Source organism: Patagioenas fasciata, chromosome 2 (genome assembly GCF_037038585.1).
Source record: "Patagioenas fasciata isolate bPatFas1 chromosome 2, bPatFas1.hap1, whole genome shotgun sequence".
Lineage (NCBI taxonomy): Eukaryota > Metazoa > Chordata > Aves > Columbiformes > Columbidae > Patagioenas > Patagioenas fasciata.
Genome location: NC_092521.1, coordinates 48,750,312 through 48,894,490, shown reverse-complemented (window position 1 = coordinate 48,894,490; position 144,179 = coordinate 48,750,312). Strand labels below are relative to the sequence as shown.

General features: G+C 39.6%; 2 protein-coding genes and 1 long non-coding RNA gene across 8 annotated transcripts; 1 reads left to right on the top strand and 2 right to left on the bottom strand.

Moving 5' to 3' along the window:
• Positions 1–5,759: 5,759 nt before the first annotated feature.
• AQP4 (aquaporin 4) lies at positions 5,760–19,443 on the bottom strand. 2 transcript variants are annotated; one of them, XM_065831421.2, is made up of 5 exons: positions 19,339–19,443; positions 14,666–15,080; positions 13,576–13,740; positions 13,137–13,217; positions 5,760–10,149 (listed from the first exon to the last, which is right to left on the bottom strand). In XM_065831421.2, the coding sequence occupies exons 1-5, from the start codon at positions 19,410–19,412 to the stop codon at positions 9,871–9,873; spliced, it is 1,014 nt and encodes a 337-aa protein (XP_065687493.1). In that variant the 5' UTR covers positions 19,413–19,443; the 3' UTR covers positions 5,760–9,870. The 2 variants fall into 2 exon arrangements, with proteins under 2 accessions (XP_065687493.1, XP_065687494.1); XM_065831422.2 differs by lacking the exon at positions 19,339–19,443 and adding an exon at positions 19,178–19,329.
• Positions 19,444–36,410: 16,967 nt separating this feature from the next.
• Positions 36,411–131,592, bottom strand: CHST9 (carbohydrate sulfotransferase 9). 5 transcript variants are annotated; one of them, XM_065831419.2, is made up of 6 exons: positions 131,474–131,592; positions 130,561–130,701; positions 125,896–125,955; positions 123,596–123,801; positions 57,566–57,591; positions 36,411–37,699 (listed from the first exon to the last, which is right to left on the bottom strand). In XM_065831419.2, exons 4-6 carry the CDS (start codon positions 123,693–123,695, stop codon positions 36,602–36,604), a joined length of 1,224 nt encoding a protein of 407 aa, XP_065687491.1. In that variant the 5' UTR covers positions 123,696–123,801; positions 125,896–125,955; positions 130,561–130,701; positions 131,474–131,592; the 3' UTR covers positions 36,411–36,601. The 5 variants fall into 5 exon arrangements, with proteins under 5 accessions (XP_065687491.1, XP_065687492.1, XP_071660268.1 ...); XM_065831420.1 differs by lacking the exon at positions 131,474–131,592 and adding an exon at positions 131,273–131,399; XM_071804167.1 differs by lacking the exon at positions 131,474–131,592 and having other exon boundaries at positions 130,561–131,252.
• Positions 131,593–132,764: 1,172 nt separating this feature from the next.
• On the top strand, positions 132,765–137,560 carry LOC139827371 (uncharacterized). The gene is made up of 3 exons (XR_011737900.1): positions 132,765–132,845; positions 135,289–135,409; positions 135,526–137,560. It is a non-coding gene; the product is annotated as an uncharacterized lncRNA (long non-coding RNA).
• The last annotated feature ends 6,619 nt before the right edge of the window (positions 137,561–144,179 follow it).

The following is a 144,179-nucleotide window of genomic DNA, read 5'->3' as shown; positions in this document are numbered from 1 at the left end:
CTGTAAAAAAAGAAATTCAAAATACCCCTATTGTTATTTTTGTCAATGGATTATCACTACTAGAGGCACTCCAAGCAGACAGAAGGATGTACACGCAAAAAGAAAAGAAAAAAAAGTGTCTGTATTAGATAGTGCAGTTGTTCTGGAAATGAACTGGTGGATCTTCAGGACTTCCTGACCTGGTGTGCCTTCAAGAGGTTACCAAGCAGGCAAGAGAAAACCATCATGTTTCAAGCAAAAGTGAGTTGAGTTATGTTTACTCTGTGTGGGTGTAACAATTCGATACTTACAGAGCGCTTTTGTAGCTTCATGCGAAATTAAACCACAAGAAAAATGCTGCCTGTGTAACAGCCATGAGAGCAGACAAGGCTTCTCCTTTGCAGACTTATCTGCAGAATAAACAGTTTATGTTAGCTGGAGAAATGTTAATATTCATAAGAGAGAAAATACCAATGTTTAGAAAAGAATGAAAGTCAGGCTGCCTGTATTATCTTCCCAGTTAGAGTTTACTATTAAATCTGTGAGATTACTTAACCTTTTCTAATATATTCATACCCTGTTTCCCTGAAAATAAGACAGGGTCTTATAAAATTTTTGCTCCCAAAGATGCTTACTTTTTGCATGTATAGCTGCCTGGACACTATTTAAATTGACTTTTTTTAATGAACTGTAACTAGGGCTTATTTTTGGAGTAGAACTTATTATTTTGAGCATCCTTAAAAATCCTGAAAAATCATGCTAGCAGGATAGGTCTTGTTTTCAGGGAAACAGCGTATGTATCATTTACATATACACACATACATGTGTATATAACTATAAACATATAAAAATATGTAATATTGATATGGTATATACATATATGTAAGTGTAAATATATATATATATATGTGTGCATATATATATAACATATAGAAATGTAATTGTAAAAACAGTTTAAACCATTTCCTGGAAATTCAGGACTCAGTATTTGAAAGTTGTTTTTGTTATAAGATAGATGATTGCCCTCTGAGAAGTGGAAAATTTGTTGTTATTTACAACCTTCTATCACATCCTTTCTTGGAGGTGGAGGTAAGAACTCTTTGCGTGGCTTTTACAGAGACTGTCTGGGGAGCAGCCGAAAGGAATGCAGCTCATTTCTGGTTTTGTCAAGTGCTTGTCCCCTTGTCTTTGCTTGCCCTCAGCTTGCCTCCTCGTCAACTCTGGCCACACATGACCCTGTATGTGTTTTTCCACTGTTGTATTGAACCCACAAATGAGTTCAGACACAAGGAGTCCTGCTTGCTCCAAATCTTCTGCCGATGGAGAGATTCTGAAGGGAGAGTACCTCTGGTCTGGGTAATGGCAAAGGGACCTTCAAATATTAGGATAGAGGTATCCTCTGAGCTGATTTAGCCCCAAATTGTACAAGGCAATTTTTTGCACATAACAAATCACTTAGGAGCCATATTCAGGACTGAGGGATACAATGTGGATTTCCCATCCTCTGATTGCAAAGCTGGAGTTTAGTATTCAGATTTTCACCTCATGTTTTTAGGATTATACATTTCCCAGTTAACTCTGAAACCTATGAGATGTTTCCCTGTTGACTAAAGTTTTTGTTTCCAGGAATATGAAATGACAGCATTTCAGGCTCATTCCAGCACATGAGGCTCCGTCTATGCCACATATAACTAACTGCTAGAATGTGAGTTTTCTTCCTTTGTACAAAGTTTACATGCTGTTCACACAAAAACCACTGACCCCTCAGACACTGCAAATGAGAAACAAAGGGAATACAAGAAACACAAACATTACTTTGGCAATTGTCTCAAATATGGAGGCTTTAATGATAAAGTCTAAATAATTACCAAAATGTTGAGAACATTGATAAAAAAAGGTCTGAACTTGGAAGAAAAATTTAGGTTTTTCATGAAATAAAATTAATGGAAGCTGCGTGTCTTTTATTGTAAAAAAAAAAAAACCATCTGAAGTGAAAAAGAAGAATCTGAATCAGAAAATGAGATAAGTGAAGCTTTGTCGTAAAAACCTCAGCAGTCCCCATAGGGCCCCAAACCCACTGAAGGGACAGCTGTCTATGTGGGAAATATAGAAAATGGAGAACATGTGATGAAGGGTACCATCAGATCCTGCAGAGTAAAGACATCAAACATCTAGAAAAGTTAAAGCATCCTCAAGTGACATTCTTTGACAAAGGTAAAAAAAAAAAAACAATAGTGGAAGACTTTACTAGATGAGAAAACTAATTGTTCTACTTAATTCTGTGAAACATTTGAGGATTTAACCTGTAGAAAAGACAAAATACAGTGCAGGCATCCTGAAAGAAACAGAGGTCTGTAAGAGTAAAAAAGACAAAATCACCTCCTGCCCCCAAAAACAAAACACAAAGCAATTTTTATAACTGTGGAAAGAATAAAATAATTTTGCTTTGACCTTCTCCTCACCACTCAGACACAATAGCAATAGCAGCTATATATAAACCTTAGATGCTCTTCAGCTATGCCCAACCAAATATTATTTATTTTTCCTCAGAAAGGCTAGTGGTAAAAGAAGTTGGGGCATATTTTATTTACACAGTGATAAATCAACCTATGGATTGCTTCTCTAAGGGTAGCTCTAGGAATGACCAGGGTGCAGAGGGATTCAGATGGACTTTTTGACCTCCTTTTTTAAAGCTCCCTCCATGGTATTTGCTTGGCTTTTTCAAAGCTAAAATGTTGGAGAACACAAAGCTTTATTCTCACATTTTAGTCCTGAGGCTAGAGAAGCTTCTGCAGTTATGCCTTAGGAATATTTGCTTCCAGTAAACCTGAAGTGTGCTAGGCAGCTGTGCAAGGAGGGAGAAAAATAAAAAAGCTTTGTGTCTGAAACATTTATGTTTGTGTGCATCCTACCCTGTACAGCTGGTCTGACTCAGCTCTGAGAAGATACTGTGCAGCTGTTTCTCTGGAGCAATACCTGTGGGCAAAGAGCAGAAGAGTCCAACATCTATGTACATCTTCCTGATCTCCAGAGTTCATTTTGTCCCTGCTCTGTCATCTTTAATCATGAAGCATTAGGCTTTTTCTTACTGGATGTTCATGTGCATATGTTCAGAACTTACAGGGCCAATCGACCATTGTTCCAGTTTTCCTATTGATGTTTTTCTTGCAGATTAGAGCCCAGGGATTTGCCACAAGCCCAAATCCCATCTTTTCAAAATTGATTACTTCTTTGCTGGGAGACTGTTTACTCTGCTGAAATTGTCTAAGACTGGGTTCAACTGGTGCAAACTGACTTCATCTCTTCTGTGAAACCAAGGCAGGATTTAGCCTGTCTACTGTACCGCCCTGGCAAGTCAAGGCAGATGAGATGCTCCCCTCTGGGGCAACTCTACTGCTGTCTAGAGAAAGTGGCAGTAGCAGCCCCAAGTCCGAAGTGGCAGTAGCATCCTGAAAAAGCTCTGAGAAGGAGGGTCTAGAGACTAAACCATCTCATTCCAGCTCTGATGAGCTCATTCAGAGGGAAAGACAGGGAATAAAGCAAAACAAACCAAAATAAGCATGCATTCCTCTCTGAAGATGGGACCACTAGGCAGCTAGGCACTGAGATATACTATGCAAACGGAAATAATTAAGCACTGGAACAGAATAGTGGAGATATCACTGGAATTATCGAAGGATCTTTTTAAGGAAAAAAGAATGAATCACCAATGCCCTGACATTTGCTGTTCCGAAGTAAAGCAACAATCCCACAGAATAAATGGAGCTGACCCTATGGTACAGTGGGAAAATGGTAGAATATTTCTCATGTTAGAAGATTCTAAAGCATGTAAGGTAATAAATTTTTAAATGGTTCGCATGTGGAAGAAAAGGCCTTATGGCAAATGAACCTTGAGAGGAAGAGCAGCAGAACCCAATTGGCTCCATGGCAGTAGAAGACAGCCATGACCCCTCTTCAAGCTGAAGTCATATGGCTCAGAAATAACTAGGATACCAGTGAGGCATGTAGCAACCTCACATAGGAGCCCATCTTCCATGGTTTTACCCACTGATGTTGTCCGCTGACAGGAAGGAGTAAATCCAGTGGCTGTGCAAAGTTCTGCATCTTTCGCGTCCACATGTGTGCACACATGGAGTCTATTAATACGAACTTTTTGACATATTGTGAATTCCAGAGCTTTTTGTGAAGGTTCATATCAAAAGGGAAATAGAGATGGAACATTGTAGGAAGGTCATTGCTGTGCATGAGTGGAGAAAAGCAGCTGGGAACTCTGTTTGCCAGGCACAGCTGCAGAAAGCCTCTGCCTATCACACATGGCAAGGTGAGAGACAAATATTAATAAGATAAGGTCCTTTTTGCCTTTCAAAAGAACATTGGTATAGTTTTTTTTAGATAGATTACTTTACAGTCTTTGTACTTGCAAGTGTGGCTTTTCTAATGAGGTAAGAAAGGTCAAAAGAAATTAATAGCCAAGATAACAGTTATCAGTCTGATATAAACAAAGCAGCTTATAATGCTTGCAAATGCCACAATCTGCAACAGATAAGAGTCCAAAGCCAAAAGAGGGTTCAAAAGGAAGCTGATATCGGGAATATCTACACTATAAGTTCTGTTTTTTTTGAAACAGATAACTGAACCACAATTGCTCTTTGCAGTTGCTGCTCAAACTGGTGTCACCACTGGAGCTTAGAGTAAGGATATCACTCACCCAGCACAGCCCAGCCTCTCCCATTTGGTGCTTCAGATATGATCCACAAGCCTGTGTGCGTGTCCTCATACAACAGGGACTGTGTTTTTATCCCATAAGTAATACCACCATGCCAGCAAACATAAGGTAAGAGGAACACTACAAAGCTCTTCCTTGCACATTTGTTGCTTTCCTGTTCCTCACAGGACCCTACTGCATCTTAACCCTGGAGATGGCTACATCGCTACTTGTTTGCCTTTCTAACTCTCCAGACATCTAGATCCCTGTTTGTGAGTCTCCCAAAGTGTCAAATTGCTCCTGTGTTTGTGACCCCAAAATAATTTAACTAATACTGCCTAAATTCCTGTGGGAAGCTCTTTCTGTAAAGTACAGATCATGTGTGTAGTAAGGTATATACCATGCACACAGACACACAAACCCCTAAGCCTTTTGGAAGGTGCCCTTGGAGTTTGGATATGACGAAAATGAAGGCAAGAGCTGAACCTCTGAGAGAGGTGAGTTTTGGGTACAAGTCTGCCCTCAGCCCTCCCTGCCGATTAGATGCTATCTCAGGTGATGGGTTTTCATATTATATTAATTATTTGCAGAATCCAAATTTTCTCCGTGAATGCCATACATGTCTTAGGAGCTAAAATTGGCATTCCAAGCAAGGAGCCAGACAACCAGAAATATATAATAATTTCTACAGGACCTGATTTCCATTGCTGAAGTTCCACATGGGAGCTTGGTCTCACAAGCCATGCTTTAGCGAAAGGACTCTGAAGCACCAGTGTAATTTTTATGATTTTTGCAAAATGTTAGCTCTCCACTAGTCCTATGAGTTTTAAAAACATCTAGCAAAATTGGTGATGTACACGTACCAGCATAACTTCTGCTCTAATTGATTTAGCTTGTTTCCCAAAAGATATTAAATCTCTTTCACACTCAACTCTCTTCACCGATGAATATTCTTCCATAGTAAATCATTCATTCTCAGCAGCACACACTTCCATGCTCCCCTGGAAGGGATTTTTTCCTTGTATTTCCATCCTGATCTTTAGGATCATTAAATATTTCCATTGACCGCATTGCCTTTTTTTTTTTTAAAACAGACAATTTATTTGCAACAGTAGTGTGAGATACAGTAGAACACAAGTGGAAACCAGATATTATTTCATAGTGTACATTTCAGTAGATTATTCCAAATGTTACAACTGGAAATTTTAAGTCCTATAACATTAGTTCTGATATCATGGTGACTAAGCATTTCAACAATAAGCAGTCTTGTGGAAAAATCCATGTACATAGTTTGCTTTACCTCATTTGCTCTAAATTAGAGACCGCATCAGTATCAGTGGGTAACAAATAGTTCCGTTTATATCGCATCTTGTCTATTTAGTAAGTCCTTGAGAAACTCAGATACATACAGGTTGTTTTGAGATACAAAAAAAACCATGCATGGTGATTTCATCTCTCACCTTGGAAAGAAAGGTTCACAATGTAAATTCTCACATATTTAGATTAAAAATACTGGATGGTGTATAATATCCTGAATGTGTTACACAGACTGCAGATAAAATGTTGCAGAGCACAGCAGCATCTGCTCTGCCACCAAGCACTAGAAAGGTGGAAATGCGAAGGCCATCTAATTTTCTAAGCAAGTACTGTGGCAATTATTAATAATCAGAAATAAAACACATTTTGAAAAGATCACATGCAAATACAAATGACAAGACTGAACACTGCATGAGATGAGTCTTGCTTCTGCTTCCACTGAATGAATGAAAGATAAAGTTCCCAAATGCTTCAACAGGAGAAGGGTTATGATGACAACTCAAATGCAGCAGGGTTTCTTCCGCCCCCCCCCCCCCGCCCCCTTTTTTTTTTTTTTGAGAACAGTTAGAATTTGGCTGATTAAGTCCTCAGAGTTCATACAGACCTAAAGGTTTTTGTGTGCCTCAGTGTAACCACCCTTAGTTTCCAACCTTTTTTTCCCAAAATCCAGTGATTAAGTATTTTGATTGTGTTGATTAAAGTGCAAATATAGCATTAGAAACAATCATGCCATCATGGAGGAACAAGAAACTCATCCATTTTTTTTTAGTACCCCAGTACGATGATGTGCCTGGCACACTTCCTGTGATATCCAACCACCATCATAAACAAAAGACATTTACCATGTTCCATCCCAACACATAAATACTTTCAGATGACACAAAGTTATATTAGAGGTGCAATTTAGACCTGAAGGTCTTTAGAACATAAATCTCACTCAAATAATATTAAAGTACAGATTTTTTAAATCATATTAAGGCAAAAGTATTTTCAATCCATAAAAAGGTCACACTAGTCTATTATTTAACCAAATGTGACTATTGTTACAGTGATGATAACCACTGCAAAATGACTTGGAGAAGCACAAATCCCTGCAGGTCAAAACTAAATTGAGTCCTAAGGGAGGCTGAAGAGTGACATCCCTTACATGAATGGTGACCTCTTGTGGTGGGGCAGAACCACCTATGATATGTGTCAAGGAAATAAATCCTCCTAACTGAGGTGGTTGGTGCTCTGCTTGTGTTATGCTCACATCAGCAGCAGAATCAAGACTGGCTGAGGAAAGTATGCACCAAGCCATTTGCGTAAAGGACCCTTAAGCATAAAACAAATCATAGGTTCTTATTTAAATAATACAGTACCATGCAGAATTCACGATTTAAGAGATTCTAAGGAGTGTTTTTAAATTAAAAAAAAAATGCAAACCTTCGCTTAAAAATCTACCAGTTTTATGTATATTACTCCTTACTTTACCTGTTTAAGATACGGAAAAGGTTTAATCAAAGTGTCCCTTTAACAAATCCAGCATTTAAAGAAAAAAAGAAAGACTAAAAAAAAAGCCAGAACTAATGCCTAGTCAAACAAACAAATAAGCCAACCAACAAACCCCACAAGTTTGGCTCTTTCTCACTGAATGTATTTAGCATAGTATTTACCCATCTGAGCAGAGGTATGCAGGGGTCTAAACACCACACCTGTGTTGCCCTTCCCTGGGAGACTTAGTCCTTGCTGTGGGAAACAGCTCTTCCCTGTCATTTGACATTGTCCCTTGCAGGTCCCTAACCATGCTCACGCCCTTGAGCCGTGATGCTGTCACTGTGTCAGAGCCCAGCTAGGGACAAATATCAGCTGTTTAACCAGGCTGTTCAGGTAGGCTCTGCTGTGATGCTGCAGGAGGTATGTGATGGGGAGCGTGTCTGCCAGGAGGACCCACGTGTTGGGAATGGCGCTGTCGCTGGGTCACCCAAGAAAGTCTTGTCCTGCACCTGAGTGTGCCATGTGCTGTGCCTGAGGCTGCAGGGGAGAGATTGTGGTCCAACTGCAAATGCATGGAGGAGTTGTGAATCTCATGCTCAATGCAGGGAGCTTATGCCACACTCCAACAGGCTTTAAGACAAGGAAAGCCTGAAACTAGGGGAATGGGTATGGCAGGACATGCTGGGACTATACAGTGCTGCGAGTTCGGATAGTGGAATTGGTGTTGGATCATAGTGCACAGATTTGAGTGTACCAGTGGTTTATTATCTCATTAGAAATGTCTAATTCCCTGTAATAAAGATTGCATGTAGAGTATGTCAAAGAGTGGACAAGGCTATTACAACCCACAGTCAGTACTAATACTTTTTTCCCTGTTATTGCTAAATAGGCAGGAGTAGCTTTTCAATTTCAAAATAAAAACTATACAATTACCATAATAATACCATGCTCCTGACTGCTCTGCAGCTGCATATTGCAAAACCCAAAGCCACTGATCAGAAACAAAAGCAGTAAATCAGTAAGAGTTTTACAGAAATGTTCTGCTGTGGTGTTTATGTCTGTTTAAATACTTCTGTAAGGGAAAGACTGATTACTGAACAAATTTCATGTCCATTTCTCCCCAAAAAACCCTGCAAGTGCTTGCATCTTTTCCTAACAACAGATAAAGAAACCTTTGCCAGAGGTGTAATTAAGACTATATGAACACTGGAACAAGCATTGATCCTGTTCAAATAGTTAGGCATCAGTTGCAACAAAAAGCCAGAAGCAGTCAAATTTTTATCATCTGTTATAAAAAAATACTTCCCAATCCGTGTTTCAATACAGTTAAAAGGTAAAACCCCTCTACATTACTAATAAATTAAAAAACCCATATCTCCAGCCATCTTGTAAGAAAGTAGGTAAGTAAATTAAACCTTTAGTTTACATAAATTAGCACAGAAATGTGTATTTGAACAAGTGCACTGAAAACAGATATGCCTTCTTTTCTTCTGATATCTCTTATTTGAGTTATTAAGTAACAGGAAAGCCTTTATAGTCTTTGCATGACCTTGAGAGTCTGCTAACACTAAATGGTCAATAGTCAAACCCCAGGAGAATGTTTCACCAGATAGAGAATGACAAGAGGGAGCATGAAGTACAGTCAAACGGTTTGCAGCCTTATTGCAGTAGGCTTCCACATTCAATTTCAGCATATTTACTCCCAGGAAGGAATGAAGTTAATATATTTATACCGGAAATCACATGAGTGAAATCTGATGGGTTGATGGAATTCTTATTTTTTAAACCTATTAAAGTATCATTTTTTCAGAGGTAGTTTGCAAGGCAACAGTGATGTACATGAGTGGAAACAATACTACTTTGCTTGAATGTGGATAAAACTCTAAAATACTGTTGGTGCTATTCTTGAACGTTGCAGAGAATGCTTAGTGGATAAGATGTTCTAATTGGAGCTGACAACAGCCAATTAAGTGTCAGAAGAACAATCTGATAAGTAGGTCTTCATGTCTATAGGCATTTCCTGATATGTCTTAACTGTCAATCTGGATGTTAAACATCTCTTTCTTCATTTCATTATTGACTGATTTATTAAAGTAGAGTGCTTTCATCTCTTTTTTTAACTTTGGGATTGTTCCAGAAAGAAGGAGAGCAAAACAGTAGGAACAACTCTTAATTTGGAATAATAGATGGGGAATCCTAATTATAGCAAAGTCCTAATATGCCAACTGAGCAGGTGTATGGTTTGGTGATACCACCACCAAGCAGCTGCTCATACCATACCTGTTAAGAAATGGTAGAAGTTCAGTTTAGAGGAGATCTGTTTCTTTAATAGGTGGAAGGATATCTGTGGACAGGTTAGCAGGCTGCTCTCTGCTTTCAGTGCTTCTTGCTAGTCATACAGAAGACAACACCTCACTGGATGCATCTCTTCCCTTCTTGTCCTCACCCCTGTCGATATCAATCACGTGAACTATGCCAGGCTTCAGGATCAGGTCATCAGTCTCTACATGGCTCCTGTTATCATCCACCTCGATGTACTTCCCTTTGGATGGCTGGGTGGCCTTACTGAAGACATCTTTAAACCGGCGTTTGAGTTCAACGTCTGGGCAATAGACGTACTCATAAAGAGCACCAGCAAGGACTGCTCCTATGATTGGTCCCACCCAATACACCTGTAAGAAGAGGTGGAAAAAATACAGGCACTAAGCTCTAAAGCAAATAAAGAAGTCAGAGTCTCAGCATGTTGCTACAAACTTCACCCAGAAAACTATCTGAAAATACCCTGGCCCAATTGTTCAAGCCCATTCTGCTTTCCAGAAATGTATGGTCACATTGTTTCCATGAACTGGGATGAAATCTGCTATCATACCAGGTTATGATGCAGAGACGTAACTACACTAGGTTTCACACACAGTGACCTGGAACTCAGCAATTAAGTGACTTCTCTAAAATCACATATGAAGTTGGTCAGAAGGCAGTATCTTAGGCATTTAATGGCTGTGGGGGATTACGGTGCGTCCGTGGATTCCCTGACAGAGGGCATGGGAACAGAAATTAGCCTTGAAGATATGAAGGCCTACCCATGAGAAAGATGGTTGTAAAGGAGTATCCAGAGATGTTAACGATGTACCCGTGAGAGAGAAGGGAGTAGAAGAGTAACATTGATGACAGCAAAATTAGCCAATGAGATTCTACTGCTGTAACTTGTAACCAATAACGAAGAGAGACATTAATTGGTAAAACTGTATAAAAATGCACTTGTGGCAATAAATGGCATCTACTACTTTCATCCTGGAAGAACTTGGTCTATGTCCTTTGTCCGTCTCAACCACGACATATGGCAATAGTCCTTTGCCACTTTTTTATTTATTTTGTTTTATTCCTGCCTGCTCCCAGTCTCTCTCTCACACACGTATTTAAGCCCCTTCAGAAGTTCTCCCTAGTCACCTTGAATCTTGTCATCTAAACCACCTCACATTCGTGGGTGCAGCTGCCCCCTAAAAACTCCTCTCATAACAGTGTTTGGTGAATTGCCAGGCAGTGGATCCCACTGAGCAGAGGGACCTATGCTGACATGTCAAAGTGATATGGTTACTACCTCCCTGATGCCTGAAAATTATTTCGGCCTATTTGTCTTTTTAACAACCTGCTCAAGAAGACCAGCTGAATGGCAGAAAAAGCTAGGAACACCTCCCATGGATAGACACACAGACATCCTCTCTGGCTGCCCTACCCCTATCTTCTGTTAAGAGAAAGAAGCTGGTGTGGTGGTTTTTATTTAGTCTCCCTCTTCTTTATGGGAGACTTAACTATATTTTTTACACTTAATCCCATAACAAAAAAGCACAGGTTCTTCATCATCCTTAGTTAGATCATAACCATAACATTTCTCGAAAAAAAAAAAAAGGCTACAAATCTAGGTGGAGTCATGTAAGATTTGTCAAATAGATTTCTGTAGTATCATACAACATATAGCTGCCCTGGCATAGCTTTGTTTTTAAACTAGCAGGAGTAAGATAACTGAGAAGCAGGCCATATCTCTGAAATGAAACAGTTTCATCAAGTTTTAGTGATCCATCTCTTTACAAGAGGCCTCCTCTAATTTTTCATAACTTATTGTCAGCTGTAGACAACATATATGGACTATTTGCAAGATGACACACAAAATAAACACCAACACAGAAGACTGATTTTCTTTCTGCATTCTCACCCAAGGCGACAATGAACTTTTTAGGAAACAAAACCTTACCTAGTGTACACACAAACAGTTCTATTCAGTATCTCAGACTCACGTTTTGAAAATAAACCAAATTTGGCTTTTGATCCAGCAGAATCCAAGAAGCAGTCAGCTACCTGAGTATTTAATTTTAATAAGCAAATACAACCAACAGATACAACTTTGGAGAGTACGTATCTATTTCAGCATGACAAGCAGCAATTCTGTAACATTAGTAGGTGCAGAAGCCCATGGGCTTTTGTCAACGGCATGCCAATGTGACTGCATTGAAGGAGAAGAAATGACCGTATTTCCAAGTAACCAGGACAGTAGCTAAACCTTCCCTTCAAGTTGCTCCATGGCACATTTGTTTATTATTTACAGCTTTAGTTATAAATTACAGGCTCCATCAAAGTATGGATAATTAATCTCGTGAAAAACTACTGCAGTTTTTCATAGGAACAAGCCATTCACTAATAACTGGGTAAATCTGCCTCAATAGGATAACTCTTGGGAACCAAGTTACACATGGTATTGTGCTTGCAGAATTGGAGCCTTAGGGCCTGAAGACAATGCTATTTCTGTTATTAGCTGCAGTGGGAGCAATGTGGGCTCCATACTTTAAAAAACAAGAAAATCCTTACATGCACTATAACATGCAGTTCTTACAGTTAGCATTGGAAATTGTCCCTACAAGTGCTTTCCCTGTCTTTATTTAGGTAAGGCTGAGCTGCAATCCATCTCTCCCTTACAAAATGTGAATTGGGTTTTAATAAGTTTAATAGTGGGATGCTATGGAAAATGACTGCATCATTCACAATCTGTTTATCAAATTGTTTCCTGCGCAAATACTCCTAGTTAAGCTGATACTTTCAAACTGAAGCAGGTAACATTTGGTGTGGTCTGCAAAGACCAGACTGTGACCCCTTCATCTCTCACTGTGAGCTTTTGCCAGGCATGTTCTCCTCCAGGAACCACTTTACAGAGGGTCCCCACTCTCATTTTGTACATCTGCCCCGGTTTGCAGCAGAACCTGGTGAAACGTGAAGCCAACAGAATTACTCCCATAACTTCTCACCAGTGTGACCAGGAGGTTTGCAATCTGCCTTGGAGGATTTTTCTTACTAGCAGTTCAATTCTTTCAGTCTCGCTGGATGGCTCTTTTTGTTTTAAACTTTTTGTACGATTTCCTTTCTACCCCAGCTACTACCACCACAAACCAGATCCTAAATAGAGAGAAGCTATTCCAAAGTTCTGCATACTGCACCCCAGTCCTAGGCGAGGAGCAGAACTATACCAAAGCTTGTGGCAGGTCAGCGCCTATCTTCCTCAGTGATGGTGTCTATGGGATGTACTGGAAAAAATAATTAAAAGCAAATGATATATGAAAAGTCCTCATAGCTGTTTGCCACTATGGTGAATGAAGCATGAAAGCAGAGTTACCCATTGGTTTTCCCATCTCCCCATGATGACAGCAGGTCCAAATGATCGAGCTGGGTTCATACTGGCACCAGTGTAATTGATCTAAAGCAAAGACAAAATGTTATCTGTTGTTAAAATTTTGACGATGGTTATTAAATTTCTGCTAGTCCTTGTACTATGGGCATGCCCTGGTTTTGCACAGCTTCTAAGCTTGATAGGAAGTATTATCACTCTCCTGAGTCTAATCACAAAATTAACTAAGTCATCACATAAACAGGCAGAAAACCTTTGATGCAACACCCTACCAAGCGGGTCCCTCCTGCTACTCCAAAGGTTTTTTGCATGGATCCATAAAGAATATAGCGGCTACAAAGCTATAGCAGCAGCTTCTATTTACCTCTGAAGTAGGCATAAAGGGACAAGGGGACTATTCTTTTTTAAAGAGAAGCCATTAACTTACAGCAAATAAATGTCCAATTGCAACAGAAAATCCAATTGCTAAAGCTACTGAACCAGTGACATCACTTCGTTTCGAATCACAGCTGGCAAAAATAGTAAAAACCAGCTGGAATGTAATTATCAGCTCCACCAGGAGTCCATGGCCAGCGGAAAGATCCCCATGTACCTGGAAGAAGGGAAAGAAACACCGGAGATGAAGTGAAGGTGATTTTTTAAATCAGAAAGCCACCATATACATTAATTGTATTTCAATGAAAGAAATTTCTAAATGGTACAAAATGAAAGAAAGCAATGAAGTTTTAGGATACACATTCTGCCCCCTACAAACATTTTTCTCCGCTTCTTGTTTTATTAATTTTTATTTTTATTTTATTTTGAGGGCCATGGAAAATTACTGTTGGACTGAGAACAGAAGGCTTAATAGTAACACCCAACAAGAACTTCAAAGTTAGACCCCAGAAGTATAGTTTATTTTTACACAGGGATTTGCAAATGCTGCACTTCCCTTTCACCATTTTTTTTCTTGGGAGCACTGTAATTTACTATTCAATTATAAATTCATTAATTAGCCCTGACTTAATTAATTTAAATTTCAATTAAAAATGAAGCAGTGTACGGCTCAAGTGCATTTTTAATAAGTCCTGCAACAGGGCTAACTGATGGCATTCCTTATTAGTCTAGAACAAAGCTGAAATCTAAGGCACAATCTATTTCAAAAGTATGTCATTTTAAATTGATGTTTTTTCAATCCTCATCATAATGGCATAGAATTAATTTCCCCTTTCCCAGCCCACATGAAAATGGCATTTCTCGCATATATTATTTAAATTCTGTATGCAAATGAACATTACCTGCTGTCATCAGATTTGGGAAAGTTCTAGGAAAGAGAACTGCTATAAAAAGAACTGCTATAGATACTTTGCTTCATAAACCTATCCTAAGGTGAGTTTTAAGTCCTGTCTAGATTTTATAAATAAATCAGCAAACTCCTAAAAATCTCTACTTGAGCTCTCTGTATTCTCTGTGACACTGATTATATTTTCTTAGGCTCTAAGCTAGTCTCATTCAAGAGCTGGAGAAGGAGAGATTACCGCAGTGACTCCCAGGCCTCCCACCACGCTTGGCGGTGTGACAAGGTAGAGGATGCCTGCGCCCGCGATGGCTCCCAGGCACTGAGCAAGAATGTAGAAGACAGACTTGGCAAGGCTGATCTTCCTGGTGCAGACCATTGCCACGGTCACAGCAGGGTTAATGTGGCCTCCGCTGATGTGTCCAAAGCACTGCACCATGGTTGCAATGCTGAGTCCGAAGCAGAGGGAGATAAGGACCATGTCTACAGGCAGAGGCTTCTCTGCTCCACCCCAGTTGATTGTGGAGCCAAGGCTGAGGAGAACAAAAATGAGCATGGCCAAGAATTCTGCCGAAACAGCTTTCCAGAAGGGCTGAGTCCAGACTCCTTTGAACGCCACCATGATGCTCTCGCACTTACACAGACGTCCACACTTACTGAAAAGGAAAACAAAGCTCCATCAGAAGTCACCAAATAAGCCTTATGCTCTCCTGTTAGGGTGTTGCTACCAGCAGGCTTTGTAGAGAAAGGGGCAATGCTGAGTATCCTTAGACTGGGACAACCACGGACGCGTGAACTGTCAGAGCAGGCTGCCCTTAAAACATGATCAGCGCTTGAGTGCCTGCAGGAAACAAGGTGATTAATCACCCCCTGCGCTAAGTCTGTCTGTATGGCCTCGGTTCAGAAAAAGCAACCTCTTTATCTTTTGACACAAATGACTATGGAAATGAGTGTATTTCTCTGCACTAGCTGACTTCTGCCTGACTTAGAGTCTGTTCAGTCCTACTACTTCCAGCAGCCTGTTGACAATCATGCTCACTAAAACAGTGGGTATCCTCTTTTTCTAAGCAAATCTGTACTTTTGACAAAGCGGGTACCATAATTCAATAAAAAGCAGTAGCTTAGTCAAACCCTAATGGTTTTGATAAGTGTAGTGTTGAGAGGTTGCCCTGGGTGCTATAACAGAAAGTCTGCTTGAACACTCACACAGACCAGTATTTCAATTTATATTTATGCACAGAGCAGTTTCTTCACTGTGGATGTAGGGTAAAAATTTAATTCAGCCAGGAGAATAGATGCAATCCTAAATTCTGACCTTTAAATCAATCATGCAATCAATAAAGTGCTTTCTTTTGGGCTAAGGGTGCCAAGTAAGCTGTGGAATAGAGCAGTATTTTCTGTATGTGTGGTGTGCAGAACTCTGTGCAACAAAGAAAGAAGTGTCTTGATTTTCCTCTCTGTCTGGAGATGCTATTTATTAGTCTACACTGCCTTCCTGATGAGTTACAATTTTGCTAGATATTCAGATACCTACGAAAGTGGGTCACCAAAGAAAAGTTATTTGTGGTATTAATAAATTAGGAGAACAAGCCAAAAGGGAAGCATTTTAATGAGTTTCTAAGGAATGCTAACAAGATTCTTCTCTAAAAACAAAAGCAAAAAAACCTCCAACCCCTCCAAAAAGTAGAAAACAAAAGAAAGAATATGCAGCTGCTACATTTGGGAACAGAATTTCAAGTGGAAGATGGATGAATTTATGCTCAGTTATCTAAGGTAACCGAGCTACAATGCATATTTAATACCACTTACATCAGAAAGAAGCATAAAAGGCATGTCTGCCCTTTTCAAGTTATTGCAAGTGGAATGGCCCATGAATTTCTTAACAGTTGCAGTGAATTAGGGAAAGGCAATTTAATCCTGTGACTGGAGCAAATAATTTGTTGCTCTGTCTCATTTCTTATGCTAATTTACTGTGTATTTTGGATAGGTCACTTGAACTCTCAGTTCTCTAGACTCTCAGATGAGAATAAGAATTACTTTATGTCCCACAAACGGCTGTTGTAAAGTTCTCATGAAGCGATCTGAGAGACTTGAGCTGGACTTCTTCTAGAGAACTGTGGCCAGAACCTCAAGAGAATTAAGTCATCCCCAAAATCTTCTGATTTTGGGTCAAACTCCAGACAAACATAAAGATGTTTTTGTAAGATCTCATATTAACTGCCAGTTAATGACCAACTATCTAGACTTGACTTTTTGTTCAAACTGACTCCAAAATCATTGCTTCTGCCAATGCTGAAGCTCGCAGGTATTTGGTTGTCCTTACACTTGAACCCTATGTCCAGATTCTCACTGAAACCTAAAGGCTTACCTCTAACACCCTCAATACTTCCTCACTAATAATTATTTTAGTGCCGTGAGTAGGACACAGGTGCTTTAGCCGTATTAAGAAAAGTTCATTTTCTCAGGGCGTGTCCCAGATGAACATTTAATATAGGGATGAAGCATATCCTGAAGGCCATGAAAAAGAAACCTAGATGCATAGACACAGGCAGATAAGCAAAATGCAAGCCCTGGTGTTATATTCCAGATTTCTGCAAAATTTGCAACCATCAAGGGCATCATGAGGGGAATCTAGGTTTTCGAAACATGGGAAAGAGGGGTATAATGACTCCTGACTTATTTTTCTGAGTGTGTTTGACTATCTCTTTCTGTATCCAAAGAATAATGAGATCTACAAATTAACTACTTTCCTTCATTCCACAGAAGTGGACAGAAAAAGGGTGTTTGCGTTGGATATCAAAACTGTGCAGTTAGCCTCCTTCTAGTTGTGGAATATCTTGGAAGAACATATTAAGAGTGATTCTGTGTGTGTGCACATATGCAAGAGAGACACAGGGAGGATATGAAAGATCACACCTTCTACTGAACTGCTGATGGGCCTGTCTCGAAAGGGGTTACCACTTCTGAAGGGCAGATCTCATACTGCTTCTCCAGTTGAGACCATGTGCCATCAATTCTGTCGATTTTATTTACAGCCCTGAAAACCCTGAATTGCTGCATGCAAGCCTGAAGCATCATAAATCAAACACAGAAGCTTGCTCATCAACATAAAGAAAGTTTCTGTTCTTCTAAAACAGCATGCTACATGGAAAAAAAAAAAATCAAAATGGTAGAACTACACTGTCAGCCACACTTTGATAGTTAGTGATCTAGACATCTATTTTTAATGCACACATGTTTTTCTGAAGCAGTCTGTTTCTATAATTTCAACACCCAGCAAAATGCCCAACTATCATGGCCAAATTTTTCTTTCAAAAGGCATACCTTTCTTCCCCACAGCAAAAAAAAAAAAAACCAAACAAACCCCTCTACAAATGTTAATAAAAGCCTAACACTGTGTTCAAGCCCTGAGTCCAGGTTTTTACTTTTTACTTTACAAACACTATCAGAAACTTAGAAATCAACACCATCGCCAATGTTCACTATTTTTTCAGCATGCAGTTAATTTAAAGTCTTGAGATGAGAGCGACGGCTGTGCCAAGTCTGAAACCAAAATGTGACTTTCCAGCAGCTAAGGTTTGTCATCAAGGTTTCAAAACAAATTTTTAGAGTAGTTGCAGTTCATCGTTGCCTTAGGTAAATACAAAATACAACCTACAACAGAAAGACAGAAAGACACTCTCATGTTATGGTCACACATTAATTTCATATGGCCACACTTCAAATTTTCTGGTCTGGACTACAAGATTATGCAGTAGACTGAGCCTGATAAGATGTAAGGTGGCTTTTAACAGGTCACATTGCCATCAGGGCTGCAGGCATGATTATAACTTCAAAGCTGTAATGATATAAATAATAACAAAAGCTTCAGTGCAAAAGTCAAACAGTATTTTTTAAATTCTTCTTTTTTCTAACTAATCTCGTTTGAAGGATAAACCAGCCTGGACATGGGCTTGCAGCCCGTCACTCCACACAACACCGCTGTCACACAGAAGCTTTGTGCATGCGGCAGCTATTTACAGTGGCATCTTTGCAGCAAACTCACTCCCCAACCTGTGCTTGCACAGGGGGCTGGAGCTCAAATGGACCCACTTGACAGCTTGGGGGCAAGAAGGGTACAGGCTACTGTTACAAAACAAATGCACGATCACGGGGCTTTGCTTATAACCACTTTGCCTCATCTTCCAATATGATGTTGAATGAGCTACTGACATTGATCTCTAGAGGAGGTGGGAAGGGGAGGCTTGGGAGCCCAGTACTGCAGCTTTTTGGCTGTGCGGGAGCTGGGATTTCTGCACAGATGCCTCTCACAAGTGACGAATAAAACGAAGTTTTAGGGTGTTGAAAAGGAGAGGGGTCTGAGACCTCTTGGCCTCTTTGGCACCTCCAATGTTAAAACCCAAGGACGACTGAAAGGCTTCATTAGCGCCTACGGGCAGAGGGACCGGTGAGGCTGCCAGATGCCCTGGAAGCCACCCCCGGGTGCAAAACTCCGGGTAGACCAACTCTAGCACCCCCGAGCCTCCCGCCGGCGCAGCAAGGGCGTCCTGGCTGCGCACTCCTCCCTGGGCGGAATAACCTGAGGGGATCCCCCCGAGCGCGGAGCAGGGTCGCCCCTCCCGCAGCCGCGCACCCCCCTCCCCTCCACCCGAAGTTTTCCCAAAAAAGTTATCTTCGGTTTGGGTGGGCCGCTCCCTTCCTCTTCCCTTCCCTCCCTCCGTCCGCGCCCCGCGGAGCGCCGCCGCGCACTCACCCGCGGCGCGGAGCGGCCGCTCCGTCGCTCATGCCTCCCCGGCGGGCGCGGAGCCGCGGCAGCGCGGGTGAGCGGCGCTCGGCGGGGTGGGCTCGGGGCTGGGGGCCGGGAGGTGGCACCGCTCCCAAACCATGCGGCTGGCCAGCGCCGCGCTCCCCTACCTGCTGCTGCCTGCGGGCCAAGGGTGCTGCAGAAAGCGCCGCCGGAGCACCGGCTGCCGGGCATTTGCGATCATGTGAATATGCAGATGAATTCAGGGGGGTTAGCGACTACTTGTTAATAAAAGAAGCCAGGGCCGAAGCGAACCCACTGTGCTTCTGCCGCGGGTGGTGCACAACGTTGGGGAGAACTCAAAGGTTTTCTGCTCTGCGACACGCCGTACTGAAGGAAAAAAAAAAAGTCTAAGCAACTTCGCAGTCCATCTAAAATGCCTATTAGTACCTTACTAGGATTTTCCTTGTTACAAGAGAAGCTGAGTTTTTTTATTTGTTGGAAGTTGCTAAATTCAAAGTTTAGCCTAGTATGGAATGCCAATGAAGGCCACTGAAAATAGCTACTGAATTTAGACTAAGATGCTGTTGAGGAAATTCAGGTAGTTGCCACCTTCAGAAGAGCCCAATGACTCCACAGCATGAAAAAGCTTCAATGAAAAAACAGCCCCTCACATAATAATAATAAAAAAAAGTTGCCTAAGTTTCCAGGCACAATTCTTTTGCTAGAGAATGCATAAACTGTTGCTTGAAGAAGACAGGGGTGAAACTGGAACAAAGTATCTAGATTATCCTTTTTTTTTTTTTTTTTTTCCAGTGGCTTACACCTTTGCATGCAGTAAAAAAAAAATCTGTGCATAAGCAATATAGGAAATATTTTAAGGGATGTGTTCAAGTGCAAAACGAGGTTAAAATATCATGCACAAAGAAACTACATCTACTGTAATACATCCATGCAGCAACAGGGTAAGAATTATTTGGCATGATGATCAGCCAGCCTGTACAGGACACACTGTAACAGATAATCTTTCTAAATATTAGAAAACAGTGCAAGATCTGATGAACTACTTTGGGCATGGAAACCACAGACAGAAACTTTTCTCTTAACTTCTGCTAAGAGATTGTAAATAATAGTTTACACCAGTGAAAAGCAAGTATAATGTCTAACGCTATCAATTCAGGCTGCCCTGGGCAAATTGGTGCACACAGCAATAAAGTCATGCCTGTGTGTTAAGTACTTACTGATCACAGTTTATGGTAAATGCAGGTGACCATAAAAGATGCAGGTGTTTCTCTCATGCTTGCCCACTCTTCTCCTAAAGTCATGCCATAAAGGATACCAAGAGACATAAACAATTTATGGCAAAAGAAAAATGACTGGTTGGATGTTTTCCTTTCTTGTTTTCAAACTTTGCTTCACTTTCTTATGTGTTGAGCTTAGTTAAGTGGGGATACAGTCATTATTATACAACTCTGCTCTTTCAATTGGTGCATTTGGTTTTTCAGTCTATGCCCTTCACAACCCATGGCAGCAATTTCAGAAACTTCAAGTCCCAACACTGTCTTATTTGACACATAAGCCCACCATGTACTTCATATACTCACAGACCAACTTTTTCTGTCAACGCTGTAGAAGGAATTCCTCACAGTGAAAGAATTTAAGTAAGGATATTCTTCTGCATAAGTTTTTTTTACCCCTTTCCCCCATGCTAGGAATTGCTGTATGAAAAACTCCTTTTTAGTGCTCTGTTTCAAGCACCTGTGGCTTCCCTTGATGTGGCTTGAACGTGCCACACCCTTTTCCCACCTACATTTGGTGAAGTCATTATCTGATTATTTCAGCCCTTTACTTCACAGCTACTTCTATCATACAAATCCTTTCTGCTGTTGTTCTAGGAGCTACAAAAGTCACCTGTAGAAACCTCAAATTTCTTTCCAGTTTTAGAGCTGGCTGTTTCAAATCAGGGCTGAGTTTGCTTTCATAGCTTTGCCCTGACAACATATTTGTTCTTCGGCACCTTGAAGACTCTGCTCCTGCAACCCATTTGTTTGTTCACAAACAAATACCCTTAGCAAAACTAATAATTGCTTTTCCTTTTTTTTTTTTTTTTTTTTTTTCCCCCAGATAGCATATATCTGCTCTTTTTGATCTACAGAGCAGATCACTGCCAAATGGAGAAGCCAGAACATTAATAGCTTCTGTCACTGCTACCATTCTTATTGTGATAGATCTTCTGGAGGATTAGACAAAGGCTGTAGCCACATAAACAGAGAAAGGCAATGCTTCAGGCACAAACCTTGAGCAAACTGCTCTGTGCCACCTCTAATCAAACAAACAATGTTCTGTCGAAAGCACAGAAGGCAAGGAAGACACCCCTTGAGATAGCACTGAAAAACAGGTGAAAGCTGCCCTAGTTTGTCCAGGCATAAATCTGACAATGTTAGGAGGGACTTGAGCCCACATAGATTCTGTACTCAGCAGTGCTGAGAAAATAACTTACAAAAGAATACATATGAAAAATTTTAAAATTATGTTAAAGCCCAATCCATGTCTGAGAGGGGGAAAATGTGCAGTGGAATCTCGCTGTGCCTCTGCTTCTCCTTCACTGAACACTAAATCTGAGTTTCTACAGTCATTTTTAGGGCATCATGAATTAAAGATCTCTGTAGGAATGTAAGCCATGATGAGAGGATGCTGCAACACGTAGGACATCCCTGTTCTGGACAAGGACTTCCCAGACAGTTGAAGCATGCTAGATCTGCGATTTCAGTTTGGTCTGTTATAGAGGAGAGGGCACACTGCCAAAATAAGAAAGGAATGTGCGAACAACTAATTCAAGCTAAAATAATATGAGGGAGAGAGGCAGAAAAACTCCCAGCACTACATTCTGTCACCTCACTGAGTAGCAGTGTGGATAGAGTCCCTTGGCTGCATCATGGATATCCATCCTGGGCAGCTCTGGCATACCGTGGGGCTTGTCAGACAAGACTGTAGCGGGAAGACCAAAATCCAGAATAATCACATAATTTAGAAGCACTGTGTGTTTTCTCAGTGCCTTAGTCCTTTTCCACTCATACACAGCAGATCTGGACGGTTCTCACTTATCCTGGTGTTGTTAAGCTCCTCATCTTGCTCAGCTCCTCTCTCAGCACCACTTCAGGCTTTCAGATTTAAAAAAAAAAACAAAACAAAACAATGAGACCTATGAGCATGTACTCTCTCCCTTCCCCTGTCTGTCTCTGGCTGTTCCTGCCCTTTCAAACAAATCTTGAATCCAACAGCCTGTTTCAACTACAGCTGATGGTGAATCAGAAAGCTCAAAGCTCTTCAGGCTCCTGCCAGCCCCATGAGTGTGAGTGGCTGCAGGTAACCACAGTGAAAGTGATGCTTGCTGCTGCTGGCAGGAGAAGCTCCAGGAGGATTTTCAGAAGAGCCTGAGTGATGGAGTGACTTAGTTGCTGTTTTCAAAGCTGTGCAGACTCCTAGGAGACTAAATTCCTTTCACCTTCTTTGAGTCCCGTCAACGAGAGCATTTGAGATCAGGCTGTAAGACTTTCAGAAACCATTGACGCTTGCAGAAACTCTCAGACTTTCTTTTCTGACTGACTGAAAGTTTCATTCTGTTGCCACTCATAAATCCCCCTCCCCTCACCAATTTATGGTTTATAAGTTTGGTTTAAGCTTTGTCTACTAAAAGGATCTTACATAAAATACCGCTTACTGAAATGTGATCTTTGCACATTTCTGAAGTTTTAATTTTCCTGCGGTGTAATCTTGTTACACAGGTCATTCATTTTGTCACGGCTTGGTATCAGTCTGGTCCAGGTTTGGCTGCAGGGCTATGTTCTCCTGACATTTAGGGCAAGAATTCCCTGGGAAATCAGTCAAGAGATTTGACATTGCTGCTGGCCAAACTCCAGCGGGTTTAGTTTTACTCTCCTTCTCTATTGTGGAATCTGTCTGTCCACAAGCTGCACATTGAGTTCCATGCTAGAGAGGGAGAACTGAAAGGAACAAAATGGCCATTCATTTGGGGGGTTCATTTAGGCTTTTCAGAAAGATTTTACAAGAAGCTGTGCACTTAAATGACTGCTGAGCTTCCTTAGCCCTGCTCTATTACCTCTCTCATGAGACAATTTGGATTGACTGCTTTTTCTTTGCTCTCTCTCCCCTCCTCAAAAGGCAGCAATTATGGTTGGAAAAGCAGAATCAAGATCTGGGTAGTACAGGAACCACCTGGATGCTTTTCATCTTTTAGCAATAGTGTAATTTCAACATGCCATGGACAAGCTCTTTTCCTCCCCTCCTGCCACAAACGGCTGCGGCTCCTGTTGCAAAAAGCTGCATCAGTGGCAGAGATGGCCAGGATTTGATGAACTGGAGGGGAGGAGCAGGAAATCAGTGCTAGGCACTCATGGTGGGTACAGGAGAGTCAGGCGAAGAATCCCAGGTCAACTGCAAATAGGGGAGAGAAGCATCTCTCTTGTGGAGGGGGGCAATGACATGCAGCAGCACAGGGCAGGGTGCAGGAGGCATGTGCCATGTAGTCTTAGCCAGTGGGGTCAAAGACATTTGTTTAACTTTGTTAGGTGAGACACTGAAATTTGGTTGAGCACTCACAGGCTTTATCATCCACAGAAAATGCAGTACTCCACTTCATATATACCACTGTTGCACACTCTTTAACACCCAGCCATGCTTTCCTGACCGAACTGACTCGCTGTCCCTTATGGTCCTGCTGCTGTTTTTAAGCTCCTCAGCTCCAAATGCTCAGCCCCTTCCCTTGTCACCACTTCCTACAGAAACAAAGCTCAGTCAAAAAATCACGGAGTTTTAGACTAGATGGCAACACATCATTTTCTAGTTAACTTTATATATTGTAGACCATTACACTTTACCTCATGACATGTTTCATGAGTTCAATAACTTATATTTTGTTAAATATATTTTACAAAAAGCATTCTTGCTTGATTTGAAAACTCATGGGATAGAAAATCTACCCATCCCCTTGGCAGCTAATTCCCAAGGCTAATAATTTTTTATCACCAAAAATGCTCTTTGTTTCTAAACTAAGTTTGTATGAATTCATCTGCCATATAGTAGTTATTATGCTGTTCTCTCCAAGACTAAAAAGCCTCTTGAATTTTTACTGTCTACCCATGAGGATACTTATATAATGTGAGCAAGTCATCTCTTCATCATCCTTTTGATAAGCTAGGCAGACTGAGCTCTCCAAGACTCTCTCTCTGAAGAAATGTCTCTATTTTTTTTCAGCTCTTGTTTGTGCCTTCACCACTTTTTCAAAATGCTTTTTAAAATGCATCTTTAATATAAGACTTCCAGCAAGCATATTCTGAAGTAAAAGCGTTTCTTGCTGTACACCTAGGAATCGAGTTAGGCCTCATCACTGCAGCTTTGCACTGAGGAAGCATTCCTCCGTGCCTCTCCACAAGAATCCCTCAGTCCTTCTCAGAATACAGACCTCACTCTATAGGTAAGTGTCATGAGGATGGAGCCAGGCTCTTCTCTGTGACAATCAATGATAAGACAAGGGGCAATGGGTATAAGCTGGAGTCTCCTTCTCTGAAGACATTCAAAACCCTCCTGGACGCCTTCCTGTGTAACCTCATCTAGGTGTTTCTGCTCCGCTGGGGGGATTGGACTAGATGATCTTTTGAGGTCCCTTCCAATCCCTAACATTCTGTGATTCTGTGAAGTCTTGTTTCACTCTGAGACATGAAATTTTGCAGTCATTCTGCCTGACAGGGGTCACGCTGGAGAACAATCCAGTCTTCTGTATTTGACCATTCTTTCTCAGCCTCCTGATTTAAGTCATGTTCAAACCATACTGGCAATGACGCTATATTTACTTCCAGATTTGCGTACTGAGGAAAGCCCTAAAACACATGAGGCCTCACAGCGATCCCTTCAGATCCCTGCCAGCTGCTGCCATTACTACTCCCTTAACCACTTTCAGAGATCTGTCAGCCAGGTCTGAATCCCTTTACGGTTCCATGGCTAATGTACGGTGGTAATGTTTCAAACAAATGTCACTTGGTATTGTGGTAGAGCCTCTAGAAACACTTAAATGCATTGCTCTGTGCCCCTACCTCTGTCAGCCAACATGTCATTTTAAAAATTAAATCTGTCCTGTGTTGTCATTGCTGTTTTTTTTCCTTTTTTTTTTTTTTTTTTTTTTTTTTTGGCAAGGCTGAGGCTCAGTGGCGTAGTATATTTGACGTGTGGCCCAGTTCTAAGAATTTGTGCTTTGTCCAAGCCATCTGCTATATGTAATGTAATGATTATATATATATAAAATAGTTAGATAGCTTCATAACCATAGGATTTATACACCTAGTGGAAATGTATGCCATGAATGTGCTTATGCAGCATGTTCTGAGACAGATAGTTTTGCTTCAGATCATTCAGGCTATCATCTTTGCAGATTACAATAGTAACTGTCTTCTTAATGCTATGTATTTTGTAGGGTTTTTCTTCCCTCTCAACATTAATACCTTATAAAAGCTAAAACCCCAGGCCATAGAAGTGAAGTTGTTGATCTTTTTTTCTATGCAAAGGTTCATCTTTCATTGAACTGAAAAGCAAGGTCTGACTATGAATATTTACAAGTTCAAGCTCTTTCGTCCATAAGCTTCTAAAGAAAATCTGACAGCATGTTTTTCTTGACATCCTTTGTAGAACATTACTTTCATTTCTGACAATTTTCCATGTTAACAGCTTGAAAAAAAATAGATGAAGCCTAATAACTTGTGATACAGGTGCCACATTTTTACTGGACTAGGGGAAAGGCAATTGGAGTTATTCAGTCTCTTTTATGGTAGAAGCTCTACTGCTTTGAGATTCTTGTGCTGGTTCAATAGTCAACAAAGATAGTGGAGGTGAATACAAAGAAACAAGCACCACTTGCTGTCATCTTCAGCTTTACTGATACCAGCTTATAACTACTGCATGAATGGAGGGGTGGTTGATTGGTGAACATAAGAGAACTGATCAGTTCATAATGTTTTGTCTTCAGCTACTGAACAACAGTGACCATGTTCTGGGAGCATATGCAGCTGCAGAAAACACTCTTTCGAGGCCCATAGCTCTTGTCCAATATTCGCATGTACTGGCACCCCACAGGGATGAAGAGAGAGTGGCAGATACAATCTGCAAAGACTAGATGAAATCAAGAGCAGGGCCAGAGAGGTCCCCTGCTTCAGGCTACTTTCCCATCTCGTGTTTCTTTCTTAACAATGTTTTCTAATCTAACCTCCACAACTACCTTCCATGGGCACTTACAGATTGGCAAGCTGCTCTTTTGCAAAGCCAACTGAGGGGAAAAAAGCTGCAAGATGTATGAATAATTAAAAACAATACCAAAAGACATTTATTACAGAAGACTTTGGAGATAATAAATATTTTTTTTACTTGTTTGCAGATTATTTATGCACAGCAACTAGTCTGAAACCATTCTTCATGGCTTATATCTTTAGACTCATCAGTCTTCTCTTTTCCTGCGTCCATGCTTTGGACAGTTTGTAGATAGCCCTACTGTAAGTTGCTGTTTACAGTGGATTTTGTGAGTTTCATGGAGGGAACTATTTTTGTGAAGACAGGTATTGTATTAAGTTAGTGTTTAAAAAGGAGGCAGATGTGCCTAATCATGCCTCTTCAGGGATACGAGCCAAAAACGTCTGATACCTGTTAAAAATAAACCTACCTTTATAAGAACGCACATAGAGAAAGGGAGATTTCTGAGAGATCTATGGATTCATATGTCCCCTTTTGTATAAGTAAAAATCTACAATACCCACCTGCTTTTCAGTTTCACCCTGCACACTTGACTGACATGAGCACATTTTTCTTACCAGCAACGCAGCAGAACCAACATGCCAGTGAAAGGGATTCTTTTCAGCTACACGCCTCACCGGCACTGTTATCCGTGAGGCTCCTGCTGCAACGGGGCCAGCCCTTGGGGAGTGGGAGGGGGTGGAAAACGACCCAACCTGGCCCTCAGTGTTGCAGGGTGGTATTTGCAGAATGGGTTCTTTGAAAACGATTTCTGACTTGTAAACTGAACCTGTTTGGTGTGAAAGGCACAGAAGGGTACTTCCATGCAGCCTCACAATGCAATTTTTGCTGTCCAGTTTCAGAAACTTTGTGATTCACCCTGATGCCAACTGCTTTGTCTCAAAGAGCTGACAGTGTACCTGAGAAATCGTAGATATTTCCAAGTTTCCAAGACTGTGAAGAGTCATAAAATGCATATGAAGTGTAGCAGTCTGTAGCCAGAAAAACACTTTTAAATGTTTATTATTCTGTTCTGTTCTATTCATTCTATTCTATTCTATTCTATTCTATTCTATTCTATTCTATTCTATTCTATTCTATTCTATTCTATTCTATTCTATTCTATTCTATTCATTTTATTATTTTTTCTTTTCTCTTTTACTCAAGTGAGGATGCTCTAGTGAGTCTTGGAGGGTAAAACAATCACCCAGGTTACAGGCAAGTGTAATTTATTGGAAAAATTGAGAATTTAAACCATATATATAAAACAAAGCGAATGTAAAGCGATAGGGATCATAGTGTAGCCCAAATATCAAACAATTGGAAAATGTGCCAGAGATTTCTAACATGATCCAAAGCAAGGAATTTTTAGACAGGAGGCTGTCCAGATTAAATAATGAATAAATAAAATGCACATATTTCCCCACTGTTTCTTTGTGTGTTGGAGATACTGAAAGTCCTAGACCATTTCAGAAGTTTGGGCACACCATTGATTCTCCTGGGTTTTGTGATGAGGCCAAAAAAGAAAAAGAAAATTAAAAAAAAAGGAGCCTGGGAAACCCTCTAACTGTCCAGTCTCAGTGTTTTGTTAGTGCGCCAAAATAAGAGGTCAGGGCATAATAGCACTAGAAAAGCTCACTTGCTGTGGATTTTACATAACAAGTTCTCAACTTCTCTCATTCAGTCTGTGCCTGGTTCTGCAACCAAGACAGCACAGAGAGCAGATTTTAGCTGTAGAGATGTCAGTGGGAAAGCTTGTTTTCCTTTGGTAAATTGCAATAAAGTAAAGAAATGCCTCAGTGCTTGCGGGAATGGGGGATGGAAAGCAGAAGTGAAAACGCTAAAAAGAATATCTCAAAATGTCCTGACATATTCCCTCTTTTCCATGGCTTGCTCAGAAAGCTGTGAGTTTAGCAAAGTAGCCTCTGCTGTTTCCCATTAAAGTATGTTTAGGGATATCTCTTTACACTAAAATGCTGTTAGGCACAACTTCATAAGAACTGATTTCTTCAGCCACACTTAGGAGTCTCCCTTAGGGCCACTTACTTTTCAGAGGTGGCTCTTCTGCAGCTACTGGTGATGTTTCTGGCAGCAGTGGTTGCTCAGCCCATTTGAAAAGTTTTGCCTGAAAGTTTTGCATGCTTCCTCTCACTGCTGGCTTGAGTAGTCTAACATTTGGGAATTTCAGTCTTAGCATGACTTTTAAGTAAAGCAAGGCAGAAAACTAATTGTGAACCTGATTCTGCCTGGTAACAGCACTTCCATTAGGGGAGTTTCTGCGTGAAGAGGCGGCACAGTGTCCTGGACCCGCTGTAGCCACTTGTCTGGAGAGAGCTGAAAAGACTCAGGGAGAAATGGGAGAAAGGAATTTGTTGGCAGCACAGCTGAGGCACAGAAGAATTTCGTCCAACTTCGGTTCTGTGTTGGTGTTTTCCCTGCTATTCACAAGGACCTGCAGGGATCACGAGGATTTCAAGAAACATCATCCTCCCTCAGAGCTGAGCTTTTGGTGTGTTGCAGTCTTAGGGTCCTTCAATCAGAGATACAAAGCAGCAATTTCTTATTGCGCACTGTCACCTCCAGCCACAAATAACATTTCCTGCTCTCATCAGAGGTTTTCCCTCTGTCCTCTTTTTTGTTTGGTTTTGTTTATTTTTGTTTGTTTGTTTTGGTTTTGTTTTAAGAGAATAGCAGAAGCCACAGCAGCGGTGACAGCTGGTGTCTATGGCTTGGAGTGCATTATAGGTGGTAACACCATAACTTCCTTGAAAGCAGAGAGATGTTGCAAATTCTTGCCAACTTCCCCCCATCTCAAGTTCCCCACCAAGGAACTTTCCTCCAAAACCCTTTGGCTGCACCCATGATCAGAAGCAGGTGCAGCTGCCTGAACTGCAGACCCATAGACCTGGCAGCATCCTGTGCCAGGCAAGCTAAAGAAGCAAAAAGAAAATCTGTGCGAGAGGTAAACTGACAGTCCCTGTGAGCAGCTTAGGTTCATTTGGTGTAATGTCATGGCTCTGCAACACACTAATAAAACATGTGTTTATACAGCATACGATACCTTTGCGTATACAATGCTACCATATTAATTCTCTGCCATGGCCATAGATGACAACACAGTTAATCTAAGTTCTGTTTATGCATCCCAAGCCAACAAATGGGAACCCTCTTTCTTTAGAGAGTGTATATCGTATATCTGAATACACATTGAAAATCTTTAAAGTCAAATGCAGGACTTCAGCTAAGTAGCTTCCATTACCATTGTTGAGAAACATTTGGCTGAATGTTATGAGACTCACATATACACATTATGTGTGTGCACGTGCATTTATAAAACATGCATGGATTTATACATACATTTGTGGAAGTTCGTAGGGAGAAAACTTCTATGTAGTTGAACTCAGCTCTCGAACACACATTTTTTTCTCAGAGGAATTACAACTCATAATCATTCAGAAAACGTAAAAATCTCTGTGTGTCTGCTTTTATAAAAAATGAGATAATTCAATAGGCAGATGCTAGTCTGCCTACATCTAGTTTTTATACCCAAGTAACTAGCTTGGGAAAATGAAACCTGTAGCATTTAATATCCTACTGACATGTATTTACAATCCACTGAGTGTTGATTTACATCTCTGTGTGCTGAAACACCCAGATAAACCTGCTCTTCACCTTATGTCTCAGAACGCTGTTTCTTGAATGCAAATTGTATGGGACACTTCAAATTTACATATCTTGGGAAATGAGAAGTATTGGGAGGTTCTCCGGAAACTGTGCTTTCTGAAAGGAATTTAAAGGAAAAAAGTCTGACATAGGAGGAATTTCTACATGAAAAGGACACAACAGATATGTGTGCACAGATGGTGACTGACAGTACCATACTCTCAGGCGGGCTTATTAGTGCAGCCTCAGTGCCATGATAACATAGATGTGCTGGACTGGAGCTGGGTTATGTTTGACAGCTGAGAGTGAATCGACAATTGGTCGCACACATTTATGCTGACATACTTAGAGAGGGTGGGAAATTATATGTGAGGGAAGAGAGGAAAGGATGTAACAATTATATATATTAAAAAGAAAAAAAAATATTATCATGACCTTGAGGTTTTTCCTTTTCTTCTTATAGTGACTGTTTCCCCCCTTAAATGGGCTGATAATCACACTGCTTTCTGAACACAAATAGAAGAAAGTAACACAGTCTGTATCAATACACTCTCCATGTTATTAGAGCCATAGAAAAAGTGGCTATGGCAGTAGGAAGGTCTCCAACACACAGGTAAACTGGAGACTGCCACAAGGGCTGGCAGGACCCCACGAAGGGAGGGCTGGGGGAACATGGCCCTGGGTACTGGGTTATGCAGCCCCGGTATTTGGGAGAGGGCAGGAGTTTGCATATGTAGATGGGATCCATTGCTTCTGCAGAACCCTCCAGTTGAGCATTACTTTATTTAGGGCTACTGCACCAAAATAAAACAGTTTCTCTTTATTTGGGCTCAGAACAAAATGAGACAAGAAGATTCTCACCCTGTGTGTGTGTCTGCTCTCCTCTGTACAAAAGGAACCGGAGGGGCACTTTCGTCTGGTCAGACAACCTGGCACTGGTTTTCTGCTGAGGCAGTGCCTGGGCGGGCTTGACAGATGCACAGTGTTTTGAAACAGAGCTTGTATTCTTAAGGCTGCCAACTGCCCAGAACGGAGCTGAATGATGCACTTCTCAGCTGGGACAAAGCTGGGAAGTCCCTGGCTTGGAAATAAAACGTGAAGAAAGGGCATGATTATCCTATGAGTTAAATTCCATACTAACACCTGATTTCTAAATGTGGCTATTTATCCACAGAGATCAATGATTTTAACAGAAGCCATGTGATATAATTACCTTCCATTTACAGGACCACTTTACCAGTGGGGAAACTGAGGCAGAGAGCAATTCAAGTTTGTCCAACAAGTCTGTGAAGTTAGAGAACTTGGACAAGGATCTAGGTCTCTGAAGTCCAAACCTGTTACTTCAGACACAAGCAGAACTACCTCTAGTATATAAGAAATCTGTGAGACTCACTGTGATTTGCTACAGCACCAAGAGCTCAGCAGTTCTCTCCCAAAACAGATATTTTTATGAATGTCAAATGTCATCTAAGGCATTCTCATTAAACTAAATAGTATGGCTGTTTCTCCCAGCTGCCCCCATACACACATTTTAGAAGGCAAATCAGTCCCTGGTATCTGGGGCTGTGGACAGATTCCCTTCACTGAGCCAGTCACTTGCAGTCCCTGGTACTCTGGATTCCTGCCCTCTGAACTGTAAATGATATAGGACAAGTGCATCTCTATTTTTTATGAAGTGTAATAATTTATGGTCTGACTTCAGACATTAGGCTCCAAGGCCAGATTCATTTAGTTTTGAAAGCATCACAGCAGGTTACAGAGCTGATAAACTGGTATTAATATTACAGTTAAAAAGACTTATCTGATGTATTGTTCGCCTGAAGGCACATACAACAAAGAGTTTTATACATAACCTACATATGAAATACAAAGCTCTAGTAAAGTATTTTCCTCTCAGACTTTTGCAAAGTGTTATATTGTAATTTTCATTTAAATGTAAACTACATTTAAAATTAAAGTGGTGTTCTCCAATGACACATCACCAAGATAGAACAGCCTGAGGCAGGAGCAGCTCCAATAAATTTGGCCTTTTGGGGGAGTTGCACAAGAGGACATTTCAAGAGGATGTGCCATATTTGACTGCACTGTGGCTGCACACCTCTGACTTCCAGCAAGCAACAGTTTACCAGCAATTTTAGAAGAGATGAGCATAATGGCTGTGTCTGAGCTTTGCAAGCCAAATCCTACCTGCAAAAATGAAGTTGCCTTACATTGACAAGTATGTCAGAATTTGAGAATGCACATGTATGTAGTTGAATTTATTTATTATTTTAATTTATTAATTAAAATTATTTTATTATTAAATAAAATAATTGTATTTTATTTAATACTGATTCATTTTGGAAGAAAGGCAAATATAGGGCATTAGTTTCCAAAAATAAAGATTTTGTTTCAGAAGGGCAGCATGACTGTCTGGTGTCTGGAAGAAAGAAATGAGCCAAGGAGTCACTCTTCTCTAGCTCCCATGGACTTGTTGTAATGCCTTTACAGCACATTTGACGTGCCCTGATAACCGACCTGCATTAGGGAAGTGCTTAGAGATCTTCAAATGAAGAAATGTTCATAACTAAAATGCATTTACTGTAATGAAACCCCTTAAAAGAGACTCTGCATGCCGCAGCTAATATCTAGTATGAGTGTAATTGCACAGAATGTTGTGGAATGTATTTTCATTCCTCTTCTACATATGTTCAATATCATTTTCTGAGTAAAACTAACATCTGTGCTCAGTTGCAGAGGTGGGATTTTCTACTAGTTATAGTGGATGACCTTCAGTTTTTGTTTTAGCCTTGCAGTCTTACAAAATATAAACCGAGTTGCAGCCCAACCTCACACTTTGACCTTTTAAAATTTATTTTTAAAAATAGAGGTTATCTTTTATGCTGCAAATTATGCCTTTATCTCCTATAATCCCATAAGTCAGATATCATAGTCCCACTTCAATTATGCTAAACTCTTATGTTAATTTTAAATCATGTAACTTAATTCCTGGCAAAGCAGGCTGGTGATTTTCAAAATGTGGTTAATGAGGCAAAGTACAATCTAGATTCTGCTCCTGAGATCATCTGAATCCCTTAGGTCACTGAAGATGACTATGGAGAGGCTCTTCTTTATAAAAGTCTGGGTTAGATTTTCAAGAAATGAATTTTTAAGTGCAGTTAGGGGCTATGAAATTTGAAGTTGAGCATGCAAAGAAGTTAAATTACTTTCACTAGAACCATAGAACAACAACACGACTGAAACAATTATGCTTTTGTGCACATACTTGCTTTAAAGGCCTTAACTAGCATCCTCCCCTTTCCAATTGCAAATGCAAACCAGACCAGATTTTCAAGATGACAATCCAGGGACCTGATATCTGTGTCCACGGATGCAAATCAATGTCATTTTCCCCCTCATTTGCAGAAGCCAAACATTTGCTAATAACTTCTTTCACCCCCACCTTGATTCAAACAATAGCCTTATGTAAGACCACTTAGCAGATGAAATCTTATGAGACCCTAGTGCTTTTTCAATACAATTACATATTGCCCACCCCTGAATCTCTGTCATTCCCTGATCAGATGGGCTTCTCAAGCAAGCTCAAGGTGAAGCTTAAGTTCTTCAGAGGTTTTGTCATTTATTCGTATTTATTTTTCTGAAATAAAGAATTCATACAAAATCCGTATATAAATTGGTCTCCATTCTTTATTAGTGTGTTAATTTTTTTCCTCCTGTGTTTTTTGGAAAATATTGGTACATGAGTAATGTTTTTGCCTGTAAATTAACAATTAATTAACACACATTCACAACAGAAAAGATGAAGTAAATATATAGACATCCAAAGACTGGTGTATGTTTATTTTTTATTTAACATCTTCAGTGGCTTCCCTACAAGGCAAGAGAGGTTAATTCAGGATTTGAGGTAACAGTCAATATGTACAAGATCAGAGGATCTAGAGAACTCCACTGCATACGTGGAAAAGATGCTTTTTACACCAATGTCAAATCCAAGTGAAATCCAAGGCAGTTTTCACATGATTTAAGGTGCTGGATGACAGAAAATCAAAACTCTGACACAGGCTGATCTTTAATATCCTAATGCATAGTCCTACTTCAGAGCAACAGTCCTGAAAATACATGGCAAATTCAGAGAAGAAAAATAATGTTGAGTAAAGACATACGGAAACTCAAAACCAGCTGTTAACTGACATGGTGCACAACTCTGGAGTGGCAGAGTACTGGTGTCCAGAATGACAGCAGCTGCAAGGAACCACATCTCCAACACGGTGTCCCTGGGGCTGAACTCTCATCTGTGGAGCCCCTGTACTCCCCATGGTGCCCTGGGCAGAGCAATGCAGCTCTGGTGCTCCCTGCTCTGGGATGGAGCCCACAGGAAAATCAGCAGGGATTTCTGCCAGGGGAGGTGGGCGTCGGACACCCTCTCGAGCCTAAAGGGGGAGATTTAAGGACACATTGTTCACCTGAGGAAAGGCACGCATCAGGGCAGTTCAAGGGGTAGATATCCTGTCCCAGACACTTCTGATGTTAACACCTATGGGCCTGTCTAGGCACAACAGCTCATGAAAGTAACAGTGTGGGCATTTACCTGTCCAAGACATCGCTGCATCTCCTCATCGATGCTGAACACCTGCACCTCTTCACACCTCATGGTGATGATGGCTTGTAGGCTTTTTCCTCCTCCTCTTCTTTGCTCCATGGCCCCAGGGAACAGGCTGACTTCAGCTATGGGTACTTCTAGTCACATACAGCACAACCTCTGACTTGGGCCTGCCCAATACGTTCTTACCTTTCCCCCTTGGAGCAGCTCACCCTGCCCCAGGGAGAGACATGCAGAACCTGCTTGGTTACACACTGGCACTGTGGTGGCTAGAGGTGACATTTTTCGTCTTCTGAGGAGAAAACTGGGGGAGAAACAAGCAGCAAGGATACATAGAAAACAGTCTCTTATTTCAGCAGGAACTCACGATTACTCCTGTGGAGGGACTGAAGCTGTACATTTGCCTGAGATGAGGGAAAGGATAGCAACAGCACTGGGCATGAGCAGTGGTTCAGAACAGAGAAGGACATTTTATTTGCATCAGTTTCCCACCAGCCTGTTTCTTTATTCTGCGACTTACTATTTCAAGATGCTGGAGCAAGGTGTCCCAAACCATTCCAGGAAGCAAAGAATAGGTGTAATCTTTATTTTGGAAGGGCACAGGCATTTCTCCCTATCCGTTTTGCAGAGGTTTCTCTGACTCCTGGGACGCTCTGGCCACCCATCCTACATCATGTGCAACTGTGGTTGCAAGAATGACCACATGCATTGGTCAGACAGCACCAGAGGGAGGAGAAAGGAGAAGAGAAGGTACCTTTTCTTTTAATCACCAGGTCTGTGGGTCTGTGGACACAACTGCCTCTAGGTTGAATCACCAATACGCACCCCACCCCTGGGGTTTTCTGGCTGCTGACAAGGCAGGAAGGACAGCAAAACACAGGTGACTTCAGGAAGCACTGGGGACAAAACCAGTCTATGGGTTTGGGATGCGATGGGCATACACACCACCTGTGCAACAAACTGCCAGGAGCTGGACTGATGATTGGACACTGGCAGACCAAGAGTGGTCACAGCGATTGCTTCTCAGTACAGAGAAGCCATTGCTACCACCATAAGACTTTGGCCCACCATGAAAGGTGAAGACTATCTTGAATATTGGGACCACAGTGTGCATTATGTGGTTGACTCCCTGTAAATTCAAATGCTGATTTTAATGTATAAGGCAGTTCTCTGAAAGGAGGATCATGTTTGTCATTTCTAGTGCAACGATAAAAAACAGGGTTGTGGATTGTGACTTCAGATCACAGACCCAAATTTACTCTGCTCAACAGAATACTATTCATAGTTGTATATTATTCATAGTTTTATGCATCTGTATTCAAAAGCATCCTTCAATAAAAACCAATTAGGTCTAAAACTAGCTACAGTCTAATGGTAATCATCAAACAACCAAACCTTGTAACTGAGAATGATGCAAATGTTTTAGAAAATTAGCCAATGCTTCTTTATTAATAAAAAGTGACAGAAAGTAAAAAATACATTCAAAAATAGTTTTGAAAACAATTTCTAAAGCAGACACACAGAAAAAGAATCATGCTACTCTGAATGCTTTTTTCTTAAACCATTGAAAGAACATTAGGTAAGCTAATGCAACAGCTGGCTGTGCTACCACTTCCACAGTATAATCCATAACGGTAAAAGCAGCTTTTTCAGCCATTTTAGTGCAATTTATGCTGTTTACAGGTCTTTTTTTTTTTGTGGTGCGTTCTCCTATAATTTAATGTCAATTGATGTCACTCTAGCTTATAAAATAACCCTCTAAGTCAGGAAAACTCCACTTAACAGTAACTTTGTTTCCTTTCAGGGCTAATATCAAAGCAGTTGTTTTGAATTCCAAAATCATAAATATCTAATAGAAGCTTGAAGCTATTCTGGTGCTATACAGCTGGTGAGGTATAATTGAACATTAAGTAATCCAAGTAATAGAAGTCATAGGTCAACTGCCTCTCCTCCACAGACAATTCCTTTAAGTATTGCCTCACTACTTCTGCACTTGTCCTCTCATCAGAGGAATGTCTGTCTTTGAATTTAGGAAACTTCAGCTCATCTGGAGCACCTACTAGCCGCAAGAAGTAATTAGCATCTTCTTCCAGGGTTTCAAACTTTCCTATAAAATCATAGTTGATGAGGCAGGGATAGCAGAGCTTACTGACTTGCTCCCAGTGAATGTCCATTCCTACTGGGCGATGGGAATCTAACAAATATTGGATAAACTCCTTGAACTTAACCCCTGATCCTGTTTTCAGTGCCTCTTCATTTGCATTGGGTCTATACTTCTTAATTATTGCCTTCCCAAACACTGGATGGTAATAGCTGTTTGGATGTTCAAACTTATCCCTGAAGGCAGATACCAGTCTTTCCATGGGATCACGTACAAATATAATCTTGGTGTACGTGTCCAAGCGTGTGTATATCCCTTTTAGGTCATAACTGTCCAGTTTCCTTAGATGTTTTCCATAGTGCACATCGTCATGGGAAATGTTGTGCGCTGAAGCAGCGAGTCCATTGAGAACCATGAGGACTCTTTTCCAATTGGAACAGCCTGCTTTGGGTACTTCGCAGTACAGGACCTTGTGCCTGTCCTCCACGTAAATTCTTGACACGAGGTGCACGAGGTGGGTTTGCAGCTTCTTTCTGCTGTTGTATTTCTTACAGAAGTCATGCAGGAACGACCTGCGCTTTTCCTGGGTGTTCTCCACGTCCTTCCACTCGCCACCCTTGACTAACGACTTGTTTAAAGGGCGCAGCTCAGGAGGTAAATACACTCCTCTGAACTGGCCGAGAGGTGACTCATTCATCTTCTGCTGGTCGGACAGTTGGCTCACCAGGGAGGCAGCCACCACACTGAAAGGGTCAGCATTGCCCTGCCAGTGTTTGACACCTGAGACGGCCATCTCGTGCTTACTGAGGCCAGGAGGAGCAATCCTGCTCCATGCTGCTCTCCTTGGTGTCCCCGGAGGTGGGAATGTGAAATCCTGCAAACATGAAAAGGAGCAGAGCTTACAACACAGCAGCAACTCAGCCCAGCCTGCTCCCATCAGCAGGAGGGATTGTGGTGTGTATTTGTGACCAAGCCCCAGTTAATACCACAAAATCTCTTCTGAAGCACTTGATTGATACATCTAATTTAGGAAGAAGCTAGGCTAATTACTTAAATACGTGTTTCTGAAACTTACCTGCTAGTGCACAGTAGATCTTCCTACAAAAGTAAACAGCTTAAACCACACTTTATAAGAGACAAGAGAAGGTCATACAGGTAGGCTGATAGTCCTGGTAGGGGTGGCCAGGTGCTTTCCTCCACCAAACACATTTTCCCCTGAGACAGCACCGGTTGAGTTGCATGGCTGCTAACAGCTCTCTAGAGTGACACTGGCAGGGTCGCACTAACAGCTGCTACATCTGCTGCCGTCACTGTGACTTGGAGTAGGCCTTGTCCCCCAGGGGGTGCAAGGTCAGCACTGGTGGCAGGGGACCAACCTAGGGGTCCCAAATAGCTGACGTCAGCGGGCCTGAGTGGGGTGTAGCGACAGATTAAATCCCCCCTCCAAAAAGGTCCAGTTCCTGTCCCCCTACAGATAGATCATGGAAGTGGGATGCATGGGACTACAGGTAAATATGGGTGGTTGCATCTGAGTGAGCTGCTTTCACAGCTCATAAGGCAAAACGGGTGCCTTTAGAGCCTATTCCATCTGAGTTATTTAAACACCAACATTAACGACATCAACTAACTAAACATCAACTAGTGACCCTGCAAAGAATGTGAAAAGATGAGACTTTCCTCCCAAACATCTCTTTTGATGTCCCCAGCCATGATGCAATCTACAAGCTGTAGCAATGGCAAAGCTCGGATTGGTGTTTGCCAGCAAATTCTTCAGGGCCTTGTATCATGCAAGTTGACTGGGGAGTTTATTGCGCTTTGACTATTTCTGCTCTCCCATTCCTGAGTGGATTCTGTGTCTACTAAGGCTTGTAGATTTTCTTCTCCTGTCTGTAGGCAAGCCTGCTGCATTGGGACATCTATACAACTGCCCATTTTTATCATACTGCTGGAGAGAGGGGGATGCTGGTCAACGGGTTTTTAAACATCTTGTTACAAATACCAGATAGCTGAACAGTTACACAGACACACACACACAGATTGCCTGACTGCTTTCATAAGTCTAACTTTTTTTGAAACCTACATGAAAAGACTGTTCTGCCATAAACAGATTAAACATTTACTGGAAAGTTGATTTGTGGACTGGCAGACCATAAGTGTGGATTTGGGGGATGGGAAAGTTCATAGGCCGACTCAAGTAAGGCTGTTAACAATTCAGAGGAATAATGTAAGAAACAGTAATGCATGGAACACATTTTGAATTCCAGTGTGAAATAAAGCCTACAGAAAAACAAACAGTTCCAAGAAAAGTTAGTCTATCTTGCAGTGTAATAATTTCCAATGACAGAAACAAAACTGAGCGATCAGGATATTCTGTATTGCTGCAAACCACTGATGATTAGGTCTTTGTTTTCAGTGAACTGAGTAAACTGATTTTTGTACTGGTGAAAGCAAATGAAAGAACAGAGCCATGCAGGACTTGTGTATCTGAGAAAGAGGTCCTGTTGGTGTTTTCAGAGATGAAAAAGATACTTGAATTCTTTCAGTTTGACATGGTCAGTTTATATATCTCTAAATTCTGTTGTCTGATACTTCATTCTTTAAAACAAATGAAACACATGTGCCTAGAGATTTATTCGTTCTGTCCTAGGGCCAAAGGGATTCAGGAGCATAGTTAGTGTGTAATAACAGAAGGTAGGAATAGCAGTAAAATGGGATGACTATGAGCCTATTGGGAATTTCAGCATCACAGTGAATGATGGCTTACAAGTGTTACTGCAGAACCACAGACTTACAAATAAATTAAATATTTTGACCTTAAAAAGAAAACCCAGAACTTACAAAGGTGAAAACGAAAAATAGGGGATACAAATAAAACCACCACTCAATACCAGGCTCAAGAGAAGCAGGAATAAAGTTATACTACAATACTAAAGTAACCAAAGACTGCAAAGGTATTGGTGCAGCTTTGGAGAATTTTATAATTTAGAAGACAGTCTCCAGTGATATGTGACTGTACTGGTGTTCACCATTGAAGAGGCAATTCAAGAGAGTGCAGCAGTACCTCATTACTTCCTGTGGTATGTAATCTGAATTTAGCAGTCTATTTCAGGAGATATTTCAATGCAAAGATGCTTAAACTGTGTGAATTTCAAACCAAAGCTGCTAAAATGAGCCCCACATTTCAGAGGAAAGTTCAGCCTTCTGAACTCAGCCTGCCATCCTGAACTAGTAGAAGATGCTTTAGTCCTACAAGGCCAGGAGGGAAAAGGACAGACAGAAACATATGTGGTCTTGGTTTTGTTTCATTTCAAACAGTCCGCCTGGGATCCAGGGCTAACCTCAGGGTATAACCCAAGGAGACACCAGAAGAGGATTGCATTTTAGTCTCAGAAACTCTGAGTGCAGCTGTAGGAACCACTACTGAAGGATTTTTCATGGGATTAAAGACTACAGAAAATGATGGGCAGAACCACTCAGACAAAACTCATGTAACACCCTGAAGGAGCAATATATGCATACTGGGAGTCGTGTGAAAGGGGGTCTCTCCAAGTTAGATGAGACAAAAGAAGAAAGAATCTATCAGGGGAAAAAAACACCCCAAAAAAAAGGAAAAGGAAAAAGAAAAAAGGAAAAAGCAATGACATGGGAAGTTCTGAGGACAAAAGATTTATCTAAGTACATAAAATACTGTTTGTTGCTTCCCCTCTCCACTTCCTATTGCCATTAAAACACATATCCTGTAGTGAACATGACAGTATTGGTTAATAAATTTTATTAGAAGCTCCATGAGGGATAGTATGCTTGCACTAAATGCTGGCTGTAACTTCCTATATCTAAGAATTGGAATGGATAGTGACGATTTTCAAAGGCATAAATGGCTGCTCCATTGCCATGGAAGTTTTCTAACTCAAAAAAGAAAAAAAAACCAAAAAGACTAAACCCTCCTATACACCCGCCCGGCTAATTAGGTTAGTGTCTTGAAAAGGTGAGATGAATGAAAGGATTAATCAAGCTTTCCATTTGATGAGAAACTTCTAACGTGAAAGCTTTCTGAGAAACTAACAGAAATTGCTGAATAGATAATGCCATATTTCTTAAGCAAAGCTACTTAACAGTCTGGTGTATTTAGCTGCTACCACTCTTGTGTGCATGAGAGAGCTGAAAGCCATCCATTCTGAAAGGGCCTTAATGTTTGATGATAGTAGGATTACACAAAGTGAGGCATCTTCTTTGGCTTCCTTTTGGTGTCAGTGACTTCGATGGCGTTTTTATGACACTTAAAAGACCTGAATGTGTTATGCTGTTTTTGTTTTTTTTTTTTTTTTTTGTTTTTTTTTTTTTTTTACAACAGGAAATGGAAAAGACGAAACTTGCAAAAGCAATAAACTTTTCTTTTTTCTTTTTTAAATTGTCTATTATATCTACGCTCCCAACAGTTCACCCCACAAGCTGCTGAGCACCATTATTTTGGAAAACACTTGAATACACACCAAACAACAGGCAGCATACGAGTAATCCCATATCAGTCACTAACTCTGGATTCAGGTCTTTCCATGCAAACCGTCCTACCAAACTCCTTGAGACCAGTGACCAAATGCAGTGATGGCCATTCATGGCTTTCCAAAGAGCTGCTAAGTCTGGGAACCAGCTGCATAGTTCTCCCATGGCATGGGAGATAACTCCACAGTCACCTTGGACAGACACAAGGCTGTCCTTGAGACATGCTGACAACCTATGCAGCAGCTTGTGTACATTTCATATGAAAATAAAAATCCAGTGAAGGTTACTGGCACCCTTGTCAGTGATCATGCAGAGTGTCTTGTTCTCTGTTTACATTAACGTATTTGAAAGGAAGTTAAGAAATGGTGCTGAGTCCAGTTTAGGAGAGTATGTGCATTGCTCCTGTCTCCCTTTAGCTAGGCAAGAACTGAAGAGACATTTAAAAATTAGTTTAAATACAAGCAAAAATAGAATTTAACTGAGTATTAGTGTGGTGTTTGGCTACTGGCAGGCAACTCAGTAAAGCTGCTGAAATTAAAAGCATTTTTGAGTCATTAATGTGTTCATGGATTTTTTTTTTTTGACCTTTTTTTTTTTTTCCTGGAGATTTCCTGCTCCTCCCCCATCCACAAAAGGATTTTTCCTCACTATGAAAATAAGTAGCCAATACCTTATTTTGCTCACATGGAAGCTGTCCTTTAATACCTTTAGAAGCCACTGGGGTAGAAGAGATTGACTACTGCCAAGAATGGCTAAGACTCATCCAATTAGGCTTTGTGGTGGTTTTATGCACAGGTGGGATCTCATCTAGACAGTTTGCAATTAGAGCAACCCACCATGCAAAAAGATAATGATATATTGGAAAGGATGATATTCCAGGGCTGATTTACAAAAATTTAATGGCCTGCAGTGCAGACAGTGCTGTGTTTCCTAAATGCTTTAGTGTTGGATCTTCATTTTTCTTAACAAGACTAATAAAACTAAGTGAGCCCAACTGAAAATGTTGGAGAAAGAATAGTGGAGAAAAGAAATATTCTGTTTTATCATGCTTTTCTGTGAAAGATATGGTGGGAGTATATTGTATCTTCACTTACATCCCAGTCCTTTAGTACTAAATGTGTTTGGCAGTGCCAAAGTTAAGCATGAACTGAGCGCACTAGCTACTTTATTTTACTGTGTAAACGTATTTCTTTACATTGCTTCTTACATGGGGAATGTGTCATAACGACCGTATACATTCAGGACCTTGCTTTTTTTCCCTAGGATCTTTCTAAAGAAAACAGACAGAGAAAGGCTTTTCTAAGACAAAGCTCATTTTCTGATTCACTCTTTGATTCCATATTGATAAAGGGAGCACATGGAGATCAGCCACTTAATTTAGGTATTTAGATGAAGGCAGCTTGAATACTGGAGGGCTATGAAAGAAACACCCTCTTACTTGTAGGTATGCGTGAGTCTTTGAAAAGATAATACATAGTTTCAGCCTAAACCTAATTTGCTTAAAATATCAAGTTTTTCAAATAATTGGACACAGTTAGAAGGATTTCCTCAGTGCATGTCCATGATTGTGGCAGATGGCTCAGAACTGATACGTAGTAGAAATACGAGGAAAAGTTTGCATGACTCCTATCTTCAGCAAGACAGTGAAGCCTGAAGCTATTGCGACCTCACTTGAGCTGTAAAAACATGTAGAACTATACTTACACATGTATGTACAAGTTTTCTTAAGTCTGTCAAATGGAGGGATTATCCTTAACTTTTTTTTTTTTGTGCTAGAAGACTATTTGCAAAGCATAAATCAGAATGGCCAGACTTTTCTACTGCAATGCTACAGACCTAACACGTAAAGATCCTCACAACTTTCTTATATCATAGAAGCTGCGTAGCTTAATGTTGGTGAGCTGAACAAATCCCTACAGGAGCTCCCAATGGAGAGACTATCCAGGCTGGCCACAAGTGACAGGTAATATTTGCTGATGAGGTGCTTCACCTTCTGTGCAGTGCAGATAAACCTCTCGATTTACCACTTGTGCTTAAAACAGCTACTCCAGAGAAAGGCACCACTAACCCCTCGCCTCCCAGTGGAGTGATGAATTTTTGGCTTATTTAATTTATTCAGGGCAAAACACCATGGCTACATTCCTCACAAGCCAGAGTTAACATATGTATTCCTTGTGAACACCACAGATTTAGTGGAGGTACATCTGTCAGAGGTACCTTGTGGTTCACACACAATTCCAAATGGAAGAGAAAGAATGAAACAACTGTGCTTTGACTTTCATAGTTCTTTCTGCCCTTGAAGTTCTCAAAAGAACACAAAATAGCAGCAAGCTTATCCTTTGTCTGGATTAAGGTCTAAGAGTATTTTGTATGTGGATCCATCAGTCCTGACAGGCAAAACCTTACTATAACAGATATCACATTTTCCTATTAGTTATGTATCCCTAAAATACATATATTTGTACCAAGCAAATTTAGTAAACGAGTTGGGTGAAAAAAGAGAAGAAATAAATGAGTATATGAGGTGATCAGAACTTCCTTCAGAGACTGAGGCAAACTTTATAGTTTGTAGCTGAAATACAACTGAGTTTAAGGGAGGTATTTGTGAAAATCGAGCCAGACACAAATGAGAACTGATTTTAATTAACAGATACCAGTCATATGAAATGCTGCTTTTCAAAACAAGCTTTGTGAATCAGTGACTATTGCCCCTTGAATCTGTTAGGAGAAAGCTTGGCATCTCACTGCAGGGTGACCTGGAGTCTGTGCAAGTGCACAGACAAAGTGAGTGAAGAGGGAAAGGATAGAGAAATAAATTATTATGATTATGATTATGATTATATATATATATATATATATATTTTTTTTTTATGCAGCATGGCCAAATGCCACGAAATAATCTGGTGTGGAAAAAATTTGAAATAAGATCACCAAACCTGAGCTGGTTTTGGAGAATGACCCAGGCTCACAGGTGATAGGAAGAGTGGAAAGGCCCAATGAGGTAAGACAAACAGTAACATTATCAGGATTATAGTTGTAGCCCTGCATCTATTTAATGAGGGGACATGAGGCATTAATTTGTCTTTGCCTGAGACCCTCACAGATACACGACTGTTGGCTTTGCACAAGACTCCCCTCCTCTCCCTGCCCTCTGCCTTCATCTACAGAAAGCACAAAGTCACCCATGCTAATGAGGCAAGACAGTCTGCACAAGCCACTTCCACAAGCTGATTCATATGGTCAGCAACTTGGATGAAGGAAATTAATCTCTAATTTTACTTGCCAATTCTTGTTCAAGTCTGGAATTAACTCCCTTTTGTTTCCATCCCCACAGCTAAAACATTTGGTTTCTCCAAAACATGCTCAAAATGGGAAGGACAAAAAAGATCAAGGAACAGTTAATATTATAGAAAAAAGTAGCAATAAAGATGCTGTTGTTATCAGAAACTACATAGCATGCAAGTTTGCATGACAGAGTAAAGATTCACGAAGACAACTGCAACCAAGTATTGAAAATAAAAACAAGTACTCCATTCCCGTATTACTAATAAAGAAATCATTGTCAAGGTCAATTGATGGTAATGATAAATTGGCTTCTGGAGAGTGCAATGCTGATATTACTTCTCTAACTTTCTGACAACAGTTTAATGGGACTGGTTCTTTGCAATGTAACTTCCAGACTTGTAAATAAGCTATTGCAGCCCAGAAAATTTGTGTTTGGACAGAGTCTGAACCCAGTTTGCACAAAGCGCTTGTCTCTAGATGTGTAGCTAAAATGCACTGTTAATAAAAGGCAAATTTCAGACCATGGGCAGCTTAACACTTGGCCATATTTAGCTTAACCTTCTTCCTATTCAGTTGCACTCATTTTGGGTACATGTAAACCAGTATGTTCAAACAGTGTTTAATTTTGAGCTCAATCCTCTTCCACTGCGTATACTCTGCTAATAAAACTTAGGTCAGTGGACAGAAATCTTCATCAGCACTCACTCTTACTTTTGTACAGAAGTGTCATAGACAAGAGCTTAAACAACCTGAAATTCAAAATAGACTCAAACTAAGCATCCAATCCTCATTTTATGAATAATAATATTAGAAAAAGACTCTTGGGTTCCACTGACTGGTAGGTTTACTATATTTATACAGGGAGTTTAAATCTGAAGATGACACTTTCAGGTAATCACCATATATTACACAGTGGTCTCTGAGTTCATTAAATAACGTTAATGTGCCTATTTTTTCATAACTTAAAACACAGAAGCAAGTCAAATAACCTAAACAGCTTGCTCTGCTGACAAAGGCAATTCTCAAAATCGTTACTTCCAAGCACATGGTGATTCATGCACATTGTAATTTTATGAAGAAGAAAATAAATAATGCCTCTTGCATGTTCACAACTCAAGCCAGGCAGCTATTTTTGGGCACATTTCATACTTTAAACAACATTTGTTTTTCTCCCTAAAGATAAGGGCCAATGCCTGAGGCTAGACACCAACATCTTTTTATCCAGAGGTATTAGGGACCATGTCCTGACACTTGCTGATCAACACCCACACTGCACAGGGGACACTGGGTCCCCCTTGCCCCATATGAGCAGATGTATTTCCTGGTAGGGTGATCTAACTGCTCGTCATTAACCCTGGAGGTTAACTCATGCTGAAAGCTGAGGCTGAAACCCTGGTTCTCCTTTTCCAGAGAGCGCTATAACCACCAGACATCAGACAAGCCTCTCTCTCTAGTTCACTTTTATATACAGGATGAATATAACATGGGTCTTACAGTCTGCAGAAAATGTATGCCTGAATCACCTTAGGTGCAGGAAGAAAATGAACTTGTACTTTCCTATCTCCGGCAGTCAACGACTTAGTTTTCACAGATATCCAAACATCATGTTAAGAAGACCACTGACATACCTGTACCTCATGCAATCTAGCCTGGTAGGTATGAGATTTCTCAGTGAGATGGCCGTTTTTTAGTTTCCATTACACTGAGATAAGAAGTGTCTGGGCTGGATCAGTGCTGCCAACACTGGGGCACATCTGTACCCACAGAGGAACAAGTTTATGAGGCTCAGCTGTCTCCTCTGGGAGGTGACAAATAAGCAATGATGAATGAGCATGGATCTGGACTTGAGTTCAATTTAGGCACTTTAGTTTCCTTCCAGACCTGCCCCCCCAAACTACAATAGCTACTGGAGCAGTTTCTTAGATGTTTGTTCTGAGTAGCCAAATGTGGAGTTTGTACGCCTATTAAGATATTGGCAATAAAAACGAGGAAACAATGTGATTCTAAGCCCAAAACGCTTCAAGTTGGGTTCCTAATCCTTTCCCCAAGTACTTTAAAGGAATAATTTCAATTGCAAACATCAAGCTACAAACAAGTTGCTCAATGAAAAGTTCTTACAAGTGGTGACACAAGTGGTAGCTTAATTTCAGAGGGATTTCAATCATGTTTCCCCATCCCATTTCTCCCTGACCAGCACTTCCAGTTCTTGCCTGTACCCATATGACAGTAGTGGGCAAAGTGGTGGCTCACCACCTGCATTTGTGCTCACTGGGCAGCCCTCTGCTCTCTCCTGAAATTGATACAGAGCTAAAATACCATCAATTGCCTTTTGCCCAGCGAGGACAAAGTTTTCGCCCTACTAGCTACCACCCTTCACATTCCTGAGCGCTTCTAACTGTGTCAAATTTCACTAAAATTGGCCTTGGCTTCAAATGTAACTGCAGGAGGACTGAGAAGGAGATGGGCTGGCAGCATGACAGGTCTCCCTAGGGCACCCAGGGCATTTATAAACAGTGAAATGTAAAAATGAAGATAATAACTGTACTCCTTCTCCACAAAACTCGCCATCCCCTTTGAGGAGAAAGGCCTTAATGTAATGCTGTGCTTCTGCATATGAAGCCGTATTTCCCACACTAGTGGCTGTCGTAAGATCCACAGGGATTTTTTTGCTGGTAAACAAAATCCGTTTCTATCTTGTCTGTAGATAAACACACATCTTCCAGCATAAACGAGACATCTTGCTCTTTTAGAAATTGTAAGAAAAATTTCAAATGAAACTAGGTACAGATGAAGAATATTAATGCATTTTCAGGCATGAAGAATTCAATTTCACCCAAATTGCTTTGAAAGAGACAGTCAGGTCTCTAAAGGTCTCAAAGCATTTTTCCCTCAATCACAATTAGCATTTAATTCAAATTAGATGACTTTATTGGTAAATAAAAAATAAACAGAAATTCATAATGCACTCTAGGTTAACAAATATCTCAAATCTGTGTTTGTCTACATTCATACACTTTTAAACAAATTCATGAGTTCCATTTTGAAAAGAAAATATTAATACTTGAGAATGCATTACATTCATGAATTACTATGGGACAAAATAGGCTGCGAATTTACAAAGGGGATTATCTACTGTACACTCCCTCCTCTCACTGATTGAAAGGTACTACACTGTTTTCACTGAAGGGGTCTAACTCATGTTTATTATAGGTAAGAGAAAATACCTAATTTTATTCTGTAGCTCTGTAGCTTTTTTTTTTTTTGGTTGTGGAGGTTTGTTTGTTTGTTTTAAAATAACTGTCTATTTGGTATGCATTAATCTGTAAGCAGTGCCACAGATGGTCAGTGTACCATACAAACACAAGTTCAAGCACCATCCCTCCTTGAAGCAGAGGAATCATGAGAAAGAATGGCACTGTGGTTAATGGCAGGCACACCAGCCAGAACCACAGTGTTTGGTTTTTTAACTTTGAGCAAGTCCCTTGACCTTCACACTTCATTTTTACATGTCTGCAAAACAAGGAAAGATAATAATTGCCTACCCCATGCGAATATTGTGATTCCTAATTTCTGATTAACACTGGTAAAAAACCCTTACCATTTCACGGAGAAGGGACACTCAGAAAGCTGAGAGTCAGGATTGAAACCCAACTTCCCAGCCTGCACTGTCTTTCATTGCTCAAACCTCACGCCATTTCTTTCAATATTTCTTTTGAACATCCAGTTGTGTTGTGTATTCTAACCCTTGTTTTTTCACAAGAAGAATCATTCTTCATGAAATAGAAGATATTTTTATCTACACACACTGCAAATATACTCATGTCTACACAGCCTGAGAAATGTCTTCCTACAAAAGGATATTGAAAATGTTCTCAAATAAAAGTGTCTGCTGCTCTGATTTGAATAACACTTCCTCCTGTATTTTTCTGAGATTCACCATCTTGGTACTATATATTATTTCATCAGTGAAGGACTGTTGTGTTATCTGAACATCACGGGGGAAAGGGATGGTATCAGGAGCAGCCCTGATCACCTGGAAGAAAGAAAATGTTTTCTGTAGAACAAACCTGAACAATTTTTCCTGTCATATTTTCCTATGTGGTCAGGTATCACATAGTGAATTAAAAATTTAAAAATATAGAACTTCTGCTTACTAGTAAACAGAACATACAGGGGGAATAGGAGAGATCTCACAGTCAACCCGACAGGGCTCAGAGGTGCCCACCTTGTGCATATGCATGTAAAGAAGTGAGTACCTGCAGAACAGCATGATAAGAGGAGCTCTCATACTTTCTCTGGGAAACCAGTGTGGCTGGGTGCCTCTCTGCAGTGCCTGTACTATTGCACCCTGGACAGAGAGCAAACATGAGAAATTAAAGATCTGTGTGCAGTCTCACTGGGATCAGAGACACACAATGGGGCAGCTCACAGGGCTGGAGAGCTGCCATGGATGGATGCAGGCCCCTCAGGAAGAACAGGCTGGGACAGCAAGGCAGGGAGTCACCCTTTCAGTGAGGGAGCAGGGGGGACACATGGAGCTCTGCCCTTGGACAGATAACAGTCAGTGGAGAGCTTGTGCATCATGACTTAGGGGCAGACCACAGTGACTAATACCATGGTGACTGGCTGTGACAGATCCCCTGATCAGGAAGAAGTAGTAGATGAGGTCTTTTGTGGACAACTGGAAGAAGCCTCACATTTTCAGACTCTGGTCTTCACAGGGGAATATCTCCTGAAGGAACAGCACAGCAGGGTACAAGCAATCCAGGTTTGGGGAGTGCATTGATGATAAATGCCTAACAAAAAGAGGCAACAATGAGAGGTTGGCTGCTGGACCTCACACTTACAAACATGAAAGAACTGGGTGGAGATGTGAAGGTCAGGGTGACGGCGGTTGCCATGAGATGGTGGAGTTAAGGATCCTGAAAAGAAGGAAAAAGGCAAGAAGCAGAATCACAACCCTGAGGTTCAGGAGAGCAGGATGTTCAGGGACCTGCTTAGAGGAAAGCCATAAGGTATGACCCTGGAGAGGAGAGTGGTTCAGGACATCTGGGTCCTCCAAACTCAGGAATGGTTCATCCCCGTGAGGACAAAATCACGCAAAGGTAAAAGAAATCTGTGCGTGTAGAAAAAGAGCTTCTGAAAAAAACAATAAACATAAAAATAAAATAAACATACCAGAGGTGGAAGGTGGGACAGGTGGCTCGGAGAAACATAGAGACATGGTCTGAGTGTGAAGGTTAGGAAAGCCAAAACCCAGCTGGTAGGGATGTGAAAGGCAACAAAAAAGGCTTCTACAGGTCCATTCACATCAAAAGGAAGACTAGGGCAAATATGGGCCCACAGTCAAATGGGGTAGGGACCTGGTGATAGATGATAGGGAAAAGGCTGAGATACTTTAAGCCTTCATTCCCTTGGTCTTACTAGTAAGACTGGACTTCAGCAATCCCATGCCTCTGAGAGTTATGGGAAAGTGTTGAGCAAGGAAGATTTTCCCATGTTGGAGGATCAGGTTAGAGACTATTTACACAAACTGGACGTAAACAAGTCTATAGGACCTGATGGGTTGCACCCATGAATACTGAGTGAGCTGGAGAATGTCACTGTGGGCATGTTCTTGATTATCTCTGAAGTGTTGTGGTGATGGCAGAAGGCTCCTGAGGACTGGAAGAAAGCAAATGTTTCTCCTAGCTTCAAAGAGGGCTAGTAGGAGAATCAGAGAAACTACAGGCTGGCCAGCTTCACCTCAGTTCCTGGGAGCATGACGGAGCAGGGGATTATTCCTCCCCGGGTGCACTGCACTTTGCTGAACTTCATGAGGTTCTTGGCTGTCAATTTCTCCACCTTGTTGAGGTCCCTCTGAATGGTGGTACACCTATCTGGTGTCTCAACCACTGCTCCCAGTTTTGTATCCTCTGACAACTTGCTGAGGGTACAATATGTCCCATCATCCTGGTACATAATGAAGTTAAACAGTATTTTATTCAACAGTCGCTCCTGGGGTACTCCACTGGTGACTGGTCTCCATCTGGTCTTCGTGCTGCATAGATTTATGAAGGGGAAATCATGCCTGACCAGTCTGATAGTCCTGTATGATGAGATGGCTGGCTCAGTGGGTGAAAGGAGAGTACTGGATGTTTATCTCAAATTCAGTAAGGCTTTTGGCACTGTCTCCCGTAACGTTCCCAGGAAGCACAGGCTGAACATACAGCAGGTTGTACTGAAAAGTGGCTAAACTTCTTAGGCTCAAATGGTTGGGCACAAAATGCAGCTGGAGGCCAATTGCTACTGTCCCAAGGTCAACGATGGGTCCAAAACTGTTTCACATCTTCATTACTGACCTGGATGATGGGACAGTGTACCCTCACCAAGTTTGCAGACAATACAAAACTTGGAGGAGTGGCATCATCAGAGGGTTGTGCTGCCATTTAGGGGGACCTCAACAGACTTGAGAAATGGATAAATTGGAACTTCATGAAATCTGACAAAGAGGAATGCAAAATCCTGCACCGAGGCAAGAACAGCCCCAGACATCAGTACAGGCTGGGGGCTGGACAGCTGGAAAGCACCTTGGTAGGAAAGAACCTGAGGGTCCTGGAGAACAAGCTGACTGTGACCCAATAACACACCCTCATGGCAAAGAAGTTCAACAGCATCCTTGACTGCATTAGGCAGAGCAGGTTAGGAGAGGCAAACCTTTGCTCAGCCCTGATGAGACTCTGGTGAGTGCTGTGTCCAGTTCTGGCCTTCCATGTATGGGCACACTGAAGTAAGTCCAGTTAAGGGCCATAAAGATATTTGAGGGATAGGAGTATTTGACATGTAAGGAGTGGCTAAGAGAGCTGGTAATGCTCAGCCTAGAGAAGCAAAGGCTCAGGGGGATCTTATATATAAATACCTGATGGAAGTGTGGAGGAGTAAAGAAAACAGAATCAGACTCCTCTCAGCAGTGTCCAGTGATAGGACAAGAGGCAGTTGGTACTAACTGAAACACAAAGAATTCCATCTAAATATAAGAAAATACTTTTCTACTGTACAAGTACTGAGCACTGGCACAGGTTGCCCAGAGGTTATGGAGTCCCCATTCTTGGAGGTACTCAGAATCCAGCTGGACATGATCCTGCACAACCTGCTCTAGCTGACCCCACTTTGAGTAAGGGCAGGTTAGACAAAGTGATCGCCAGAGATGCCTTCCAACCTCAGTCATTGTATGATTCCATGAACCACATTAAAGTGAAATAATAGTTCAGATTTTCAAACTCCTAATTTTTGGGGAACAAAGCAAGCAACGCTGAGGAATATGACCTAAACTGGGAAAACAGGAGCAAGTGACACACCTATTAGATAACCTGAAAGTAGCAGTACTGGGAAGCCAGGATACATGGACCAAATTTTCCTAGCTAGGTCTTGTGAGAGCGTGAAGGGGACAGAGGAGGGTACTGAAGTAAACTACAGTAGCACACAAAGGAGATTGGACTAAACTGTGAAGTTTAGTCTCATATTGATCTAGGTTTTTTACACCATGTGAATACCTGAAGCATCCTTCAAGTGTGTACAACAAACTTACGTTGACATTTAATAGATATTTGACTTTTATTTCACCTCTTTACTTTGGTAGATGATGTATGCATACTGACAGTTATTCTGGTTTCATCTGGGACAGAGTTAGTTTTCTTCCTAGTAGATGGTGTAGTACTGTGTTTTGGTTTTAGTGTGAGAAGGAAGTTGATAATACACTTATGTTCTGGTTGTTGCCAAGCAATGTTTATATCAAGTCAAAGACTTTTCAGTGAGAAGGCTGCAGGTGTACAAGAAGATGGGAGGGGGCACAGCCAGGACAGCTGACCCAGACTGACCAAAAGGATATTCCATACCATATGGCATCATGCTCACTATATATTTTAGGCAAAGAAGAAGGAAGGGGGGACTTTCTGAGTTATGGTATTTGTCTTCCCAAGTAACCATTCCCCATGATGGAGCCCTGCTGTCCTGTAGGTGGCTGAACACCTGCCTGCCCATGGGAAGTGATGAATGAATCACTTCTTTTGCTTTGCTTGCTTGTGTGGCTTTTGCTTTACATGTTACACTGCCTTTATTTCAACCCGCAAGTTTTCTCACTTTTTTCTTCTGATTCTCTTCCTCATCCCACCAGGGGAAAGTGAGTGAGTGGCTGTGTTGTGCTTAGTTGTCAGCTGAGGTTAAAGCATAACATTCATTTTTGATGCCTAACACGGGGCCCAAAAGGTTCAAGATAATGACAGATTTGATTGCAATATGCTAGATCAAATTTGTAGCTGTTAATCAGCAGATTTCTGTACTTGCCATGGGGCTTGCTTGCATGACTGTAAATTAGAAGTCTTGTGCTCGTTAGTGGCTGCTTTTTGCTTTTGCTGCTTGCTATACTGCTTATCATCTCACTCTGCTGTGCCTGGGAACATTTTGATAAGAGCAACAGCCATGCACCTGGGCTGGCAGATGGCCAGGCCATCGTTGCTGTTTCTGTGCTGCTGTACTGGACAGATTGGAACTCCAATGTGAACTCGAGTCAAAACAACTCTGCAGACATCAAGGTCGGTGAAGAAGGAGGAGGAGGAGGTGCTTCAGGCACCAGAGCAGAGATTCCCCTGCAGCTTGTGGTGAAGGCCATGGTGAGGCCACCTGTCACCCTGCAGCCCATGGAGATCCATGGTGGAGCAGAGATCCACCTGCAGTCCATGGAGGACCCAACGCCAGAGCAGGCGAGTGTTTGAAGGAGGCTGTGACCTCATGGCAAGACTGCATTGGAGCAGGTGGATGTCCGAAAGACTGCATCCCGTGAAAGAGACACACACTGGAGCAGTTTGGGAAAAAATGCAGCCTGTGGGAAGGACTCATGTTGGAGAAGTTCATGGAGGACTGTTTCCTGTGGGATGGACCCCACAGGAGCTGCTGGAGCAGGGGAGGAGTGCGAGTAGTCCTCCCCCTGAGAAGGAAAGACCAGTAGAGACAATGTATGATGAACTGACCATAACCTCCACTTTTCATCCCTCTGCATTGCTCAGGGTGGCAGGGAGGAGGTAGATAAAACAGGAGTAAAGTTAAACCCGCAATTTGAGTTGCATGTTGTGGGAATTACTATAGCAGGAAGCCCTTGCTGCTAGCCAGCTTAGGAGCAAGAGGAGGAGTTCATTGCAATGTTAAACCCTATAACCTGGCCCACGGGGACCAGGAATGGAGGCTGTAATGGAAATAGCTTTAAATTACTGCAACCCATGATTTGAGTTGCCTGTTAAAAGAGTTTCTATAGCAGGAATCACCTGAACTAATGGAGGACAAGCCTTACAGGAACTAGTGCAAGCGCAGCAGTGACCTGGCCTTAGCTGGCTTTGGTGTCGAATAACACCACACAACACACCACCTCTCCTGTTCTGAGTGGCCACCATAACGGATGGAGCTAAAAATCATGGACTAAATTAAATAAATAGACATTTCTTGGACATTTGTAGACATTAATATACATTTTACAGATATTTCACAAGGTTGGTCCTAGACTCTGCTTGTGTGCACAGCTTTTGCTTTAGCTATTAGACTGTCTTTATCTCAACTCATGAGTTTTCTCACTTTTCCTCTTCTGATTCTCTTTCCCAGCCCACTGCGGAGGAGTGAGCAAGTGGCTGTGTGGTGCTTAGTCACAGGATGGGGTTGAACCATGACACAGTACACTGGAGCTGCAGTTACTCCTGGTCCAAGCCTAGCTTTAGCAAGTACATTGCTTCATTACAGTTCTTTCTGTGCTACTGTTTCCCCAACCCCAGGTGCAGAAAGGGAAATACTCCCTACTAGAGATGTTAGCAGAGTAAGAGATGGATATGCCACTGCAAGAGAGTCTGCCTTGAGCAAAGGACTTCTCAGGAACAAAACAGTGGGAAAGATATTGTGGAGCACTCTCACCAGCCTCCTGACACAACCTACAGTTTCATTGCAGAAGGGATACAGTCAAGTCTGACTGTGAAAAAAACAACTTCAGCTTCAAAACTGAGTCCTTCAGAGCTTCTGAGAGGCATTGGGCAAAACCTCATGTAGGAATATACATTGATACCACAACACAGACAGATCTGAGTGGTAAGGAAGAAACATAAAGGATTGCCTTCAGACACGTTTTGATTGCTGGTCTGCAATGTGTTTTTTAGCCAAGACTGTTACACAGTTAGAAGCACAAATTTTGTTCTTGTTTCCTTGTGTTTCCCTTAGCAGTAATCAGCTAATCAGGCTGTACATTGGTGCCCAGATTTACCCTGAGTTTGCAAAGCTAGTTAAAAACAGGCATTGAAAAGCAGAGTGCAAACCATTTCTGGATCTCTCTGCTCAGACTGAGAGATGACTGTTACTCTTAAAGGAACAGGCATATCTATATACATAAATGACAAAAAAAGGTGCTGAAGGAAAACCAGCAAATGCTTTATGATCAAAGGGAACAAGAGTCATTGGAAATGGTAGTTGTAGTCAGAGGTTTTTGGAAGCAGATACTACCCTGGCGTCTTATCTATGTCATATTTCACCAAACTTTCCTTGGGCTTTAGAAAGAGCCAAGAACCACACAGAAACAACTGTGGTCTTCAAGATGTGAGAGGTCCCAAATCTCCACAGAGAGTGAGGAGTTTCCCTAGCAGGAGATCACCAGGACAGCAACTTTATCATTTATCCATACCCTATCTGTTTCACTCACCTCTCAACAAGACATTTCCTGCCTCTGTCAAGTTGTAACATCATTCATCTTCTCTAGAGTCACTTCTCCCTCACTTAAATTTCTGGCAGCCATTTTAACTGGGTGGTGTTGAACTGACTTAAAGGGGACTAGAGAATCTTAAGCCAGATAAGTATCTTATCCTGCATATAAAATTTCAAGTTCAGTATCAAAAATAAACAGAATCCTTCTAAGGGAGATATTCCATTAGGATCAACCCCAGTTTAAATATTTTTATTGAAGTAATATTACTACGAATCAAATATGCAGTGCCTCTGCAATTCTGCCCCAAAATATAGACTTGAAAATGAAATTGATTTCTAATTTGAAACTTTCTTGATTTTCTTTTAAGTCCAAAGGAAGTTAGGATGAGAATGGAACATCACGAGCTCCATGAGTATCCATTTAAAAGTGAATGTATGCAACTTGTCCCCAAATCAATTTTTTAGAGCTTTATTTAGATACACCCTCCACATATCAAGACAATGGAATTTTCCTGCAAAACTAGACGTTCTTGACTTCACTGCACAGAGACAGAGCAGGTGAGCAGTCCAAGGAGGGCAAAAAAGCGGCATGTGGGAGAAGACCAAGACTGGATACACACCATCTAATCCATCTTTTGCAACTGTGAAAAATGTCCTTTTTATCACAATATGCTATTCCTCAGAAAAGGGCAATATCATCCACAGAGCTGATTTTGTCACATAGAAAATGTGCAGAATTAGGTCTCAAATAAACCATTCATAGCCCTGTCAACATAATCTCAAGTGGTGCTTCAAAAATACAACTGCCCCCCCTTCTGGCCAATAAGGATTCCCAAAAGTGGTTTTACAAGACATTCGAGGCTAATTTTCAAATACAGTTTAGTTTTTAAAAATTAACTAGGCTTGTTTTAGGATATAAACTCTCAGTCAAAGCACAGAACTTCCATTAAGTTTCAAAACATTTCTACACTGTTTTAGAAAAAGTAAAGATTTTCCTTTGCTTATGTAATGCCATATTTTGGGCTATATATGTTCACCCAATAATTACTGAAGATGATGGGACAGTTGTAACAACTCTGATGGAAAAAAATTGTGTTTCTTATTCAGTGTCTCAAGAACAGGCTTCCCATAAGCTTTCAGACTCACAAGAGCTTACTTGGTCAGGAGTGGTGCTAGCTCAGGCCACTGGAAAGTGACACTGTGACATCCGCGCTGTGCTCTGCCATGGCAGGGGAAACGCTGTCAGACCCAAACCAGATTGTGCACAGCTGCCTTAGGTGGTCAGTCACTTGGTGGGTTAGTCCTCCATTTAGATGACTAGTTCACAGATAACAGTGATGTAAGGACACCAGTGCCTCAATTTATAGCTTCGAAGGAGGACTACTTAAGGGACGGTAATTGACGGAATACAAACACATTCATACCTGCTTTTTAAGTGACTTTTCAAAATAAATCTCACAAATCATCCAACTACTCATTTATGTACCATCAGGTTAAAAGAATTCGGTAAGAGGACAATAATACAAGCATGGAGAGCAGCACAACAGTTCTGTACAAGTCAAGTCCTTTCAATTTAGAAAAGCAGATAATTTATGAAAACAAACTCTGAGTTTCCTCCTCTCTTTCTGTTTAGGGGAAATTTCTATTTCAGTATAGCACCTATATCCTTTTCCTGATGTTGAAATGCTAAATAGCAATATATAAAGGTTATTTTCTAAATAGTTGCTTCTAATTACAATAACAAACACAAGATAGAAAACGCCTCTATAAGCAATGTAAACTCATGGCACAAATGAAAACCTAAATAACACTGAAAGACGCTGTTTATATACACTGTGCACTTATTTCCAATGTATATACCAGTAGTTTTCCGTTTTATAAAAGGAATACTAGCAAACAGGAGAAATATTACTATCTTTTTAGAAAAACTCATAATTCTGTGCTATGAAATTTGATACCAGTGAACAAATTACCTTTAGGCTTGGTCCTCACCATCAACACATTGAGAAATAGATACATGAAATTGCTTAAATGGCAAATCTTAGATTTAAATCAAAATGATGGCTACTCTTGTGAATTCAACACATCTGCAGAACCAGGCAGTTGTCTGATAAGTGGTCCTTAATGTGTCTATATAGTTAATATTAGCTTGTCCTGTGAAGTTCTCTTCTTTGTAATTATTAAAATTCTTCCATAGGAAAAATTAAGTAATGAAATTATGAAAGTGTCAAAATATGTGATGAATTACCTGTTGTTGCAATTTTTCTTCAGTCTCTGAAAGAGAAAGAAAATAATTGGTTTGTACATATTTTAATGAATATCATTATCATCATGTACATACAGAACATAAACCAGTTAATTTGGCAAAAACCCACAAATCTTATAATTAAGAAATAGAGTTTAACATATAAAAACGACATGAAACATTGAAATGAAAATCCACCTAAAGTGAGAGAAAATGCAGGATCCTCTTAATCAAGGTGTCATAAAAAGCAGACCGAGACAGGTAACCAATCTTGCTAACCTGGAACCCCACAAGGAACTATAACATTCGAGTGAAGACAACAAATTTCAAGTAAGTACTATGAAACACTTTAATGTTATGGGATGTACTGCTGCACTTAGATGCCTGAGAGACTGGTAGCATCCAGCTCAGCATTTGACCACTGGAGTAGAAAAGCAGCTTCTGCTGCTAACCTAAAATAAAATTACATGCCTATGTCATGACTGAGGTTAGGAACCAGTTGGCTCGAGGGAGAAATTCTATCCTGATAATATCCACAAAATGGCAAGTTGAATTATGGTCTTGCTTCTCTATTCTGGCTGCCTTCTGCAGTGTCCTTCAGTGTGCTGAAGAATCAAAGCCTAGACAGAACACTGTGGGACCCTAGCAGCAATGACACCTCAAACCTATTATTCCCTTTTAGATCAAAAGGGACAGTAATTTTGCCTTTTTTACTGTTCCCATGCACTAGTTGTCAAAAGGGCAGCTGGTATCAATTAACCTCCCTTTGCTACTGGAGACCAGTCACTATATCGGGGAAAGTCAGGAATTTCACACTTGCCTATGCAGCCAGGCTACATGCACCCAGAGGTTTTTTTTAAGTGACACTGTTTACAACCTGTCAGTATCACTACTAACTTTCAGGGGAATCTTCTGAGCATGGCTGGCTGCCACCTCCAACACTGGAAATGATACTCCATTTCAACAGAATTTTTTCATACTGATACGTGTGGCGCAAGATAGAATTTTTCAAACGAAGTGAAAATATTTTAAGTGTTAAAATACAATATAAAGACTCTGTCAACTAAATGAAAATTATTTTCCCTATTTGTCTCTGAGAATACTCATCTTCTCAAGGAAAGCACTATAGATAATTCAAACAAAGATAATCACTGTAGGCTAGAGTATAAGATTGTATCTTATGATAATTATTTCCTGCATGCTTGTGTTGTGTTTTTGTTTGCTAAATATAAAAATAATGCTTTTTTGGTTAAAAAACCCCCAACTATCATTTAGGGGAGACTTCTCAAAATGTATTACCTTGTTCACTGAGTTCATCTTTGGGACAAATAGAATTTATTCTTGTAACAAATATTTTAACCAAATAGATTGTTGGTAATAGAAGATTAAAGGAGTATGTGCTTTTAGCATTCTCTAATGATATACAACTTGCTAGGAAAGCAGAGTGTTTGAAATCTCTGGTTAGATCAACACTGTTTTGCTCAAAGGTTTGTGGACTTTGAATACTGATGGTTTCCTGTTTCCCAGTACATTTGTTTTTAGGCTATTTTGATTCACTTTAAAGGAATTTTAATAACTTTCTGTTGACAGCATGGACAGCTGGTCTTGAGAATTAGTGAAAATTCACTTGCTGACTGAGGAAGGAAGTGACATCAATGAGTTTCTAAAGTCAGCCCAGGGGGAAAGTGTGCTCCACCAGAGTAGCCTTTCATGCCATTGTATTTCCAGTGATGTCTCAAGATGCAAATTGCATTATCAATCAAAGTTGTGGTTTCTACCTCAGACAAATATAAAAATGAACAGAAAGACCTTTGAGGCCATTCCTGACACTGCTAAGGAAAAGGTGAAGAAAAATTTATGGTAGTTCTTTCCTCATTCACTCCTAGTTCATGCTTTCAGTGATTTAAATACTGTAGTACCAAAAAAACCAGCCAGTTGCAGAAGTGCCTGTATGATATACCAGTAATGATGACATGGGTTAAACAGGACAGAGATTGACTAGGCTGTTAAGGATAGATGAGAGATCAAATTCAAGGTCACCAGCAAATTGAATACTGCGTTCTCCATTTATTCGCTAGATGATCCTTGTCCTCATCACAGAATAACTACATGAATTTGGCACAGTCAGCAGTTGTGCTCAGAAAAGGCCAAGGTCTGTAATAACAGAGATGTTGCAAATTAGGGTGAAAATGTATTGCTACCATTATATGGGGAAGCCTGCAAAATCCTAATATGTACTGTACTTTTGTTTCAAGCAGAAAAGCTACAAAAAGTAGTGAAAAACAGGAACACATGAACCACCACCTTCTTTCTTAGCCTGAATAGAATAGTCACTTGAATTTCCCTCTTCCCCTCTACTAGTAGATCATCATTAAGTTAAAAAGGGAAGTTATTTCAAAAACAACAATTATGAAATACAAGTGTATCTCCAGAATTGAGCTGAAAGAAAGAAATTGTTTTAAAAGGCACTAGAATGTTACACCATGACAACACCTACAGCACTGAAAGGATGTTCCATTTCCATCTGATGGTTAACAGCATAGCAGTAGAAGGCATCGTCATTTAAAGTAACCAGATTTCTTTTTGTCCTGCCCTTATTTTTTTTTTTTTTCCTTTTAAATCCCTCAAGTTCTCTTACAGTGATTAGTTCCTAAACTGTATTTTATTTATGACTTTCTTAATTTCAAGAAGGATGTTTCTGTTTAGGTGCCTTGTGATCACCTGTGACCAGCAGTGCTCACTAGAGGGATTCAAGTTGCACGATTAGAGAGACCACTCCAAATTTAAAGAACATAAGGCAACAGGACACTGATAAAAACAAGACTGTGAGAACATGTCAGCCAGTCCCACAGGCAACACCCATATTAGTCTCATGAAATACAGGTAATTCTTGAGACTTACGAGAAGTTTAATTGCTGGTAGACCTACACATGCTAAATTCAAAATTTATGACAGTTTTTCCATAGCCACTGCAATGAGGTAGCAGCTTATGCAGAATGAATGGACACATGAAGCGTGAACACCAAACTAACTAGGAAATTTAATCTGCCATTCAGAAATGTATATGGAAGCTGCCCAGCAGGTAGCTGTTATAGTCCAAGAGACATATCTTCTGTGACTCAGACTGCAGTTGAATGGCTTGCTCTTCTCCTATATTTTTCCTGAAACTTCCTTTTTCTATCTGTTGCCTGACAAACTGTTCCTAAATGGGCTCAATGGTGCCATCTTACCAGCCTTGAAAACACAAGCAAATTAGAAGACTTTAATCATATAAAACTGCACTTCTGATACTTCGAGTCAAGAGATGTATTTACCAGTACAAACTACAATTCTTCTTTTCTGAGGCTCTGCTCTGCTGCTGCTTTGAGGCTAAACTGGTGCAACTGGATTCCAATGATGGTTTTGCATCAGGACTGGAGAAACAGGCCTCCCCCAATTAATTTTTAATGATATTCTTTTGTCTCTCTAGATGCAAAAAGAGTAAATCAATACCTTTATATGGTCTTGGATGGTTGAGATAAATGGCCTTCTTGGGATGACCTCAAGCTATATGGCTTTATAAAAAAAAAAAAATTCAGCAAACTTTCTTGAACAGAATTCTCTGTATTTTCCTATGCTAATAAGTATACTAATCCCTGTTTCCAAGGCAAGTTGGGTTTTAAAAATTTTTTGCTTACTTGTTCTTATTATAAGAAGAATTACCTTACTGAGAGGAATAAATATGTTTTCACAGAATCACACAGTGTATAATATAACTGACCACTGCAGGACATAAGAGTGTGCCATTATTGATGCTGTCATGAGGAACTGCAACACCAACCCCTCAGCTTTACGTGCACAACCTACACAGAGAACAACATGTAATTATGCACACTATGCCCTGCTTACCCCCATGCGTAGGAATGTGATATTTGTGCAGGTTTACAGATTAAACTGCTGTAATTCTTTTTAATGTTAAACTACTTTCAGCTCAAATATAATTAAGATCACCAGGTACAAAAGACTGAGATTGGAAATATGGGTACACTGCAGCAGAACAAATAACAGCTTGATGCTGTTTCTTATGTTCAAATAGTTGGATACACTAAGGATTTTGACAGCATGTTTGTTCCCTAAGTATGTAGCAAAAACAAAAAAAAAGGTTTCATTTCAAAAGGCAAAAGACTACTACTGCATTTAATTAGGGTATGAAATCCCTTAAATACACAGATCTGCCAATTTATGTGACGTGACAGCTACAAGTCCTAGCAATAAAGGATTTTTTTTTTCCTCCTAAAAATCAAATCCTAATTTATACTTCAAGCAATCACCATCAACATCAATAAAATGGAGGCTTTGGAATAAAAAGTTTGTTTCCTTAAGTCTTCAGATATTTGTGGCATGGCAGCAAGACAGGGGACAAACAGAGATTCTGGATCTGTCTCCCTGTTCCCAAGTGTCTGAGGGTTTCCAAGCAGACTGAACAAAGTGGGGAGAACTCCTGGGGTCAAACGGGACCCTCAGCCTTGCTCTGAAACAACCATACTCGTGTAACTACAAATGGGAATGGCACTACTGGGAAATCAGTTTTGAAAAGGGAATTTGATATTCTAATATCAGTTTAATTTTGTTTTTCCATTTCATGACAGAAAAACTAACAGCTTTGGATTTTACTTTATTTTTATAGGCCTAAATAAACACATATGAGACCGGATCATTACCGGTTTCCTAAAATATCGGAGCAGATTCTTAGAAGTGTAAGGAAACCAAAGCACTTGTGCAGCAATTTCTCATGGCACCAGAGTGTGAGGAAAAAATACACAGAATTGTTTTTCAGACTTATAAATGAGAAGGTGTTACACTAACAGATAAACTTCTGTGAAAGTCTGTAACTTGGCACACAAAGACTAAAATATTTAGAACAGAACCATACATTTCATATAAATTATCCACAGAATCTCTGAGATCTATAGGCTACCCAGCTCCTGCAGATGTGCATACCATTTTCCTCTTCTTTCTTACAAGGAATTCAGAAAACTGAAACTGCTTATTTATAGCACTGCCTTTGAAACCTAGTTTAGCTTACTTTTGCACCTTTGTGACAATTATGCAACTGAATATGATTACAGTGGCCTAAAACATATTAATCACATCTTTACAGTATTGTATAATCCTTCTCACTTGTCACAATGCCAACTCGTAAGTTGCCCTGGCAGCAGAAAACACAAAAAGAAACCTGAGTTGATATTGATTGAAGCAAATGAAGGAAAGTTGGCCATCTCAAAACACCAGAACTCTCAGAGCATTCCAAGGTTTCCCTAGCTAATTTTTTGTGATTACTTTTGATACAAAAACAGACCTTTAATTGTCAGTCTCTAATAAGGGTGCAGAACTGTTCCCTGCGAGGTTCAAAGGACCCTGGGAAACCAAACATTTACGAAAGCTCAAGTAGCCAAATGCCTGGTGTTGATTAACATACACCGTTCAGTTTCCATCTAACAAAGTCATAATGAGGAGAAACCCCAAAGGAAAAAAAAAAATGAACTGACAAAGAAACATTAGTCTTAATAGGACTGAGGGCCTTCATTCATTAATTCTCTTCTGTGTAAAAAGGGGGAGGTGCAATTCAGATTCATTCTTGGATGAAATTCTGCATTGACTAACATTGTGTACTTAGGCAAGGAGATATTAGAATATAAGTTAATTAAAAATTTAAAGTTTTACCTGCCCTCTGCTTCATCAGCATTGATAAATATTTTCAAATGAAACAGAATTGCCAGAATGCCCACTAACACAGTTAGTGGGCAGGCTTGTTTGCCAGTTTTCTTCTAGAAGGTTGTACTTTATTTATATGGTGTGCTGGTTTGACTCAAAATGAGTTTATTTTCTTCATGCAGTTAGAAACCTTTCTTTTTCATAGCTAGCATGGTCATTATTTTGACTTAGTTTGAGAAGAAGAAGATAACACTCCAGGATGAGTATTTATTTGCTCTGGTCTGAGAACCAAGGACATTCTAAGTGCTCTGCCCACAGGTGTGAGGCAGCCAGGAAGAGGGGCATGGATGGAGCTTGACTGACAAAAAGACTGATCAATAAGAGCATTCTATCCCATTAGTGTCATGCTTCATATTAAAGGGGAGTTGGGATCTTCTGGTCTCTCTCTTGTCTTCGCTCTTTTTGTCAGAGCCTGGGGAGTTCCGTTCGGGACTTTCATTAGTTTGGCCTTTTGCCATTTTGCAGAGGCCTTTGGGCTTTTCTGCCTTTTTCCTCTTTTTTTCTCTCTCCCGGTTCAGTTGTTGGAACCAGGTGCTGTTTCCTGGGACTAATTACTCAGTGAGGACAGAGTGTGTGAGAAATTGCATTGAATAACTTTTATTTACAATTCTATTTCTATATTTATATATATTTACTAGTAGTGTATTAGTATTTTGTTATTTTATTAAACTGTGTTTATTTCAATTCAAGTTTCTCCCTTCCCTTTTGATTCTCTCTCCTATTTGGGGAGTAGGGAAGGGGGTGAGTGAGTGGCTATCATGGTTGTATTGCTAGCTCAGGTTAAACCACTACATTTAGGAAAAAGGAAAGTGAAAGTTTGTCACCTTTTTTCTTTAAGGATGAAATATTTGGGATAATGGAAATGTGCCAGACATCACGTTTCATTTTGACATCAACACAATATTGATATCATGATTTGGATGGTTTCCAGTTGAACATCGTGTATATTTTCAATGCCTAGTTGGCATTCATCCTATATCTAACAACAAGAATAGTTTGTTTCAATTTTGTTCTACAGCCCACTATGCAACTGCTTTGGAATGCTTTTTCCTTATATCCAACTACTTCATGACCTTTTCAGATTCCTGCTTTCTTAAGGAACTGAATACAGCAAATGGTGGATTCCTACTCATCTACAATTAGGCAGGCAAACATCAGTTAATTATGGCTTAGCAGATGCATTTCCTCAAACTCCATCACAATGTGATCCAAATCCTAAGGTAGAAACTGCCTCAGTTCTCATGCTGCAGGGGTCATTGCTTTCTCATTTGAAATCACATGGAATACCAGTCTCCACTTTCACGTTGCTTTATATTATGATCAACTAGAGGAAAGGTCAACTACAGTGTTGAGCTCAATTACTTAGGTGGTTGTCTTCCACAAAATAGGTTTCTGAGCTTCGACACAAAAGAAGCTGTTCCCACCCGTCAGCTTGTCCATTGCAGTTTCCTATATCAAAGTTCTTAGTGTGTGCTAAATGAGGGGTGGTTGACCCTGAAGGAAACCTATCTGGTGTTTACTTTAAGAACAGCATGGTAAGAGCTGTCATGATGGAAAAAAAAAACACAACATGGAGAGAAATGAGAGCTTGAATTTACATACTCCAACCCCACACAGAAATAAAGCCATGGACATATAGCTACCTCTTCAATATACCCTGAAATGGTTTAGGCAGCTGAAGCTTTTGACTACACTCACAGTAGGGCTCAAACATTGCAGTAGTTTGGCTTTGGTTTCTGTCCATATTAAGAACACATGGTTGCCCTCATACAGACGAGGAATGTGACTGCAGTTGAAATCTGAGGTCAGATTAACCATGGTAAAGCCACATGGAGTCATGACCATCCAATCTGACATATTCTAAAGAAGGTCAGATATTGGTCTTCCACTTGTAGTGAAGATGAGTTTATGTTCTATCCAGCTCTGAAGCACACATTCCCCATATATTCTTTATTAGAATACCCTGGAAATGGCATATGAAGATGAAGGCACCAGTAGAAATGGGAAGCAGCACACAAGCTGCTAAAGGGTTATGCCCACAGAACCTGATTTTGACTCACCTACTAGGACAACTACATCACAAACAGCTGAGTTATAAAGCTCCTCTGGTGTGAATCAGAAGCAGTGGTGTCAAGATGTCTATGCAGCAAGTCCAAACAGCAGTGGAAAAATTCAGGTTCTTGGCACTAATTCCAGAGTAGAGTCAAACAGTAAAGTCTCCATGGGAAGCCTTAGTCTACAGTTTCTGTATTTCAGAAATAAAAAGGAGATGAATTATCTACACAGCATAAGGCCAGGAAGTGACCAGAGGTGATGAGAGCAAATATTCTTTCAATTTATTGCTCATTCTGAGTTATGCCTACGTAAATAAACTTTACTTGCTTGAATCTGCCATGTTTCTTTGTTTAAGGTCTAAATGTACCACTCTAAGACTTGCTATGAGCACACTGGCCTCAAATAACTTCCCTGAAATTATTCCATTTGGAAGTAAAACATTCCCCAATGAGAATGTGACACCACTCACATTTACAAGGAAGATTACATGCACCAGAATCTGCAATTAATTCACCAGTAAACTGAGGAGTAAAAAGGAGAAAAAGAAAAGGTGAAACAGGCGCCCTTTGAAACAGAAACTTAGCAGCTGGAAAACCGAAAGAATTCTCAAAATAGGATAATTTTATAGTGAAAGAATCATAAGAGAAAGGCAAAAAGAAACAAAGCTAGAACATAACCTTTCCTAATGCAGGGTTCTGAACTAAGATTGGTCAGATACAAAACAAAAACCTACAGCAAACAGTTGCTGCAGGGAATACAAAACTATCTATGTTTTGTATAACTAGAGTATGACCTTTCATGATCAACTCGTGCTTGAATTCAGCTGTAGTTATTGTAAGCCATTTGTAAAAGGTCATTCATGAATGAGAATGCACAAGGGTTCAGATTTGTGCTACACAAAAAAGAAACTGGGGAGACACAAGAGGGGTTGAAAACTCAACCACTGCTACAGATTTGGTTCTGAAATGGATTTGGTTAGTTTGACAAGAGTATTTAATCTAAGTAGTCAGTTCTCAATATGTGAATTATTAGAGAATACACAGTTTTAACGTTTGCCACTGATGGATATGTTACTGAAATGTTACCAAAAGAGGTTATATTATAGCACCAAATAGGGTTACTTACTTGCTTATTGTAATTTGAGTCAAATTTTGATGTCTAGAGCACCATAAAACCTCTTCTTCCCACTGTTCCTCCATTCTAAGAAAATGTTATGGACATTGAGGTTTTACTGTTATAAACAGCTAAGGTTCCCAGGTAAAGATGGCAGTTTATAGCCATATTAAACATCTGTACCTATCTTTATGTATGACAAGGAAAAAAAATAAGATACAACGATTTATGGGTAGAAGTAAAAGAAAATTCATTTAAGAGAGTAGTTATTCAATAAAGATTTTATAAGACCATCTCCCAAAAATAAAATTCAGCTCTGTAGGCCAGCCTCCAAATGATTCACCACTACTATATGAGACCACATTTAAGCTTTTTCAAAAAGAATTCTTGCATACATAACGTCTTTAAAGCCAAACCTGCAGCTCAAGCTTGTAATCTGCCCTACCACTAACTTTGGCTAGACGACTAGCAACTGAGTGTATATTGTACATACTGTGGCTAATTGTAACCACCTCCTTTCCTACAGGAGGAACACCCTGATGCTTCAAGCCTCACAAACACCACCACACTCTGCTTTGGAAATGCCCGTTGTGCCTCCTTCCGTGTGCCATCCTTGCCATGACAACTTGGATGCTGGCAGTGCTTGAAAGTGGAAAGCAGCAGGGGTGACAAAGCAAGTTCAGCTGCAGAAATCATTATACGAACTGAACTCACATATGTCACTGAATACATGGTTAAATGTTTCTTTTTAATTAAACAGAGACTGAAAATAACATCAGTGAGGTGGTATCCAGTACCCAGAAACAGCAAAGAACCCCAATGCCAAAAGCATAAATAATGCACCGTATCAATCTGATCACTTGGGTAGAGACTAAGGAGACGCTCTCAGGTACAGTGCATCTTTGTCATGCACATGTCAAATGGGCTTCAAAGCCACACCTGCAGGTTTTGTACACACAAGCATTTTCGACCCACAAAATATAGTGCTGCTGCTTCCAAAGGACCATGTGTATGTACCAAAAGCCGGTAGGTAGGTACAATTTGCATCCATAAAATGTGCAGGTGCAGTTTTATGGAGACCTATGAGAAGAATGTGACCATAGAGCACACAAACACTATTTACATAGCAGCCTTCAGACAACAAGCTAAGTAACCGTCCTGTAGGATGCATCATGCTAGGCACAGCAAGGGGAGACAGAATTTACAGCTGAAATTGTAGCCATGTTCATGACTAGCAGACATGTAGCCATGTTCAAGCCTACCCAGTCCCAGTTTACAAACCATGGGTGTGTTCTAATACTGGCAGCAACGACGATACCCCAAACTGAGATTAAGATTAACATGTCTCCTGCAAAGGTGAAAATGGAATTCTGAGAGAGTCCTTAGCACCAAGTAATGCAAAATATTTTTTAATGACTGAAAAAACCTGCCTTGTTTATTCTTCCCCAGTGAATTGTATCCTTTTTTAGACATTAAAAAACAATCCCGTGTGCCTGACACGAATCAGCATGTGAATTACTGACCAAGTTAGCTTCAGCAAGTACCAAGTGACATAGCCATAATATGATACCTTTATTCACATGTAAATTCTACTAGACTGAGCACTCAAGATGAAACATTTTTCTTCTGACAGGAGAATATAGTTAGTATTGTATCTGATTATCAACAAAACTTTTTACTGGATTCTTGCTAACTGCAGGATCAAGATATTCACCTATTTCCACAGATTAAGAAGAAAAGGCGTATTTCTAGTTCACTTATTAGTAGTATTTATTCATAATAAACACAGTTCTTTATATAAAATCTAATTAAAGAATGTGAAAAGAAACACAAAGGAAAATTCTTTTCTGATTAGAAAGTATTTTGGAATAAAGCCACACCAATTGCTATTACTTAAATAATTAGTGAAGAGTAAAAACCCGATTTGACAGGACTGAATTTCCTGCCTTCTAGGGGACCTAAAAAAGAGAATGTGATAATTGAGCATCCACTCCCCTGCAACTTTTAGGCATCACTAACATATTGACCTATTGCTTTAGTTAAAGTGATTTGTGTACTTTGGATTGCTTACAATATAAAGGCTAGGTCTAATTATTGCAAGCATATAAGAAGCAAATATTCAGAAAAATTAATTTTACATCTTGATGTTTCTGGCAAGGAGTGAAAGTAGTGGCCAGCCTTTTAAAATGTGTGGTTAATTAGATGTACAACCAGAGACTCTGGAATAGCAGAGCTGCAAAAAGCTCAAAATTTCAGATTTCTTCCATTCACACAAACGTAGTAGTAATACCCTCACTTTCAGCAATACCCTTTGTCCCCATTGATTAAGAGTAACTAGCTCCCAGGATCCCAGAAAAAAAAAAAAAATGGAAACACAGCTGGTTGCTACTGTGTAACACCAAAGTTAAACATAGTAACAAAGCCAGTGGAATAATGGAAGCTAGGTTTACAGATCACAGTAGAAAGCCATGCAGACAGAAAGAAAATAAGTCATAAAGAAATCCCTCATTTTTAGATTCTCACTTCTGAGAAGAGGTTAGACCAATCCTATTAATAAAACGTGGACTCGTATTTCTGTGCTGGAAAACAAATGGCGTCACACAACCACCTACTCATACTCAACACTCAAATAATCTCAGCTAAAAATACCACTTCAGACAAGCTACAGATACACAACTCTTTTTAGGATTTGGTTTCATGATTGGCATAAGGTGCTCAGTGCCTGGCAAAAAATGGATGGACCAGCTCTTCTGGCAGCTGTAGCGACCTGCTCTTCCTTCTCCCTTCCATCAGCACCAGCACAGCTGCATCACAGGGTCAAGACACATCAGAGTCCTGATTCAGCTAAAAATTCTCATCTTGCTTACTAGTCTGATTTTCAACCATATCAGCTCAGCTCAGACAAATCAACTGTGCAGGTGGAGACAGGTGGCTGGGGGCAAGAAGTCTCCTTCTGGGGAAGTTCACATGCAGATCAGCATAAACCTGCTGTAAATCCACATCCTCAGAGCCCTCACCTGCTCAGCTGCTTCTGAACCGTCAGCACCAGAATACCAAGATTTGTCACAAATGACTGAATAATTCAGATGAGCCACAATAACAAGTCTCCTGACTGCCTGCTATTTTCTTGCTGGGCTTGCATTGTATAGGATTTTTTTTTTTTTTTTTTTAAATACTCAGATACATTCTCTATTTGGCTTTCTAAAAGGTATTTGATATCTCCTTCACAAAATTTCTTAAGGAAACTTAACAGGCACAGAATTAGAGGGAAAAACTTTGCATGGATTTATCAAAGAAAATGTTTAAAATATAGGAAGCAGAGCATTGTAATGTGAGAAAGAACAGTCAGTTCTCACCATGGAAGAAAGTTACCAGTGGAGTCCTGCTCCCTCATGTTCAGGACCATGCTCTTCTAAAGGGATCAAGCACAGAAATGACAACGTTTGCTGATGATATTAGTTTATTTGCGGTAGAAATGATGGAGGTTAAAGAGCTTTTTATAAGAGTAAATTGGTAATAGAATGACATGTGAAGTGCAATTTATGCAAAGTGGTACCAAGAAACTTTTAGGGGAAGACTTTAAATTTAAACTCAAAAGTGGTAGACTCAGCTCTGAGCTCATTGCTACTCAGGAAAGAGATCTTGGGGTGGTAAAACTCAAGCGTGAATATGGTCTCTGTGCTCATAAGTTAGAAAAAGCAAGTTGAGGACTAGAGGGGAAACAAAAATAAACAATTGTGTTTTTGCATATACACATACTTGCATCTTAAATATTACATGTAGTTCTGATCCTGCCACTCGTGGAGAACTGGAGGAGAACAAAGGTGGGCAAGGTGGTGGACTGAAAGTAGAGACTGGCTTACAAGGAGCAACAGCTACGAAACCTGGCAAAGCAATGATCCAGAGGAGATGTGATAGAGATCTGTAAAATCATAAGTGACATGGAAGGGGTGAATCAGAACTGACTGTTCGCTGCCTCTTCTAACACGAGGCCAGGGGCATCAGATGAAGCAGGCAGATGGCAGGTTCAAAACAAACATGAGGAAGCAGCTCTTCACACAACTGGGAAAGGAAATTCGGGAACTCTTCGCCAGGGGATGTTACGGCTGCTAAAACTTCACATGGATTCAGGGGACAACTGAACAAGCTGAGAGACGGGAAATCCTTCGGGGGTTGATAAGCAAACAGAAACTACCTCTGGAGCAGGAAGTCCCTGAAACACAAACTGCTGGAGTTTAGGAAAGTCATGTGAGGAGGCTTCATTTTGCTGCTACGATACTGAGCAAGAGGGAGCTCTGGCCTGACCCAGTATTGCTGCTGCTATATGCAACACAAGACACCAAAAAACCAGATCCCAGTTTAAAATACTTCAGAGTCTGGACACTCTCAATAGGTAGGTCCAGCACAGCTTAATGACACAGCCCACTGGTGGCAGGCAGGCAGGCAAGGGAAGAGTAAAACTGTGTTCTTTATCTTGCACTGCTCTGAACAGAAGGGATACATCAGACAAACAGTGAAATAATTCTCAGTTCTTGATGCCTGGACATACAAAGTGTTTACTATAGTGTTCTCCACCACTCAGATCCTCTGCACATGTGAAAGCTGTCTCCAGATCATGCTAATGACCCCAAATCCCAGCTCTGCTGAGCAGTGAATTAGCCTTTTTATATACCTGGGCACCTCCAGGTGTCACAGATAAAGTGTTTCCCCTTTTCTTGTTGTGTTTTCAGGGGTCATGTTAGAGTGAGATCTCAGAGTAATGCTCTTTTCTGATCCTATAGTTCTGTTGTCGGAGCATATGTGGGATACTTTAAACATGGTAAGGCATGTTTCCTTCCTTTGCTGAAAGGGCATAGTGGTGTCCTGCTCTGTGGGGATGCCCTACATACCAGGGTGTCCTCACTTAGGATGCTGTTGACTTCTCCCATTGAGCTGAAACACACACCTCCAACCACAGGAGACTGACCAGTGTTTAGACAAATTCTGAAGGAAAAAGAAGAGACTTGCTGAATATTAAAAGTATTAGGTTCTGTGCGCAACGCATTGGAATAAATAAACACAATGATCTCAGCGGCTTCCAAAGTTACCTAGAAGGTGTACTGAGAACAAGGGATTGACCTACAGTACCCGAAGCCACATGCAAACACCAGACCATGCATCCATGCCACAGGCCGGAAATGCCAAGTGTTTAGGAGGTATTACAGGAATTTTTTACCACTTGTCAATTTGCTGTTTTTCTGTTTTTGTTCCCTTGGAACTGTGCAAAAATTATTAGCAAAAAGCAAATGAGCCTTTTAGAGAACTAAGCTGTGTTGGATTTTGTTCATAAAGCAGATATTAATTTAAAGAATACAAATAGCCCAACAGCCATTAAAGTGAACTCTTAAGCACAATTTCTAATTATACTGCATGGATTAAACACAGTTATATTTTAATTAAGCTTTGTTCATACAGTAGACCTCTTATGGCTTTTCTCCTTCTGGAGGAGGAAATGAATCTCCTCTTCTAGGGATTCATTTTCATGGCATATAATACTTATCACTTTATTTATTTAAAAAATGAAAAACAAAATCTGCACAGAACACTGAACATCTCAGTTGTGTTAGGCAAAATCAGCTGTCAGCTTTAAAGTTCACTTGCATGGAACACCCCTAAGTCAATGCCTGTACTATTTTAATTGCTGATTCTTAAGTCCTACCAGAAGGCCCACTTTTAGCAGCTTTAAGTGTTAGAACTCCAACTGACGAGTTGTCTTAATGGATTGTGTGAGCACCTTGACTCTATATTGATGTAAAAGCACGTTACCTATAATCACAGCTGAAGACCAGCCAAGTGATTTGCCCAGTACCAGTACAATGAAGAAGTTATCCTGAATGTTAGCACCTACTGCCCTCTACCTGCTTCACGTAAAATGCAGAAGAAGCAAGAACAGAGAAAGCTTCACTCATCAATTTTTTAAATTCTCAGTCTTAATACATAGCTGACTATAATTGATTTCTAATATATATATATATATATATATATATTTCAATTACAAGAGAAAGAAGTGTTATTCCTCTCTACAAACTACGTGAGGGAATGCCATTATGAAATATGCAGATATCTATTTCTTGCATAATTTTATCCTGTTTTTATAAATCCTACTTTTAGATTTCCCTTAACAACATTCAGTGGGACTGTGAATTCTGATGTCCACCTGATCTTTCCAGGAAATGTGGTGGGAGCTGCACTGCAGTAAAGTTCCATCATGACAGATAGAGAAAAAAGAACTTCAGCTTGTAAATCTTTGTCCTGCAATACGATCTGTGCACTGAAACACTTATACAGGCCATCTGAGCACCTGGCACATACTGCAGAAGGACAGAGTTTGATGTCTGCACAGATAAGACTTCACCATAAAGGACAAAGTTCCTATAAGCCATAGCAGATAGCCAGTACCATGAGTGGTGACCGAGAAAAAGTTTGTCTCTGTAGTCTTGACCTGCCATCCAGCCTAAGTGATGCTACTATAATTTGCAGTCATCATGTCTGACTTGCATTTTAAATTCTCAGTTATGCCCAAGAGAATTGTTTGAAATTCCTTACCTATAGAGAATTGACAGAAAATCTATTATCTTGGATTTGTTTTTTGTTAGAGGGTACACATATGCTTTGACATCTGGACTTCAATGCTGTTTCCCTCTGACCTACAGAATACAAAGTATTGCCATGTCCATTTATGGATGTGCAAAAGCCACACAGAGGGTACTCAGAGAGCCAGACCTGGCCTCAAGTCCATGAATGCAAAGGCAATGCTGTAGCTGTGGGTATACATATCCATTAATCATGAACAACAGTTCTAAACCAGACATGATAAAGGAAATCATGGCAAGCTGTTACAATTTCATTATCCCACCTGCAGGTCTCCCAAAATGCACCACAGTAGCACTCCCTCCATGCGAGGCAGGAAATACGGGGAAATATAAATGCACACTTAAATACATAGTTTCAAAAACACAGGTTCTAGTAGCTATTTAAATTTCTGAGCTTCAATATGCTTTCAGTAAAGATTTAATCTGAGGTAATTCAGTTTGAAAACAAACAACAAAACCAGCAAACATCAACATATGTCTCCAGCATGTTAGGTCCTTGCTACTGCTGCTTCTCCTTCCCCAGCTCTGTCACCTCTGGTCTGGCAGTTACCATCCCTTCCCATTCCTAGACCCACTCAGGTTCACACCTGGAGTATTCACCTCTGGGTCCACCCTCTCACTACAGCTGATTGATTTGATAACTAACTTGTCAGAATGCCCATAGCAGCTAAAATAACCCCAAGTAACACTGGACTGAGGCTTTCTATGACAAGCTTTGATCAGAACCATAGAATCAAAGAAATATAGAATCATTTTGGTTGGAAGAGACCCTCAAGATCATTGAGTCCAACCATAACCTAAGTCTGACACTAAATTATGTCCCTAAGAACCTCACCCATACCTCTTTGAAACACCTCCAGGGATGGTGAGTCCACTACTTCCCTGGGCAGCCTGTTCCAATGCTTGACAACCCTTTCTATGAAGAAATTTTTCCTAATATCCAATCTGAACCTTCCATGGCACAACTTGAGGCCATTTCCTCTCATCCCATCACTTGCTACTTGGAAAAAGAGACCAACACCCTCCATGCTACAATCTCCTTTCAGGTAGCTGTAGGGAGTGAGAAGGTCTCCCCTCAGTCTCCTTTTCTACAGGCTAAACAACCCTAGGTCCCCCAACTGCTCCTCAGCTTGTGTTCCAGGCCCCTTATCAGCTGTGTTGCCCTGCTCTGAACTCTCTCCAGCACTTCAATATCTTTCTTGCAGTGAGGGCCCCAAAACTGAACACAGGATTCAAGGTGGGGCCTCAAGAAAACAGAGTACAGAGGGACAATCATTTCCCTAAACCTGCTGGCCACACTATTCCTGATATAAGCCAGAGTGCTGTTGGCATTTTTGGCCACCTGGGCACACCACTGGCTCATGTTCAGCTGGCTGTCAATCAACAGCCCCAGATCCTTTTCTGCCAGGCAGCCTTACAGCCACTCTTCCCTGAGCCTATAGTGCTGTCTGGGGTTGTAGTTACGCAAATGCAGGACCCGGCACTTGGCCTTGTTGAGCCTCATACAACCGGCCTCAGATCATCAATCCAACTGGTCCAGATCCCTCTGTATATCCTTCTTACGCTCCAGCAGCTTAATGCTCCCAGCCCAACTTAGTGTAATCTGTAAACTTACTAAGGGTACACTCAATCCTCTTATCTCTTTATTGATAAAGAGATTGAACAGAACTGGCCCAAATGCTGATCTCTGGGGAACATCACTCATGACTGGCTAGCAACTGGATTTCACTCCCTTTCACCACAACTCTTTGGGCCTGGCCATCCAGCCAGTTCTTTACCCAGTGAAGAGTATGCTTGTCCAAGCCATGAGCTGCCAGTTTCACCAGGAGAATGCTGTGGAAAACAGTGTCAAAGGCTTTACTGAAGTCTCAGTACATGACATTCGCAGCCTTTCCCTCGTCCACTATGCAGGTCACCTGGTCATAGAAGGAGATCAAGCAGGACCTGCTTTTCACAAACCCATGCTGACTGGGCTTGATCACTTGGTTGTCTTGTATGTGCCGCATGATGGCACTCGGGATGATCTGTTCCATGACCTTCCCTAGAGGCTGAGGACAACATTGACAAACAGACACACTACAACTGCATGCCATGCTTGCTCAAAGTATGTGTAAACTAATACTTGCATTCTGCTCGCCTCAGCATTAAGTTGTCCTGGCAGACACCATCCCTGAATGCTGCCTTTACTCTCTGTGATTGGCAGTAACAGCCAGAAAAAAGATACAGCAAACCTCACATGCTTGGGACACCCCTTGGTTCATTCTCCAGCCTGCTGTGATTGTTTATCCATCAGAGGGGTATGGAGAAAAGGGGTCCCATGGCAAATTCTCACATGCATGCAGCCAGCAGGTCAAATGTACAATTTCCTGACAAAAAAACAGCTTTACAGGTGTACTGGGAGCTGCCAATATGCCCGTGTGTGGCCAGGGCTGCCAGGAAACCTTAGCATCCCATCAGAAGATCACTGGGGTACAGTGGGGTCCAGTAAAACATGCCACTGGAGCATAAGGGATCTAGATGGTATGCAGCGTAAAGTGCCAAGGATCTTAAAACTTTTTAGGAAAATACACTCCAGCCAGTATCTTAGGTGCTTCATGACTGTTTGGTGTATATGAGGGCTCTTTCTTTGTTTGCTTTTAACCACAGGAGTTTTTGCATTTATAAAATTACAGCAGAGAGATTTTGGTACTCATGAAATGTATCTGTGTTTGTGATTATTCCCACCCTGCTGCTAAATTTGGGTTTTATTAATTAAATTAGTACTAACTGAGCAGCCTTTTGGTATATTTTTAGCCTGAGTGGGTTTTTTTTCTGCTAAATCCTGTACATTGTAGCCTCTCCTTAGCCTTCCCCCTTTATCCCCTGTCCCAGAGGAAATGTTTCACTGCAGATCATTACCCTGAAACTCTTCTGTGTTTGCAGATATTTATGGCCATACATGCATACTCTTGAATAAACTAAAAATAAAAAAATCAACAATATTTTTAGAAGATATTTTGAAGGAAGAAGCTTTTGCAAAAGAAAAACCTCAACCCAAATACAGCTAATTTTGTGTGATTAAGTGCCCCCTAGTGACAAAGTCCATTGCAAATAACTTTCATAGCCACTTCCAAGACTTACAGAGTTTTGGTTCTCAGCATCATCACCACCTTTTCATTCCGCCCCCTCCTCATGCGTGTGTGTTTAAAGAAAATAAAGCAAAATAGCCAACCAGACTCTACCTAAATAAAATAAAACAAAATAAAAAATAATAAAAATTTTAAAATCACTGTGTTAACCTAAAATCAGCCGAATTTATTGAAACATGATGACTTCAAATGCTTTGGTCTTTTCAAGCATAAGTAGCATCAAAGTCAATGTGAATACTCCCATAACTCAACAGAGATGCATAGTCAGTGAATTGTTTAAATTATAAAACACCAATGGGCTGATACACCTGTGTTGCTTGTAAGAGCTGTCTGCCACTGAGTGGTGATGCTGCAGAAGTAGAAGAGGATTAACCCTGGGCTGGCCCTGCAGCCCTTCCCTCTTGCTACAAATCCCTCACCCCACACTGAAGCTCACCTCAAATCAGCTCACCCACGTGCTGGAGCACACATGTCTAAAAGGCATGAAGCTCCATCTGCTCAGTTGTCTCCTCCAAAGACAAGTGTAAAACGTGTCCTTAGAGAAGCTTGGTTTACCAGTTGAGCTCTTAGAAACAAAGAACACCTACAAATGCAAAAATCCTTTTTTTTTTTTTTTTTTCATTTGTTTGCTTTGGCTCCCAAAATTTTTGAAATTGGGAAATTAGAGAAATCCCAGAAAAGACACCAAAGTCTTTATATTGTACTGCAATTCCTTAAGGTGAAAGCTGAAGACTCACAAACTATTCTTAATACAGAAGAAAACTCTGTGTGTATAGATACATATACACACACCATACACACGCTAGCTGTCTTTGGCTTTGGAGAATCTCACACTGACAATTACGCTTCGGTTTGTAAAGCAGCTCTGTGCCATTTTTTAGAAGATCAACAGTAACTAATTTAAGTAATACTGTTGTCTGCTATGATTTTCTTAAATAGGCTGTCACTTCCATGAAAATAAATTTTTTTTTGTCTCCACACTTAACGAGCATAAATTATATTTTCCAGTTTCTCTAATGAAGTAATAACCTTATCACATTCATTTTGTTTGCTGTACTCACTGTCTTTGCACTATTATGATCAATTATGTTAGCTAGAAAAGCAGTTCTGTGTGCTCACAAGTTACTGTAAACCTGGGCTTTTAGTAAAAAATACTCTTATATTCCCCTGGAACATTAAATTTAAGGCTTAAAATACAGCTTTTCAATAAGCCATTTCTTACAGAATATAAAGAACAGCTCACAGAACAAAAAGACATGGTAAAAGAGACAAACTGTTCAAATGCAGACAACATAAAAATGCACCGAAGCAAGTTCAAATCTCCTAAGAAAAATTTCCTTCCTTAAAAACAAGAGACACCAGTAAGATGCTTTGAATTGCAATTTGATCCTTCAAATTGTTGTCAAATAAAAGGTACAGTTTTATTGTCAGTACCTGCTCGCAAGTTTTAACAGAGTACTCACATTGCTGTCTCTTAGTTCATCTTCAATACTGGCTAATATTGGTTAAGATCAACATATAATACCAAGGACTGTAAATGCAGACTAACTATCTACTCAGAGGAAGGAATAAACTGCCCTTTAGTATTTTCTCAATCATGACAGAAAAATCCAGTGTCTTCTTAAGGCTAATAAAAGTAGACAGGAAACATGCTACCCTTACACTTTCATGAGACATAAAACTCTGCAGTTCAGTGTCTGTGGAAATTTCTTCTGAACATATTAAAATGATCTTAGGGCTCTACAGAAACCCTGCTCATAAAACAAAAAAAAAAGCTGGGATAGTTAAAATGAATACATCATAAATAAAACATGCATTTCAGTATATATTAAGTGACAGGTCTCAGAAACTCCACCACCACGCACACGTTCAGAAAGCAGCAAGAACACACGCTATTCATTAAACCCACTCAAGTGTGCTAGTTCTTCCTGGCATTATTCATAATTGAAACATTTCAATTTTAGTTAACAGGAAAAAAAAAAAACTAATTTAAAAGTAAAACATGGAAATTAGTTCTGTGTTTCTGGATTACAATCCCATAGTGCCTTCAACAAGCCACATTTAGCCTCAGGGGGTTTAATTAAAAAAAAAGTTGTGTTTTTTTTTCTTCTTTAAAGAGGCAATGTAGTCTACTCAAACAGAAACCTTTGCAGACACAGATCATACCCAGGGCATGGCTGCTTTGTAGGTAGATCTGCCCGCACCTTTCCTAAAGCCCTGCTACATTTAGTGCCATCTCCAGAAACAAAACCACCTTTCCTCCATGCTTTTCCCTTCAAAGAACAACCATAAAAGTGATTTTTTTTTTTTTTGTGTGTGTGTGGTGTTGTTTTTTTTTTTTTTTTCTAAATTATTCTGAAATCTCATTAGAGTATTACTTAAGTGAAACTGCGAGAGCTGTATGGGAAGAGATCACAACTATTTGTTTTATTTCTGCATTCTTCCCTTGCAATCTGTTTTTGGCTACCTGCTGGAGACCAGATAACTACTCAGCAGATTTTCTGTCTGGCCTCACTTGACCAGTTATCATTGGGCAAACAAGCAACCAAATTATGTCCTGCTTATATAAAATCATGTGAAAGCTATTCCAGAACAACACCAGATGCAGGAGGAGAGCATAATTCTGGGCTACAGCTGGCATATTCCTGAAATGTAGCTCAAATTTTTTTCTGTAATGTTTTGTCAAAGTACTAACAAGCAAGAAAAAAAAAAAAAAAAAAGAGAAAAAAAACCCCAGCAAGTTCCTTATGAAGATCCAATTTTCCTTAAATGCCTGATCTGGCTTCTATATCACCTCTTCTCTTTAAATAAGCATTTTCATGACTTGTACAGTGAGGCAAAAGTGCTATATGCACTTTTCTATTTTAATGATAAAGAATTAATTTTTTCTGAAAGTGATTTTGTAGTAACACTTGATCTGCACTCACACGGGGGCCAGAAGAAAGAACAGTTACAATGTTGAAAAACTCCAGTTTTTAAGTTTTGGAAAATTAATTAGTATAATCCCTTAATACAGTAATATAAGTAAATCTTTGCCAAAATGTATACAAGCCATTTTGATTCTTCATTCAGGAGAATAAATCATTTTGAAAAACAGAACAGCTAAAATAGTTATCATGCCATTGTTTAAATAGCACCAGCCACCAATAAAAATATGCTGACAAGTCTACACATGTCCAAGGCCCACGATTGCGTAAATCAAGAAAACAAGTGAAAGTCATTCTAGTCATTTAATATTCACATTGTGAAGAATGTAGACAAAAATCTATACTCTTAAATTTTGTTCTGTTTCTCCATAAAATCATCCTCATAATTCAAACAGCAAGCAGTTTACCACTGGAAAGCTGGATAAATATCTAAGTGCCATGACTATGATGCACCAGCAAGGGGAGCAGTAACACTTCGAGACCTGTCTTCAGCAACAGTAAACTATCCATAAATGTAATAATGTATAGAATATTGATGCTGGGGTGGTTGTACAGTGGAAAGAACATTTATCCTACTGAAATTAAAAAAAAAATCTGCATCTCACAAACCTATTTTTGAAATGAAGCTGGAATCACACATGAACAGTCTTAGATCAGCCTAACATGCCACTCAACATGAACCCCTCTCAAATCTGAGACTTATTTCTAATATGTTTTTTCCTTTTAAACAGCGGTGACTACGTATTTATATGGGAAGGAGAGACACTTTCCAGCTTCCTAAGAAAATAAACATGTGGCACCACTGGAGCTGGTAGGTAGGAGGGCTGAGACATTCTCAAGCCTGAATTGTGACCTCTACTAAGGAGAGTAGGTAGCGAAATTTCTTAAAGCAGGCTTTAACTTCTGAATTTCTTAGTTAGTGACAGATAACTGAGCTGGCACTTTGACAGAAAAGTATATTTTATAACAACCACCAGCAGACTCGCCTTTTAGATGCTCACTGCCTCTTTGCTGTACTATGCCCACTCTTCCCTTTGAATCCTATATTACTGTATAGATACCTCTGAGCAGTGGCATTGCTCAACACAACTACAGTCTAGCCTCTGCAGACCTCAAGTCGCAAGCAGGGAAATGATGGAGCAAAGCTGAGAAAAAAAGTTGCTGCCTGTACCTGCAGCCAAGGTTCCCACATTCATACCGTCTTTACATCACTGTGAGATTTTTAGAAAGACACAAGAACACCCTCCCTCCAAAATGCTGCAAAAACTGCTACCCAAGCAGGGAACAAAGATATCGCATCAACTTGTAAATACCCAAGTGTGAAGACATCCTAAGTACTAATCATGAAATTACTATGCATGACAAAACTCAGAATAGTGTTTTCCTGTAATTGTGCATAATTTAACTCAAAAATGCAAGAGGAGTTATATTTGGATACAGAAGAAAGAGGTCAATTTGATGAGGGGGAAAAAATGCTGTAATTTTTACTAACCTGGTAGAGAAATTCTTCACCCCGTGTTGTTTCTCCAGTGTGATGCCAGCAGGACAAGCCATCAACAAGAAGGCACCTAATCCAAGGACTGGTGTCCCAGAACCAAACTTTTAACAAAAGAAATCCACCTCTGTTACCTTAAAAGTACATTTATAGACTGCTGTGTCAGTCATTAGGGGCAGACAGAGATCTGCATGTTATAAACCCAGGGTACAGTTGTTACAATTAAGCAATTTGAAGTCTATCCTTCCTTCTGACAAAAAGTAATGCAAATATTAAATAAACCCCCCCAGATGGTCTCTGCAATTGCCAAATGATTTCCTAATGTTTCTGAACAATGGTCTCAGCAAATTTCACAGTATCACAGTATGTTTGGGATTGGAAGGGACCTCAAAAGATCATCTAGTCCAATCCCCCTGCTGGAGCAGGAACGCCTAGGTGAGGTCGCACAGGAATGTGTCCAGGTGGGCTTTGAATGTCTCCAGGGAAGGAGACTCCACAACCTCCCAGGGTAGCCTGTTCCAGTGCTCTGTTACCCTCACTGAGAAGAAGTTCTTTCTCAAATTTAAGTGGAACCTCTTGTGTTCCAGCTTGATCCCATTGCCCCTTGTCTTATCATTGTTTGCCACTGAGAAGAGCCTGACTCCATCCTTGTGGCACTCACCCTTTATATATCTATAAATATTAATAAGGTCACCCCTCGGTCTCCTCCAAACTAAAGAGCCCCAGCTCCCTCAGCCTTTCTTCATAAGGGAGATGCTCCACTCCCTTAATCATCTTTGTTGCCCTACGCTGGACCCTCTCCAGCAGTTCCCTGTCCTTCTTGAACTGAGGGGCCCAGAACTGGACACAATATTCCAGATGGGGTCTCACCAGGGCGGAGTAGAGGGGAAGGAGGACCTCTCTCGATCTACTGACCACCCCCCTTGTAATACACCCAAGGATGCCATTAGCCTTCCTGGCCACAAGGGCACAGTGCTGGCTCATGGTCATCCTGTTGTCCACCAGGACCCCCAGGGCCCTTTCCCCTACACTGCTCTCTAATAGGTCATTCCCCAACCTATACTGGAACCTGGGGTTGTTCCTGCCCAGATGCAGGACTCTACACTTTCCCTTGTTAAATTTCATCAGGTTATCCCCTGCCCAACTCTCCAGCCTGTCCAGGTCCCGCTGGATGGCAGCACAGCCTTCTGGCGTGTCAGCCACTCCTCCCAGCTTAGTGTCATCAGCAAACTTGCTGATAGTACACTCAATTCCCTCGTCTAAATCGTTAATGAATATATTGAATAATATTGGCCTAACTTTGAGTTTGTAAGTGGATATTGATAGGGTCAACTAGAGGCCTGGCTTGGACAGTTTCTTGTTTTTCTCTAAGGGAAAAGATGTGGGACACAGGGTGGCATCCATCCTTGAAAAACTGCAGCTGAGTCAGGAGAGGCTACATGGTTTACCCAGAGCTTCCCAGCACAGGTTTTCAGCTACCCAGACAGACAGACTTTTCCGGCCGAGTGGCTGTTTAGCTGAGACTGTGTATGAATTGCCAAGACCAGATGAAGGGATGTGTGGACAGAGGAGTCTGAAGGTCTGCCCACCCCGTCAAGTCAGTCTGTGTCCTCCTAAGCCCTGGTAACGGGACGTGAGCCATGAAGAAGAGTCATAGGCCTCCTCCTGCAGTGCTCCAATGCAGATGTTGCCCTCCTTTTTTTACCCTTCCCTTCATTAGAACCAACTTCAAACACAGTTACACCTAATTCCTTTACCTAGCAGAAAACCAGCAAAGAAAAATGAGCTGGCATCCAACCTCAGGACTTGCATGACAGAGACGGGAGGGAAACCTCAGCATGAAGTGCCAGTGTCTAAGCAGACACTGAGATATCACTCCTTGGGGCATAATTTTGGGGCCGAAAGTAGAAAGAATATGAGAAAATTGATGTCCTAGTATCAGTAAGTGCCTTCTCCAAGTAACCAAGCTCAAAAAGAGTGCAGAGAATACAGAAGATATTCTAAGAAACTGTCTTGCTGCTAACGCAAATGTTCATCTTTTCTTCTAAATAGACTCTAGCTCTTGAGGTTTAACACACACTTTTCAAAGAAAACATTCTTATTAAATCACAATGAAAATTCCTTTAGATTTATTTTGCATAAGGTTCCGTTAGCATAAATGCATCTTCATCTCAAGAAGCAGACTCCTTCATAGGTAGTTTTCAAGGCACATAGATCACAAATATATGAGGATGGCTTTAAAGGCCATTTTCCAAACTTGCCTGGATTGCAGCTGGGCTGATAACTCAGAAAAGCAGTAAAATGGGTGTATTTTTCCACTGAAGGTGCACACCTTTTCAGCTTTTGGAGACTAAAAGTGTAATTCACTGATTTTTGAATGCCTCTGGAAAAACAATCCATTTTGGTTTATTTGGAAAATGTAGTTTACAGGATATCCTTTCAATAAATGAGTATGTGCAAATGTAAAGTTCTCTATGCAGGCATGTTGCATACAAACCACAGCCCTGCCTAAAATCTCACCTGCAGTCTATACAGACTATTAAGTTCATAATCTGAAACAGGTCCCATAACATCTATGTTGGCACAAGAGGTTTACTTTTCCCCTGAAAGGATAGCAGCTTTAGACATCATGCTAAGCAATTCTACCTGCACATCAACAAACCCATTCACAGAGAATCCACTTCCTTTTGCAAAATACCAATTTGCACCCCACTGGCCATTGGTCTTCCTGTGTCAACCCAGTGCAGAAAAGCCCAGGCAATCCCACACCCCTGGATGGCAAATGCCTGGCAAAACTCCAGACCCAAATCTGCTAATCCTTCTTTTTGCCAACTTCTGTCTTCCCAATTTTTAGTCTCTGTATCACAAACAGGCTCATGGTGACCCAGTTTTCCCCGTATTATTCTTCTTCCTTACATAAGTAAGCCTGAAAGTATAATTCAATTTGCAAAAAGAGAACAAATATTCAAACCCATGAAAAAGACAGGATGCTGGACAGAAATGCTCTGGGATGAAGCTATAATAGGAAAATAAGAACAGCCATGGATGGCTTTTCACTTTTCCATATAAACATAGAAGAGTTTGGGTTGGAAGAAACCTTCAAAGGTCATCTAGTCCCCCCTGCAGTGAGCAAGGACATCTTCAACTAGGTCAGGTTGCTCAGAGCCCTGTCCAGCCTGGCCTGGAATGTCTCCAGGTTTGGGGCATCTATCACCTCTCTGGGCAACCTGTTTCAATATTTTACCACTCTTACTATAAAGAATTTCTTCCTCATGTCTAATCTGAATCTCTCCTCCATTATCTCTTGTCCTATCATAACAGGTCATGCTAAAAAGTCTGTCCTCATCTTTCTTATAGGTCCCTTTTAAGTACTGAAAGGCCTCAAATGCCATCACCATAAGAAAGCTCTCTCTCTTTCTGTGTCTCCTAGTTGTGGACTTTGCATATATGTGCTATATCTTCCTCCATCCTCGTTAAGGCAGCAGAAAATTTTTGTCTCTAATCTCCTCCTCATCTGCTAGATAAAAATCTAGATTCAACATCTTCATTTATGGGAAAAAAAAGAGTGCATTATTATCAAGAATGTTTCTAATTGTCAGTTACCTTGAAAGCTGAGAAACAGTCTTCCTATTCTGGGAAAAATATTTGGGTTTTTTCAAAAACTTTTCTGCTCCAAATAATGAAGAAGATTCTAAGATTACAATGACCTTATAATAAAAAAGCACTTTTGACTAGCTGAAACTTCAAAAAAATTTCAAAATATTTTGTCCTTTTTCTTAGACTGTGGACTATGACAAATGCAGAATAACTAAGAAAGGATCCTTTTATTCAGAAGATGTCAAAACAATAATGTCAACACAGTTCTCCAAAGAAATGGATTTAAATAGAAAAGTCATTTTAAACTTTATTTCCTCTACACTGTTTCACAGTTGCACTGAATCAGCATTCCTTTCTAAAGGAGAATATTCTGTCAGAAGGATCCCTGACTTGCTCTAGGGCTCTGTGCTTACTTGTATTTTAGCAACAGGAGAATCAAGGCCTGAAAAGATGTTTTTCTGCCATATGTACTGTAACCCTCCTCCTTGGGGTTCAGCTGCCTGTGATCCCAGGCCCAAGGCCTGTACAGCACAACTGTGCTACTTTGGCTTAGATTTCTGAGAAAATTGCTAAGTTGTGATGCAGGGATGTAAGAAAGCACGTGGGCTAGAGCTGGCAAGATAAGAATGACAAAACTGCAGACAGAGATACGGTTATTGAGCTGGGAACAGACACTGCCATGGGATCCAGGAGGAAAAACACTGACATGAAAAGGTATAGAGTACTTAGGAGGGTGCAAGAAAAATATAGCACCTTATCTGCTTCTTTCTGTTCTTTGATTTCCTGAACTAATGAGTATTTAAAAAGAAAATGCACAAAATAGACAATTAAACTGACTGCAATGAAAGCACAATTCTAATCTAAAGTATTAGCTCATCTGAACAATTTAAACTCATTTTCCATTGCTAAAGCAGATATTCACTATATATAAAACAGTATTTAGTATTACCCTCAAATAATCTTTTAGTATCATACTTAATTTTTTAGCTTCATGCTTTATGTATCAAGGGTCTAATCTTATCTGATTATTCTCATTTTACTGCATTATTTATCCTATATCCTCATTTCATAGCTTGAAATGAACTATGGTAAAATCTGTACATCTAGTGGCTTCCTGATAAAACACATTTTTCCAATATTATTTTTAAGCATTTACAATACAGTATGGCTAGGGGCACTATGTGACAGATGCTATGGAATCACCAAACATTTAACAATTACTGCATTAATTTTATAAAGAAGTGTTATATGTATCCACATGGGCTTGTTAGCAATTGCATTACTGCCTAAGTGGTTTGAGTAGATGAGTTACTGTAGAAACAAGTGATCAGTGGTGGTTGGGGATACTAATATCAGAAAAAGCAGATTTTACACCATACCCAGGGTGGTCTACAACATGGACATGCATTATTTAATATATATTAATTAATTCTCCCACTGTAGAAGACAGGTGACCTGCTATTGATTAAGCATACACAAAGCTATATATATAAGAACTCTTCTCTTCTATGAATCAACTCTCTTCTTTTTTTTTTTTTCTTTTTTGCCTACCGGTCACCCAATATACCTGTCATTTCTAAAACTGCTTTAATGTAAGGGAAGATGGGTCAGGGCAGGCAAATGGGTTGATTACCGCCACGTGATTCATGTCACGAGGCATCTAGATTTAGCTGGGACAGCACAGTTTGTGGGTCTGAATGGAAGAGGCTGTTTCTGGCCAAGGCTCTGTAGCATGTTCTGTAAGGAAGGAAATACTCCAAGGATGTCCAGAGAATCTTCCAGGTGACCAAAAGCAGATCAGGTGAAAGGTGTACACTCATCATGACACTTATCAGGGCTGTGGCCCTCTGCTGGGCTTGGCTCTGCACTAACATTAAAAAAATTATTCCATTTTCTCTCATAGCTTTAGTTCAAGAAATAGCATTGTTCTTCTGTTAGACGTTGTGACCTCTTATTTAACAGCCAAGACCAAAAGGAACATAGCCAGTTCCTTTTACTTCACATTGAAATGAAGGAATTTTTCCAAAGCACTCACAAGAAAGCAGGTAGTCCACACTAACCACCAGTGGCTGTAGGCCACAACTCCAGCTGATCTCAAATGGCATCTCATTCACTAGCCTCTCTAGCCTTAAAGAGATAAAGAACTAGCCTTATGCATAAACGTATGCTTCACTTTCTTCGGAAAATATAAATATGGGGTTTCATTTGCTGAACAGCATCAGACAACACGCCACAGTACCAAAGTAGTAAGAGACAGTAGTTTCTTCCTGAATTGAAAAGGATGCAAGGGTTGGATGTAGAGCAGGACCACATCAGTTACACTCTGCTGTTGGTATTACAGTGGATGATAATTGGCTTAATAGCCATGAAAAATAAAGCAAAATGTTCATGCCAATTTATTGGATTAGACACCAAGTTGTTTGCATTACAAAATCTTCAAACAACTGCTTCTAATGGTGCCAACGTAAACTATCACAAAACAAATAATTTGTTTCACAACTGAAATTGTGGAAGTGTACAGTACTACCACATATACTTCAAATATAAAATAGTTGTCACTGTCTGCCAGCCTTTCAAAGTAATTATTCAGTTTCCTTGTGGCATTATAGTGATGCACAATCTGTATGTAATTCACATCTTTTACTATTCTAATTGTATTTTCTTTTTTTTTTCTTTCTAAATTCAAACTATACACAAAAATAAAGCAATATTTTCACATCTCATTAATTTTATAATCATTTGTGATAAGTCTGCTCCAATACAACCTAGAAGATGTGGTGGAAAACAGTTTTGTTTTTCTTTTAGCTTAGATTTAGATTTAAGACGACAAGCAGCAGCAGCAGCGTGAAACACATATAATAGGGTTTAATTACATCTCATACAGGCTTAATTACAAGAAGTGGCAGAAAGAACCTGCAACATTTCATCAATAGAGAAAAATTACCAACCATGTTTCCCAAACTTTTAGTATAGAAGTGCTATTAATTGCTTACTGCCTGCATACAGGATTCATACTTGTGAGTCAGGCTGATATACATATCACAACTGTCACAAGAAATGTATAGCAAAAATAGTTTGATTAATTTTGTAATAATAAACTTAGAATTTCTGCAACATGCTTAGGGAATTGAAAGCCTGCATTTACAAGTTCAGATCTCTGCAGCAACTGGTTCACCCTTTATTCTTCTTCAATTCAAGATGAAATACTGCTATTCTTACATGCTTTGATACCCTTGTTTAATTCCCTATGCATAGACAAGATATTCTGTATGCCAACTGAAGTAAAACAGTCATATCAGAACTGGTTGAAATGCAATTTCATCCACAGAGAAAACTTTAAACAAGGTGGTTTCTGGGCATGGAAGCTAAGGAGAAATAAAATAAAATTAAAAAAAAAAAATCCACAGTATCCTGCACAACAATTTTGAGAAAATTTGTATTTTATTGCTAACTGCAATTTTCCATTATTTCATGATACATCAATTGCAGTGGTACACTTCTGTTTGGGTGCAAGTGATAACCTTTCATTACAACCCGGGACTGACAGATTTAGGTGAAAAAAGCTAGTACTGTATTGATTATTGTATCATTGACAGATTCACACAGGCTTTTTTCTATACCACCTGTAACACACCAGTATGTGTTCACCTTATGTTATGCATTATGTGACTTATAATGGAATTATTAGCTATTGCCTAATAATACTTTGAAGATACAAACAACTTCCAGAAAAAAAATGAAATTGTTATTTCAACACTCAGTGTGAGTTTGTAAAAAAAAAAAAAAGTTTACCAGCGTGCTGATTTTAACAAAAAAAGCACTTTTCACTGAAAATAGCCTGAAAAAAGAATTCAGACCAGGCCTAATCCTTTCCTGCCTCCTTTGATGGTATTTAGTACGGGATCATTTTGTAGACATTCTGCTATATTGTTGATGTTAACATCTTCAAGCAACAGCACTGCAAAACTGGTTATTCAGCCTAAGCTATTTCCTGGTCATTCTTCATAACATAGCTGAACACTTTCGCTTTGCTGCAGAGAGAGTGTATGACTGACGTTTTGAGTTTCATTCCACCTCTTCAAGAAAGGAGGTGTAAACGTCAGCAGAAGACCACCACATATCTGGTTTTGCTATAGGGTGTCAAACCCAGTGGCATCAGAGTCAATATAAAGACAGGAACATTCAGGTGTGGGAGCCACGTGGGGCTACACTTGCTATATAGGATACTGTTGGCCAGCTGTGTGGGGATTAGACCTGTAGACAAAGACTGTCTCTACAGAAGTTATTTACAGCATCCTCCTTCACTCAGCACATTTTATTGCTTTTTTTCCAGTGCAGAATGGGATGTCTCAAGCAGCAAAGCTATAAGTAACCTTCTTTGGGTAGTTGTTCAGTAACTTGCTACACATCCCTGACAGAAAACTAAACTCTCTTTAATTTAAGTATTCCAGCTGAACACTACTGCTACTCCTCAGTCACCCAGTTGTTTAATTCACTATTCACTATATCTTTCCATGGCTATCAGCATTAGCAGCAAGTTCAATCCCTCCTCTTGAAATCAAACAAAACAAAATGAAAGATGTCCTTACTTCTAAGGTCTGAGCATTTCTAATAAATACTTGATTTTGCCTTCTGCCCACAGCTAATCCCAGTAGGTACCACTTATCTGTCTCACTGACACTTTTGACAAGGAAGAAAATCAACAGCATGCTGAAAAGATGCTATAATGAAGATGCTAAAGATTAAAAACTTGAGCTTAAATCCTGATTCTTGCAGAGCCTCATTAGTACAATTCACCCTGTCTCAATTCATCACTGATTATTTACAGCCCTTCAACTAATCTACAGTCTGCATGACCATGTTTCTATCTAAGCCAACATGTATTAGTTATTTGTGTACACTTTTGATGAGATGGTATCAAAAGGTTTACTAAAATACACGTATTATATCACTTGCCTTTCATCTGCTTATTTTGTAATCTTATCAGAAAGGTAAAAAAGCAATCTGGCTAGATTTATGCTTTCTAAGCCTATTTGTCTTATTGCTTATGGCTCCATTATTAAAGCTCAGGAAAATAATCTTCTTTACTCCACCTCTCAATGCATTTATCATTTGACTGCTTTTTATGGTTCTAATTTCACTAGCTCTTCCAGTTAGTCACAAAACACTCACAAAAAAGGACCCTGCCATGGGAAAACAAATGTCTGCACAATGGGGATAAAGTTTGTGGAAATAGAAGGCCCAGAAATAGAAGCCAAGATGTAGCAAATTTTATTCTTAGATCTGCCTCTTCTGACCTTAATTAACTGCATGTGCTAAAATTTAGTTCTGCAGCAAGGAACACAAATCAACCAGTCTGAGCACTTCATCTCTCCCTTAACTTTAACCACATGAAAAGTCCCTCTTGACTTCAGGGTCTACTCAAGTGTCACAAGCTAAGCACAAGCCTCGTAGAAGGAAAACATCCACTACAATCAAGGACAAGCCTCATGTATTAGCTCTGAGGGCCCACCTCCTGCAGATGGAAGAAGCAAGAAAGAATAGAAAGCATGGATGCTGGTGCTGCTGAGGAGCTGTGAGGTCCACGCTTGGCTCTGCACAAGCAAGTTTTTCTCATGCCTTTTTCTGTGATATCTCTTGACCAGCGTTCATTCATATTCCTCATTCTCTTTGTTATTTGCTGTTGGATTTTTCAGCTTAGTTTTCACAATCTGGTAGGACCTGTTGTGTGACCACATTGATATACTCTTCCCTGGCTACTAAGTTCACATGCACACAATCCTGCTCCGCACCTGAAAATGACAGTAGAGGTTCTTCAGGCAAAAGAAACCCCAAAAAACAAATAAAAACAAAACCAAACCCCCAAACCCCAAAACAACAAACAAACACACAAAAAACAAAACCAAACCAAACAACCAAACAAACCACAGAAAACCAAACCCATAAGTAAAGGAATTGGTGGCCTTGTCTGTTTTAGATAGGTATGTCAACGTTGTTCACAGAATGTATACTCAATCAAATGGGGTGATAGTTAATGAACGTATTTTTTATGTCATTTTGTAAGTCCCATTAGGCTTTAAGACTTACTGAGTACAGCTAGAGCATTTTTTTTTTTAAGGATTTTTTTCCTTGAGTCAAAATAAGTCTTCCCAGCAAAAAACAAGTCACCTCCCAAAAAATACCCTGCTAAAAGCCTCAAACCCAGCCCAATAGTCTAGGACAATGCCTATCCACCATTACCACACCATAGTAATATGATGCCCCTTCTCAAATGGCCAAGGAAAAATAAAGAAAATAAATTGTTATAGACTAAAAAGGAAACATTTTTTGTCAATTCAGTTTCACATGGAAAAAAAAATAAAGCTGCTTTTCTTAGCAGTGGAAGGATGATGTTGTTGTATGCCAACTACACAATCTCTGACCAAGAGCTGGATTTTCAGCAACAAGAGCAAATGATTGAAAGTGTTCAGCAAAATAAACGTGTGAACACAGTTGGGGAGGAGAAAGAAGACTGAAGAGATAAAGTCAAGAGAGATCTGACTTTGAGTATTAAGACATGAAAAAAATAATGATATTAAAAATAATCAGGATAAAAACTGATCTAGAAGAAAATACACCCAAATAAAAAGGAATACAGTACAGGAACAGTTGAAATCGAGGAATACTAAAGCAAATGCTGTTGAACAAGCAGAAATGAAAGAGGAACAGCAGTGTTCAGCCTGAATTGGGTGCAGAAGAAATTTGAACCACTGTATTTACCTTTTCTCTCTTTTTTCCTCCATCCCCCCTTCTTTTTTCTTTCATTAAATAAACCACTTCTGCTTACTCCAAGAAAAAACAAAACAAAACGAAAAACAAACATTTAACATTTCGGATATCTGTGAAACCGAGAACCCCGCAAGGCCATCCAGAAACACTGTGGATGTGTTGAACAGGAGTCAGTGAACAAATGGATTTGTCCAGACTTCTGTGAATGTCATCAACCTCCATAAGAATGAAAATACTAAGTTTAATGATTGTTACACCATCAAGCAGATCCAATAGACCCTCAAACTGACACAAGGAAATGAGCAGCTCTCATTATTTCTCCTGCTATTTAAGACACATAGAGTGTGGGGTCATGCTAACTAGTAACAAGCTATTTAGGAAGTGGATCTCCTGGCTGGTGCAACACCTTCTCAACAGCATGGGGATCTTGAGGGCATTTTACAACACAGCAGTTGCCATTTGAAACACAGGCACATCTGTTTCACTGATGGAAGTACAGAGCACTTCGGTGCTAGTCAAAAGGATACATGCCAACATGTTTTGGCAGCTGAGGTTGAGGGCAGAGGAGGGCAAAGTGCACATGTAGATGCGCTCTGAGAATTCAAAAAATCCCGCTCATAATTCCCTCTGCACTTCTCAGCCAAATGAGTCTCCCTACCCTTTTCAATTTTGTAAGAAAAAAGATGCACAACTATGATACACACAAAAAGGCAGAAAAGTTGCAGTTTCACACATTTACCACTTTGCCTCAAAATTTTAGGTAAGATTTACAGCACTTTCAAGAAGAGGTTCCTATGAGATGTCTCAGTTGAGTTACAAAAGAGACTGAGACATTCCAGGCCACACATAACTTCTGAAAATTTAGACTAGGTAATGTGTAATAAATATGTAACTACTCCTCCATTAGTAACCACTTAGGAGACATAGAACTTAATTACAGTCTATTTCATTGACAATTATTGCAGGCAGGTACATATTCAAATACAATGGATTGTGGAGAAGAATCACACTAACACTTCCATATCTGGCTTTAGTCAATGTGAAGTCATATATAGTTTATTTTTTTTTAAACAGTCATTTTAAATTTCAAAACTCTTTTGCTTGCATAGGCATACTATATCTCCAAGCTACATTATACAACAAAATCTTATGCATTTGAAAAATTGTAGTGCACAGCTGTTTTGTTATTGTACTCCATCTTAAAATTGTCCAGTTGGAAAATGAAGTTTGTCTGAAAAAAAAAATCACTTCTGACCTCATTTAAGTTTACCAAACTCCCTACGAAAGTCTCTCTTCTTTGAGCTGAAAATGTGACTTACCAGAAAAAAAAATGCTGCCTTGAAACTGCAGTTCAGAAAGAAAGGGGGATTCCAGTTTCATTCTTTTCATGTTTTGTGGTTTTCAAATAAAAATATACAAATGTATTTAAGGGCAGAAGACCCAAGCAAATGCAGCTGACTCAAACTAGTAGGTCAATAAAGCTTGCAAACAGCTGCATGGACATCTAACACTGGCTAGAAGCTATAATTCTCAGAAAATAAATAATTAACTGAGATACAAATCAAACTGGTTTTCTGAACAGTTTTTGCTAAATGCTGTTTTAAAGAAGTAAAAGCACTAAAAGTTGTTTGCATAACCACTTAGTTATGGTAAATTACAAGCAGAGGTCTAAAGAGTTTTCATTCAACAACACTACAGAAATAAGGGCACCATCTTATCTCAGGTAATTTAGTGGCACAACTTACAATAATGTCAAAGGAGTCACAGACCTCAAGAGTAAGGATGGTATTTGTTTCCTAATCAGGAATTCTTCACTCTCTAGTAATACTAGAGATATTCTAGAGACCATGTTAGAGAAATCTCTCAAAAATTATGAGTCTGGTGTTTGTACAAATGAAGAAAGCAGAACTAAGCACCTGCCTGTATGCCTGTGTCATCACCATGCAGTCAGCCCATGTTCTCATGTATACTACATTGAATACAAGGCAACAAAATTAATGCCTGCCATGCAGTAGGTAGCTGTAGGTGATGGATAAAAGGTTTGATGGTTTCCAGTTTCATATTCAATAAGGCACAAGGAGTAATACTAGCCAGAGCTGATAGTGTTTTGCCCTGTCGTTTAGTGCTCTGATGTAAATTGACGGTTATCAGCTGCAAGCCTGTTGGTGGCAAACCAAAGGTGTGCAGACTTACTCTTCCATGATGGTCTTGTCATACCTCCTGCTGCCCACTCCAACTGTCATGGCTGAGGAGCTGCAGAGCCACCAAGTGACCTGTTCATGAGGGGGTAATAGGAGATGTAGCAGGTGGTACAAGGAGGAGTGCTACTGTTGGTCTCAGCCAAGTCCCGAATGGATTCAGGTGAAGACTTAAAGGTGAAAGAGGGAACATCAGTCAATCAAGAAAGAAGTTCAAGATAAGGCCATGGCCAGTTTTGGCAGGAGAAATCTTACAGGGGAGTTTTCCAGCAGAGAAGACTATTGGCTCTAACAGCAGCCAAAAACTGAAGTATGACATTGCAGGAGGGCATTTCAGCTAATGAGGAGCAACTCTCTAAGGTACGGGGCAGAGATCTCCCACTACGCCCCTTAAACACTATAACACACCTACACCAACAGCCTTGCATAATTACTGGGGGGTAGCAGGTGTTACAGAAACAAGCACTAACTGTACTTTGAAAGAAGTCAGGACTTATATAGACCTATTTGTTAATTCAGAAGAACCTTCATGCTTTGACAGTAGGCTACCAAATACGAACAAAAAAGGGAGGTTTCTTACTAAAAGCAGGAAATCTTTGCTTCAGCAACAAAACCTGCAATACCACCAGGCATTAAAGAATTACACTGTGTAAAGAAAAAAATAAGTGAAGACTGAAATAAATACTGGTGGATGTTAGCCCATGAAAATGCATTGAGGAAGTTACAAGGAGCACTGAAACAGTTAAACTTTGACAGTATTTCCCCTACAACTTTTGTAATACACTGGAAGGTTCACTTTGCCATTAAGGAGCAAATATAAATATATAACATTTGATAAACTGGTAAAAACTTCTCTACTGATTTCACACAGCAGATAGTGCATGATCAGTATAATTAAGTAATTTGAAAAAAGAAAAAAACAGGTTCTGCAGGTTTCGAAGTGCAGAACAGAAATCTGTGCTTCTGCATTATAATAGGTTATTTCTTCTCTAAAGGCAAATGTTTATGATTTTATGCCAGTCCATGGGATTGTCCGAAGAAAACTAGGTCTTCTACATTCAGCACACAAATACATTACTCCATTTTATTCCTGTACAAACAGCAATTTCCCACTATTACAAAATGAGCATTCAATGAATCCCATATTCACCCTACTCCCACAGTGCCTCTTCTTTCTACAGAATAAATACAAAATGGGAAAGAATTAAGCTTGTGTGGCCAACTCATATTCCAACACCTTTCGAGTGCTTGAAAAATAAATATCTCCAGTCTTTTATAAATAGATAAAATCCAGATTCATTTTATTTATATATATTTCTCTATACATGTACAAATTTTAAGGAAAAGCTAAATAATGTGGTGTCATTTAACATCAAATGTCTATAGAAACTTCCCCTTTTTTTCTCTGCTAGAAAACTCTAAGTATAAACTGAGTGCCATACTGAATGTTTTGTGTATTTTTTAAGCAGAGCACTCAGTACAAAAGTTAATTTCAGGCCTAAAAACACTGAGATGGTACCATAAGGCCATTAACTGTATATTAGATTATACTACATTTCATTGATACTACATTTCATTTTAGCTGTGATGGCCCAGTAATTACTACTGAGTGTTTCTGATCTCTCACATATGAAAAAGTATAGCTGGTAAATTAGTGATGATAACTAATAATGAGAAGCAAAGGCATTTATACTTTCTCTTAGTACACCATTTAATTGTTATTAAAAATTCCATTATGCTCTGTATATTACTCTGTAAGGCAGATCCAGCCCATTAACTATATCTTTTATTTTCTCTCCCTTTTTTTTTTTTTTAACAAAGATCACAAGATATTATCATACTACCTTTTCTCACTCACTGCACTGCAGGTTCTGTCCAACCAACTCTGAATTTGCTTTCACTTCAGACATTTATCTGCATACAGTTAGGTGAAAGGTATTATTAATCATATCCTGTTGCTAGGTTACCTGGAGATATCCATTTAAGCTTAATGTTTCTCTTTGTTAAAAAGTGCCATGAGGAACACACAGATTTGAGACAAGAAAACTACCTTGCAGAAGCTGCCTAAAAAAACCCAAAAGGAAATAAAAATCAAGAGTGTCACAATAGAATATGCATTAACAAGAAAAATAATTCAAAAAATCTAGCATAGTCTGCAGTTTGCACAGTACAGCTTCATTTGGAACGTGGACCTTTTGGATAACAAAGATGCATAATAAGAATTAAAATCATGGTTCAATGTTCAGCCTCATAGCTGCTGGAAGAGTTTTAAAAAGACTACAATGTCTTTATTAGAAATAGTTCAGCAGTGAGAGCATTATCTAATATTCAGTGAAATGAACAGAAACATATTTACTGCATATAATTCAAAGAGAAATACCATATATGCCTAAGTAAATTGGCATACTATTTATAATTTTATTAGTATAACCTAATGCAATGACTTGCACCTCTCTGTATAAGTTTGTATTCATTCCATACTTTTATTACATCATAACACAAGATACTTGTTTCATGAACACATTTAATCAGTAAAACAACTTGATGAAATGCCACCAGCCACACCCACCAGTCCATATCAATCCACTGAGGGGTACCATGTAAATGTAGCCACTTGTTCCTGCAGACATCATACTCACAGATCTGCCACCTCTAGGAAGAATTACCAGTGACTTGAAATGGCTTTAAGTTACATGTCACAAAGTTCTGTGTAACAGAGGAGCTGAAGAAGCACAAGAGTGGGATGTGACTTAAATGGCTACTTTTACCTAGTGAGTAGCAGCCATTCAGCTGAATTGGAAAACATGAAGCAAAATCTCAATACAGACAAGGTCACACATAATTTTACTCTAAGACAGAAGGGTGACGTTTTCTGACTCTCTCAATGTCTTTAATACAACCTGCTCCCTCATTTAAAAAAATCTGTGAAAGGCCTTTATGTTACAGCTTAAACCACATCAGTGAATTGAAGCAAGACGCCACTTTATTTCCCTTTCACTCTGCCCCAGTTTGTCTACACAGAATTAAAAGCAAATTAATTTACAACGTGAAGCTGGTGTACATAGCTGAAATGTGCCACTCCTACTCAGGACACTGGTTTTAAAAAAAAAAGAGGGGAGGGGGGGAACGACACAGATTTGAATGACTTTCCAAGAATTTTTGGAGCACTGACACCCATTGTAACTCAAGTGGATGAGAATAAATTCCATCTCTGCAGGAGCCCTTTCCTTCACTGAAGACAGAACGGAATTGGCTTTGAGAGTATCGATACTTGGTACATATGGTCATCTGCAAATTTGGGTTGTAGCCCTCAAAAACATAAAAGCAGTTGCACACACTCAATGCTGTGGGTACTCGTAACATCGTAATTCACCTGTTCTGCCGAAATGTGAAAATTCTGAATGTCAGTGTAGACTGGCAAATATTTTCTGTTTCTGGGGAAAGTAAGCTATTTTCCTGTGAAGTTTTGCCCCAAAAGTGAACACAGAGCTTTGACAGAGTGACAGTAACCAGAGTTTCTAATGCAGATTCCTGGCTTGGATACTGGTTGGCACAGCAAACACACATAGGTACAGACAGTACCATCGACACCATAATGAAAGTAAACTTTACCCTTTTCACAATTAAGAACCCAAAAATGACCTTCTGAAGCCAACAGTGACATTAGACCCCCTTTTTAACTCCTGCCACATAATGTTTTGGTGCCTTTCAACTACAAACAGTTCTCTTCCTGATTCTGTATGTGAAAAATGGATGCAAATGGTTCTTAGGAACATGGTTTAGTGACAGTGTTGGGTTAATGATCAGACTTGATCTTACAGGTCTTTTCCAACCAAAATGATTCTATTATTTTATCCTAAGAAAATACTCCTGGAAGACATTCCTGCAGTCCATTCATGTCTTGCCAAAAAGCAGTACAAAATTGTCTGTAGTATGGAAGAGTGATTTGTCAGAGTTTCCTTTTTAAAGATATTACTTCAAAGTTTCTTTCATTTCTGCTGTAATTTTATAGGTGTAAAGAAGTTTGCATTCAGCATTTTCAGAAGTACTAAGCATCTACTGGTTAGTTTATACTGTAAGTAGAGTTTGTTTCAATCAATATTCAATTCTATTTATTCTACATTGAAAAATACAAGAAACAAACAAGACTTTTTTTGTCCAAAATAAATCTAAAAGCCTGAAGACAGGTTTCTAGCACCGATTTTGGTCTAAGATTCCCAACTGAAGTCATGTTTGCCTTTAAGAAGGCTGAGACGAAGCCAAATAGGCAATGCTGAGGACTAAGCTAGTGCTGGTGATGTCAGCATAAGAATTAATTGTTTGATCAATGACAAATCACTTTGATAGTAGCAAATATGAGGACAAAAGTCAGCTGAGAACTTGTCATAGCAGAAACGTTCTCACACTTGTGTTTGGAGAGATCCAAAACATGACTGCAGCTGCTCTTGAAGAATAAACAGAACCATAGTGAACAAAGCTGGGAAGAGAATGTTGTGACATTGCAGCATAAGCTCTCTAGTCTAAGGTGAAGACAGCTTTAGAAACTTTGGCCAGTTTATAGATACTCAAATCGAGCATCAAAAGCATGAGGCTGGTGTCTTGTTCACATAACCTCATCTATTGTCTTAGGCTATGCTTAGTGCTTAATGTTGGAGAGGTATTCACATCATTCCATGGTCAAATTCTCAGATGCATATAGCATGAAAAACACAGAAAGAGGTAATACTTTTTACTTTGGAGATCAACATTCAAAAATGCTGAGTGAAACATTTGCACAAAGCTAAGATTGGCTACCTGACACAAATAGTGAGGAACTGCTGCTCTTCCACACCACAGTAATGGCCAGAAGGACAAAAGCCATGTCAGTTTGGGGAAGGAGACCAAATGATGTCCTGTTAAGTTTTTCAGGAAAAGATGAAGAGGATGCAATACAGGCTCAGTAACTTATGACACATTGGTTGTCTTGAACACGGGAAAAAGTTCTGGCAGCTCAAAACTCCTCCTGCTTGGCATACACAGAGATAGAGCAGCAATTTCAAAAGACTGAAAGATTACGCAAGTTGAATCATGCCTACCACATAGTTAGGGAAATAGGGTAAAGTAATGAGCCCTGAATTATTTCATGTTGCAGTAAGACTGCTACTTAGACATAAATTACCTAGTTTGAGACTAGAACAAAGTACCTCCAGTACAGTGAAGCTGCTATTTGTAGATGTAGTTTAGAGCACAGTGTAGTTGCCAAGTATCTAGTTCCAAACAACCTGGTTGTTGCTTTGCACTCTATATATTTTAATAAGTTTTACAGCCTGAATAACACAAACGTATACAAATAATATAAATTACTTGTCCCATAGAAAAACTATTTTACATACAATTATATAAAGGCATCACTAGTTATATTTTTAAAAGTGGAACATGCCAACCTCGAAATGCTTTATATATTTACTTATTTATTTACACTTTCACATTTATGACTGTTGACAATGCACTAGAAGTCATACTGATGAAGACCTGTACCCTAGCATTGTTTTTTATGGTAAGTGTACCAGATAGCTGTTTCATCGATGAAGACTTATTCAGTTTAAAATCTTGCAAATAATTTTTTCTGACACTACAGTATTTTTCTGAAATCCATTCAAGGGAGGAGTTTCATTTAGAAAAATCAAGCATTTATTTAGAGAGAAAAACACTAGAACAAATGTGGCACTACTTATAGTTCACAGGACTATGCTTTTGGTATGGTAGTTCTGCTTTAATAATGGTTTGTAGCAGTACTAACTCCACATTGCTACCCAGGTTATTTTTCCCTTGTACTTCAGATTTCAGGGGGCGGGGGGGTGGGGTGGAGCAGAAAAACACAAACAAAACCAAACAAACTCAACAAAATGAAACAAAACCAACCAACCAACAAAACAACTGCAACAAACAAACATAAACCAACCCCAAACCAACAAATCTACACACAACAAAGCATCTTTTCTTTATATGATATACATTTAGATAAAACCTTCCTTTTAAACCTATCACAGTCAGTTTTAATACACAAAAAGTATACCAAAACATCCCACTTACAAGACTTAAAAAGAATAGCTGTGTATATATAATCCAGTTTACGCTTTGAAGTTGGCAACGAATACATTATTGTAATTAGATCTCACCAGAAGGAAAAATAAAAAGACAAAAACAAGAAACAAAACAAAACAAAAAGTCTTGCTGTGCTTGGTGATCTGATAACCAGAGCTGTCAGACTCATCATATGAAATATACGTCTTCACATGTTCTGTTGCCTCAGTCAAGAGCATAAATAAAGATTATGCTACAGCATGGCAAAAGCTGTGTTAAAGTTCCAGGGAATCAACATAATGATGGAGTAATATACTAATATAGTCTGACATTATGCTGAAAAAAGAAAAAAGACACTTTCATGAGACTACCACTTAGAAATATGAAAACTGAGATACTATCACATCCAGTCTGGTAGCATGTAACAGGAACAAGTATTGCATGCTTCTGTACAGCACAGGGAAACCCTTATAGTACAGATAACAAGTACACTGTTTAATTTCACACTCTATTCCTGTGTTTCCTCTCCAACTTTGTCTTCAGAGAAAACTACTTGATAGCTTATCCCTCTTTTTTGGCTTGTCCTTGCTATCATGAATTGTCTCATCCATTTTTCCCCACCAGATGGTACTGGATAGGTCAGTCGAGTTTAAAAAGCCGAAGAACAATCCTGTCTTCTTGCCAGAGGACAACTAGCCTGGATCCAGGCTAAAACTTTGTAAAGTTTTACAATGCTAAGTTAGTGGCTACTCTCCACACTTCAGTAACACTGTTCTTAATGGGTGGGAAGAGCTAAACATTGCTTTTTTGAAAAGGATTTACTGGTTTGGAGAAAGGAACCCTCAGACTTTTCATACAGATTTTTCTCTCGTTCACTAAATTTAGGCTTCCTGCTACCATACTCTCCTATAGGTGTTTGTAGCTGTCTCAGCAATAAGACATCAGGATGGCACAGAGAGAGAGATGACAAGAGCACTTCAAATGGTAGTTGCAGTGATACCCAAGTTGTTTACCCAAGAAGCACCAGTTTGTCAAGAGGCACCACTGTCAAAGGGGTGAGGCATTGGAGTAGACAAGAGACCTGGATCCTGTTCTGTTCAGTAGCTGCTTTGCTTTAAGGGCTTGAAGAAAAATAATAAAAAAAGAAATTGTCATCTATTCCTTCTATTATTTGTATGGCAGTATTTGGAACAGTGGCAGTATTTTAAATAGTTAGCATCCTGTTGTAAGGAACTCTAACTAAAGCATGCAGGGCAAATTTGGTAAAGGACACACTTTTTGCAGCCTCAGCAACCCAAATACAATAGAAAGAAAGCAGTGGAGAGTTTCCTCCTCAGCAAGAAGACAACACCCTCCTATCACACCGGTAAAGCGCTACTGTAGGCTGTCTCACATGGAGTCTTCTGTAGCCCATGAACACTACAGTAACTTATGAACCCTCCAAAACTGCTCAATTTATGGCCAGGGGTTCCTTGAAATACGTATCACACAATCAAATGCCCATGAGAGTGATTTAAAGCTAATTGAAATTACTTTCTCTCCTAATGACCAGCTATTTCTTCAAGAATCTAAACACACCACATCTACTACTTCATCTAATGAAATGCTTAGTGAGTAATCCCCCTACTGCTGTTATCTTGAATGGCCAGACTTGAATTTCTACAGACTCAGCTGTGCAATATGAACCTCCTTATACTACCATGCTGAGCATCCATGTTTATTGCTCACTTCTACAACTGAATGTCCTTTCTGCAAGTACTCAGTTTTGTGGTAACACCTAATGCATTGAGGTTATTCACAAAAGTAATGATGCCTTATTTTCATAACACACATTTAATCTTAAAACTTATATTCAACTTCTTACTGTTCAGCTAAAAGTGCTGACTTGCCATTTTCTAAGGGCCAAGATCAGCTTTTGTTTCACAGACATCAGCAAGACATCTTTCTGACTTTGTCTTGCTTCATACTTCTTATTTAACCAATCAAACAAAATCTGCTTCTTATAACAATGCATTCAGTGAGGGCCTTTCTTTGTGTGTAGGTTTTGTCTAAAAGAGTCTCATTTCTCCTATAGTAAACTTCATGTCTATTCCCTTCACTTTTTCCTCAGATGCACAGAAGAGCCTCAGTGTCTCCTGTCTTGCTAGCTCTGTGCATGGAGCTCAACATCTCAAAAGCTTCCATGTTCCTGCAACAGGAGCAAGATTTAAACTAATACCTCAAGTATATTTTCCAGAGCTACAGTTGATGTCCATCTTATAGTAGCATCCAGATGTCTTGGCATGCTCTAAGTTTGTGAAGTGGTTCTTCTGCCTTAACTGAATATTAATTCTCTCAAATTTGTCCTTCTTAAACTTTATCTTCATTCCTCATGAAATATGTCTCCTCATCTGGAAAACTCATCCCACTTGAATTCCATTATGGTTTCACCTGAGGGCATCCCTCTGTACTTTCCATCCAAACAATCCCTGTTCCACTAGCTCTAGAGATCTGGCCTCAAGATACTGCATATGAGTTTTGATGGCCATGTACTACTGTTCACACCAGAATAATTGCAGTCTGAACAGATGATTATAATTTAAGCCACAAATACTTGTTACTCAGAGGCAGAGGACTATAACAGTTCTCTTCCATGTAGTAAAATAAATGCTAAATAGTTTTATCACTGAAGTACTCCACAAACATACAAGTTTTAGGACATGCTTTGAAACACATTTTAGATTCAATTATTGTTAATTGCAAAACATGAACATCATAGTTTGGACAATACATCTTCAAAACGTTTATTAAAGCAGCACTGATCACTAACTTAATCATATTTGCAGTGCTGGTTTTCTCCTGGTACTTTACTTCCCTCCATAACTTTTCAGGTGCACAAGACATGTTTTTTCAGCATTCCTTCATAGCAATTCTATAGTTCGTTAGGAGAAATGACAATGCAGAGAGAGCAAAGGGTTTCCATTTTTCTAGGAAGTACTGGACTATAATAACATCCAACCATCAATGCACCTATTAAGTGAGAAATATAAAAATAGGGCTCTGCTTACCTTTTTAAGCAAATTTCAAGAACCATTGTGTTGTTAACACCTGCCTTAAAGATAATGTTTGAAACTGTTGAAAATTAAATATACCAGTTGTAGGCAGATATTATCAAACTCCTATAGTATCCTGCAGATTCTTTCAAGCCAAGAGTTTTTACTGGTGCTATAGAAAAAAAATCCAAAGATCTAGAAGCAAAAAAAAAAAAAAATCTCTGGAAAAAAAAAAAAAAGTACTCCAAAAAGACAACTAAAAAAGAAATAGCACACATAAACTAGAAGCAAGCTTCCCAATATAGGTGTTACCCTATAAGACTATCAATGTTGTGCCAATGAGTAAGATGGGGATGGGGAAACAAGAAAAACAACTAACTGAACATCAAGAAAGTCACCTTTTATATTATGGCTTAGCTATTCCCCAGAAAGGGAAAGGGGTGTGCCACAATCTTAGAAAGGAACGAAAGGGGGAAACTTAAAGCCCTATTTGTATTCTGAGGTTTCAACATTCAGTGAGGAATTTAATCAATCTAACAACTTTATATTCTGTGTATAGGAAAATATCAGCTTTGTTGGTTTTTGCCTCTCAGGTTTCTTTTAAACATGGGGATGATTGTTAAGATTGTTTAGATTTCAAATGTCAAGGAAAGCTTGAATCACTATTAAGATTTTTTTACCCAGATTTTTTATTTTTAAGATGCCAAAATAGTGAATGCATAAACTATTTACATTTGAAGACATAAAGAGTAAGAACAGCAGTTTAATTGCTTTGTTTCTATATACCCTCACACGCATGCTCCTATGAAGTTGCAGAGAAGCTCAGTAATCCATGAAGAATACAGCATAATATAACAAAGCATCTGTGGATAACTTCGTCCCCATTTTTTGCTCTTTGGTTTTATAAGGAGTCACAAAAATACTTTACACTTCATTATTTTCATAGCGTCTATGAGCAAAGTATACCCTGTATTTTATGTCAGCCAACCAACCACTAAAGTACCAGAACTTTAATCTTTTAATATTCAAACTGTCTTCTTACATTCAGTTCCTCCTGCTCCATGTAGAAAGCAAGAGTGTGGGAGAACAAACTCTGCAATTACTAGGCAAAAGGAACAAAGCATACTTCTGTCTGCCAACCCCTCTTTCATCACTTGCAATACTTCTTAAGTTCTATTTTTTGTAAAAAGTTAAAAGCACGGCTGAAGCTATCTAACTCTTGATAAAAAATAAACACTTTCTTTCAGTAAGGATGACAAGATAATGAACTATACTCAGTTGTACATAAAAATAAAATAAATCATTGAACAGCTTTCAGTTATGGATGCACCAGAACAGAGGAAATAAACCACAAACATTTTATGTTAAACCCATGTCCATCTGGAAAGAAAAGTCCAAAAAAAAAAAAAAAAGCTGGAAAAGGAGAAAAGTTAACCATATCTCATCTACTTAGAAAAAGATACTCTCTTCCCAGCACCCCAAGTTCCTACTGTATATACAGGTTAAAAGGACAAGAGATAGTGTTTAAAATAACAGTGTATATACACTAAAAAAATCCTGGTACCAAATGCAAGAGAAAGAAAACAGCCCAGATATTTTTACTTTCTTATGTTTCAAACAGCTAATGGAATTCTTCTTTTACCCAGAATTAAATGCACCTGCTGTTTGCCCATTTTCTGAATTAAGACGGTTAGTTTTCCTCTTATTTCCCACTGTGGACTCAACATCTGCAAGACTTTGGACACGTTCTATTTAGTGACCCTGTCCATCTCTCACCATGTTTCTTTCCAAAAGGAGAATGTTAAGCTATTGAGGTCTCCCTGAACAAGCAAAAAAGCTGGTTTTGTAGGACTGACATCTCTGCTTTGTCTGTATGAGATGGAGCCATTTGCTGGGCTCCTGGTGCCCTTCTGTACTCTTGCTTATTTGTGAGGACAATAGAGACTTTCAAAACTATAAAATAGCTGTACATCTCTCAGATACCTCAAGCCAGGCATCAAATGGCTAGTATTAGAAAAAGGTAAAACAGTACTCAAAGCAAAACCCCACTCTACTTCTAACAAAGGTCTGTGCATGTAACTCCTCAGTATCATCTAATGCTCTGTAACTTAACAAGTAAATTTATCCTGGTAATCACAGAATCACGGAATGTTAGGGATTGGAAGGGACCTTGAAAGATCATCTAGTCCAATCCTCCCGCCAGAGCAGGAACACCTAGATGAGGTTACACAGGAAGGCATCCAGGCGGGTTTTGAATGTCTCCAAAGAAGGAGACACCACAACCTCCCAGGGCAGCCTGTTCCAGTGTTCTGTCACCCTCACTGAGAGGAAGTTTCTTCTCATATTTAAGTTGAGCCTCCTGTGTTCCAGTTTTTATCCATTGCCCCTTGTCCTATCATTGGTTGTCAAAGAGAAGAGCCTGGCTTCGTTCTCGTGACACTCACCTTTACATATTTATAAACATTAATGAGGTCATCCCTCAGTCTTCTCTTCTGCAAGTTGAAGAGACCCAGCTCCCTCAGCCTTTCCTCATCAGGGAGATGCTCCACTCCCTTAATCATCTTTGTTGCCCTGCACTGAACTCTCTCCAGCAGTTCCCTGTCCTTCTTGAACTGAGGGGCCCAGAACTGGACACAATATTCCAGGTGTGGTCTTACCTACTAACCACACCCCTTCTAATACACCCCAGGATGCCATTGCAATGATTTCTAGGTGCAAATTTCTTTGGAACTTCAGTTCCCCCATGAGCACTGAAGCATTAAATTCCATTGTTTCAGCTAGCAAGAACCCAAAAGCATTGAAGACCTTCCACCTTACATTACCAATTTAACCAGATACAGAAATAGCATCCAAGGCAATAAATAATAGGAAATCTGCTTCAGAGTTCAAATATCATATATTTTTAATTTAAAGACAGAATTAGTTGTCCTGTTCAAAACATTTTTTTTGTTGCGACAAATAAGGTCTTTACGACAACAGTTCTTTACACAGCACAAAAGCCATGCTTTGTAATTTTGACCACTAGTAAGAACAGTTTTCCCCACTCTGATTTATTGCTATAACTGAAGTCCTTTTTCACTTCAGTGTATATTGTAAACATTTTCTTTTCAAGTATTTCTGGTACAAAAGAACATCCTAGCAATAAAACACTATAACACTTCTGTAAAAGGAGGAGGTAGTTTGACGCTCTTGGGTGCAGATAAGAAAAGCAAAGAAAGTTAAAGCTCTTAAGCTAACTTACTCTTCTTTATTTATTGGCACCTATTGGTTCTGAATATTTTTTTCTCCTACTTTAACATACCTTATTATATACAGCTGCCGGAAATAAAATTTTAAAAAAAGAGCATTCTATCTGAAGAAATGAAAAAGAAAGGGGAGAACAAAAAGAAACAGTGCATCTGCCAAGTTCAGGTAAAGGAATACTCAAAGAACTATGGGTAATGGCATGGATATTGCACAGAAAACTTAACTTTGTCTTGAGAAGGTGTATCTTGTAGCCAGCTCCAGTTAAGGTGTGTTAAACACGACAAATTATCTCTACCACTGCAAGGTGCATTGTCCACCATCTTTGTTCCATTTTTTGTGCTTTTGAACAATCTTTCATTCAAGGTTTACAGCTCAAGTGTGTGGAAAACATGATTAAATCCATGTATTTTTATATTAGACTCAAACATCACAAATACATCTATTTTGCTTTTTGTAATGAGACACAACAAAAAGGGGAATAGAACATGGTAAAAACTTTTAATATTCAGTAATACTTTGACTCTGTTTGGACTTAATCTACCTGATTCAAAATGTTTAAATATTGACATCACCTCATAAAAATATAAACATGCAATACAGATCTATGACATGTAAAGAAGAACATATCAGGCTCCTAAAAGAACTCTTGGTTAGACCACTGTGATCAACATTAATATCTTCAATAGAAACAGCACTGAAATACCTTTCACTGCCACTCCTTTGGAGGGAGTGGGTGCTGAAATTCAAGACAGTAACCTTTGTACACATTTCTAGTTTAAACGGTTAGTGAACTATAACTGGTATTGTTCCCTTTTGTTTGGTTCTTAAATGTGTGAATACTCAAGTTATACACCACTGTCCTACAGATGCTGACATAATATTTATTGAAAGTCTAAATATTTAATTAAAACAGTAAATAATAAAACTTATTAAATTTAAACAAAATCTAATAACTTTATAGTTAATGTTATTCAGCATTTTTAATGAAGCAAAGCACAAATAGTTTGTTGAGGTTTGGGGTTTTGTTTTTCTTTAAACAGAAGGCTCCTAAATGCAGTAAACTAAATATTCATACTGACATACCAGTTACTGACAGTTCTTAAATTAGGATAAATAAGGAACTATTTACACAATTCACATTTTATGCACCACCTGTCCACTTTGCAACCCCAGATACTGAGCCTGTACCATTACCATTTACAAGAAATCATTTTATCTGACCAGATAATAATTTTGGTTAAGATAAAAGAATTGGTTATAAGAACTTTGCAAGAAATGAAACTGTGGCATAAATCTTGAGGAATAGCAAAATTCTATCTCAGGATTTAATTCATAATGACCCAGGTTTTCAGAATAACTAAGAGAAAAATGGAATAAACAGAATTTCATCTTTCTCTGAGGAATATTCTCTTGGCTTTGTAAGGAAGGGGCTCAAAGTACACTAAACACGAAAAAAAAAACACAACCAACCGTCAATTGAACCTATGATGGAATGCCCCTGTTAGTAAGGGGTCTAAATACCAGAGGAAACTTGCAAAGTAGGAGCTGGCATTAGCCCTGCTTTGTAGACAGGGAATGTGGGCATAAGTTTTCTGCATTGTTAAAGGTTTCTTAAGAAATCTATAGCAAAATCAGACAGGATGCGTTCTGTTCTGTCTTATGTAGGACCTCGATTAAGAAATCACTCTTCCACAGGAAGGGGAGACAAAGAGTTTGATGCCATAAATCTCTGAATTTGCTCTTTACCAGATGAGCACATCACAGGTCAAGTGAAATCCACCTACCTTCATAAAACAGAAAGAAGTTTCCTGAATGGATAATGGCTGAAAGAGGATGCAGCAAACTATATAACCCTTATCCTCACAGCATTTCATGTTGCAGATCTATTTTGCATTATTTTTCCCCTTCATTTTTCACATTGATTAGCACCTGAACCAGTCTTTCTAAAGGATCTTAAAAACGTTCACTTGAACTATACAACATACAAAGGGTTAACTAAGCTGAGTAACCATGGAAGAACCTGGCAAACCTCTGCAGTTTTATATAACATAGCAACATGAAACCCCTTTCTATTCCTGGCTAGATTTCCCTTGCACACCCTCTTTAAAATGTTTATATAGAGCAAACAAAATGTAGTACCTCCAGGGGGTATTCACAATGCTAATTTTAGGCAGAGTAAATCAGCTTTTTTCTAGAAACTCTCTTAAACCCCTGGAAAGACAGCAGCTCCATAAGAGATGTTCAGAAAAGGATAATTAAACTGGATTTATAAGTGCAACTAGCCAAAAGAAAAAAAAAAAAATCCCAGTTATTTTTAAACTTTAAACCAGCAACTCACCTGCATCTGTACCTGCTGGCTCTCACCTTCAGCTTCACCCAGACAAATGCTCCTATCGCCCCAGTATGCCCACACTCCAAACAACAAATATGACCAACTCTCTGGCCTAATCTTAGTCCAAATCATTGTGTAACACTAACCTTACTGACACTACACTGCAGCAGAGACTGAGACCTGAATTTATCTTGGAGGGCAAAAGGCAGTGTCTCCATCTCCACTAATTGCAGTGGTCAGAAAGATTGGCCTACTCACCTAAATGTTTCTTTTCCAAACTCCCTCCTACACATCTTGTCTCCTCCTTTCTTCTGTATTTCATGACACAAGTGACTAGGCTTAAGATGTAAATAATGATTTGAAATATCTTTACACCTTCTTTGATGAATCCTCATGCACAATTTACAAATCCTTCCTTAAGCCTCCTTAAACCAATACAAAACTTCTCCCCATATTCACGTGTCACCACCATGGTTTAACAGAGCATGGAAAATCTTACCTTGATCTGCAACTAAACTGGGGGTCAAATGATTCTGCAACTATAATCTACTAATGTCCCAGGCTAAAATACTACAGAAAATCTCCGTTTTTTTTTTTTTTTTTTTAACTTAAGACCTGCAAGAGGAACAGCACATACCTGAGTAGGGACAGGAGAGCAGTGCCATCCACTACAGTACTATTTATACCCAAGGGCATCCAGGGACATTTATTTTGGGATTCTACAGTCAAGTGTTGAAAGCATTCAGGTGCCTTGGTGGCAACAGCCATGTCATGTTCAATAGCATGTGGGAAACATGTTACAACACATTATTACTCAAATCCAAAAAACCTTAAACTTTTCAGACTAAAAGTGAGCTATGAACGTGGTCTTATTTGCTTAAAGCATGAAAAGCATAACACTGAAGTAAACTGACATTACCCCCATTTCCATAAATCACTGCAACTACTGACTGACATTTTGCAATTTAAGCAAGAGAAGACTCAAATTTATACTGGCATTTCTACTGTCAGGCAAAATGTATGAAGCATGAATAAACCTGCACTCCCATCTACTGCTTGTCACTGTATCAATGAAAAGCAAATGCATATGTCACTTTCTCCTCTCCATTTGCATTACACATCGAAGGCGGCACAATGCTCTGTATCTTCTCCAATGCTGTTTTATATTCAACAGTGAGCCTTTACTCTTGCAGTACAGTACTCACCGGAATGAATGTTTAACAGAAACTATCAGGTTAGAAATCATCCTCAAAACGGTTGCCACGTGCTTAGGCAGCAGCTAAACTTTTTTAACTGAATAAATTGTTTGAATTATTTCAACAGTCTGAAATATATATTCTTGCATCTCTTTGACTAGACAGTTACTAAAAAATAGACTTATTGAGGATTTCTTCCCCAATAAAATTTACTCTTTCAGAAGGATATACTTTGTTGCAAACACAAGGCTTCTCTAAACAACAAATGCATAAAAGAAAGGAAAAATACAGTGAGAGTACTTAGATTACTTTCTGAAAGCTTTAAAATGTTTGATAAGCTTTGCATTGGAGATTATTTCATTTGTGACTGAACGTTGCCTTTTTTCTTACCTTCAGGAACTGAATTGAAAACAAATGTAACCTTTATCTAACAGTTCTAACAAAAGACAGCACAGTTCCTATCAGAAAAAGTAATAGTAGAATTAAAAAAACCCCACAAGTTCAATGAATACAGACAAAACTGATTTCTCTATCACACTCTCCAACTCATGCTTCAATAAACTGAACAGGCAGAGTTTGCTGACAAAATTATGAGGTCTCTTCATCTCAAATCAAAACTTAATCGATTGCTGTTGCAAGGTCTCTTCATGAGAAATCATTCTTTAGAAGACAGACCGCAAAACATTTGCTAATAGTCTATGAAGTACTGTAGCTAATTACACAAAGTACATTTGTCAAATAAATTAAGTGATACACTATCATTTGCCTTCTCACTCTTAAATTCAAATCCAGCCATCTATTATGCATCTCCAATATATCAGCATGAGTTTAAGGGGCCTTTGCTACAGTTAGTAAAAACCTCAATTACTCTTCTGAAGGGAAGTCTGACATTCTAATTCTTTTCCATTTTTATCAGGACAGTGAATTTAAGCTACACATCATATATTTCTTTGAATCAAACAGTTCCTTAAAAAGTAAACCCAGAGATTAAATAACATAATTTTTATTTTTGTCACATCTTTCTTTTCACTAAACAAGAAAGAGGCTCTGTTTTTGTTGTATAGTATTTTGCAGTATATTGTATAGTATTTTCCAGTAAAAGTCATTCTGAAAGATTCTCAGATAACCTTAATTTACTTAATCATTCTTCTGGAATGCAAAGAACAACACATCCTTACAAAATTCTAAAAAAGTCTTTACATTTTCATTATGCTTTTTTTTTTTTCTCTCCATAGTTTAAGCTCTTGTCAGGAAAAAAAGTTAATTTTTCTTAATGAAAGCTAATGTAGTTACTTACATCTATTTAGTGGTAAACATAATTCCTCTTAAGAGCCTTTCTTTGACCCACCTAGGCTTATTGGTTTTTTCCCCTCAAAAATTTTGGGGTTATTGGTGTTTAGCTAAATTGCCTCAAATTAGTCAAGTTACTGCTCTCCTTTCATACATCCCTCACACCTGAAAATTTCATTCAATGGCGACCACTTGACACTATTGTCATCACCCTCATGAATTATCAGCTAAGACAAGAAAGTTTAATTGTTGTCTGCTAAAGTTCAGGCAGCAGTTTCATAGCTAGAACACCCCTCAGTTGCTGTCAGATGCTCAGTTTCCCTAAGCTGAAGAAGTGAATTGATGTACCTAAACCCACTAATGACTGACAGCTCCTCTGAGATGAAATGGCAGCAGGTCATTTCCTTTAAGTAGCCGAAAGGGCTATGGCAATAGCTTCGCAAACACTGTTTAATCATTATTCTGTTCCCAAAGGTGTTGCAGCTGACTGATACACTAAAATTTATTTCTAGATGGGGACAAAAAAAACCAAGCTATGCTACTATTCTGTTTGCTATCCACACCCAGCAAATGTTTTGCCCAACTCAGACTGTCAGCTCTATTTCTAATCACTGTACAAGCAACATTAAGCAAATGTGGCATTCGGAACAATTGAAGTCTTGTATAAAAAATCCCACAGAAATCCTGACTTATTTCCCTCCCTCTCAACCTTAGGCACTTAGAGGTGCATGTTTTGTCAAAAAGCATTTAAAAAATACCTATCTAATAAAAAACTAATCATTATTTCAGTCGTGTTACTGACCTCATTGTCAGAGAAGAGTTCTACCTGTCACTCATTTTCAAAAATGCTGATCTTCCTCTTATGAAGAAAGTGCTTCATACCAAATGTCCTCTCTCCTCAAACATCTACCAGATCTCTGACCTGCTCCTATCAAAATCCTTCTACTTGAAAGACAGTTTATTTACATGTGTGGGAAGCAAATCCCAGAACAGTCACGAGTATAGTTAAATAGGTCTTTCCTCTCTTTTAAAAAATAATTGGAAAACTACATTCTCCAGGATACTATCAGTTCTTTGATAGGTACAAAGCTGAAATGATACAATCAGTCACTCCTTACTTAGTTTTTGCTAGACAAAAAGCACACAGAAGTATCAATAATGTACAAACGTAGCCAGGATGTTCTGCTGAGTTAATCACCTAATAGTCACTTTTTTTATTTTATGATGAGAAAATGACATTCTTACTGGGACAGAAAAATCTGTTTTAGTGATCCAACTTTATCATGCTCTACTGAATATTTCCTTAGAATTAAACAGCATCATAGGAAAAATGCTACTATCCAGTATGCTCAGACTGGGCACTCCTCAACAGAGGAAACCCAGAGGAAAGGCAAAATTCAAGATGACATTGTACAAATTGCATGAAAGAAGGAAATTTAAAGAAACCTCTAAATTATAAATCACAAAGGATAAAGAAAACTTCCTGGATCATTATTATTATTATACATTTGCCTTATTTTTACAGTCTACTCTGGGCACTGTTGCAGAGACAATACACTAAGCTTGAGAGACTTTTGGACATGACCTGGTTTAATTTTTATTCTTCTCTGCCAAAGAAAATTGGCTTCATAAGTCTCTGCTTGAGATACTTGAAGTTAGAGTTGACCTGATATGTCTTACATGGCAGAGGGCAATCACCCCTCTACTGTACTTCCCTCTACTTGGCTCAAGTAGCATTTCTCTTCAAAACTCATGCTTTCAGGTTTGTAGGAGTCTGAATGCCTCCCCTCACTGGCATTCATGGCAGTCCAATATTTTAAGGCTAAGTCATTATGTCCTATAAATATTCCTCATTTAAAGGCTTTTTATGATCCACTTGATTAAACTGTGGAAAGGAAGAAAACCCATAGGAGTCTGATTTGGGTTTTTTTGCTATTCTTGGGCCCACCTTGTTTCTCAGACACAGGGATATTTTTCCTTCATGGGCTGAATGTCATGCTATCAAACCTATTTTAACTCCCTTTCAGGCTCTGCCTTCCCTCCCACCATTCCTCTTCCCAGCTCACAGCACCATCACAAGGCGGTGCTTCCACGTACAAATGCTTACTGTTACTTTCCATTAGATGTTTAGACATCAGATTAGGCCTCCTTCCCCCACAACAAATATTTTGTTTTATTAGTAGCTGGAAAGCATTCCTTGATAGGTATAGTTTCAAGCAAACATTTTTGATGGTAGGGTATTTGACAATACATGAAATGCAAACATATTTATTTGCTCAGCTTTATTGCTATTTATTTAAGAACAAAATGTGACTGTCTGTATCGATATAACTACCTGAAACATTATTGCTATGCCACAAATACTTGTTGCACAAGGTTATTATCATACCAGAAGAAAACAACAAAAGTCAAAGATAAAGAACATCTAGAAAGAAGGCTAATGACTTTGTAGTAACAGATACTTAAGTATTTTCAATCGGTCATACTCCAGTGTTCCTAGCACAAAAATATTCCGTGCTAGTTCTACTAATAACTCATATGATTAGTAGAAGCATCATCATTCTCTGAAGTGCAAACCTTTTTGGCACATGGTGATCTTAACATGAGGAAGATATTTTTACTTGAACCCATCTGCCAGTCAAAGCATCTGGTAGTTATACCTGGGTTATATAAATATGTGTATCAGTCCTAAAACAGATGCCAATAGGGCTTCATTATATTGCATGATCGATCATAACTTAAGAGGTAGCACATCTCAAATATTTGCAGATTAATTCTACTAGAAAGGAATTTCTGCTCAAAGGTTAAATAAGTCATGAAGTATTTATACATCAGCTACAACCACCTCAGCCTACGTAAGCTCAGTTTCATCTACCTGTTCATCATCAAAACAGATACTTTGAAGTGAAAAAATCAAAACAGAAGCAGGGTGAAATTAATTTTGCCATCTGTAAGAGGATAAAACAAACTTTTAAAAATATACAAAAAGTACAATAATCATGTCCATATTATTTCTTATTTTTAATATTTATTTTGTGTTACCCCCCCCCCCCCCCAAATCCAGTGAAACTAATTTGGAAGTCATGATCAAAATAATTTTTTCTGAGACATGTTTATCATCAACTTTCTACCAACAGTCCTGAGACTGTGACAACAAAACTTTGACAAAAGATCAGAGGAAGATAAGTCATAAAATATTTATTGTAAAAATACATTTGTTTTACTTTTTTTTTTTTTTCCCTTTATTGGACATCATTTAATCAGGGGCCAGTCAGCCAACTCTCACTCTAATGATTTCACTCCTAGATGTCATTTCTTTAGTGATTAGGAGTTTATTCATATCAAATGGACTTTATTATTGCATTAATAATTCACCAACTCCCACAACAAAACAGTAAAAAGGAGAAAAACACATCCAAGTAAATTACAGTTCATCCACCAGCCTGCCTGCCCTGTTTCTTTCCCTTTTATCACAGATCATTATATAAAAATTGAATTAATGCATCTACATGTGTTTTATTCATTTATCTTGTTATGCTTCAGTTGAAAAGTGTTCTGTAATACTCTAACATACTGTAGCATGGGGGTTTTTTTAGTACAATAACAGTATTGCAACACAGATACTACCACATTATCTGGCCACTAAATGTTTTTTGAGGAATAAAAAAATGATTTAACACAGATTAGTGGAGCAAAAAGTGAAATTCTATTGAACCAGCTTTATTAAGCTCTTGCTAACTAAAGCCTCTGCTTCAACTGCCACTTTTGTAAGACCAAAGTCAGGAAGAATAAATTTGAAAAGTAACAGGGCTGAAGGATATTTGGTGGAAGAAACCAAAAGCTTCCATGACTAATAGCTATCCTTTAACAAAAGAGCTACAGCTTTTCTTACTCCACTGTTATCTCCAAGCCCTCTACAAAGGATAAAGCTGGTGGTCTTCCCCCTGCAAATCTCCATCAGTAACAGGTTTTTGGCACTCTATTGACCGTTCACGTCACTCAAGAGCATGTACTTGACATTGCGCCCCCTCCAGTGGAGTAGCCGACCCTCCCACAATGTTTGCACAGTGCACACACTACTCTATTTTCATTCCTACTGAAATGCTGTCACGAGCAGCCAGAGTAGCTTCCACATCAAATGAGAATGGTGGGAATCACGCTGCTACCCACAGCTCTGCAGAGAAAACACTGCACATCACAGCAAATGGGTCTCTTCACTGGAGATCCATGGCCTCATCCTAACCCAAGAAAGCCAGACCCTCGTCCCCATTAATGCTTGCTCAGACACTTGTTTGGGAGTCAGCAGCTGCTGCATGAGAGCAGGAACACAATTTTCTTCTAAAGAGAATGTTATCTCCCGTCTATATCATTCTCTGAAAACATGGTATGATTATGCAGAGTCAAAGCAACCTCTCATAGCACACAGCTCTGAACAATAGGAAAAAGCTATGAGGTTTTGGCAACAAAGAAAAGAAACACAATTGCTCCTGAATTCTCTCTCTTTCTTGGGGTCTCTCTGCTCTTTTTAAAAGTTTAAGCAAGAATATCTAGTATGATCAAAAGTCAGAGAGAAAACTGCCTTTGTACACAATGCTTACTATATTTATTATTTCCTTTTAGATATTTTCTTACCTTAACAGAGCCATTTTGTGGATGAATGGTGAAGCATCAGACTGATATTTTCATATTTCTGTTTAATACAACTGAGTGGTTCCAGCTGCAGCTAACAAAACTCACGCACCACATCTCCCTAGATGATCATATTCAAACCCAAAATTGTTCAGACCCTCTTTTCTCTTGCAAATAATTTACTGACAGGCAATATGCACATGCCTAGGGCACAACTGCATGACTCCAAAGAACCTCAAATTCACTTGAGCTGTTTCTCAGTGCATGCTTTTATTAAGCCTAGAATATATCTGTAGCAGAAAGTGTTACAAACATTTAACACATTCTTCCTCCATCTATGCCGTTACACACGTACATACAGCCGGGCAAGTTGTGCTAGATTATACCTGGTACTGAAATGACCTGCTCAATTCCAATCACATTAAGATCAATTAACACCTCCTATTCTTCCACCTGGTGTTTGCTCACAGTGAAATTTAATATTGATTCTGATTATTCTTAACTGTAGGCTGCTGATCTTCAGTTACTTTTCTGGATGTTAACCAGTGTCCATGACATGCAGAATCTGTCCCCTGAGGTGCCTGTCAAATTTTGTGGCTTTTAGGCCATCATCCATTATGTTCTAGACCAATGAAATTCTTTGCCAGGAGACAAGTATTGCCTTGCTACCTCAGTTTCTCAAGAAACTAAATTTTCCAAAGCCCACAACTTACTTTGAATTTCTCTCCCTCCCTCTTGTCTGGTTGGCTGGTTTTGTGCTTGTGGACCAAACTCCTTACAACCCCTGATAATCTGTACCTCAACCCTGCCTTTCCAGGAGCTTTGTGCTGTAGCATCCATGAGGTAAAAAATAAATCAATAAATAAATAAATAATCAACACTACATCCTTTTCCTCTATTATTTGGAAAGGGCTTGCTTTGACCGTGTCCTTTTTTAATTTTTTTTTTCTTAGAATGTTAGACGACTGTAAACAGGAAAATGATTACTAAATAGGTGATATGAAGTCTTGAATCTTTTTTCGCTTAGCATCCTTTGTCACATCCAAAAAAAAAAAAAAAAGAAGATTTCTATAATTCCTCAGATATTCCAATTATTCTAATAACTCGTGTCATTGTACCTTGCAGATGGTGCTAAATGTAGCTCATAGGAAGCCAGAGGTTTAAGAGACAAGAACTCTACCTGCTCAGTCTGATATTTCTAAAGCTGTGCACTGTGTATTTCTGCCAGGATTGTGTGATAGAAAGCTGTATGGTCAACAAACAAAATCATTTGAAACAACAAAGCTGTGAGGGATAAATTGTATTTGCTAGCAAGTATCACATAGGTTTAATAGAGGTCAATGATATTGTTACCATGGGGAGGCTCTTAGTGTGGTAAGGAAACAATTGGTTTTGGTGGATATAAGCGGGACTACAAAGAGTAGGAGTTCCTAAAGAACTACTGCAGGGGATAATATTTTCCAAGTTGCAAAATACTGCTGCCACTTGCTGTCAACTAAATCAAGATCAAACCAAGCAAAATCCAAAGCAAATAGATGCACGTGGTATTTTATTCCCCATCACTTTCCATCAAGTGAGGTTCATACGCTCCTGGGAACAGTTTCAGCTATATGCAAGGTAATGCTTAAAATACAGCATGTTTTTCAGTTTTCTTCAGTAGTATTTACAATTTTACAAAAAGAACCTTTAAGCTGATTTGGTCATTGATCCTGGCTTTGGATAGAAATGAACAAACTTTGGAGGTTTTTTGGTTTGTTTTTTTGTTCGGTTGGTTTGGGTTTTGTTTGTTGCTGTTGTTGTTTGGTTGGTTTTGTCTGTTTCAACATAACATTTGATAGCACCCAATTAACTTTCCTTTGTGGCTGAAGACAATGTCCACAGCCACAGGGATCAAGGTTGGAGGAGCTGGGAAGGAAAACACTATGTGATGACGTGACAAGAATCTTTCCAGTTTTGTACTGACAGTTATGAAACGCCTTCCACAGAGAGATACTGTAAAAATGTAGGAACATTCTTTTTCTTTGAGTACACCATTAACATCAATACAACAATAAAAAAAAAAAAAAAAAGACAAAAAGTCAGACACCCTGTTTACCTGAAAATAAGACAGGGTCTTATATTAATTTTTGTTCCAAAACCTATTAGTTGTTTACATCTATAGCTGCCTGGACACTATTTAAATTGACTTTTTTTTAATGAACCACAACTAGGGCTTATTTTTGAGGTACATCTTATTTTGGAGAAACAGGGCAGTTCCCTGGGGCAGCAGGGACCCAAACTTGAAAGCCCAGCCAATCTCCATGCTGCCGCACAACAATGATTTCCTTTAAAAATATAGAAGAACCAAAAATAAATCCAGTTTTTCCATGTTAAAAAAAAAAGGAAGTTTTCTTCTTTCTTGAATGTTTTGCTCCCAGATATACATCACGTTTTCCCCAGGTAAAACATGCACATCATCCATAGGACATTCATCTCTCATACAACAAAATGGCTCCCATAATTTGTAACCTGTCAGTCTCCTGACCTTTAATTTTTTTTTCCACAGACATTGCATCATCAAGAATTATCCTTAATTCATAGCAATCACCTGTTTACAATAACACCAAATGAGTAAAATGGAAGCAGAAAGACAGAGAATCTTGTGACTGAACACCAAGACAGCTCTTCCCCATGTATCCAAATATCTGACTGAAGCAACAAGATAGGTTTCTGTCTAAAACATTTCTCCTACCAGCAGCCCCTACTCCCACACAAAGAAGGGAAATAAGGAGGATACTAAAAGTATATATACATGCATACATCTATGTATATGCATATACACTAAAACCATCGGAATTTTTAATTTAATTCTAATAAGAAACCAAAGGTTTCCCTTAGAATTTTGCAGAGACCACATCACATGTTCTAACAGGACTGTTTGTAATTGAGCAACATATCAAAGCAGTCCAACACCAGACACAGAGGTAAGCAGCCTTAAATGTACTCCAGCAACAACCATAGAATCATAGAATGTCCTGAGTTGGAAAGGAGCCACAAGGATCATAAACTCCTGCTCCTACACAGGACAACCCCAAAATTCACACCACGTGTCTGAGGGGGTTGTCCAGTCTCTTCTTGAACACTGCCAGGCTTGGGGCCGTGACACCTCCCTGGGGAGCCTGTTCCAGTGCTCCACCACCCTCTGGGTGAAGAACCTTTTCCTAACGTTCAACCTGAAGCTCCCCGAACACACTTTCCTGCCATTCCCCTGGGTTCTGTAATTGGTTGCCAGAGAGAATAGCCACTTGCTATTCTGAAAATGTGCAGCACTCTTAAGGGAAGCCAGAACAAGTCAGGAACAAAGAAACTTATCTCAGAGATTTTCTACTATTACTTCTAAATGAGGACCTGCCAGTAAAAATTACCTCTCCAGCCTTCTTGTTTTATAAGGCCATATGTATGTCTTAAATGGTATTGCATATAATCAGTGCACTGAAGAGACAAAACTACAGAGCTTCATTGCCTGAACGATGAACTTTTAAGGAAAGTGCTTCCCAGAACTGAAAAGGTGCTATGAACTGAGTTATTAAAAGTAACAACAACGGTAGACAATAACTGAAAACTGACCACTTCACTCAATGATAGCACATCTGTTAGAAAATTCTAGTATACAAAAGCTGAATAGCTCATATTGTATAAAAACAGCATAGCTACTTAACAGAAAGCATGGCTGTTAATGGTTCCATGTAAAAATCACATTTACAAACATCATTTAGATGCTCTGTTCCAAAGATATGAATAACTGGAAAACAGTGTGAAGACTACCTATACATGTTCATATCAAACTCAAAAGAGCATTTTGAAGATAGCATAACTGACATTCATCCTTCCAAGAAAGAGGACACCCCACTTCACAACTGTTTCAACACCAGGCCAAAAAACCTTCCAGCAGTAGTTACAATACAAATTCTGAAGTGAGTTCATTTATATACCTATAGACATAAGAAAGTTACAGTAGCTTCTTTTGAAAGTCCTGTTTGAAAATAGGCAAGAAAGAGTATGTTAAGGTGTCTTCAGTACAGTTAAGATACATGGTATACCTTTTTACTCTACTTTCTACTAAGTAGACCTCTGTCATCTATGCAAAAACAAGGTTGGGTGGGTTGTCAAAAGCTTATATACAATAATGAAATGTCATCAGCTTCTGCTCAAATATGTTATTGAATTTATAGTTGAGAGAATCCTCAAAAAACTCACATTTTTTAGTTTATTTCATGCTATTGGTACATGGCAGCTAAATATCGAAGGAGTCAAACATATCATGAACTGAGAAAGGCATGGCAGGAATTTCCATACAGTGAGATACAAAGCTGCTGGGAAAGAGAAGATGCAGACTTTCCCGCCTTCAGGAACCAGAGATCTATGGGAGGACAGAGGCAGTGCAGCCTTCTTCATATTAATTAGTGGTCATACTGCATCCCATGAAACACTGAATCAGTCCCTTCATAATAATGAAGTTACTAGGCATATTTCACACACAAAAAATATTTTAGGAGGAGAAAAACAAACAAACAACACAACAACAACAAAAACCAACAACACCCCAAAACCCTACATAAACCCGCATCCAGATCTATTCGCAAAGATATTCTTGTATTATTTTGTAGTAATCAACCACACTAAATCATATCAGCACCACCCCCCAAAGAAGAATTTTAAAGTACGAAATTAGAATCACTAACTTAAAATTACAATTTACATCTATAACACAGCAGGATTAAAATGCAAGTGTCCTTTGCACCCCACATCCCCCTAATTCTGGTGATTCCTGTTATAAATCTCAACATCGGCTCTGAAAGACTCAGAAGTTTATTTCTCCTGTATAAGATTAACAGTGCTAGAAATTACTAAGCATGTAATCAGTGCCACAATATTTGATGATTTCAATAAAGAATGCAAGATGGTACAAAGAACTGTCAAGAAAAACTATAGGATTTAGTTGAATTCACATCCACCTTCATTTATGTATATGAATTTATTTATACATGGAGAACTTGAAGTACTCCATATATATTACAATATCAGTGTTGATGCTAATGAAGTTTTCAGCCAGATGGTCTGTAAGTGTTGACACTCATGTCACACTATTCTTGACAAGTCTGTTCCCCACTACTGCACTGAGGTGAACTGAAGACACCTGACAGAAGAGCTATGCTACATCTAAGTAAGGATATATCATCCTGTCTTTATACGCTGCATGCATAGAACTAAACCAAGAAACAAGCCTGTTCTGTTACTCTGCTAATGTCTCTGAAAAGCCACCAGAGAGGACCACCATGTAGCTAGCAGCTGTTTCTTAGGCATGTCTAAATGAAAAATTTTCAGTTTAAGGTATAGGGATGATGAATGTGATGAGAAATAATCTGAAGAGGCCAAGCACAGTGGGCGGAAGCAGAAGACATGGCTGTGCTGAGAGATGCATCCAGCTGCCAAGCCTGCAGGTGCATCTGAAGTAGACTGACAGGATGAAAGATCAGGGAAGGTGTCTCTGAGCTGGATAAATTTGAATGATGAGGGAAGTTTGCAAAAGTAAATCAGAAGAAAACATGCTTAGATAAGATCAGTTCTAGAGGAATATAAGAAACAGGGCAATCAAAGCACACTTGAGACCTCAAGTAGAAAGAAGAGATGCAAAAAGAGAGAAAGGAGTCAAACTATGAAAGAAAAGTGGCATTAGGTCTAGTGTGAAAAATTATGAACATCTAAAAAGAGAAAAGATGGCTAGAGTCTGAATTCAATATAATAGGACAAACACTAGTAAGGAAATTGTGTATTACCATACAATTTTCCAATTCCCCACAAAATCTACATCTGACTGGGAATCATTCCCAACACAGCTAAGAGAGCCTGAGAAATAAGTATGAACACCAGAAACAAGTAAAACATAATATCTCTTCCAATGACTGTGATTTATAAAGGCTTTAAGTCAGATATTTAGAGGAATGGGGTGGCAGGCAGCAGTACCTCACTGGTGAGGAACAGATACTTTCCTTAACTCAAACACAGCCAACTTTCCATCCTTCACCAACCAAATGGAAACCAGAATGTTGTTCGTCTCGAGCAGGGCACCGTGGCAGATAAAAATAGTTCTGCCTAGAACAAACACTTGTCTCTATAGGTTCATAGCACAGCAGTTGAAAAGCACGAGGCACGCTTTCCATTTCCTAATAGAACATAAAATCACATGCTCAGCCACTTGCAGATTGAAACTAGCTGTCTTACAGCTGTGTGACTAGTGATATGATTAAAGGAGCACACAAAATCCTTGTAAAGATACTTATCAGTTTGGGATTCTCCAGACACTGCTCATCCCCCAAAAGCCACAGTGCACAGCACAGGGCAATATGAAAGCCACAGCAGAAAAGGGAAATAAATAAACAGACAGAGTACAAAATGCCCATAACTAAACCAATATATATTATGAATATGCAAATATCTTATTTTGTAATGCAAAATATATGCAAATAAGTTTTATTTTGTATCAACTCTAAAGAAACATATGGGGGGAACATTAGAGAATCGAACTGTGAAAGGTTTAGAGGAGATACAGGTGTTTGAAATAAAAAAAAAAAAGTCTCCCTACATGTTAAATTGGAAGAAGAAGAGGTAGGAACAGAAACCAAAGAATGCTCTTTCTGACGTGCATGACCTCACAGCTGTAGAGAATGCCAAAAATCATTTTTTTGGATCTTGCTCAAGTGCTGTCACAACAGTAGTCCAGTGAGATAAAAGGACATTCAAAACTTCAGTCACACTTTAAGCTCGCTAACCATTCTGTTATTCTCTGGTAGTTTCCATTTTGTTATAGACATGTTCTCACATGGAAATGACTTCTGTGTACAAGGAGAAGTCTCTCTCCTGAAGAAGATTATGGCAATACATCAAAGAGAAAACCCCAAAGAAAGCATCTGGTTGCCCTAAAGAACACAAAATGTTCCAATTCCCCCTTTATTTTTCCTGTTTCTTTTAATGGTAGATACATACAGACAAAAGAAAGGAGTGGAAAAAAGCACAGCAAGAAATAATAACAAGGAGCAGTGCAAAGAAAGAAAGGTTAATTACAACACAAGAAAAGATGTAAGGCATGTGAAGAATGTCTGCAAGTAAATAAATCAATAATCTACAGTCATCATCTACATTCCTGAACTACCTTGAAAGCAAGGATATCTGCCCTTAACTTTCCTGAAAACAGCAAAGATTTTCAAGGAAATTTGCCCCCCCCCAGCTCTCTGTTTCCACCAGCACCCTCATGTCAACAGTTGATCACAGGGCAACATTTCCAAAGGGAGCCTGTGCTACCTCTTTCAACAGTTCTGCTAATGTAAGTCTGTAAATACCATGGAGCAGCCTAGAAACATTAACAAGCTGAAATTCATGTTGTGACCATTGCACTTAGTTGAGGAAAAAAAAAAAAAAAAAAAAAAAAAGAAAAAAAACCCTCAAGGTCATTGTCAAAGTATTGCAGGAATAACGCACTAGGTCCCACCTCATCACTGCTCTCTAAAACAAAACAGAGTCAAACAGCTCATATGGAGTCAAAGCACAGATCAATAAAGCCAGAAGACTAATGTGGTTTTACACATGTATTTCTTCAGAATGCTATCAGCATATTATAACACAAGTTTTACAGAGGAAATGGAAGGTGAGCAATAGAGGCGAGGACATAAAAGCCAGGTTTTCTTAAGTTGGGAACATTTGCTGTTGTTAATGGGGAGAAAAACCTAACAAACACACACCCTCTTGCCCCCGCAACAAAACAAGTATACAACTAAAATCAAGGCTATGTCACCAAGTAACACTGTGCAACAGGAGTGGCTCTGCAGAGCAAAATAGTGGGTGTTAAGAGCCTTACTAACATCCACCCTATACACATTTTGGGGGAGGCGGGAAGGGGGTTTACTTCAGACCAACCCTAGACTGGTTCTGTGAACTGAGCACCCACTACAGGTTGAGGTAAATAGCCTGGTTTAGTTTCATCCATAAAGGAATCTAGATCAACCTGTCGTGCAAATCAAAATATGGTAAATGGAGAACAACAGAAATACAACCTGAGCCAATGCTAACATGGATTTAAACAAAGTTGCAGTATGACTCTGATGTTGTATATTAAGAAAAGTCTTGTAAGCCCACTATCTAACTATGTCTCAAACAACAAACAAGACATAACGATAATTCTCCAAAAATTGCTTTGCTGGACAAAATAAAATTTACAAAACCCACAGCAAATCAGCATACAGAACTACTCTTAAACTGGACTTGCTTGGCTTCAGGCATGCACAAAATGCTTTTGCAACACTTGCTTTTGGAAATGAAGCTCATATGATACAATTAAGTAGCTGGGAGCATCCTTTCATGCAACTCAAGAAATTTCTTAATGCCTGTATGAAGTGTAGCAAATAAAATGAGGCCATTTTCAATGCCATTCTACCGTCAAACAGGGGGACTCCCCCTAAGTGTCAATGTGTATTTAACTGATTTTACAATTATTTTTTAAGTAATAGATGAAATTGCATTAAAAAAGGGAGAAAATCTACTGTACCTGTATGTTGTTCTTCAATCCAAGCTTGCAGATACATGAAGAGGAGTAGACCAGCTACTCCAAACACCAGCACAGACACAAAGACTTGTCTTAGGTTCATGACCCTGTCAGAGGGCTACTTTTCAGCTTTCAGACAGATGCATGGCTCACTTTTCTGAAGTTTTCAGCATGCCTGCATCTTCTGTATCTTCCTCTGAGACAGCAACCTGGAAGAACAAGAGGTGGAGCTAGTTCTCACGTTACATTTTTATTCTTCGCAAGAGACTGTGTAAACAGCATACCATATACAAGCTGGCACTCTTACAAGTTATTACTTTCAACGCTTAGGTTTCTGCTCACAATCTCACTGATCTGTCTATCCCTGGATGAGTTCCAGGCTGAAAGGTTTCTCAAAGTGACTGAAGAAACCATTTCACCTCCACACCACCCAACATCGCCCAGTGCCGTAACAGAGGGAGGTGATACACCAGATGAGACACCTAAGTGTCACAACAGTACATCACTGCCCACCAATCCTCACAGTTGAGAAGCTACAGCAACAGCTAGAGACCCCCTCAGGTGGCCAGGTTGCACCTCAGTGGTACCAGCCCCCTGTGATGGGCAAACCAGTATCTCTGCTTCTGTATCGCACAGCCCTGTGTGCCCAAGGAAGGATGCCCTCAGTCACCCCCACAACATGACTCTGCTGTCAGTGCCTCTGCATCGGTTCAGCCTACACTTTGGGGAGTCATATTCTGATGTTTACCCTCAAACACGAATCCAAGTTTTGCAGGGTTAGGGAACGCCAACATAAGAGGACATCAGTAATGCAGCAGAAAGGGACTTAAAGGATCATTTTCACCCAGCTACTTTGCAACACGGGAAAGACTTGTTAAGAGCTGAGTTCTTGCTACTAATTCCAATGGAAACGAGATCAAATGTAAAGCCTTACCAAAAATATTACTTCCTTGCACAGCAGAGGGCTCAGAAAAAGGAAGTGATTTACCCGATACTCTGCACCTGCCACAAAGGGGCCATAAAATTCAGTTTACAAGAACAGAACATAGAAGACACTGTGGATCATAGATAAAGCCAACTCCTTAACCTGAATCAGAACACGTTCTCTTTGAAAGAGCATTACCAGCAGCTGAAGAGCAGCTGTTGAAACTGGCCCACAAAGCAAAAGAAGAAGGGTTGAAATTCGACACAATGGACACCCTTGTAAGTGAGCATCTGATAGAAGCATCTGGTAAACTATCACAAAGAATGCAAAGAAAAACTCAAGCTTTTAAAGGAATACAGCTTACTGAAAAATTATTGAAAGAGAAATCAATTAAAATAACATAGCTAAAGTTACATGTGCATCCATATAAATAGAAAAGTAAAATTCAGGTATTTAACAGCTATTCTGAAATGTACATGTACTGCCTGATGTATTTTTACTGCCTGTATTTTTAAATAACTCAGCACTGTTACATCTATAACTGCTGAGTTTCTAAAAATACACACACACATAAGGCTTAGCAGTAACTCCCATTTAAAATCGCTGTTGAATAAAAAAAAGTAACTACATTTTCTAAGAGACAAAAAACTTCAAGAACAACAAAACTGTGTTCAGGAACTTTAAAGATTTTTTTTTTTTTTTCAATTCTGTGACATTAAAATTATACAGTTCTCTGTGAAGCACAAACTTGCCTGCAGAAAATGTAAACCAGAGTTTAAATATTAATCATTTTATATGTAATTGTACTGCAGAAGACAGATAGCTAGACATTAACAGAATGTAAAAGTTCTGTCTGAAGTCTTTGTTGAATGAGTCATAAGTATTTGCTCTGAATCTGGAACACAGAAGAAAGGCAAGTGGGTGCTTAATTCCATCTAGTTCTTTCTGCCTTGATTCTGCAAAACTGGAATTTCTTACATGTATGCATGCACCTGTTTGCAGCTATTGTGATGATGCACAGGTTCAGAAGGAAGCAGTGAAGATTGGGCAAAAGCAATGAAAACACTTGGGGAGTTCTCTGTGAGGTGTCTTTTCCAAGGGTGTGGGTAATGGAGCCTCCTTCCAGCCAGCTCTTTGCTAGCTGTTATCACTCGTACTTTTCCCTACAGCGCCCTCAGCATTTGCGGACTTGCAGTCTTCCTAATCTACCCTGAAATGTTTACTTAGGTCTTTGCTCCCACTCTTTGCACCTAACTTCAATCCTGCAGCAAATACACTGGTTGCATGTCTTCAGAAATCACTCTGCTGATGAGACAGAAGCTTCCCAGTATTAGCAATTCTTCAAGAACCATTAATCAAAGGACCAACAAATACAAACCTCTTCTGTTTTCCCCCAGACAAAAGCTACGTTGTTCGTGTAACAGGACATCAACAGCATCTGGATTCAGAAAAAAAAAAGCCAAATAAATAAGACATGACAGTCTGAATGAGTATCTTTGAAAGAAATTAATTCAACTGCAGGTACCAGAAAGCAGGAGTCAGTTTATTTTGGAAAAGTTGTTTGGGATTTGTAACTTTCTCCCTTATAATAAAAAGTGAGCAATGCAGACACACACAATAAACAGTGACACACTGCCAGTTAAGCCCACTTGTGTGGTTTTGTCACTTGTTTCCATCTGACTACACAAAACTCGCACCGTCAGCCCCCCTTTTTGAAAACCAGTGTCCTTGAGTGGGCAAGAAAAGCTTTCTTAGGCCATATGGGTGATGTTGAAAGCAAAGTATCCCAAAGTATCATGAAGATTTCTGACATGTGTAGGCCAGCACTGCTGCTCTCTGCAGCCACTTGTTCTCATCATCCCTGCCTGCCCAGCTCTTGCTACCATCTTGAGGGCTTACACACCTGCAAAGTAACACTCAGAAAGCTCATCCAGCTAAAAACTGCTCCAGAAAGAAAGAATGAGGACCTTAATGCCAAAGGAAGTCAGGAAACACTGGTTTATTCAAACTATAGCCCCCAAAGGATTTCCCCAAGTAATAGTGCTGATGGTTTTTCCTTCAGCAATGCTGACCATCACATGCATCCCTGATGCATGATGGCAAAAGAGATACAGCTGACTTTGCCCAAGCACCATCGTGGTTGCAGGCAGAACCATCTACAAGCCCTGCATCATCGCCTTTCAGATGCACAGTAAAATCCTGAGCACTTCCAAGCAATTTAACCTGTGAGTAAGAAAACATGTTTTTCTACTGGGGTAGTTTCAGATTTGAGTGGATAGTAGTTCCTAAAAAGAAACAGCAGCTCAAGGTGCATTTTTATTAAACTGTCAAACACATCCTAAGGCAAATTTAATTCACTATTACAGTCACTAGAATTACATTGGTATCAAGAGTTTTCATGCTGCTTGCAACTAGTTTAGTTAATTTAAATTTAATTTATATAAAACAATATTCTTTGTTTACGTGTTGGCTAAGTTTTAAGATTAGTTTTAAACAAGAGTTACATTAGTGTTAATTAAGGCTACCTATTTTAGCACAGGTTAAACTCTAAATACATCAAACTCATCCAAAATCTGAATCTATTCTGCTACTTTATGAGATTTTTTTAAAGGCTTTTTAGCTTGAATAAGTAGTTTGATTTATTTAACATAGTGATCTGTAAGCCACATATGAAAAAATGATGGTGGCATTAAAAAAGTCTGCGTCTATGAGTCTTAAGTAGAACTTGAAAAATGGTCACACAACACTTACGAATTTTCTCCTTCAGTATTAAAAAGCAACAGTCATGGATAACACTCTCTAGTGTCCTGGCAAAGAGGAAATACCTGCAAATATTCTTTAATCAAGATGAATGCTCTCTTGTGGCTGTGAAGAAAGAGCCAACAAGCAATAACTTCCAACCTAAGTATTTCCAAAAGAGATCAGCTGTATCCAGACAGAGGTTCAGCATTCCTAGTTAAGCTTTAAATGTTTCTTTGCCCCAAATCCTGGGTAACATGGCTCCTCCACAGGGGTATAGTGTGACCATAATGCTGGATGGGATCCTTGCTATGGGGAAACTAATGCAGCCTAAGAAACTGCTGTGTCCTCACCAATGCTGAACTTTCTTTAGCCTGACCTTCCCCCCATCTCTTTTGGAAACATGGACCCCAACATACTATCCATTTCAACTCAAGCGTTCACAGAAAACGTCACAGTGATGCACGCACCCCAAAATTTAAAGTTCTTTTGAGTACTGAAGAGAGATGTATGCATATTCTTCTTATCCATTGTGGAGAAACAGTTCATCTGGCAGACAAAACCACTACATGCCTTAGATGAAAATATAGACTGTTTTGCAGAAAAAAAAATAGAAATTTGACAAGTTTATAATCATTCATTTCTGAGGGCAAATTGTTTAATTCCATTGTCAAATTTAAGAGTTTCAGGAAACAACATTCCACTAATGTAAAATCCTTGCATTTTTCTTGTTGCGTTTTGAGTCCAGTTCAAAGAGGCACATTCCTGTACAGGGCCAACACAAGCAATTGAAATCGCACAGCCACCCAAAAATGGAGAAGACTGCATCTCCTGCTTTTGGCATGGTTCCTTGTTTCACTACATCATTCACCTTTCTCTTCCTGGCAAGCAAATACACCTGCAGCTGAGGAGAGGCACCTCAAGCACCCAGCTACAATTCCTGGCTTCTTCCTATTCCAGAGCACACAAAATCAATGGCATCTGGTCGCAGTATCGTTTGGCTAACTTAAGATTTCCTTACCATTATTACACTCACCTGCACCTATTTCCAAAATAAAATAATAATAATAATAATAAAAAATTTTAAAAAGCAAAATACTAGATTGCCTCAAAATATTTAGAAAACTTTCTTTTTAATTCCCCTGCACCTTTATTTCCTTCACCTGAAAGAAAAAAAAAAAAGATAAAAAAGATTATCAAGATGAGTGGTTAGCCAGCAGAATAATGAGAGAAAAACAGATGTCAGAGTATTCCTATTACTGTGGGTTACCACAAATTCCCACCAACTCCACATATCCCTAGACATAACTGAATTAATGAAAGCAAAATGAGAAAAAAGGCCACAGGAAGCTACTGCAACCCCACACACATTTTTTTCTTCCCTCCTTCTTTCCTTACCCCAAGAAGAAAGACTTTTTCTGATGCCTCCACCAGATTACCATGGCAAGAAAATTTTGCACCAAGGAATGTCCTGCTGGACACCAGCCCAGCTTACCTTCAGCTCAATCAGCGGAAGGAGGCAAAGATATCTTCTCACTTCAACGCTCCCCCTCCTCCCTCACTTCTCATCTGTCCTGCATCATGTGTACGTGATCCTCCAGGATCACCTTTCCACTGTTCACATCTCAACTTTCTGGTTTCACAAGTGGCAGTTCCAGCTCTTCACAATATTTGCACAATTCTTGCTATCAGGCAGTGTTACTCTTCGTTCTGGTTTATTCTAATATTTGCCATTTTTTCTCTCCATCAAATTACAGTGAGTATTATGGTTGAGTGAAGTCAAAGTCCTTATATAAATTTAGATTACGTGTGTAACCAGATCAAAATAACCAACCTCAGTGCTGTTGAGTAAATTTGTAGACGGAAAAAAAAAAAAAGCATGTGGGGGAGAAATTCCAGTAATGTAGCCTCTCTGATCCCTAGGAATCTACTTGGGAGGTGGGAGAAATGGTTAATGATCTGGCAGGCCTCACTACAGGGGCTGAGTCCAAGGTGGCGATGAGTTTCTCACTCCATTACAGTATTTTAGTACCTGATGCCAAAGAGGGAGATATCTAGCATGCAGGGCCACTGGTACATCAGTCCTTCTGACACTTCAGCAACTCCTTCACCTAAAGAGCTGCTTACAAGAAGGTTGCTTTGAAGTGCAACTGATGACAACATCTGGCCTGCACAACTTTTATCACTGGCAATAACAGAAGATTACTACCTAACAACCTTGCAAATCAAGTTAAGAGAATGTTGTTTGAGTCCTGTAAGACAAAAAATAATTAAATATTTTGCATTAAATACTTCAGGATTTCTTTTTAAAGGAGAGAGCTGTTTAAACAAAGTGAACATCCTTCACTCAACCATTGAAAACACTGAAAAAATAAAGCCCTTTTTAAAAAAAACAGAGCTAAAAAAATTAAAATTTCAAGAGCAACAAGGAAATTCCAACCATCAGCATCACCAAAGTAATTTCCCAATCAGCCAAGTTGCACATATTTAACATTTTTCTACTTCACTTTCCCTTATTACATAGCAGACCGCAATATTTTCATAGCAATTGTGTTGTTATTAATGCACTTCATAGCATACCACGTTATACAAAATTAATCACATGGCAAACAAAACATGGTTTGCATTTGATTTGACCATTTTGATCTATTAAGCTTACTAGTTCCTCATTATCCTTTTAATATATTTAGAAAGAAAAGAACCCTCTAAAGGAAGCAATGGATGTAAACAAGGCTCATTTTAGAAAAGAAACAACTGTTTGTTTCTGATGCCATTAAATCTTTCCATAGGAATTGTACCAGGTGCCTGAAAGCAGTCCATAGCACCTGCCTTGCTTCTAAGAACATGCACAAATACAACCACTTGCCTGGTCCCACTTCTCAATCACAAATCCTACTGAACTTCAGATCGCAGCAGTTTAATCCACACAGCAGCTCTCAGCCACTCTTGTACCTGAATTTAAAGCTGCAGTTCTAATAATTATTTCTAGAGAAACGAACAAAACAACACCAGATAAATGCAGAATTGTCCTACCCGTGAGCACGCAGGTTAACAGATTAGCCTCATTAAAAGTTTTGCTTGTTTAAAGAGAACAGAAAAGACACTCCAGCCCTGAAAGTATGAGTTTGGAACTTCAACAGTTTACCAGAAAACTAAATACTAAGAATTTCATTCTACAGCTGCAAGACATGTTGCTTCAAACAGGAAAAAGCATTATTATTATTCATAACACTTCCCAGACAGGACTGGGGGACCCTACTGCACCTTAGCAGACAAAGACAGGTTTGGCATGCTTAGCTCTTACCTGCCTGGAGCACTGTGTGAAGTCAGCAAATGGTCCCGTGGAATTCACCTGGATTTGGGGAAGTTAAACAGGAACAGGGCTCAGGAGACAGCAACTTGATGGCTCTCAAGTCTTCTAGCAGAATTGGAAGTAGACTTTCCCCTGTTAGGATGGGGGAGATTAGGAAAACGTCTGTGTCAAACCAAGATCTTCCCTTTTTGAAACTGGTGAAATTACATGATCTTGTTTATCGACTGCAGTGAACCAAAGTGTTACCAGCATGCCAAACAGACTTGCAGTCTGCTCCAATCGTTCAGTCTACTGCTTGAAAGCGCACGTACAATACTAGCCATTTTTTTAAAAATTATTATTCTTTTGGAGACGTACTCTGAATGCCTGATTCTCGTTGTGGGACGATGCGGGGGATGCGGGTAGCGGCGGGGGAGGAAGAGGTGAGGAGTCAGCAGAAAAGTTGGTCCTTCTGCGGAGTGCAGCCTCGCATGGTGCCGCAGGGCGGGGTCTCACCATTCCGCTCAACTTCTGGGGGACACTCCAGAGCCCTGGGTCCCCGAGACAAGCCGTAATCCCCCTCTCAGAGAGGAGGCGACCCTTGGTAGCCGGTCCCGGGAGTAGAAGCCCCCTGCCACGGACGCGCCAGAAAGCCAGGAGTGAACGAGGCAGGCGCTCGCCCCGGGCCACCCCGGTTCCCCAGGGACGGTCCACGAAAACCTACCGGGACAGCTGCGCTGCCTCCTCCCGCTCCCGCCGGTACAACTCCCGGCGCCCCGGGGCTGGGCGGTGTCGGTAGGGAGCCGCGCCGGAGGAACCGCTGCTTGCGAAGCCGGGGAAGAAATCCCGCCGCAAACCCACCCACACGCCCCGGATGGGGGCCCTCGCCGCCCCCGCCCCGCCCGCCCCCGCGGCAGCTCCTCACCTGCCCGCCGCTCCCGGGAGCCGCTTCGGCAGCGGCGCCGAGACACAAACTTTCCCCGCAAAACTTTGGGACCGGACGCGTTGTGGGAGGGGAGCCCCCCCTGAACGGGATTTTTCCCCGCCACGCCCCCTCCGGCACCAGGCAGGTGGGTCCACGCGGGGGCAGGTAAATCCGATGTTTGCTCGCCTGCCCCGCCGCCGCTTTATCTGCAGAGCCCGTGTATTACGCGGAGAACTGCGCTCCGTTCTTGCCTCCGAGCGCCCCTGAGGTTAGGCGCTCTGCTAACAGGTTTTGTTTGCTGCTACATTCTAGAGGTAGGCTCTGTCTGTGCTAGCAAATAAGTGTATCTAAGGTGCCAGGTACAGGCAAATCATAGCTGGAATTAGCTACTAAGATAGGTAGTGTAAAAACTCTGTGGTCGTCTATCGGAAATGAGATGACAGAGAAAAACATTTAATTAGTGCTTGTTAACAATTCATCTATGCCTTGCAAACGTTATCAACTTCTTGTGACAGTAGACTAGCGATGTAGATAAATTATATTGTCTCCCTTCAACAGGCACATTGTTTTGCTTACGTTTCTTCAAGGAAGTCCTTGTTAAAATAGTTCTTGCTAAGATGGAGTAAGAACAGAGGAGTTTTAACTTTCCAGAGCTGTGCTCAAACCACTTCTATCCAGCTCTCCGCCCTGTGGGCATTTTGCTGCAGTTCTGTGTCCCTGGCATTACCCCAGCGCTTAGTTTTGAAACACTCTCTGAGTCGCTGCCCCATCACTCACTTAAGGCATAAGCGCTTTCTTGCAAAAAGTGGTAATGTAACACTTCATGCTCTTACAGCATCTTTTTGCCCTTCCAAGTCTCAAATAATCTCATTGCACTGTTACAGCCAGTGCACAGGGATCACTTCTCCAACCAGCAAAGCACAACACCACCTTTGGTGAGAAGTTGAACATGACCATCCAGCTCAAGATGATGGTTCAGATGCGGCAGTAAAAGAGCTCTGTACTGCTCTGATTTCCAGGGGGGTTAATTTAGCAGAATGTAATTATCTCGACCAGAGCTTAGATGCTGGGGACAACACATGTTCATTGAAAAGTGCTCCAGGATCTGAAGAAGCCACAGGCAGCCGAGACCTGTGTGCAGGGGTATTGCCTATGGATTTGCAATCCAAGCGCTAAGCCATCCTGCTCCTGCTTAGTTTGGGTAGTGTGAGTGCATATAGCCTCACTGTGGTGCTATAAATTTGGTCTCTTTTATATCATTTAAGGATCTCCCTGGTCACAGTTGATTACAGAGCCTGACAGCTCAGAGCAGGCACAGAGGAGCAAAGATTTTTTCTTTAAGGACAATCATGGATCCACTTTTAAAGTTCTGGTGAGTAAAGACTGAAAGACTGTTCTTCCCACTCATTACTTGTCTGGCTCCCTAGTAGAAAAGAAAAGAAAAAAAAAAGAAAAAATGAAGAGGAAGGAGGGAGGGAAATAGGTTTAACAGCTGAACATACCAGTTGTTTGCTATTTCACAAGAGCTGAGAACATTTCCCCCTTTAGAGAACCTGGCAGGCATGCAGTACTATGATAACCATTTGCCCTGACAAAAAATGCAGCCTCAGATTTAAATTACAGATCTATTAGTCCCTGATGGCCAGTGAGATTTTAGGGAAAACAACATGTCTACTGAATTTTGGTTTCCTGAGGTAATACACTCAGAAGATTGTAATGGAGGTCACTGAAACTTCTAATAAGGCTATACAGATTAACCTTCTGAGTGTTATAGATTTAACTTCACTCAATAACTACATGTCACAAACATATTTCTTCAGATTGATCTACTCAGGCTGTACCCATCAACTTATTAAAGTTATATATAACACTGAAAAGATCAGATGTCTTGATTTTTTTTTTCCAGTTAAAGGAATAAATTAATGACTTTGGAATAAAACCAAGTCTCATTTTACAACTTAATAAAAAAGCCCTCTGCATTTAGCGTATATAATACCTGTTCCACTGCAGGTTCTTCCGAACCAACTAAGGATTTAAGAATCATTACAAGATTAAAAATTCAACATGCAGGTGAAATTAGACACTGGATTAGGAAGCTCGTTAACTACGTAAATATAATCAGCACCTTCTGAGGCCTGACATGTAAGAAAACAGAACTACGAAAGGGTGGCGGCAGCCTGTCTGTGTCAGCAGGGTTGGTACAGAGCCAGTACCTGCATCAGAAACCCTATTCTTGGCAGGTTTCTGCATGTTTCCTATGTCTTCTGGTAGACGAGCAGCTCAATGGTTAAAGTAGCAGAGTCATCTGCAAGTGGTGAGGCAGTGGCTGGTGGCAATGCCTCCTCATAGTAACAGCAGTAGTCAGGACAGTGAGAGAAGAAAGATAACGGGTGATGAATTGAAACTGAAACCTGCCAAGAATCACAGGTCAATTTGTTGAAATAAAAACACATTTACTCTGCAGAAAGACCAATTTAGGCTCTTTAAGCACATTCTCTCTGCAGTTTTTCAGCTCAGCGTCGCAGCGACAGCCATGGGGGAAAGTTTGGTGTGGAGGGTAGGTCACAGTTATCCACACTCACAACTGCTTCTTTGTGGACTGCTAGTGCACACTGTGTAAGTCCCCTGAATCCCCCGTGGGAGCTGGGACCATCCCCCCATGACAGGTGGGGCAGAAACCACGTGTACCATTGCTGTAAGCTGTAAGCTGTTAGGAAACCCCTTGCTCTTGCTGAACTTTCCACGCTGCCCAGCTTTCCATTTGACATTTTTTTAAAAGTTTGCAGCAAAGCTAGCTCAGCCATCTACACATATACACATTGCAAGGAGTCAGAAGTAGGGATTCTTATATTTAAAGAAAAATTTAATATGACAACCATGACTCAAGAAGCAACTGTGACAAAACTGTGCTTGTTTGGCCTGATCCTTTTCCAAGGGGGGAGGATTAGACCTTCAGAGGATTTTTTTAGATTAGGTAAATTCATTCCAAGTGCCATTATCATTTACTGCAGTGAATTTTGGGACAGGCCACACTGGCATAGTTTCAGTGCTGTGTGTTGTTCATCAATATAGAGACGATTAGACAAACCTTTGGTGATTAAGAGTATTTTATCATTATGAAGGTGTCTTTTGCTCCAGGGCATAAATCATTCAGCAAGAAGTTTCATTTTATTTCCTCAAGCTTTTTTAATTTTCGGTTAATTAGCTAGAAATATACCACCTACAACATGCTCCTTTTCTCAGTTACGAGGCTAAAATTTGCCTCTACTAAAAATTGCTATGGGGCATTTGATTGTTTCTTTAAAATACTGCTAGCAACTTGTTATAAAATTCATTTGCTCAGTAACTGGCATGCTGGGGTAATCATCAAAGCCTTTCTAGGCAAGTTGTGTGTTCACTCAAAAAATATTAGGCAATTCAAAATGTCTGTTGTTCTTCAGCTATTACAAAGTTTCATTTTCAAGAAGTCTCTAAAAACAAACCGAACTTGACTTAAGCACTTCAGTGAGTTAATGGTGAAGTTATTTTATTCTAACTGGCTCCTGTCTCAAAAGATGGCCAAAAGAAAACAGCTGCAATCTTTTTTTTCTGAAAGTTGGTGAGTTATCTTATTCCAATTCTAAAATGTTCTTCAAATGGCAGCTACTAGTCTGTCAAGTGCTGTAGGGCTGGAAAATGCCTCAGAATATCCTGAAAATTGATTTTCTGAAATAGTGAATTCATTCTGTATTTGAAAGTTTGCTACGGGCTTCCAGTCACAGATGTAAATGAGAAGGTTAAGATTAACTCCCTTTCTCTTACTCCCTCTGCTCTAGCATGGGGTGGGCAGAGTGTATGAGGTGGTGGATGCCCCATCCCTGGAGACATTCAAGGCCAGCCTGGATGGAGCTCTAAGCAACCTGATCTAGTTGAAGATGTCCCTGGTCATTGCAGCAGGTTAGACTAGATGACCTTTGAATATCACTTTCAACCCAAACTATGATTTTATCTATGTTCTTATACTATTATATGATGGATTTACATGGTAGTTTCATGTATATCCGGTTTTTCAGGCTCCGTACTTGGAGGTTTTCAAGATAAGACTGGTTAAAGCCCTGAGCAACCTGGCCTGACTCCATGACTGACCCAGATGCGTGCTGGAGGTTGGACTACAGGCTTCCTATGGTCCGAATCTATGTGAGATATCCTATGCTGTCTTCCTGGATAGCCCATCGAAACATTAGAAGGTCACACTTTCACAAAAATGGCTCATCTCACTCCTAAAATGAGATTTGAAGACTGCTACCCTAACACAGAATCACAGACCACAAACAGATGAACGAGGTCCTTGACTAGCATCAGGAAGCTTTCTGTTGCAATGCTGTGTGTAAAGCAAGGAGGAAGCTCCCGTGAAAGACTTCATCACTTTCATTAGTAAATTCCAAAATAGGTCTGTTTTTCCAGGCCTTTTGAACAGTGTTTATAAAGCTTTGTAATATTGTAATTTCCAGTTCACCTAGTTCTAGAGAAGGGGAAACATTTATCTTGGTTCTGCCAAATAATGCTTGATATTAGAGTGCTTAGGTGGGAGACAGTTTCTTTGGTGTTTCAGTTATCGGTATCACAGTGTTCACACAAAATTAATTGTGAATTTCTTAACTGTTTGATGTAAATGCTTTAAAGACATTCATAAAGATCTTGAAGGATATGTTCTTCATGCTTGTCTTTCAGTTTTGACTGAAGGGACATTAGGAGATCATCCTTACTGTGGAATCTGTGTTTCTCAGCTGTGACTGACTGCTGTTAGGTATTACACAGGCGGGGAAAAAAAAAAAAAAAAATCGAACCCCCTTTTAGAGAAGTTTTGCTATCTCTTACATGACCATTAAATGTCAGAGAAGTAAAATCTGAATGTTGTGCTTTGGTCTCTACTCCCTGAGTGTGATACAAACAAAATTCTCTTGCTCCCAACAGCACTCTTGATAGTAGAAAGTTCTACATTGATTCAACATCTGTTGACAAGCTGTCTATATAAATCGACAGAGAAATGAAGTGATACATGAAACTGAGTGTGTCTCCAAAGTGATTCACAATCTGTTGAAACAAGACACCATACCATTAGATGTGTAATTCCAGTGTTGTGGTTCCTCTTCCATCCTAAAATACCTGGAATAAAAAGTAGAAGTATAGTGACATGACAGTCTGGCAGCTGCCCTGAAGCACACATAAAAGAGGATTGAATGAAATAAAACCGTATAGACTTCTCTTATCCAGTGTCAGCATTGTATTACATATTGAATTTTTGCTTTTCTTATTAGGACCAATGGACATATTTTGAACCAATTCTGACAGACTGGATTCAAACACTGAGCAAATTATGACATTATGGTATTCATATGTGCCAGTAAAAAAAAAAAATACTGAGAAATTCTGTGGCAAACAAGTATGGAAGGTAGAACAGGAACTAGAAACTAGGCAGACTAACAACAAGGCACGATATAGTAGGAAAGAGACAGAAAGAGAGTATGGGCATTAGTGTCAAGTGTTTGGTCATTGTGTAATAATTCACATCTGGCCAAATGTCAGTACCATCCTAATATTTTGCACCTCTGCAAAGTATTATTACAGGGGCAATCTAATGAAAATGTGGTCAAATATTCTATGTTGGTTGTAGGATGCATGTTGGTTGGCCTAAGATTTGGAAGCAATTTCACTGTTCATCACACATGTCCACTTAGCTAGAAGTTGGGATACATATAAAACAAAAGATAGGTTTTGAGAGGACATAACCAACAGGGGCCCATTATTGCCTTTTTTAATCCAAAAATTTTCTCACAACTGGGTTTTTAGACGAAAATATTATACTGAGACAATGGCGATTGCTTGGTGGGCCATCTTCTTTTAGCTATAAACTTTTGATCTAATTACTAAACTAATGTAGCTAGATCTGTTGGCAGTATTTGATGAGGTTGACCATCATGTGATGCTGTTTTACTTGATATCTAGCAGGTGGATAAAGCTACACTCCTCATTCTCTTATCCCTCCTCATACCTGGATCATTATTTGGAATTATGTGTGCTCCTGGTTCTGGGAACACCCTCACACCATAAAAGCTCTATGTCAGGATGAGGAGATGAGATGGATTTGGGAGTCAGTAGCATACACGGGCAATTAAACTCTGTGTCTTTGTAATAGTGTAATTAAGCTTTCCAAACCGTAAAGTGCATAGCTTTACATATAAAGGAAGAATAGCCTGAGGAAATTAAATATGTTCCTAACACTGGACTGTTCAAAGAGGAGAAGATCTGGAAGAACTGTTTCAGCTCAGGCTGAGAACTAGGCGTGGAGCTGTTCTTGGAACCATGATGATGGCAGAAAGTTCTGTAGGTGAGGTGGTTTCCCTCCTATCACATACCCATGTCCATTTGTCCTGCCTGAAGACTCTGCTGCTGAAAAATACTGTAGAAGAAAGTGCAAGTGAATGCCATGATGGAGCTCCAGGATCATAAAATCTTAACAGATCTAAGAGGTTTCCTGTTAATTTCCCTTGATTCAGCTCAACTCAGCTGTATGTAAACGATGCTCTCCAGGATTTGGCTTACTTTCTCTAGTAATTAGGTTTCCCAGGAAGGTCTGTCTTTATTTTTAGGAATCTTTTCCTCATAACCAATCTAATTTTTCTTCTTTTGTTTCATGCCCTTTTCTTCTTGTTCTTTTCCCAAAGAACACAGAATAGCTCACTACCTTCTTTGTGGTAACCTGTTACATGGTAAATCATTGCTTCCTGCTAAGGAAACCACTCTCCAGAGCAGATTGTTTCCTTATTAAGAAGCAATCATCCTTCACCCTATGTTTGAACTCTGCAATGAATTTATCTCACTCATGAATCCAGTGTAAACCACCTTTCTGTCTCATTGTAACCTACTCAACAAAGGTGGTTTTCTCAAGGATGCATTAAATGACTCATTCTCCTGGCCAAGACTTCCTTTAGGTTTGTGACTGCTGAATTCACCTTTTCCAGATGGTATCATAGTTTTCTGTCTCTCAGTCTAGGGAATGAAATTTAAGAATACTTGATAAGTAACATGGGACAGATTATGAACTTCTGCAAATGCATTTGTGCAGTACTTTCAATGCTAGACACTGTTTTTCCACATCTGGAGAGTGGAATATGATCTATTACCCCATCCATGAGAGAATATAAAATAATTGTATGGTTCATCTTTATGTAGGAAAATATTTATGTGTGCAATTAAGCACTTGCTAACAACCAGTGGAACTGTGGCATAGTCTCAAGCACCTTTCCTAGTACACAACTGATCTGGGCTTCAAAAATGGAATGATTGTTTATACTTATTTATAAGTGTGTTTTGTTTTGTTTGTTTGTTAGTTTTAAGTGTGCTTGGGAATTTAATCAACTTTTGGAAATGGAAAACTTGAATGTTTTTGTTGTTTTGTAATTTTTGGGATTATCTTAATTACTATGGGAAAACAGCTAAAGAATAAACAAAGCAGCCTGTTATTCTTTTGTTTGCTTTACAAATGAATGTTCCACTTCATAATTACCCCTTTAAATCTAAATGCTTAGGTACAAAATATATTGTTTAGGAAAGCTTTACAGTCATCATGGCAAATATTTGACAGTACTTGTGGAACTAAGACACAGATAAAATGATTTATTGTGTTGTTTATAAACTGCAGAATTCTTGGTCAGTAGAGATTTAAGTTTTTTATTTGAATGTTAGACAGAAGCACAAACTGCAAGAAATGTGGGTCCTATACACGCTTAACATCTTTAATGTAATATTTGTGGGTTGTCATAGACCACATTTTCCAACTACAGCTGTTTTTGTTTATTGATCATATGTATTAAGGTAAACACATTTAAGACTACACACATACATGATGTATACTCTTTTAATTTATAAATATATCTGTATGTTCCTTTGTTTCAAATTTGCAGGTCATCTAGAAAGAGCTGAGCTTCCAAAACCAATTGAAACTTGTAACAGTGAATTATAGTAGCAGGAATTTTTGTTTATTTTCCTTAACCTCTTTCATAGACATCAAATTGGTGTTAGGTACACAGTTGCTGCTTGTGTCAGTGTAATAACACTGACTGCCAAGCTATGTGTTCAAAAGCAAATAAATTGAAATAATCAGGATTTTCAGGGTCATCTGCTGTAATAAAAAGCCCTATATGTTAGGTAGCTCACAGGGAAACCTTTATTAGAAAATCCTATTGACACCCTGTTGCTACAGGACCATATACCGCACAGAACCAAATACATTCTCTCACTGCAGTTTGGATTTATTAACCTAGAAGTCCAGAACTCCACAACATGAAACTCCTCCCCAGTCTGCAGCCTGGGCCACTCCAGAGTCTTCACCTGTGATTCCTCTTCTCACACCCCAGGACCTGCAGAAAATTACTGCCACATCCTTTCTTCAAGGTGGAGTAACTAGCCAGCTGCTAGCTGCCAGCTGTGAAACAACAGATTTTACAGAGAGTTGCCCCAAAACCACCAGCAAGGACTAACAAGATGGAAAAATTCAGGCTCCCACTCAATCAACAGTCCTACTATCACCAACTGCCAATTTATATGGCAGGGGGAGAGGAGAGATGTTTTAGTAAAGGGATTAAACTATATTTAGCAAATTAGATAGGGAGGAGTTTTTCTTCAGAACATCTTTTCTTTCCAAGTGACTGCAAACACGCTTTTAGAGTATGTTTTTTAATATAAGGGTAAGGTATCCTCTACAGGAGGCCATAGGGAATGAGTTAGCAGCATTCGCTTAGGTCTCCTTGCCCTCCGCAAGGGTATGTATAGTGCTGCAATACTATTCTGTGGCTGCAGGCTATAGATATTATTTCCATTCCACCACCTTCCCAGCAAAATGGGGCCTCTCTTTGAGCTACCTCAGATCATGGTTTGCAATTGATGGATCAATTTCAAATAAAATGTATGAAATTCACCTTATGACATAAATGTATCTTGTATTCAACACTGGCCTTCGTTATGCTGCATTCTCTAGCAGTTGCCTGTAAAGATTACATTACATAGAAAAAGAGACTTCTAAGCCATCAAAGAGGACTGAATGCAATCCTTTAAGGAGATGATGGTAGCATGAAACCTGGTCATTTTCAATGAATGAGATACAAAACCTTTCAGGTATTACACATGCCCCTGAGCATCCTTTTTCATTTCTGCATTGTTACGATCACACTTTCTTCTTCAGCAAGGTCTTTTTTTCTGCCATCCTAGTGTTAGAAAACCAGAACCATCACCATTACCTCTATCACCACCACCACCAAAAGATGGGATAATTTGACAGGAAAAACTGAAATATCAACTACATGCAATTTAATATCATGCAGTGTATAGATAAAATGAGCTCCCCATCCATCTTTTAATGTATATTAGCTTTGCGTCCACAGGCAGGTTGAATATTCAGACAGAATGGCTTTCTTCTAGTCAACAGGCCCACAAAGACTGATACTTCACACCACAAAAATTTCCTCTAACTGAGACGATGAAATATCCTGTATTCCAGGTATGCATACTTTTTCATTTGAGATGATATTAATCACTGATCAGAGCAGGTCAACAAATCTGGCATTTCTGATTTCTGCTGCACACAGTGATCTTGTAAATCAGAATAAATATTTGCACATATTTATACACAGCTATTGCAAAGTCTATGGGGAATGCATGTCATGGCAGAAGCAGTAGTTTACAGTGCTGGCAGATAGAGATCCTGTTGCCATCTAACAGCTCGTAGTTGGGCACAGGCAACACATTTTGTTCTGGCATGTCCATGCTCTCCTGCATAAGCATGAGTAACTCTCATGTCAATGCTGTCAGAAACTTGGGGTTGAGAGGCCTGAAGGTAATGGTGGCTGTGGCTCACCCTCCTCGCCCCAGCCCTCCTTCATATTCATAGAAGCTGAGTCTCTATTTCCACAGAGAGTCTGACAGCCACTGCAATTCCTTGCTGCTTCCCCTTTGAGCACATCTAGATCTTTATCTGTCTCTTCCAGGACTGTTTCTCAGAGGTAGTGTAAGCCTTAGTTATGCTATAATTATTTAGAAATTCCTTTTAGCTGTTGTCAGTCCCTTGCCCAAGCAGGAAAAGTGCAGCTCCTCGGGTTCTCTCCTAGGAGACAGTGGCCAGCCAGGAAATCGGTGCAAAAAGTCTCATGTTTCCTATTACACGTTAGCAAGCCCCAATCAAATGCTACGTGCTTGGAGGAACTGCAAGGGAAAAGGTATTTTATCTGTAAATAGCTAACCCTACATTTAGCCATACCTGTGTAAATCTGCAGGGACTCTTCTGAAGCTGATGGGTCAGCTCTAGAGTTACTTCATTCAGCAGGGCCCTGTGTAAGAAATGGGTGTATGCTCACGAGGATAGAAGCTCTATCTGAAGGTTAAGGTACACAAAAACGTTTCAGGAGCTTGAGGAAGAAAATTAGTGTGTGAACATGAAAACCTGAGGAAGGAATGAAGAAATTAATTATCAGACCAAGGGAAAAACAAAGCAGCATGCAGAAAAACAATTAGTAGTTGAAAATGCTCTTGAGCCCAGTAACCTTGGAGAATGCATTGAGCTAGTGATGGTGGCTGTTGTCACTTAAGGCAATTATTGGATATCATGTAAACCTTTTTTCAAACCAAGACAGAGTTGTTTATGTTTTAGGAAGCAGCCATCAATAGTGAAATTAAATATCTGAATGGATGCAGGAACATGTTCTAATAAAACATGAAGGAAGTAATCAGGGAAGATTATCAGTCTTGTCAGCCTGATATTTAGCAGCAATAAAAAAAGAAAGTCTGCCACCAATGTACTTTCCTCTTTGCAAGTTGAGCCTATCTAGCATAATATTAAATGGCAGAGACTTATAAAGAGTTTAAGAGCTTCTCTGCAGGATGGAGCTGAAGACACGCAGAAAACTGAGATTTACACTGGATTATTAAACTGGCTTACTCTTAATGCCAAACCAGGGCATCCCGGGATCAGCAATAACTTCCTGTGATTGCACGGACCAGCCTCCAGTCACGCAGATGACCTGAACAGGAGTTTGATGAATTGCAAAGGGAAGCTTTGTATTCTGACCTAAAGGAAAGCAAGACTTAACAGGCTCAGGACAGAAACACAGGACCCACTTGTACCCCACTGATATTTTTTCCTCTGTCTCCAAGAAAAAAATGAAGTATGGCAATGCCCAGCTACATCTGGAGGTGCCTGGTACAAATCCCCATGCAGGCACTTGAAAAGGAGGTCACTGCTTGCAATCACAACCTTACACTGTACCCTGGATACAAGTAACACCCAGCAATAGAGCACAGCCTGTGCCTGCTACTATAGCTCAACAGATGGAGTAGCTGCTAAGCTTAGCTTGCAGGATTGAGAGATGGATTTTTTCTTTATAAGCAAGACCATGTGCAGATGAATTGCGGATTGCCTACAGTTCACCAACATAAAATCTATTACTTAGCATTTTTTTAGGTCAACATACTTGGTGTCACTCTCTTCTCTCATCTCTTCCCTGCCTATTTTATTCCAGAAAATTGTTTGCTTGCTTTTCTCTTGTGTTTCAGAGTTGAACTTCAGCAACTGAAATTGGTGCACCTTGCTTAGAAAGTTTCTGAAATTCATTAGCGCTCATCTTTGATGAGATAGCTTAAGACAGGTAGCACAATACATTTGCATGTGATTTATCTTTTTTCCCTATGGTTTTATTATAATTGTTAATGCCTGTCTTTGATGAAGTGGCTCAAGCCAGGTAGCCCAATCTATTTGCGTATAGTTTCACATTGTTTTTCTGGGCTTTTATTGTAAGTGGGATTTCTATGAAAAACCAAAAATAAGACACAGAAGCTGATGACAAAGTTGGTGTCAAAGCTTCACTATGAAACTTTGATGTAAAATTCTGTTTCTCAATACGTTCTCCCTGAAATCTCAGAAGGCCATTTTAACAGCTTTGGAAGTTGCACACTTTGTACTTAAGTTCTAATGTCTTTCTTAAAACACGCCCATTTCTACTATGAGGTAGCAGTAATTTTAGCTGTTGTTTCCACACCTCTAGGCCCATTATAGAACCTTATACAACTTTATTATAGACTGGGGTCCAAATCCCTGAAATACCAGCAGAACAATTTTTGTGAGATGACATCTTTAGACTAAATATATTTACCTTAAAGATTAGCATAAGTATGAAAGTGATCTGTCTGAGTGAAATTTTTGCTTGCATGAAGAAAGCTGTCTCTGTCTCTATCTGCATCTTTGTTTTAAACTGGCATTTTTTCTTAGTTGATCAGAACAATAAAATTACTTATTGTGAGACAAATTTCCATGAATAAGGAAAAAAATACGAATGTGGCTAGACAGAGCTCTGTGTGCACTGGGTAGAGACCCACAAAGGGAGTGTAAATGAAAGATATAACTAACTGACAATCTTAAAAGTATAACAGGTTCCCTTCTGAATGTAGCCATTACAATTTATGATTTCTGCCAAAGTGTATATTGATTTATCTGTCTTAAGAATCAGCACCTTTCCCTGCTGATTGAATTCTAATTACTCACTCCATAGTTACATTGATTTTAACAGACTTCTGGACAATTTTGTACTAGGCTGGTTTCAAATTACACTTAATGAATTTGTCATGACTATCGATATAAAAACTTCCATTCTACAGCAACCTGAAAAAGAAAGAAACTGCT

Bases quoted from the DNA above. Each gene is read 5' to 3' on its own strand.
- CHST9 (XM_065831419.2), bottom strand. From the start codon at position 123,695: ATGAACCTAAGACAAGTCTTTGTGTCTGTGCTGGTGTTTGGAGTAGCT. The intron at 57,592-123,595 runs GTACAGTAGATT...TTTCTCTTTCAG, and splicing joins GATTGAAGAACAACATACAG to AGACTGAAGAAAAATTGCAA. The intron at 37,700-57,565 runs GTAATTCATCAC...TCATGTTTGCAG, and splicing joins AAGAAAAATTGCAACAACAG to GATTTCACATTCCCACCTCC.
- AQP4 (XM_065831421.2), bottom strand. From the start codon at position 19,412: ATGATCGCAAATGCCCGGCAGCCGGTGCTCCGGCGGCGCTTTCTGCAG. The intron at 15,081-19,338 runs GTAGGGGAGCGC...TTTCCTTTTCAG, and splicing joins TGGCCCGCAGGCAGCAGCAG to TAAGTGTGGACGTCTGTGTA. The intron at 13,218-13,575 runs GTAAGTTAATGG...TCTTTGCTTTAG, and splicing joins CAATTGGACATTTATTTGCT to ATCAATTACACTGGTGCCAG.